The 120,287-nt window shown below is 37.4% G+C and overlaps 4 protein-coding genes across 22 annotated transcripts; all 4 read left to right on the top strand.

Moving 5' to 3' along the window:
* Window positions 1-4,993: 4,993 nt before the first annotated feature.
* Window positions 4,994-48,132, top strand: bptf (bromodomain PHD finger transcription factor). 16 transcript variants are annotated; one of them, XM_079376431.1, is made up of 32 exons: window positions 4,994-5,929; window positions 7,857-8,682; window positions 13,024-13,244; window positions 15,007-15,216; window positions 15,960-16,139; window positions 21,946-22,131; window positions 22,228-22,376; window positions 23,040-23,371; window positions 23,462-23,593; window positions 25,564-25,693; window positions 25,807-25,942; window positions 26,040-26,324; window positions 27,320-29,138; window positions 29,951-30,075; window positions 30,152-30,280; window positions 30,410-30,560; window positions 30,893-31,013; window positions 31,321-31,561; window positions 31,846-32,016; window positions 33,850-33,986; window positions 34,075-34,189; window positions 36,183-36,358; window positions 36,872-37,151; window positions 39,390-40,075; window positions 40,965-41,047; window positions 41,274-41,499; window positions 42,014-42,303; window positions 43,652-43,825; window positions 43,925-44,117; window positions 44,559-44,643; window positions 44,851-45,037; window positions 46,366-48,132. In XM_079376431.1, exons 1-32 carry the CDS (start codon window positions 5,452-5,454, stop codon window positions 46,373-46,375), a joined length of 8,664 nt encoding a protein of 2,887 aa, XP_079232557.1. In that variant the 5' UTR covers window positions 4,994-5,451; the 3' UTR covers window positions 46,376-48,132. The 16 variants fall into 16 exon arrangements, with proteins under 16 accessions (XP_079232557.1, XP_079232545.1, XP_079232558.1 ...); XM_079376419.1 differs by having other exon boundaries at window positions 47,171-48,132; XM_079376432.1 differs by having other exon boundaries at window positions 39,390-40,063.
* Window positions 48,133-49,108: 976 nt separating this feature from the next.
* LOC306844433 (importin subunit alpha-1-like) lies at window positions 49,109-52,478 on the top strand. Its single transcript, XM_079376560.1, has 11 exons — window positions 49,109-49,181; window positions 49,263-49,364; window positions 49,469-49,609; window positions 49,708-49,793; window positions 49,893-50,161; window positions 50,251-50,345; window positions 50,726-50,989; window positions 51,071-51,304; window positions 51,395-51,577; window positions 51,834-51,983; window positions 52,168-52,478. The coding sequence occupies exons 2-11, from the start codon at window positions 49,299-49,301 to the stop codon at window positions 52,255-52,257; spliced, it is 1,578 nt and encodes a 525-aa protein (XP_079232686.1). The 5' UTR covers window positions 49,109-49,181; window positions 49,263-49,298; the 3' UTR covers window positions 52,258-52,478.
* Window positions 52,479-53,087: 609 nt separating this feature from the next.
* On the top strand, window positions 53,088-108,386 carry LOC306844440 (E3 ubiquitin-protein ligase SMURF2-like). The gene is made up of 20 exons (XM_079376572.1): window positions 53,088-53,561; window positions 69,776-69,814; window positions 71,669-71,777; window positions 78,305-78,438; window positions 80,944-81,009; window positions 82,415-82,499; window positions 82,698-82,781; window positions 87,456-87,658; window positions 89,424-89,508; window positions 90,456-90,614; window positions 90,759-90,803; window positions 93,951-94,149; window positions 95,979-96,082; window positions 98,433-98,547; window positions 98,649-98,827; window positions 105,800-105,937; window positions 106,357-106,477; window positions 106,623-106,824; window positions 106,917-106,992; window positions 108,113-108,386. The coding sequence occupies exons 1-20, from the start codon at window positions 53,510-53,512 to the stop codon at window positions 108,210-108,212; spliced, it is 2,295 nt and encodes a 764-aa protein (XP_079232698.1). The 5' UTR covers window positions 53,088-53,509; the 3' UTR covers window positions 108,213-108,386.
* Window positions 108,387-111,841: 3,455 nt separating this feature from the next.
* Window positions 111,842-116,877, top strand: ddx5 (DEAD (Asp-Glu-Ala-Asp) box helicase 5). 4 transcript variants are annotated; one of them, XM_079376587.1, is made up of 13 exons: window positions 111,842-112,059; window positions 112,935-113,109; window positions 113,197-113,293; window positions 113,399-113,532; window positions 113,629-113,694; window positions 113,777-113,918; window positions 114,003-114,163; window positions 114,258-114,430; window positions 114,529-114,639; window positions 114,728-114,789; window positions 114,905-114,964; window positions 115,814-116,048; window positions 116,181-116,877. In XM_079376587.1, exons 1-13 carry the CDS (start codon window positions 112,019-112,021, stop codon window positions 116,212-116,214), a joined length of 1,491 nt encoding a protein of 496 aa, XP_079232713.1. In that variant the 5' UTR covers window positions 111,842-112,018; the 3' UTR covers window positions 116,215-116,877. The 4 variants fall into 4 exon arrangements, with proteins under 4 accessions (XP_079232713.1, XP_079232711.1, XP_079232714.1 ...); XM_079376585.1 differs by having other exon boundaries at window positions 111,858-112,059; window positions 115,814-116,035; XM_079376588.1 differs by having other exon boundaries at window positions 111,911-112,059; window positions 112,938-113,109.
* The last annotated feature ends 3,410 nt before the right edge of the window (window positions 116,878-120,287 follow it).

Consider the following 120,287-nt stretch of genomic DNA (forward strand, 5'->3'; position numbering starts at 1 on the left):
TATGTAGAGGAGTTTGGTTCTTCATCAGAACATTTTAAGAAATGTAGCATTGCATCACTTGCTCACCAATGGATCCTCTGCAGTGAATGGGTGCCGTCAGAATGAGAGTCCAAACAAGCAAAAAGCTACATGCTTGTAAGAAGCAAATCCATCAATAACTTCAAGCTGCTGCTGCTGGCTATAATATGAGTCCATAATATTGCTTAATTTTGACTTTTATAAATCGTCTCACCTGAATCAGGAAAACCATTAGAATTATTTTAATGTGAAGACAACGGGATAGACTTATTCACTGGTGGTGTTCTGGAATACCAACTTATTTTAGGTTAAAATGCTATGATGATGAATTTATTAGTTACAGCTTTTTGTTTCACTTAACATTAATTGATGGACTGGAGTGGTGTGGATTATTGTGATGTTTTAATCCGCTGTTTGGACTCATTCTGACGGCACCCATTCACTGCAGGTCATCCATTAGTGAGCAAGTGATGTAATGGGTTTCTCCAAATCTGTTCTGAATGAAGAAACCAACTCATCTACATCTTGGACAGCCTGATGGTGAGTAAATGTAAATGGCCCCAAAATGTAGGCTACACAACATTTAAAAAATCTATCACATAATGTAAATAAATTGGCATAGAATAAGAATATGTGAATAACTCAATTTTAACAAAAATGTCCACCTTAATTACGAAAGTGGCATTTTTTTACGACAGTGAATTCCTCTCAATTAACTGTAGGGAGCTCCAAAGTCGCAAAAATATACAAAATTACAAATAGTTGCTGTGAAGCCGATAAAGAGTGTGGGAATATGAAGGCATTATCCAGTGCTCAGTGAACCAATCAGATAGTCCCCCTCATGTTCAGAAGCACTTGAACTTATGAAGACCTGTTCTCTGCAGCACTTCTGCAGCTCTTGGCCATAATGAAAGGCTATGGGTAATTGCATACTTACATACTTCGCCGAAGCCCCCACTTCCTGCTGAGGGTGACATACAGGGCATCTGTGATTCACACTATCTATGGTGCTGTCGCAGCCCTTCTGGCTATCGGTTGGTTGGTTAAAGGAAGTTATCTCTGCTGCTATTAGATTTGTAAAACAGTTAAGCCAGTGACCTTTGCCGCCAACAGCCATTTAACCTGCAGCCTTTGCGATTTTACGTGATATCAGTGAGCTTTAATATAATTGTAGCGGATGTGTGTGTTAAGCTTGTATAGCAACTATATTGCTTCTCAGAATATACATTGGTCCGACAGATTGGGGAAGATCTGTGGTGTTCTTGAGCTGGACTCTTCTGAGAATATATAGTGATTAAGGCTCAAAAGTGAACTGCCATTCTATGTATTGATTAAACTTCTGGGATGTCCTGCTTTGTTGGCCACTTATATGTCAAAAAGTCACCAAATCGAATAAAGCTACACTCAACTGAAGATCTAACATGACAAATTAAAGCTCTAAAATCAATTTTCTGAGTATTTGAGAAACATGGCGATAGTTAAAGCATTTTAAATCACATATGCGGAGGATGACATGAAGTTTCAGGCTAAAAGTTTGTCATTCAACTGCAATAAATCGGTGTTAGAGTCTAAAACGGGTCAACGTGACCCACAAAAGCACAGAAAAGCCAAACTAATTTAAAGTTCACAGTTTGCCTTTAAAAATAAGCATCACATTTGTACTGAAGAGAAGGAGTCATCAATATACAACCAATCATTTTTATTTATTTCGCTTTCTAAAAGGAATTTAAACAGTTCTTACAATGACAAACCTACACTACCCTTCAAACGTCTCGTGCTCACAAAACCGTAAACAGTAATAAAACAGAAATGTTATTACAATTTCAAATAACAATTTTCTATCTTAATGATCTTTGAGACGTAACTTATTGATGCAAAGCTGAATTTTCAGCATCATTGGTCCAATCTTCAGCGTCACATGATCCCTCAGAAAAACAAATCCTTGGCAAATAAAGCTAATTCTGATTCGGAGAAATCAGTCTAATATGCTGATTTGCTGCTCAAGAAACATTTATTATGATAAATGCTGAAAACTTTGTGAAAACCATGATACATGTTTTTCCCCAGGATTCTTTGACAAATAGGTTTAAAAGAACAGCATTTATTTGAAATGGAAATCTTTTGTAACATTGCAAAAGTCTTTACTGTCATTTTTATTCAGTTTAATGTGTCCTTCCTGAATAAATTTATTATTCTTTAAAAAAAATCTTACTGACCCCAAACTTTTTACAGGTCATGTCAATAACTATTAACCATACCATTTCTGTATGATCTTAAAATTTTAAAAACCTGTCCAGATATATTACATAATGATTACCGAACAGAGCAGACAGAAGCCGGTCTTACTGCACGGTGCCAGTGATGGAGTCACCTGTCTCCTTCCTCCTGATAGCACGGGCTCCGTGTGCAGGACACACAGATATTTTAGGGTCACAGCAGGTGATCCAGTATCTTGGAAGGCAAAGTGTTCAAAGGCAGTTTCCGAATTGTGTGATGCCATTAGGTGAGACAAAGAAACCCCTGTTGTTTTCAGCCGCACCCTATGCAAATGTGTTCCAAAAATGCAAACACTGATCTCTGGAACATTGACTTTCCATATCATACACATTTATCTTAAATGTCAGCTTGCTGCTCCGTTTGTTTTGCCACATCTCTTTCCTTCCAAAGTGGTCGGATGGAGAAAAAAACAAAAGATATCATTGCTATTAACAAAAGAAAAAATAAGCAATTTAGTCACCATCATGTTGTATAAAATTTTATTATTACGTATAGGCCTAGACAAAAAAGATGCTATGAAAGTCTGGTGCTCTGACCAACATCTTTATGCTCCACAGAAGAAAGAAAGAAATGCAGGTTTGGAATGACATGAGGGTGAGGAAATGATGGCTATTTGGACAGTTTGCTGATACAGGCTAAATTCAGATATAAACATTGAAACACATAATAAGAAATATGAACCATGATCTTAAAATTGACTTCCACGGATTTAACGCAGTAAAATGATACGAAGGCTCCACCTGCTGGCAACTATATATAGTATATATATATATTTATTTATTTATTTTTTTTCCTAACAGCTACAACTAGTCAAATCTGTTGTTCTTAAATGCGCAAGTTTCACTGTGCAAGCAAGCTGCAAATAATTTTAAGGATCTTATTACTGCTAAAATAACACACACACAAAAACGTATTTTAAGTTATTTATACATAACGTACATTTTCAATTAAAATAAAATATGATATTTAAGAATGAGATTCATTTTTATGTTTGTTTAATAGACATGTTTTGGACGTCTCGTATCGTTCAATCTTAATATAGTGAATCTGTGTTTTTGCAAAAACAAATAAATATCGTAGTCGGCAGGATTCGAACCTGCGCGGGGAGACCCCAATGGATTTCTAGTCCATCGCCTTAACCACTCGGCCACGACTACCTGAGACTCCGCTGTCTGTGCGGAGATTTATTAAATTTATTATTTATTTATTTGTTTCATTAACACGGTTCAGAAGAATAGCTGCTTCTCGCGACACCCCCTCAGGAAGAACACAGAGAAGCTCGAGCGAGTTACTTCATAACCGGCTTTAAGATTGAGAACGACTGTGGATCAAGGTCACAGGTTAGATTCAGGTCTCACGCACTAAATGAAGCTTCAGACATTGTGTAGGTGATTTTACTAGGTATATATTTTTCACTCCTGACAATCCCGAGCTAGCCATCAGAGGTCACTGTCACTCCAGTATTGATCAGCACTGGTTCTTCTTCAAGACCTGTGTTTTGTGGATTAGTTTTAGCAAGTCTGTATGTTGGATTTCCTTTTTTGTATTTTGATCTTGATATTTTGGGATTCTGCATTGCAAATTTTGCCACTTTCTTGATCACTTTTATATAAACAAGCCGGTGGCCCGGCCTGCATGCACATACAGGTAGTCTACTGTAAATACGAAAAATTTATGCTTTTTGAAGAGTAAATGGCTATATGAGGTCTTCCAGGCTTTTATGATGAATTTATAAAATGATAACCATGAGGTAAGAGCATAAAAATGTGGAACTGAATGTCAGTGGAACTGTCAGTGGAACTGAAGTGTTGATTTCACAATGTTGTTTCTTTACAGTAAACAAAAACATCAGATACAAGTATTTTTATTATTTAGTTTGATATGACTTTTGAGATGTCCAAAAAGACTGACGGCTGACATTCTTGAAAACAAACAAACAAAACTGTGTTGGCATAGGCCTAATCTTGTATTACATTTAAAAAACCTAACATAAGTGAAACAATTTTGTTGGAAAACTTTTATCTGGCAAATCAAAGTAAGCTTTGCAGCTGACATGCAGGAAGCCATTCTGTTTCCATTTAACAAGAAAATCATAAAACTGTATCAATAGTTTTTTTATTTATTAAATAAACATACACAAACACACACTTTATTATTGCTTTTTAAAACCTGAAAATAGGTTTGAAAACTTTTATTTTTGAAAAGTGTTGCATACAGGAAATGTTGTCTTCAAGGTGCAAGGAAAGTTTTTTTCAGTAGGCTACTTTTTTACTGAAAAAAGCTTTTTTAAACATATGAAACCAGCATGAAAGAAAGAAAGAATGAATGAATAAAAATAAAGAAAATAAGAAAGAATAAAAAGAAAGAAAATAAAACAGAAAGAAAGAAGAATAAAAAAGGAAGAGATAATAAACAAAGAATAAAAAGAAAAAAACAAAGAAAAGAAAGAGAAAATAAAAGAAAGAAAAGAAATAAAGAGAGAATAAACAGAAAGAATAAAAAGAGAAAATAAACAAAGAAAAAAAGAAAGAAAGAAAGAAAAGGTCAAAATAGGCTACTTTCTTGATGCGCGCGCACACAAACAGTGCATCATTTATGGAAAGATACATGTTCTGTAAAACCATTAAAAACTACATGCTTGTTTTTATTCGCTGTGGTGACTTAAATCTATCGGTTTCTGTCAAGCCTCCATCTCAATGAAGTTAACACGGCGAGGAAAATGGAGAACCGATGACAAGAGCCGCTGCTCCGAAACAAGACTAACCCCGAGCCGTCTACACGCAGAAGCGCATTTTCACGAGCGCAAGAGCCTAAAGTCAGTAGCAGGCGCTCAGGACGCGTGTTGACAAACGCGCAACGCAACAAACATCGCGCTGAGCGGCGCGGCTCATCGGAGCGCGGGTCACGTGACTCCCGCACAGGCCTGCTGTCGGCGGACAGAGAGGAGGAAAGAACATGGCGGCTGCGAGCGAGCTCGAGCGGCGCGCCGGCCCTTCGTTTTGAGCTTTCTCGCGTTAACCGAGACCGGGGCTCCGCGGGACTATTGCATCCTCACCCGCGTGAGATCAACTTTGCAGTGGTGCCCGAAATTCCGGGTTCGGTGCGTGTAAAGTGCAGGCAAAACGCGAAACTGAGGAGAATAGGTTTTTATCCATAATGAGGGGGAGACGAGGCAGGCCGCCCAAAGCCCAGCTAACGCAGGAGCCCACAGCGGGGCCGGTGCGCGGTCTGAGACCCCGCCGGGGCTTGAGGGCGAAGCCGAAGACCTCCGATGAGGATTATGTCACACCTAAACGAGGGAGCCACCATCCTTCAACACGCGGCCGGAGGAAAGTGCGATCCGCGGCGTCGAGGGGCAGAGGAAGAGGCAGGGGGACGGCCAGAGGCAGGGGGCGGCGGAGCACCGCGAGCGGGGTGGTTTACGACGACCACGAGAGCGACGACGAGGAGGATGAAGACGCGGTCAGCCTGAGATCGGACGAGGAAGAGTTGATTGAGGAGCCTCTGACGGACGACGACGAGGAAGAAGAAGAGGAGGAGGCCAACGACGAGTCCGACTACCTGGAGGAGCTGGACGATTTGGAGGAAGACGCTGCCAGTTTCTGCACGGAGAGCAGCCACGGCAGCAACGCAGGTACGGGACGCCTCGGCGACCTCGCGAGCGACCGATCCGTGAATCACGATGAGCGCGGGGTCCGTTTCAAACGATCGCTCTTTTGTTGAGCGAAACGCTCAAAATGGATCCTGGTGCTCCTCTGTGCTGGCAAAGGCCGCGGGGTTAGCAGTTAGCTTGAGCGCGGTAGACGATTATTGGGGTTTATTGAGACAAATTGCAACCGCGGGACGTTTTTAGCATAAAATGAGCTTCATAATCAAGCACTGAACCTAAAAGTCCTGTCTTCCCATTGTAGAAAGCAAAGCCGTTTTGAATATCAACAAAAAGTTCGGTTTACCGTTCAATTGTGTATTTGCTAACGTTAGCCTGTTAGCATATTAAATCCAGACACACTCTGGGTTGTGTTTTAAATATGAACTTCACTAAATCATGCGTTTTTGTTGTATGAATGCACTTTTATTGAGGTTGGACTGTAAAGGGAACCCTTTTTAGTCTCACACATGAGCACAACAAAACTTAACGTTAGTTAGCCCATCATCTTGCTAATTGATTTCGAGCTGATAAGATAATTTATGAATAAAATGACCAGCATGTTCCGTAAACTTTCATTAAAGCTCAGCCGAATCTTATATTGGAGTGTCTTTCTTGCTATCCACTTCATTAGCATGAGTGTGTGGCGGTCTGACTGGTGTTTAGGAGCGGAGTGCGGCTAATGACAGGGCAGCATGCGGCCGGTTGTTTTGAAATCCAGCGCCAGCGCCGTCGCACCTGACGCGGGGAGGACGCTTAATTTCGTCCCGATACTGTGTCCTCCTCGCACGTGACGTCATAGTGCCACTTTGTGATGTAGCTTTTGGTGCTGCCATGATTAATTACCCGCCCTGTGGGACATAATTAGGGCTGAGAGGTTTTTTGAGTGACAGTTACACTGTTTTCCATTGTAACGTATTGTAAAATGTCATATGAAATTATTCAACATCACATCACGTGGTACATCAAATATTATTCCTTTGATGCATTTTCAGCATCATTGCTCCAGTCTTCAGAGTCACATGATCCTTCAGAAAACATAATAATATGCTGATTTGCTGCTTATAAAACATTAGCCTTGAAAACCGCTTCAATTAATTAAAAAATATTAAGCAGTACAACTGTTTTCAACATTGATGGTAACGAGAAGTGTTTCCTTGCACACCAATTGAGAATATTTTTGGGGGAAGCGGACACTTTTTTTCAGGATTCTTTGATCGAGTTCAAAAGAACAGCATTTATTTGACATATATATATTTTGCAACATTCTAAATGTCTTTCTTTACAAAGAACACAAACTTACCCCAGATTTTTAAATAGTGGTGTGTGCATATTACAATATTTTTTCAGTCATTAAATATTCATTTCATTTCCTTTTTTTTCTGTTCTTTTTTTTTTTTTACCATTTACAGATGCAAGTGTGTTGTTGCTTTCATTGTTTTATTGAAAAATCACAGGCTGATATCCTACACATGTTCATTAGATACTCAATTCTTGTGATTTTGTTTGAAACCTTTCTATGCAGACAAATGTAATGCAACAATCTTCTTTTTCCTTTGGGAATCACAAATATTAGCTGTTTTAATACCGCACACACGACCACTGAACGTTACTTGTTGTCTTATTTCTTAATTGCTAAGTTTTTAAGCAGATGCCTGATCATTCATGTCTAACTGCACACACAGGTTGTCTGAATTAATAATGTGTTTTACTGAAGCTGAACATTTTATACATGTATTATTTTAATCAGTGTTAAATCTGTAGTCAAATCTTATATAAACAGACACGCCATAACAAAGTTAGAGTCATTAGTAAAATTGCAAATTGCATTGAGTCTTTATTTTCCTTCATGAAAATGTAACGTTGGCTTTCTTCCGGCCAATCAAAAAACTGATTCTGATTCTTTCTGTTTTAGTAGGTCGTAAAAGACCAAGACCAAGACGACCGCCTTCTCCTATTCTGGAGCAGAAGGAGATTCCTCTTCTGAAACTGCCCAGTTCCTCTGAGGACCTTCTCATTCCCAACGAGCAGCTACTCAACGCTTCGGCTATTTACGAGGTGCTTCGCAGTTTCAGCACTGTCCTGCGTCTCTCTCCGTTCCGCTTCGAGGACTTCTGTGCCGCTCTGGTCGGACAGGAGCAATGCACGCTGATGGCGGAGACGCACATCAGCCTGCTGAAGGCCATTTTAAGGGAGGAGGACACCTCCAACACCACTTTTGGTCCGGCGGACCTCAAGGACAGCGTCAACTCCACACTCTACTTCATCGACGGCATGACCTGGCCAGAAGTGGTGCGTGCGTACTGCGAAAGCGACCCCGAGTACCACCACGTGCTCCCTGACCTGGAGGGTGAAGACTATCCGTTTAGCCCGCTGGAGAGCAAAGTCAAGGTCTTGCAGTTCCTGGTGGACCAGTTCCTCACCACTAACCTGGCCCGCGAGGAGCTGATGTCCGAGGGCGTCATCCAGTACGACGACCACTGCCGGGTTTGCCATCGGCTCGGCGACCTGCTGTGCTGCGAGACCTGCTCGGCCGTGTATCACCTGGAGTGCGTCAAGCCTCCTCTGGAGGAGGTGCCCGAGGACGAGTGGCAGTGTGAGATCTGTGTGGCACACAAAGTGCCCGGCGTGACAGACTGTCTGACCGAGTTCCAGAAGAGTCGGCCGTACATCCGCCAGGAGCCCATTGGTTACGACCGGCGTCAAAGAAAATACTGGTTTCTCAACAGGAGGATTATTATGTGAGTATCCGCAATGTAAACTACTGGCATAAATAAGAAAAAAGGTGTCGTGTTCGCCATTTCTAATGCATGTAACCTTGTTACAGTCAGATTTATTTGTATAGCAGCTTTACAGAAGATCATATGGTAATGTTTGTAGTGTCTTAATGTCTTTATGCCTTATAGTCGCATCTGGCAGATTAAAGCTGGATTATAATATGTGACCCTGGAGCACAAAACCACAAAATATTTGTAGCAATAGCCAACAATATATTGTATGGGTCAAAGTGATCAATTTGTCTTATGCCAAAAATCATTAGGATATTAAAGTGCCCCTATTATAGGTTATGAAAGGTCCATATTTTGGTTTTGGGAGTCCCCAACAACATGTTGACATGCATGCAAGGTCAAAAAACACTTTAATTTTCTTAAAATATGCATTTATTTTTACCTTATTTGCTCAATGACTCCCAAACGATTCGCTCAATGATTCATTTTTCTAAACCCCTCCTTTGCGTGACACTAATCTGCAGTGATTGGTCCGATTGGTCGATTTAATTTAAAACAGCGTTTGTGAGCGCAGTGCTGCTTTGTGTACAGTGTTACCGCGGAAACAGTTATTTTTAACGCTCCAAAAGTGGCATCAAGGGGCAAAGAATGAATTTGCATTTTCATGCAGACCAACACGAAAATGGAATGATGGTCAACAAGGGGGCGGGCAGTATGCTAATGTTTCATGTTGACGTCAACATGAAACAGCTTGGGAGTCGACTTGTGTCTCAGCCAAATATTGTCCTATCCTAACAAACCACACATCAATGGAAAGCTTATTTATTCAGCTTTCAGATTGCAAATTACATTTACATTACATTTATATCATTTTGTGATGATATAAACGATCAAGCAGTTGAGATTTGCTATCTGAGTGTGAATAAAATGGGATTTTCTTATATATTTTAAACTTTATATAAAGAGTTTGGCGATCGTATAGTTTGCATTTTGTGACAATAGAAGCAATCAATTAGTTGAGATGTACTATATTTTTAATATATATTAGGGATGCTCCGATCAGGATTTTTGCAGCCGATACGGAGTACAGATTTCTTGTCATGGTGATCGACCGATGCCGATTCTGATGCTTCAAGCTTTATATAACATGTAATAATGTTATATAAATAATCACAAAAATTATTCCTTATACAGTGAACATTTTAATATTTTGTTATGAAAATATTTTCTTTATGCGGGGGACGGAGTCCGGGGAGTGAATTTCGAGGGGGATGGCGTCACTGTGTGGTACGACTCGGCTCGGTTCAGAACGGCACGGCTCACTTCGGCTCGGTTTGCGTTTCCACTGCAGTTTAGTACCGCTTTAGAGTGGGCGGGATTATTCACGTGTCGTTATAGTTGCACCGCCTATACTGCTGTGACTCCTGAAAAACTTTTTAATTCTGCGTCTCTCCAACACGCTCTCGCTGGATCCACTCCTCGGCTATCAACTTCCTCAACAGACAACGAAACAGCCATTTTTGGTTGTTAAAAAAGGTGCGCTCATTCAAAACAGTTGCGTTCGATCCTTCGCTGGCTGTGCTGATTTAAATCTAGCGAGTCTGCTGTGTCTCGTGCCGGAAGTTCAGTGACGCAGGCAGTGGCGATTCTCTCCGGCCAATCAGTGATCAGAAGCGTTTACACGTCACGTTTTGGTAATGGTACGGCTCGCTTGGAACCTCGGCCGAGGTGGTACTAAAAAAAAAAGATACAGTACCTAGTATCAGGTACTAGGTACTGTACCCAGTGGAAAACCCCTCAAAAGTGTGCCGTACTGAACTGTACCGTGCCGTACAATGCAGAGGAAAAGCGCCATATCGGTGCGCGTGCTGCCCCTCTCAGCACATATTGTGAAAGCAGACTGCAGCTTTTGTCATTCATTATAACAAACAAAGTGTAGAGAGGATGTAAATAATAGATTTAGTGTGCAGTGTAGAGAGCTTCATTCATTAAAAGGGAAGTTTGTGAGATCGCGATGAACTAGTGACAGCTTTTAAAGGGAGTTTGCAAATATGAATTTAAATTTTTAAACATTTTTGATTTTATACAAAAGTTAATATTAAGTGACTTACATTTTAGGAACACTATTGTCTGATTGTGCTCTATTTTGTCAACGAAAATAGTTCCAAACAAATCACAGATTAACAGCTGCGCATCTCCAAGCAAACACAGCGCTGTTTTGTTTATCTTTGCTTTTGAACAAATCTAGTGAGTCAATGATTCAATGACCCATTCATAAAGAGAGTTGCTTCGTTCTTAAATGAATCAGCTGCTAATGATTCAGTGACAAAGATAGTGACTTGCTGCCACCTGCTGGCAGTTTCAGTTTCATTTTTAAAGTATAAATTGAGTAAAGTTACCTATATATATATATATAGATAGATAGATAGATAGATAGATAGATAGATAGATAGAAGTCTAGGTTGGAATTTAAACTTTGAAACTAATCTTTCTTTTCTGCTCAAGATGAGAACATTTTGATTGTCCAATGTTAGAGAGAGGACAAAATAAATAGATACATTTAAACTCCAATATGGAGAAGTCTAATTTAACTCATAAGGTTTAATACCGTCCAATATAAGACTCAAGAGGAAAAATGAAATTGAAACATTTAAACTACTGAAAGAACAAAACGGAGTGGTTTGATCACAGTTATCCACGGCGCTGCAGATAATCTGCGGTTCGGGTAATAAAAAATGCATTATGATTATTTGCGGGTGGATAAAATAAATCATAAATAATGCAATATTAACTACATTTTATTTTTTTAATCGGCAGACGATTTCATTTGTGTGTGTGTGTTCGTCTGATCGGGAAGTTGCAGTGACAGAAACGGTGACATTCTAGATAAAGTTTAAAAGGAGTAAAGCCTCTTTTAATGCTATTGAGTAGGCTAATATGGCCAAAGAAGATATTTTGTTTTATAAATAAACGTTCATAGAGTGGCCACGATCAGCTCCGGTGCCCGTGGAGCCGTAAAGCCTGCGCTCCGCAGACGTGCAGTGATGCGCAGATCAGCTCTAACGCCACTGAATCTGCTGTTAAAAATGAAGCATCCATTCATCATATCAGCATGCAAAACGCACACGAATTAGCTCGAAATGTCATAGCATTTCCACACCGGCGATAACTTGCAGCATCCCACGCATATATACATCCTCACGCGTTGACGTCATCAAATTGCGATCGGTTCGTTAGATCGGCCAAATGTATGAGTACCGATCGAGTCATAAAATGCGATGATCGGCCGATACTGATCTCCGGCCGATCAATCGGAGCATCCATAATATATATATATATAATATATATATTATGGAATGTAGTTCATGTGTTGACATCTTTGAGAAAGTTATAATATTTTTTTAATTATATTGAAAACTTTATTACTTGCGTTATTACAAATATTTATAAATATTAACAATATTTTATTTAATTATATTTCAACTTCGTATTAGTTACGTATGATATTTTATAGTGCTGCACCGAAATGCTATTTTTTAGCAAAACACAGAAACCCAAATTAAAGTTTTTATTCAGAAACGGAAAGTTTCTGTAAATAACAGGTAATTGAACTCACAGTGATCTTCAGGGCATGGTGTTCACATATGATAATCCATTTGTAGTAAAGTTTTGCAGCTTTTTTGAAGCTTCCTTTTGAAATTTTACAAATGCAATTTTACACTGTGAGTTCAAATTTGACATATTGCCACTCCTGCATAATGTTTGGTCATGGTGAAGAAGCATGTTTACACTGCTGGATGTTTGCCTTTTTCCACATTGCGCCCATGAAATACACACAAGCTAGGTTTCCATCGCCCTGTTTTTATGAGCATTTTGAAGGATCACAACAGAAACGAGTGATAGAAACATCAAATTTTGAGGGAAAAAAATCCTTTAATTTGCAAAAAACTTTTTACACTCGCTTGAGGTGGTTTTTGACTTTTTTGACTGAGATTTAATGCGAGTAATTCAATTACGACCATTCAAACCCACTTGAACAGTCGTAACAAATTGCAGTCCTGTTTCCAATTTCTGTGCTTGCTTTGTTTTAGTTACTGTTGGTTACTAGGTTAGACTAGGTTTTATTTATTTTTTAATTTTTTTGTGAACTTTGAAAAGATTTGCTTCACGTTTGAATAGAAAGCCAGCTACTGACATGGTTTAAAATGCATCGGAAAAGCAGTTTCACTCAATGATTTGGTCCTGCATCAACTTAATTTTCACACAAGGTTTTCTAAACGTATAAATATGGTTTAAAGTCCATTAAGTGCCTTTATTGAATGTACATAACCTGTGCGTTTTGATCTGTTTCAGAGAGGAAGATGGTGAGGATGAAAACAAGCAGACCTGGTACTACAGCACTAAAGTCCAGCTGGCCGAGATGCTGGAGGTTCTGGATAAAGACTACTGGGAGAATGACCTCTGCTCTGTGCTGGAGGAGATGAGAGAGGAGATTCACTCTCACATGGACATTACCGAGGAGCTCACTAACAAGGCCCGGGGGAATAGCAAGGCATACCTCACCGTTGCCAATGGTAAGAAAAGACACAGATCATATAGCTCATTTTTTATTGCCAGCTTGGAAATGCACATTCCAAGATGGTTACAAAAAATTGCATGCACATTCAACTTGACAATCTAAAGATCCTTGCACACTGAGTCTGAAATTTGCGTATGTGTGTTTTTTTTTGTATTCGTCATCCTAAACAGAAAATCGAACCCGATCCAAATTTTTTTATGACGGACAAAAGTTTCGGAGGCAATGTGTAAACGTGATTGACACAACGTGAGGTCGTATTTATTTTTCAATGTGCGAAAATTTCAGGCTCAGTGTGCAATGGCCTTAAATGTTGTTTGTTTGTTTTTATATATATTGCAATTTTAAATATATTGCAATTTTTCTTAATTTTTTTGCAAATACTAACTTTAGATTTATTTTTTGCAGGATTTACTCACAATAATATGCATTAAAGGTTTTTTTTTTGTTTTTTTTGTCAGTTTTTTCTAAAACTGTTTGTAAGCATGAATTCAAGTTTATTGCTTCTAAATTGATTTATTAAAAAAATGCATGCTGATATCCTGTACTTGTGTATTACTGGTTTAAATTGTTGTGTGCAGGCCCCCTTTTTTAGAGATTTGTGAATATTAGCTGTTGTTTTAATGAGACCAGTGATGACCACTGAACGTTATGTTCCTCATTGTTTCATTTCTGAGTTGCTAAGTTTTTAAGCAGATGTCTGATCATTCCTAACGTCTGACTAACTGAAGAATGTATTTATTTATACACGCAGGTTGTCTGAATCAACAATATTTTTTTCGGAAACTGATCATTTTAGCAACCCACACTCATTTTTCCCCTTTTTTAAATAATACACAACACTGCTGACTCTGCTGGTCTCTTGTCTGCTCTGTGGAAGAGGGACCATTTAATTTCTTTAAGTTAAGACTTCAGCGTTCTTGCATGGAAATGACAGCAGTTATTTTCCATTCGTATGTGGGCATTTTTATTTATTAAAAGTATTTAAGAAAATCCTAAGCTGTATATATGGCAGCTTAGGATAATAAGACTAAGGCCCAGCTTTAATAAATGCACTCAAAACATTCTCAGTGAAGGTAATTTAATTAAAATTACACGTAATTAAATTAAGCCCTTTCAATAAACATTATTTAAGTTGACTTCCATTTCACAGATTTAACATGCAGTGAAGTTGTCAAAAAGAAAATGTAAAGAATTGTTAGATTACCTTATTTTATTTAACTATGTTAAGATGCAAACCATGTTGCAAAACTCCATCCATAGTATACAGTGACTATAACTGACTCAATATTAGTTAATGTGATGGAGTATAAAATAATAAATTTGGTTGTAATGTAAATCACTGTAAGGTGTCTTTCCGCTCAGCTATTTTTAGCAGTGCAAAAGTAGCTCCACCTGCACTAGAGTGAGATTCGTCTTGTAGAGGCTTTGTGGGAAAGTATTTATCAAGCTGCAGATGTTTCATGCATTCGTTTTGCTTCCTGCATGCAAACTTTGATTCATGTGGTATTTTGAAATGCTAACTCGAGGCAAGAAAGTCGTTATTTTAAAACTACATAACATGAGTAAAGGGATAGTTCACCCAAAAATGAAAATTTTGTCATTTACTCCTCAAGTTATTTTAAACCTGTAGGAGTTTCCCTGTAACCAATTTAACATGAATAAATAGGAAGCAGGAATGTTTTGTTTAGAAAAACATGTTGGACAGCTGTTGTGCTGTTTCAGTGTCTTGAGAGTATTCTTCTGTCCATTTCCTCCAGATGTGATCCTGGACCGTCTGAAGACCAAGCAGGAGGCGGAGCTTGAGGAGGTGAAGCGACGGGCGGCAGAGGAGGCCGAGAGGGCCAGACTGGAATCAAAATCTGTGGCTGGTGAACCAGCTGCGGCTGATCAGATGAACTCGAACGGATCATGTCCACAACAAGACTCCAGTAACGGAAATGCAACGAATGAGCAACCTTCTGCAGATGGTGAGAGAGATTTCTGTGAATCTAGTAGCAGTATTTCATGATATTTTATGTGATTCAGTTTAATTCGAATTGCGTGTGTGTGTGTGTGTGTGTGTTTTTTTTTTTTTTGACTGGTTTGTGTTGGTCATTTTCAGTATATTGCTAAAATGTTGAAATAACATTCAGCTTGTGTTTTAATGAATTTCTACAGGATGCGAATCAAAGAAAACCTAGATATATCAGGAAATATTAAAATAGTTTTTCTGGCTTGAAAAAGTAATGGGAATTTAATTAATTTTATTCTCATAAAATTTTACGGTATGACCGTTGTGTAGAGTTTTTTTTTTTTTTTTTTACTGTTTTCAACGTTGATAATAATAGGACACGTTTCATGAGCAAATCAGCATATAATGATTTCTGAAGGATCATGTGACACTGAAGACTGGCATAATGATGCTGAAAATTCAGCTTTGATCACAGGAATAAATTACATTTTAAAATGTATTTGATTAGAAAACCGTCATTTTAATTTGTAAAAATATTTCACAATATTACAGTTTTTAGTGTATTTTTAATCAAATAAATGCAGCCTTAGTAAGCATAAGAGACTTCTTTGAAAACCATTAAAAATCTTACCAACCCCTTACTTTTGAATAGTAGTGTATCTATTACCTGCTAATCACAATTGACTGGACAGGCCAGTCATTGCATCTCTCATCTGTTGGTGTTAAAACACTAAAGACATTTGTCCATTGATATTTCAGCCTCAGTCTCAGCTGTCCCGACTGTTGAGGTGGGCAGCACTAATGTTCCTGAGCTCGCTGCACCCAGCTCAGCCATACCAGCTAAATCTGACTCCCAGGATCCCACGGGAAATGCCGTGACATCGTCTTCCAGTGGTGAGGAGAAAGGGGAAGGGACTGAAGGGATGAAAGAGTTGGCAGGTACAGCAACCGTATTTCTCAATGTTCAAGCTTTTACATTAAGACAGGCCTAACTAGTTAGCTGCAGTTAATTTTCAAGCTAAAAACAGATCTGCTGTTTTCTTGTACTGAAACAAAGATCCTCCTGGCACTAGAGTCCATCCACTCTTCCCAGAAACCTTTGTTTAATAGTGCCTTCTATAGAGCAGCACTGGATCTTTGCCATCGCCTTAGGTATATCGTGTTTACGGGGTAGTGTAGAGCCCGTCTGGATTGTTTTGAATTAGACTTACCAAAATATATACTGGCATACTGATACATACCGCATTGTTAATTAGGGCTGGGTATCGAGTTCGATACTTTTTAGGCACCGACCGAATTGCCTCGATACCACCGAGTATCAAAAAACGTCTTGTCGTTCGGTACCAAATTTTGATACCCAAGTTAATCTCATCAACGTCAGTGAGCCAATAAGCCTGCAGCACTAGATGTGTTCGACTAGAAACGGCGACACGGCAGATTGATCAGTGTTTGACATTCGCGAAAGCGATTCGTACGCGCACGGAGCAGTCTGCTCTCTATGTCGCGCGATTTTGTTTATCACACAGACTGAAGCACGCGTGATGCTCGCGGTGATTTCAGCATCTGCCGTCTCACTAAATGAGGACATCAACACATGAGCAACATCTCCAGAACTGCTCTGAGAGTCAATCCATGAGCAGTTTACCATTTGATTTGTCAAAATAAAAGTTTAATTTTAATAGTAAAGCCCCTTTGTTTGCCAAAATAAATACATAAACTTTGATTTTCAATAATTTAAAGATTAATTATATTAATTTATGCCTTCATTTGAAAACCAGATACAGAACTCAGAATTTCTGAGTAAAACATTTCATAAGGCTATTTTTAGAATAAATTTTAATAAACTTAAGTTGTATTTATGCATTCAAATAATTAGACATAGTACACTATCATTTAATAACAATAAATCATATGGTGAAAGAAAATAAAACACGCACTTATGGGGTGGATAAAAATTTTAAATTTCTTGAAGTCTTTAACAACCTAGAATAAATGAATAGAAATTAGGATTTTGTCTGAGCTATGCATTTTAAAACAAACATGCACTAGTGTAAATGTAGCCTAACAGATGTGTAAACTGAAAACTATTTTAACTTTCTTAAAATTATTTGATTTATTGTGTTGGATATATTTTGTTCCTTTGAGGAGATGAGGCTTTGAGTCTGTATAAATGTCAACAAGCTGAAAAAATAGTTTTTCTGAGATAATGTAATCTTGTTAAAACCGATTTCATAAAATTGGTATTGAAAAAAGTAACGTTCAGGAACTGGTATCGAACTCAAGGTATCAAATTTTTGAACGATACCCAGCCCTAGTGTTAATGCTGTGCTACAATATTATTTTGGCTAAGGTTGGTGTGTAATGCTAGTGTACTACTTACTATTTTTTGGTTTCATAGTATGCAAAAAGTAGTATGTTGTATTAAGGCCGTTTCACACTTGGCGCGATGCGAAAAAGCGTGGCGACTCGCCGACGATTGCTGCTTTCACACAGAGCGTGAAACGATTGAACACCTTCTGCTAATTCACGCCTGCACGCTAGGTGGCACCGACCAGCAATGCATTTTTTCTCAGATATTTGTCTCGTATAAGGATTTAACAAGTCCGCTGCTTCATATACAGCATTAACTTAAGATAAATAAAGTTTGGTTCTATGCCAGAAATAAACACAAACCATCTGTAATGCTCACAAGAAAACATCTTAAAATACAAACATACAGTATCTCACAGAAGTGAGAACACCCCTCACATTTTTGTAAATATTTTATTATATCTTTTCTAGGGCCGGGACTCGATTAAAAAAATTAATCTAATTAATTAGAGGCTTTGTAATTAATTAATCGAAATTAATCGCATTTTAATCGCATATAAATATTTGACCTGAGAACAGTGAGAAGTAAGTTTTTTTTATATGGATTTTTAAATTTCCCATCCACAGGGCCAACCAAAGCGGTCTCATCAGCTTCTTTGTCCATGTTCACTGTGGTTTGTTTTTGGCTGTTTCTCAATATGCGTTCTTCAGCGATCTTGCGTCCTTGTGTTCTCGTTCTACGTCATCATTAACCGTCGAAGTTCAGTTCCAATTCTCAAGAACGCAAATACAGAGGATGCATGAAAGTGCCCGGATATGTTCTTGAAACTGAGGATGCATCGAGTGCAGACTTGAGAGAATCGAGCCGTTAGAAATCCCAGAAAACGCTGTGGGTGGCCGGTGTACGGAAGCCTGTAAGCTTTAAAGTCGCTCTCACAAATACTTAACGGCTCTTCAAGTTGAAAGTAAACATTTATCGTTTTGTTTTGGTTAATTTTAATAAAGTTATAAGACCCGGAGAAAGTCTGCATTTTTATTGGCATATTAAAATGAATCTTAACAGTAAAACATATAACGCTGTAAAATAAAACAAAACAATACAATTATATGAAAGTAATATCTATAATAGTATGAAATGTTTTAATAAGTTATGACATTTTGTAATATTGATTGTTCATTGGTCGTTTCTTATGCTGAGACTATGCGGTCAGTTAAGCAGGAATGCAGTACATCTCAGTTCTCATAAGTGTGCGTTCTGTGTTCTCGCGTCGTTCCGAGTTCGTTCTTCCAAGGAAGCTTGGCAAGACCGGTCTCCACGAGAACGCAAGTCCGTTCTTTGCGTTCTTGGAATTCTGAACGCTAGTTGGTGCTCCAGTATAATCGGTCCGCCGAAACCCATCCAGTGAGAAACGTTCCGCGGTGCAAAAATAAGTGCGATTTAAAATGCGTTAAAAAAATTTAACGCGTTATTTTTGTGTAATTAATTAATCTAAATTAACGCGTTAAAGTCCCGGCCCTAATCTTTTCATGTGACAACACTGAAGAAATAACACTTTGCTACAATGTAAAGTAGTGAGTGTACAGCTTGTATAACAGTGTAAATTTGCTGTCCCCTCAAAATAACTCAACACACAGCCATTAATGTCTAAACCGCTGGCCACAAAAGTGAGTACACCCCTAAGTGAAAATGTCCAAATTGGGCCCAATTAGCCATTTTCTCTCCCCGTTGTCATGTGACTCGTTAGTGTTACAAAGTCTCAGGTGTGAATGGGGAGCAGGTGTGTAAAATTTGGTGTTATCGCTCTCAATCTCTCATACTGGTCACTGGAAGTTCAACATGGCACCTCATGGCAAAGAACTCTCTGAGGATCTGAAAAAAAGAATTGTTGCTCTACATAAAGATGGCGTAGGCCAGGGATGGGCAACTTTGATGACGAGGTGACGAGGGCCAGAATTTTTTCTAATTTATATCAAGGGGCCAGATTACTAATCCACATCTACACACCTTTTACATCGTTTTACTCAATCTCGTTTTTATTGAAGGAATTCAAAGTTGAATTAATGTAATTCGTTTTTAAAGATATTATAAACTGTAAAATGTGTGCAGTTATACTAATTCAGAAGCGAAACTTTGCTGTCAGTTGACAGCAATATTACCCCAACAAGCCAATGTAAACATCTTAATTGTATTGTCTGTAAATTTGCAACAAACAAATGTACAGAGGTCTTTTTATTAGTGGCCTACAGAATAACCTCAAAACAACCTAAGAGTATAGTTAAAAAGGGCTTATTTAAAATAAATAATACTCCAAATTTACTTTTTAAAATCAGATTTAAGACCCTTAAAGACCTTTTTAAGACCTAAATTTAACATTTCAGTCTTTAAACAATGTTTAAGAAAAGGAAAAACTCAAGTATGAGTTATTATATTAATTTAACCCTTAACTGTCACTCACAGTTTTGAACATAGAGATTATAGAGCACTATTCAAACTTAAATGTTTATAATTCATGAACGAAAACATTTTGTAACATGATTTTTATGTACCATTTCCATGGTAATGCAATGTCTGATTTTAAAATGGGTTTCAAATGATGAATTTTGAGATTTTAAGTTTTCAACTATATAATTTCTTATGATTTCTAAAGCGTGATAGGGAAAAAGGCAACTAGGAAAAATGTCAGAACTCCTGTTATGATATCGATTTTTCAGGTGCACTCTTGTCATAAATTAATCCATTAGTTTCCTACATAATTTTTTAACAAAAAAGGTGGAACAATATCTATTTAGGAGTCTTAGACCTTTCCAATGATATATCGTTTGTATAGTTTGATTAGATTAGGATTTAATTGTAAAATAGTGAAGTAAATTTAGGTGTCCCGGTGAGGGGACGGGTGACAGTTAACAGGTTTTAAACAATTATTATCAATCAGTTATTATATTAAATTACATATATCTTAGTCTCTTAATTGTTTATATTTTTAAAATGCATTATATTCTTGTCGATCCACTGGTTCACATTTAAAAATATGTAGCAAAAATAGCAGATAGGTTTATTGAAAAAGCAAATTCGTTCTCTGCCAGCAGGTTTCACTTTCACTTTCAGAACGGGAGAATATAGCGGTTTCCCCAGTAACAGCAGTACACAGAGCCGCAGCGCCTGACTTTGAAACTGCAGCGCTCATATTTATTCAGTGAAATCACAGCCTTTTGAAGTTCAATCGACATATTAATCTACATAGCAATTCTTGTCTTTCCGTCTCCAAATTTAAGACCTCTTAAAATTAAGACTTTTCGTACCATTTAAGAGTTTTCATGGCCTTAAATTTAAACAATTAAACCTGCGGAAACCCTTAACAGGAACTCCCTAAGAAACCACAGTTCAGTGAAAACATTTCTGTCATGCATTTAGCAAAAAGGTTTTGTTTACTATGCATTTTACCTTTGAAATTTGATGCAAGTGCAAATCTGGCGTCCCCGTTGTTTGTGAGCAGTGGAGTGATCTTGACTGGAAAATACTGTTTTCATGGCCAGTTTTTCAGTTTTTATTTGCTAATGTTAGTAAATATTTATGATAGAGTGCACGTCCTACTGCGCTGTTATTAATAGACGAGCGGTTGAAAATAGCGACCTCTCCTGTTTGGAGACCGTATTAACATCATAAACTGAAAGGAATCTTTACGTGATTTACTTTTCAAATGTTTTAAATTTGATCATCCGAGATTAATATAATCCAGCGGGCCGTACTAAAAGACATCCCTGGCGTAGGCTATAAGAAGATTGCCAAGACCCTGAAATTGAGTTTGCTGAAGACAAGCAGATTAAGGACATGGATTACTGGAACCATGTACTGTGGTCTGATGAGACTGAGATAAACTTATTTGGTTCAGATGGTGTCAAGCGTGTGTGGTGGCAACCAGGTGAGGAGTACAAAGACAAGTGTCTTGCCTACAGTCAATCATGGTGGTGGGAGTGTCATGGTCTGGGGCTGCATGAGTGCTGCCGGCACTGGGGAGCTACAGTTCATTGAGGGAACCATGAATGCCAACATGTACTGTGACATACTGAAGCAGAGCATGATCCCCTCCCTTCGGAGACTGGGCCGCAGGCAGTATTCCAACATGACAACGACCACTGCCTTGCTAAAGAAGATGAGGGTAAAGGTGATGGACTGGCCAAACATGTCTCCAGACCTAAACCCTATTGAGCATCTGTGTGGCATCTTTTTTTTTTTTTTTTTTTGCACCGTGAATGATCTTGCCTGGTCTGAATAGCTCCATAGGGATCTATTGTTTTGATTCAAAAGCGGCATCGCGCCGAATTTTCGCATTCAGTGTGAAAAGGCCTTTATGCGAGTCTTTTACTCTCAACATGGCCGTAGTGTCACACATCACTAATGTATTCAATATATCTTTTGTCACTGTTTGTCCTTAAGCTAAGAGCTCAGAGTCTGCTGGTCACGGAGATGGAGATTCTGTACTAGAGACTGAACCTGCGCAGACTGCAGACGAGAACAGCTGCAGCAGTCATTTCTCCATCTCTGAATGCCTGCGAGGTCCTGAAGAGCCTGACCTGGTGGACCGGTCCTCACAGTCTTCTCTCAACAGCCAAGATGATACAGGTATCTATGCACCCGTGTACACGCCCATAACAAAGTTTTGCATTTGTTTGTATATAAATTTATGCATTTATATATGTTAACACTTTTAATCTTTAGGTGAGGGTAAAGCTAATGGAGATGGCACAAAAACAGGATCTTCACGCATGATTACACGACTCCGAAACCCTGATAGCAAGCTAAGCCAACGCAAGGTCATGCAGGACAAAGATGGCAGCTCTCAAGATGGTAGCAGAGCACTTAAAGAGGTGGGACTATTGTCTTTCTTAAAGGGTTAGTTCACCCAAAAATTACAATTCTGTCATTTAATTACTCACCCTCGTGTCGTTCCAAACCCATAAGACCTTCGTTCATCTTTGGAACACAAATTAAGATATTTTTGGTGAAATCAGAGAGCTTTCTGACCCTCCCAGAGACAGCAAAGCAACTGACATGTTCAAGACCCAGAAAGGTAGTAAAGACATTGTTAAAATAGTCCATGTGACATCAGTGGTTCAACTGTAATTTTATGAAGCTACAAGAATACATTTTGTGCTCATGAACAAGGTGTTGAAGTCTGACAAAGAAGAGAAGAAAGTGATTTTTTGTTGGGGGTTTTTTTTAGCGCAAAAAGTATTGTAGCTTGAAGGTTTGAATGAAGTTTGGAACGACATGAGGGTGAGAGACAGAATTTTTGGGTCATTTTTGGGTGAACTATACTTTTAATGGAAACCAACAATAACTTGTAAAGAGGTTATTTATGTTTTGATGGTCACAAGTGGTGTTTATCAAGGCATGAATTAATAGTACCAATGTTCATATTAATCAATAGGTACCAGAGGTTTTCAGCATAAAAAAGTTACAAAGGTGCTATTAAATTACACTGTAAATTTATGCTTGTATTTCTGTAAATCATGTGAATTTTATTTCAGACTCCTCCACTATCATCCTTTGGCTCATTTAAGAGAGACTCAAACAAGAGCAGTGGCTTTTTCAAACTGGGCCAAGAGGGCAAATTTCGCGTCTACCACAACCAGTATAGCACTAACACGCTTGCACTGAACAAGCACCAACACCGTGAGGACCACGACAAACGCAGACACCTCTCCCACAAGTTCTGCATGACCCCTGCTGGTGAGTTCAAGTGGAATGGATCGCTGTACGGCTCCAAAGCCCTGACTGTGTCCACGCTGAGACTAACCATCATCCAGCTGGAGAACAATATCCCTGCTCCGTTCTTGCATCCCAACTGGGCGTCACACAGGTAAAAGTCTCACAAGTGCCAGTAGGACTTGTATTTGTTTCTGGAAGCAGCATTTAACCATGTCATCCTGTAACATTTCCATTGTTGTAGGTCAAACTGGATAAAGGCTGTCCAGATGTGCAGTAAGGCGAGAGAGTTTGCTTTAGCTTTGGCCATTCTGGAGTGTGCGATCAAACCAGTGGTCACGCTCCCTATGTGGAAGGATTCTCTAGGTCATACGAGGTCAGTTTAAATTAATACAGATATTAAAACAGTCATCTGCAATCTTTTGATTCTTCGAAAAAAGCCATGCAATGAATTTGAATGGAGTATACATGTATGCAAATGTATAGAAATGCAATATGGTGACTACCAGTGGGAGTGAAGACAGTGAAGCAGTGTTAATTTCGTTGACAAAGACGACGACGAAAAATATTCGTCAACAAACCTTTTTTCTGTGACTAAGACGAGACGTTGACGTGCTAAAACTAATATCTGCTGATAAAAACTATGACGAAATTTATGCCACATCTTCGTTAACGAGACTAAAATGTTATTTGTTAGTTGTTAAAATGTTCAAAATACATCCTATAGGCTAAGTGCCTTGTCTTTCAAAATGTGCGTCTCTGTCATTGGATAAGGTGCGTTTGCATGGCAGCCGCGGTGGACGGATAGGCTACCAAAACGCGAACTAGCGATCTGAAACAATGGCCTCAGCACCCGAAGAGTTAGGGAGTGGGTGACCAGACGTCCCGTTTTTCCCGGGAGTCACAATTCATTGTCGATTAACTTAAAGTCAGTGAAGGTGCGATAGGTGGAATAGAAGTGCTCTCTCTCGCGCACGCTCCACTTCTTCAGTTCTCATACAGCGCGCGATCAGTTCTCTAAGTGCTCAAATACTCACACAGCAGTCCACATGTCTCTCATGTAGAGTATCTCACGGAAATACAGTCCGTTATGGTTTAAGTGAGCTGAAACAGGTGGGTGAAAACTGAATGTATGTCAGTAGGCTATTACATACATACTTCCATCTTAAATGGACAGCATTCCTAATTTTCTGTCATAAATGTTAACCAACAAAAGATGTTAAATTAATGTATACTTGTTAAGTAAACCTACTGTATCTGAAAAATGAGTTTAATTTATATCTCTACCAAAAAATGAAAATTTATTCCAGTTTTTCCAAATTCAATCCTTGATTCAAATTTCTCATAACTAAGCTTAATTGATTTGGTCTAAAGAGAGAAGAATTGATGACTATTTTTGTTTGAATACTACATATATTATAGCTTCCAAAATAAATGTTGGTAACTGCAGTTTGACTAAAAGTTGACAAAAATGCAATGACTTTTCGTCGACTAAAACTATGAAAGACTCAAATGACTAAAATGTGACTAAGACTATTAAGCATTTTCGTCTCAAGATAAAGACTAAGACTAAATCAAAAATGCCTGCCAAAATTAACACTGCAGTGAAGCTTACAAAATCTGTTGCCTGTTAGAGCTTGATTGGATAGAAAATATAAAAAATATAGCTAGCAGTCAGTAGTTTTGAAAGTTTCTTATAAAAGGAGCCATTAAAAGTTCTCTAATTGTATAAAATGTTTAGTATAAATAAAAACGTAAATTATATTTGAAGGTCATAAAAACCAATAAATATATAGATGAGCAGTTTAAAGTGTGTATGTGATTAAATTTAAGCTGAGTTTGAAATCATCTGAGCGTGGTCAAGTACATTCAGTTTACGTCTCTGGGATTTTTTGAGATCTACAGCTAGATAAAAAATAAAGCTGAATCAATCAGAATAGGCTAAGGATTGTGCCGAGTTTTGGTGGATTTCAAGTTTTAAGAGTTGTTATAGTCAGAGGTTTTCACTACAAGTCTGTGGGATCTTGGCCTTTTTTGATATTCTGCTAAGGAAAAAATCTCAGATCAGTAAGAAAGTCATAATAACCCAAGTCATGTCTGGGCTGTGTTTGATGGATGTAGCTTGAAAGCTTTAGAAGGTTTTGCAGTCAGGAAGAGCTTAGGGATTTTGTTAAGAAACATTAATCCTGTAATGACTTTCTGCACATTGTTGCTTCTAAACACGAAAGCATCCTTCTGTGTACTTGAACAAATTTTGTGTTGGGGGCTCTACGGAAATGTAGAGTGAGTCACCTTTATGTCCCAGTTTTGGTGAGCTTTCTTTTTTCATGCTTCATATTTCTGCAGGCTTCATCGCATGACCTCTGTGGAGCGGGAAGAGAAGGAGAAGGTGAAAAAGAGAGAGAAAAAACTAGAAGATGAAGAGACTATGCAGCAGGCCACATGGGTGAAGTATACTTTCCCCATCAAACACCAGGTACGTATGAACACTTGGCAGCTGAGTGTTTCATTTGAACATTTTAGAAAATCACACCAGCTTTAGCCTTCAAGCTTGTAGGCTTTCAGTAACTGTTTAAAAATCATCCGTAGGTATGGAAGCAGAAGGGTGAGGAGTACAGAGTAACTGGGTATGGAGGCTGGAGCTGGGTGAGCAAGACACACGTCCATCGCTTTGTCCCAAAGCTACCTGGAAACACAAATGTCAATTACCGGAAAGCACTCGAGGGTATGTTGTTTGCTCGCTTATAATACTAAAAAATGTAATCTGGGACACAGAGAAGTCTTCTATTGGCAGAAATGTTCTAATAAAAAATATTTTTTAGCAGCTAAAACTGGAATGGACAATCAGGCAGTTCTCCCAGAAACACCAAAACTTTTGGTTAAAACAGATGAAAATTCATCTCAAAATGTGCCTGAAAAAGATAATGTCCAGGACACAGCACTGGATTCTTCGGAAGAAAAGCTATCTGTGGAGAAAGATCATGTGTTAAAAGATGAGGAACAAAATGAAGAAAAAGAGAATGAAACGGTTGAAAAAAAGTGTGAGGAGAATGAGTCTGTGGAAGAAATGGACACCAGCACACTTAACTCTGCAAATGATGAAGCGGGTATTTGCAAAGTTTAATTTTCACTCTCCTTTTTCTTGTACCAAGAACAGAGGTTTATCAGAAATTATACTTTAAAGGGGACTCAACCCTCTTTTTAATTGTGATATAGTGTCTCAGTCTAAATGGCATTCACACTGGTGTTTTAGGAAGCCAAACAATTAGAATGTAATGATAATAGTAATTTTATATTATTATTATTATTATTCCTATGACATTAATAGCCATATATTGTAAAATAAGTGAAAATGAATATTTCATAGGTGTATTATTTTGCTTTATACTACAGTAGGGAAATTACAATATTTTTGTCCTAATTTGTACTCTTGCAAGATATATTTTGAATTTGGACTGGAGTACCTATTTAAACCGCTAGCTGTCAATATTACATACTGAACTTTAAGCTTTTATTTTGACAGAAACTGCAGTTCAGATTTTTATTTTAATGGAGCTTCAGTGAAACATGTTTTCAAACACGTCTCATTACAAATCTGGTCAAATATTTTAATAATTTGCCTATTAAAATATTGGAATATTTTATTAATATTTTTATTTATATTTTATTAATATTTAATATTTTAATATGCAAATGTGAAAATAAAGCATAACTGGTGGCAGTTGTGTTCCCAAATGCATGCTAAACTCACAGCACATGCAGAAATGGAGTTCACTGTGAGCTGAGGCTTTTTGAGGCATGGAAAACTCCAGATCACAAGCTGATTGCGTACACAAAGTGCATGCTTTGCTTTGAAAAGCGCAGAGAAAACAGGCTTGATGAAGAGATTAAGCCATATTGTGCTTTCCGTTTAGTTTTTTTTTGACAGATACTTTGCCAAAGCAATGGCGCAAAACACAGATTTAAATACTTTTCATGTTAGAATGAGATGGTTAAATATATTTTCAGTTTAATATGAAACTATGGTTGGCCACCACAGTCTACTTAATGCATGGGAAACACTAAACGTAGTTGCTAATGTCTTTGTTTTTCATATTTGCAGCTAACATCACAAATGCCTCATCCGATGACTCCCCTTTGAAAGGAGAGCCTTCGGATAGTGAGGTGGCGAAGGATAGAGCTCTGAATCAGCCCCTGCAATCCTTCTGGCATGATGTTGTGAATGTCAGTGAAGGCTTCTTGCTACGCACAGCATACAAGAAAAGGAAGGCATCAAAACTTGATGGCCTTTTGGAGAGACGGGTCAAACAGTTCACCATAGAAGAGAAGCAGAGGCTTGAGAAACTCAAGCAGACCACCAGTTCTAAACCCTTGACTGAAAAGATAATGGATAACAAGGAGACAACCGTTGCTGCTGAAGACCAAAAGGTCAAGATTGAAGGAACTATCTCTGAAACTCCAAAGTCTAGACAGACCGAGGGGGTAGCTTGTCTAGCGATCCAAGAAAAAGACAATGTGGTCAAAAAGCTTGATTTTAACCAAGAGGACGAACAGGTGAAGACAAACACTTCAGGACAGAAGGACATCCTGGATGTCAGATTAAATGACTCGTGTGATGTAGCCCCTAAAGAACATCAGCAGAAGTTGCCTGAGCCAGAACCCAAAACTGGCAATAGGGTAGCAATGTCTGAACTTAATGGAAACTCTCAAAGTCTGGATCAAAGCTTGAACGTTAAACCTGACAAAACTGTTACAGAAACTACAAGTTCACCCGAAGACTTGGAGAGAAAGGACGTCATTGAAAACAATGAGAATGATCTAGTAAAGAGAACAATGCCTGTGCAAGTAAATGGGAAGGATGGTCTTGTTGACACAGAATGTAAGAATCTGACTGATAATGTTAACACAAAGGAGCTAACCAATACCATTGGGGAGGAGATTAAAGCAATATCACCAAAGGAACCACTGAAGTCACTTATGAATGGTGACGCCACTCAAGAGTGTCTTAAAGAATGGACTAATAGTGCGCTTCCTCGGGAGAATTCAGATGAGGAGAAAGGAGTTACCAAACTTGACCCAGATTATCCACCACCTGAGAAAGTGGCCAAGTTGGAAAACAACATCGAAGGACCTGTAGACTCCTCGGTAAGTTCCTCTGTACCTGAACCATCTTCTGTAGCTTCCGAGCCAAACACAAAATCCCAGGTGCCTAGTCATAGCTCAAAGGTGGAGCCGATGCAAGTTGAGGAGGCAAAGCCTCCTGTTCCTTCACCCGTCCCTTCAGCGGAAGAGTCCAGCTTGAGTAGTGACCTTACTGAAAACAGCAGCAGCGTTAGCGAGACTACGACTGTCATTACTCAAGTCACCACAACTACAACCACAGTGTCCACAGAGTCCCGCATGGTGTTGACCTCACGTGACAGCCTTGCTTCCAATAACGAGAGCCGTACATCCGGACCAGCAGATTCTAAGGTGGAGTCGACCAGCTCTGTCTCAACACTCGCCACTTCAACTACCACTACTGTTACTAAGGTTATGAACTCATCGGACCAGGAAGCCACTCTAACAAAAGAGTGCAAGACCACTGTCACAAAAACACTGACTGACACCACGTTGAGTCCTAGTGGTTCCACTGTAAAATCTATGACAGTGAGTCAAGAATATTCCACCAGGGACAGGGTACGACTGTTAAAGTTCTCTCGCACCAAGAAAGCAAGGTCCGGAACGGCCTTGCCCTCGTACCGCAAGTTTGTGACCAAGAGTAGCAAGAAAAGTATCTTCGTACTTCCCAATGACGAACTTAAGAAACTCGCAAGGCGTGGTGGCATCCGTGAAGTTCCTATTTTCAATTATAATGCCAAGCCAGCCCTAGACATCTGGCCCTACCCATCTCCACGACCGACGTTTGGGATCACATGGAGGTTTGCATCTTCTCTTTTTTTCTAGTGATTTTTGTCTTCCTTTTGGACTTGGTCTTTCTGAAAACCTGATTTAATCTAAATACGCTAAAGCAAGCATCAGTATTATTATAGCTTATACTTAGAGTCAGAGCATTGGAATGTCCATTCCTGCTCCTGGAGGGCCACCTTTCATCAAAATTTAACTCTATACAAACACACCTGAACTGAGTATTAATAGTTTGTTCTACATGCGAAAACTTTGTGGCTTGTTAAACGGATGCATGCCATCACTTTTCTAGGCAATCAAACTTACAATTTTGCCTGCTGTATAATAAAACTGATGGACATTGTAGGCTTGTCCTGACCCATACCTTAAAACCAGAATATCATAGAGGGTAGTCCTTTTGACTTGGACCAGCTGCCTACCAGTGCCCTGGCATCCATCGAGATCATCTTAGCATCCATCTAGCCATGCATCAATAACAATTTTGGCAATTTTATTGCAACACCTTGGCAACCCCTAGGAGATTGGTGGCAGATTTAGCTTAAAGAACCACTCACTTTTTGTTCAGAGAATGCAGTAATCAAGTTTAACATATGTTAGTTTCCTTAAGGATCTTTGTAGCTCCTTCTTGTGGTATTATGTCCTTCATCCCAATTACTGGTGTTGTCAAAAATATATATGCTAGCTGCCCTTTTTTTATTTTAAACATATTTAAGAACAATTATAGTCATCAAAAGACCAAATTGGCCTACAAGATTGGCCAGCATGAATACCTAGTTCTTTTAAGCCTTTTTTGTAATGCTAATGAGCTGGAGGTTCTTTCATACAGATATCGACTCCAGACGGTGAGGTCTTTGGCTGGAGTGAGCCTAACGCTGCGGCTACTTTGGGCCTGTCTCAGATGGGATGATATGTCTGTGAAACCTTCACCCACAGGAGGAACAACGCGAACAGGTTGGCGCTTAACTGCTCATCACGTCGCTTTATTGTTTGGTATTCAGCACTCAACCTTATTTGTGTAACTTAACAGAGACATCTGACACCGATATCACCACCACTGAGATCATCAAGCGGAGAGATGTCGGTCCTTACGGCATTCGTTCTGAGTATTGCATCAGGAAGATCATTTGTCCCCTTGGGGTGCCTGAGACTCCCAAAGGTAACGGTGACTCAGACAGTCCATATGCCAGGACTTTGTTTTTAAGATATGTACAGTTTTCTATCATGCAAGGTTTGATTGACCAGAATCACTGTTGATATTTGATCTGTCCATCATTCCTTTGAGCAGAAACTCCCACACCTCAAAGGAAAGGCCTGCGTTCAAGTGCTCTGAGACCAAAGAAGCCAGAACCAGCTAAGCAGACTGGGCCTGTTGTGATCGAAACCTGGGTGGCCGAGGAAGACCTGGAACTCTGGGAGATTCGAGCCTTTACCGAAAGGTGGGAATTCCCTCTTTTTCTGTGAATGTATACACACTGAAACCCAACTTACTAATTCCTTATTCGTTTGTGAAATGTTCCATCAAAGCTTTCTCTAGTGTGAAAGATCTTGGACAAAGAAAGGTTTTAGATAAGACATTAATACTTGCATGTGTTAGCTCATTTGTTTTAATGATAACAATATATTAGGATGGTATTTCCTGTGTTCATTTACTAATTTTCCAATTTGTATTTTTCCCAACGGTCAACATGTCCCAGTTCATCAAAGTTTATTTGTTCATTCGTATACTTCGTAAGATTTCGGAAGATTTTTAAACTTTCTGACTTCACAGGGTCGAGAGGGAAAAGTCGCAAGCAGCTGACCCAACTAAGGTTAGTGTGCAGAAGAAAGCAGAGGAGGTCAAGGCCCAATTGGAAGCTCAGCTAAAGCAGCAGAGATTGGCAGCCCAGCAGGTGGGAATGTAGACATGTGCCCACCTGGGGCGCCCCTTTTTATTAACCAGGGGCACAATATTGAAAGAAATTGCGTGTTCTTCCCAATGGGCCCTTTGATTTTATTTATTTATTTATTTATTTATTTATTTATTTTGCTTTTAATGATCATTTCACTCTTTGGTTGAGTGTGTTCTCATAATTTACTAATCTTAATTTTAATCAAAATACTCACCCATGGCTGACTATCTTGTGCTTTTTTTTTTTATTATTGCCTTGTATCTTTGTTCATACTGTGAAGTTGAACAGTGCAATGATTGTATTGCAGAAACGGCTAGAACAGCAGAAACCTAGCTGCACCAGCAACACATCCACCTTGACCAGCACTCCTACGACCCCTGGGACCACTACTCAGAAGGTGGTGGTGGGCTCTATTAGCGGTCAGGTAACTTCAGCACCAAAAGTGGTAATGACCACCAAGTTGGGCTCTCCGGTGACATTCCAGCAAAACAAGAATTTCCAGCAGTCCTTTGCTTCCTGGGTCAAGCAGGGCCAACAAGGCAACACAGGTCAGTCTTTACAGTGTTATGAATATGCATGGGTTATAATGTAGCTTGATGACTGTTATTTTAGATGTTGGTATTTTTGCACGTTTGTGTATTTGGTTGGAAATTAGCTTGTTTTTTTTTTTGCCGTCCAGTTTTTAAATTTTTTTCCTGGTAAGCTTATTTGTGGTGGTGTTTTTAGTGCTTGACGTCGTTTCGTTGTCCGTGGCGTACTTGGATGCAACCGCTGCTGTATTTCCTGATTGAGATGTATGTGTTAGGGTGGTGATCAGACCTGTGTCTTGCAGTCTCTACCAGTTCGGTTGTGACTGTGGCGGCGAGTAGCGCCACCACATCTGGGCAAACGTTCCACATCGCTACTGCTGCGGGGTCGATGGCTGGCAGCGTCATCGCCACTAAACTGCCTGTTCCAGCCAACAGCAAGATAGTCACAGTGAACGTGCCAACCACTCAAGGAGGTACGGCAGGCCTCCAACATCATTGGCATGTGTTTTTTTTTTTTTTTTTTTTTTTGAAGTTAGGCCTGCCTGCATGCAGAGAGGCAAAATATCGGCTCAGTTCTTAAATGGCATATTTTTACTTTGTTTTTAACAATGGACAACATATGAGCATGGGTCAGTTAATACAGCCTTTTAGTTGTCTAAAAGGGTGTTCAGACTGGCAGCATTTTGCTGCAATGGAGCAATCGAAAGTCATTTAATTTCAACGAGAGGTGGCGGTTCAGGGAAACATTGTTTGATTGCTGTCATAGTGAATCCACTAAATTTTGGTTCAAGCTTTACATCTGTTTTATGGCTTTACTATTTTGGATTTAATTCAGTTGATTATCCTTGTTTAATACAACGGATTACTTTCTTTTTTTTTTAATGCTGAAATATTTTGTTGTTCTGTTTCCCTCTTATTTAACCTTCATTTTTCAACTCTCAGTTTCTGATAAAAAATACCTTTCAAAAGTTTGGGGCCAGTGAGAGTTTTTCTTTTGAAAGTAAAAATACTTAAAGGGGACCTAACACACGCAGTTTCACCCAATCTCATGTTAATCTTGAGTACCTATAGAGTAGTACTGCATCCTTCATAGCTCCACAAAGTCTTTAGTTTTATCATATTAATATAAGAAAGATACAGCTTTACGATTCTCTCCGGAAAAAGCCAAGCTCCTGGAGACGTGCCGTGTGGGCGGAGCTAAAGAGTGACAGGAACTTGCGCCGATCGCCAACAAAATACAGACATTTGATGCCATTTCACTTACTATCTGCAATTCTGAATCATGACCGGGATCTTTTATTGCTGGGACAGCTCCATCTTTCAGTTTCAAACAATGTGCAAATCCAGCGTCGAACTGGGCCTTGTTTATAAAACGTTCGTCAACAAAACACTTGAGAAACTTCATTGCTGCCCCGGAAAAACGAACTGTATCTACTCTTCACGTAACGGTGGATTCTTTTGGGAAGCTGAACACTGTTATCTTTCCCTTACAACCAAAAACACACTTCTTTAGAGACATTCTTCCCGAGCGAGTCCTGTGCAGTGCAGCCGAATGAAGCGCGGTGATGGGCTCGCTCTAGCTCTGGTCGATGCGTGCACGGGCGCATTCTTCCGGAAGAAATGCCCATATAAGGAGTTCCACCGACGTTTACGTCAGCAAGAACCACGATCGAAAAAAACTGTCAGAAACGAACCCGGAGTGAGATTTTTGGCACAGAAATACTCTGTTATACGTCCAAATAGTTTTTTGAAACTTTGTCCATGCTTAGCATGAGAATCCAACTCTTTAACAGTGTAAACAACTCTGAATGCACGAAACAGCATTGTACCCCCCCCTTTAATCAATATTTAATATTCAGCATGGATGCATAAATAGATCAAAAGTGAAAGTAAAGACATTTATAATGTTACAAAAGATTTCCATTTCAAATAAATACTGATCTCTTCAAATTTCTATTCATCAAAGAATCACAGAAAAAGGTATTACCACCTTGGTAATGAGTAGCAAATCAGCATATTAGAATGATATCTGAAGGATCATGTGGCACTGAAGACTGCAGTGATTAGTAATTGCCAGGAATTACAACACAAGAATAAATTACATTTTACAATAGATTAAAATAGTAAACGTCTTTTAAACTGAAGCCATATTTAATGAAACTACTGTATTGAAATTACTCAATAAATATTGAGACTTGTTTCGAAAACGTAAAAAAAATCTTACCAACTCTAAACTTTTGACCAGATATTTATCTATGTAATGCAGTTTTCTTGGAGAAAACTAACTCTGCTCATCGTCTCGGCAGGTTTGGTGCAGGTACAGCAGAAGGTGGTGGGCATCATTCCATCAAGCACAGCGGGCACCGCACAGTCCTTCCCTGCATTCCAGCCCCGTACAGCCACCATCAACATCAGACCCAACACAACCACCTCCACGCAGCAGGCATGAGCTCTCAGTAAAATGATCCATTCTGGTAAACTCAGCATTTTTTGTTCTTCCAATAACGTTTTATGTAATGGTTTTTGCCCAGGTTATTACGACTGGAACCGCTCTCCGACCAGGGATGACTGTGATACGCTCTCCTCTGCAGCAGACCACCACCCTGGGCAAGACTATCATTCGCACACCCCTGATGGTCCAGCAAGGTATTCTCAACCAGGTTTCCTCCTGGAAGTCAAATGGCTCATTTTTACATTGAATTACACTATTTATATGTTTATTCAATAGTGTAATAGAGACTGGAATTAATTAGTGGTCAGTATTTAAAAGATACAATTAACCCCCTGGGGTCGAAGCCCGCACCGCACATTTTCTTTGATGCAAAAAAATCCTCAAATACATGAGAAATATATGTATAGAAAGCTTGAAATGTCTACTTTTAAGTGAAGTAAGTCACGTCCAAAACAAATATTCTATGTTAAAGTAATCCGTATGAAACCATCCAGTTTTCCGATCTCAACTCATTATATCTAATGCGGTCACGCCCACGCGCCGATCGCTCCTTTCACATTCAATGTAAACGCCCACATCGTCTCCGCGCCGTAAACAAACAAGTTCATCCTGGCTACTTTCTGCTTCTGGAAGAAGATCTGTTGAGAGAAATAACCCAGAATTTCAAAATGTTTTTTTTTTTCCTTCAGAGCACATAAACAATACACACTATGAAAATGCCAGGTTCAAAAGCTTGCAGTCAGTATATATACGAATTAAAACTTTTATTTAGCACACAAGTGATGATAAAGACATTTATCATGTTACAAACGATGCTGTTCTTCTGAACTTTCTATTCATCAAAAAACATTATTCTCAGCTGTTTTCAACATAATAATAATAATAATAATGTTTTTTTTTGTTTGTTTTTTTTTTAGCAGCAAATCAGAATGATTTCTGAAGGATTGTGTGACTGGAGTAATGATGCTAAAAAGTCAGCTTTGATTGTTCCTAATAAAATGTTCTGCACTCGCAAGTGAATCTCAAGTTATTTTGTGTGATAGCTAAATATATTCTAAATAAACTACAAACAAAAAATATATAAATTGATTTTGTCCTCATATTCTTTCTTGTAACTCTTCCCTCTCAGTCACTTACCTGGCTGAATGGCTCATTATGAGGGCCTTTATCTTCTCAGGTGTGAATGTGAAGGTTGACGCCTCCTCGCATAGACCCTTTTTACTCAAAAAGTGACTTAGAAAATTGAAATCAATATATTGTTTTCTGTGAACAAGATGATTTTCACATTATTTTGAAGCAAAAACTGTAGACTACAAGATCCAGTTCTCAAAAGTCTTGTAAACAACTTCTCTGTTTTTTATGGCCCTATTTCAGTGACTTCAAAATTTGAGTTTTTCACTAACCACACATAAACGTTGCTTTCTCAAAAACACAATCATGTACATAAATGCTGCTAACATATTATTGTAGCCCAGTTTGTGCTGCTTACAGTGTTATTAGACTTTAGCCATTTATATGTTTATAAGCAACTGGAAAAAGCACAAATGTCAGGGTATGCCAAAACTTCTCCAGGCCCCCAAAACACCCTTAGACCCCCAGAGGTTCAGTAATATTATTGATTTATCTGTGCTGCCATAATGAGAACAAAATATGAATTGAATTGAGCTGCATAATGACACAAACTTTGCAGCATCAACACTATTACTGAATTAACTCCGCATTGAACTGTCTTCAGCTGAAACTGAATAATGATACTATTGTCTTCTGTAGAGCTGCTTTATAGCTGAATTGACCTGGTTTCATAATTAACTAACTTTGCAGCATTGACAGTTACTGAACTGAACTGTTGAACTAAATTCAGCTGAATAATGACACTGTTGTCTTCTGTAGAGCTGCTTTATAGCTGAAATTGATGTTTTATAATTGACCAGCTTTGCAACTGTTAGTTATTTAACTGAATTGAGCTGAATAATGACAGCTGAAATTTAAATTTGTTTCATATTTGATGGGTTTTACAACATTTAAACTGTTATTTTCCTGTTTATTACTGAAACAATATGTACTGTAAAAGCGCTATATGAATAAATGTCAGTTGATTTGATTATACAAACATATTTGACTGCACAATGGCTAGTTCTGTTGAATATACCACATTTTTAGAGTGTAAATGTGATTTTTATCACACAGGTCAAGTGCAACAGACAGTGCAGACGAGTTCAGGCGCTCAGGTGGTGGGCACTCCTCCTCGCCTCTCCACACCAAACCCAGCCCAGATCCCACAGACGCCCTCTTCTCCCCGACCACAGCAGGGTCAGGTCAAGCTCACTCTGGCCCAGCTCACACAGCTCACCCAGGGGGCTCAGGTGTGTACTAGTTTTAAATCAGCCTGTTTTAATGTTTTTATTGTGCCCGCTTCAATTGTGCGCTTTATGCTAGTGAGTTAGTATCAACCTGGTTCCCTTCACAAAAACCCATAGGCTTTTGGATTATTGCCGAAAATAAGCTTTGTGACCAACAAAAGTTTGACTCTTACATTTTTTTTTTTTTTTTTTCATTCTTCACAAATGAATTATTATGAATTCTGAATCCCAGCAAAATTAAAAATCTAAATATTGGCTATACATGGTATTACTGATGATGGTATTTACTATTTTGTAAAAATAGTAATTGTAAAATATTTTGAGCTTGTGTTAACCACAGACACTATTGCAAACATTTAACCAAAAAATCCATTAAAAAAAAACCCATTAACTTAGAACTGGGTTTTTGGCCTACAAAAATACATCATCCTTGTAGCACACTATTTTAATGACTTACCTAACCCAGGTCATTGGTTACAGTTAATATTGAAATAAACTCACTCTTTCGCTCTTCAGGGAGGGAACCAGGGCTTGACGGTTGTGATCCAGGGGCAAGGTCAGACCACAGGCCAGCTGCAGGTCATTCCTCAGGGGGTGACGGTCATTCCGGGGCCTGGTCAGCAGCTCATGCAGGCAGCCATGCCCAATGGCCAAGTCCAGCGGTTCCTGTTCACACCCATGGCCCCTGCACCAGTGTCTGTCCCCGCTGCCCCTTCCACGACAGCCTCACCAGGCGTCCCAGCCACAGCTGCATCAACTGCTGCAACCATCACAACTCCAGCACCCATTCAGCCAGGTCAGACTGTTTATTAGACACTTTTCTTTTTTTTTAATACATGCATCAATATGGAACTTGGCCAGCAATGTAAATTCTTAAGGCAGAAAAATGCACAAGTTGATTTGCATAATCTCTAAAAAAAAAGGCGTTGAATTTACTGATGCCACTTGAACTTCCTGCTCAGATTACCTGGATACCTACTGGTATTGTCCAAGAAAAAAAAATATATTATCAAAAATATTATAATTTATTTATTTCAGGGGCATTTCCTTCGAGAAGGAAAGGGGGCAGTGCCGCCTCAAAATATTTGAGATGAGAAAAAATGTATAGTACAAAAATAAAACAACGCCAATATTATAAAATATAACATTTAAAGTGTTAATTCACCCAAAAAAGAAAATTATGTCATTAATTACTCACCCTCATGTCGTTCCAAACCTGGAAGACCTTCGATCAACAGAACACAAATTAAGATATTTTTGATTAAATCTGAGCGGTCTCTGACCCTCCCATAGACAGCAATGCAACCGTAATGTTCCCAGGTCCAGAAATGTAGCAAAGACTTCGGTAAAATAGTCCATGTGACATCAGGGGTTCAACCGTAATTTTACGAAGCTACAAGATTACTTTTTGTGCGCAAAGAAAACAATAATAACATAATTTCTTCAACAATTCTGCCATTTTAGAGAGCTTGCAGCGCTTAAGTTAATTACGCAATCAATGTAATCAGCGTTGTTTACGTTCAGGATAAAGTGCGTGCATGCTGAACGTAAACAGCGCTGATTGCATAATTAACTTACGTGCTGCAAGCCATACATACAGCGCCGGACATCGACAAATCTGGGAGGCAAAACAAGTACATGAATGGAATTTTTTTTAGCTTATTGCCGTTACTGTGTCAGCCAACGACAGCACATCTTAACCCTCCACATATTTTAGATTTAGCTGTTGGGCAAGATGGCGTATAGCAACGACGGCACATAATATTCACGTTCTGATTGCTTTTCTCAAATAATGCTTCTTACCTTCTCTGTTTTGTCTGTTTTCCAAGTTGTTGTTATATAATCTACAAAGAAATAACATTTGACTTGTTTGTAACTTATATGGCCACTCAGACCGCTGAGATATGCTCAACGCTCAATATGCTCTGGCAAAGTCAAAATTACTTAAAAATGAGAACATTTATGTCCATATGCACATTTTTCCAAGAATACATTAAACAATTCTGAGTCCAGTTGAAGCATATTAAACTCAACACAGCAACGTAATCCGATACAATAGGAATAAAGTCATGAATCCGAGTCATGTCTTGTTTAATATGTATTTCCCAGGGCACATTATACAACGTACATTTAAGCCATCATGTTAATAATGCAAAGTAGAGCAAGTAGAAAATACAATATTACTTTAATAATAATAATAGTGAAAACATTTCATGTGGACAGTCATAATGCACAGCCAGCACCAAATGGACAGAATGGCAAAACTAACTGAATTATAATTGCCTCTATTTAGAATTAAACAAACTATTATTTGCGATGACCTGAGCTGACGCAAAAAGTTAATTGTGTAATGTTTGCACTTTGTAGAGTAAAGTATCAGCAGTTCAAGCATTTTCATAATATCTAATTTTGAAAAAAAAAAAAAGACTTTGATTCTCGAACTCATTCTTGTCAAGTACGAAGTACGGCCATAAAAAAAAAAACTTTTACCCTGCAAGCGCCAATCCGGAAGCCAGAAACACAGAAGAGTGAAAAAGGCTAATTACGGCACATTCTTCTGTTTATCACCATAATTCTCCAAGCAGTTTCACTGCAAAAAAGGGTTTCATTTCAATGGAAGAACCTAAGTTGTAAGTATTAAATTAATGTTTGAATTATTTAATAATTTATTATAAATTAATTATTGATGTATTGAATTAATACATGTATGCTTAATATAAAATACTTGATTAACATGCTACTGCCACTTTAAAACATAAGACACATCTAATGTTCTTATACATATGCATTTTGTCTCTCAACTGATTACATCACTTTAGACATAACGGACTATTCTTATTAGTATACTCACCAAAATGGGCGTTTTGACAATTTTTTTGTATTTGTCTGCTTAAGTGCAAGAAGACACCCGTTTCATTATTGCGGTCCTTATTGTCAGTCCCTGTTGTATTAATCTACCAGTTTTAATTATTTGCCTGTATTAATGCTGTTCTCAATAACTGAGTTCCAATTTGTTTTATCTTTCTCTCTTCAGCTGCTCGTCTTGCTCCACAGCCCCAACCTCCGACCTTACTTCCTCCTACGTCATCTGTCCCTCCATCACAGCCTGCCCAGCAACCACCCACCCCAGTCCCAAACGCAGTCGTTCCCCAACCGACTCCAACTGTACAGTCCCACCCGCCCATACAGCTCCGACCTCAACCCCAGGTCCTTCCTCAAACATCAGTCCCACCCCCTACACCAGTCCCTGCCCCCATCCCACAAATAGCACAGGTGACGGCCACCGCACCCCTACAACAGGTCACCACCCTCCCCGTAGCCCAGACCACCGTTACCAAAGTCCAGCCCCAGATCCAGCTCCCCCCGCAGCTCCTCAGCGTCCCCGGGCTCCAGCAGCAGGTCATCTCCCACATCCAGAGTCAAGTAGCAGCCCAGATTCAAGCTCAGGTCCAGCAGGTCGGGACCGCGGCCGGGATGCCCCAGCAGATCAAACTGCAACTGCCCATTCAGATCCAGCAACAGGGCGGAGGGCAAGACCAAGCGCACCAGATCCAGAATCTGGTGACCATCCAGACGGCCAGCGTACAGGAGCAGCTCCAGCGGATCCAGCAGCTCTGCGAACAGCAGCAGCAGAAGAAGAAACAGCAGGACGCTAAGAGAGAGCAGGCCCAGCAGCACGTCAGCCAGAGCGAGCTGATACAGAAACAGGTCAGGACCCAAGTATGTGACTCCAGAATAATTTGGGTGGATCGATATGACTTTTTTTAAGAAACATGGGATATTATGTAAACTGTAGGCTACATTCACACAGCAGCAACATACGATTGGTCATGATGGAGCATGTTAAGAATCGCTCTTTGCAAGATGATTTTGCTCTGAAATTTATAGGCTTTGCAACCAAATTTTAAGAAAGAGTTCAGCTGATCTTTCACTACGGTTAGAGGTGCTACTCAATAGTTGATTATGCATGTGTGAATGGATACACTGCAGTGAGCCGTAGTTAATTGAAACATTTAATTATTAAAATATAAGGCTATGCTAATTTGTTAATTTATTATGTTAATTTTATTCCAGTGCTTCTTGTTTGGAATGAAAGGTTTAATTCAAATTCTTAAATGTCTTATATATTGTACATATAATGTCTTATATATACATACATTATATAATAATGTGTTTCAAGAGTCTGAAAAATGCAGCACTCTTATTTATATATATACATGTATAAGAGTACTTTTCAAACTCTTGAAACACATTATTGTATTGTCAATAATAAATCCAATTTTTATCAACCTTTTATTTATTTCATATGTATTGATATGTTAGTACATAAACCAAATTAAATGCATGTGTGTGTGTGCATAATACAAGATATTTAGGTATTTTAAATGAGTAGTTGTTTTGCAGTTGAATGTGTGCCTCACAGACATGATTACTATCCATACAGATCCTAATGGATTTAGAAGTGCAAGTCCTGTCCTGCTTGATTTCCCTCTAAATGTATACATTTACTAGGTTACAATCTTGACTGATGGTGTTTCTTGTTGTTTTGAAACTTTCCATCTGCATGCATAGTTAACATTTAAACGCTTTTCTTTTTGTTTTTGCTTAGGTGGCTCAGAAGCAGAGTGTGGCCATAGAGCAGTTAAAACAGAAGAAAACCATGACTCCTGCTGAAAGAGAGGAGAACCAGAGGTAAACACTTTCTATATGTTGTCGAGCTCCCTTTTTCCTACTTTCCAAGTGACTTTTTCAGTTTTTAAATTCCAACTAACATGAAGCATTATTTAGGCTCATTATATTTGTGACGTGTGCACCCTAGATAATCCATAAGCCACTGAAGCTGTATTTACGGGAGTCTCATTTAAGAATAGACTGACTTTGATCAACCTAATCCATTGTCTTTTGTCTGTCCGGGCAGGATGATTGTCTGTAACCAGGTGATGAAGTTCATCCTGGATAAAATCGATAAGGACGAGAGGCAGGCGGCCAAAAAGAGGAAACGGGAGGAGTCGGTGGAGCAAAAGCGCAGCAAGCAGAACGCCAGCAAGCTGTCGGCTCTTCTCTTCAAACACAAAGAGCAGCTCAAGGCTGATATCCTGAAGAAAAGAGCTCTGCTTGATAAAGAACTACAGCTGCAAGTGCAGGTGAAAGGAACAGGAAGTGCAGAGACTTTACTCAGAGAGAAATATGTTTGATTTGCACTGAGGTTTTTAACAGATTAATAAATAATACATACGATTAATATTCAATGTTTCTTGAGCAGCAAATCAGCATATTAGATTTCTGAAGGATCATGTGATACTGAAGACTGGAGTAATGATGCTGAAAATTCAGCTTTGCATAGCAGAAATAAATTACATTTTAAAGCGTATTCAAATAGAAAAAGTTATTTTAAATTGAAATAATATTGTAGAATATTACTGTTATTACCAGGTGAGTACATGAGACTTCTTTTGAAAAAATTAAATATCGATTAATGTCCATTTCTCCCCGTTTATGACTATCTCTGGGCTTTTGGCAATAGAGACGAATGCTTTCATTTCACGCCCACATCTCAGCTTTACTCACACAATATTAACACCACATCAGACTTGCCAAAGAGACCGCTGAAGCTACATTGCGTATGTTGGGTCATTTGCATGTTGTCTTTCATTGCAGGAGGAGCTGAAGCGCGACCTCATTAAACTGCGGCGGGAGAAGGAGAAAGCTCAGGCTGCGGCTGCACAAGCTGCAGCGGCTGCCGCGGCCGCCAGCGCTCACGTGCACAGCGGTCTCTCCTCGTACACGGCCACGGTCACGTCCCCCTCCTCCGCGCACAAACGCAAGCGGGATGAGGAGAGAGACGCCTCCAAGTCCAAACGCAAAAAGATGATCTCCACTACCTCAAAGGACAGCAAGAGGGACATCAAGTTATACTGCATCTGCAAGACGCCCTACGATGAGTCCAAGTATGACGACTTTACTGTCCTACAATTTTAGAGGGTTGTCTCTATTTTGTGTTTATCATTAATATCATGTATTATTATACAGTATATATTTTTTTTTAAATAACTTCATTTTGAATATTTACACTAGAAGTTAACATTTTTGGCTTGAAAATATAAACATAAGATTTTAAAAGGAAACAATATACCTGTTAGTTGTGTGTGTGTGCGCGCGTGTGTCTTTTTATATATGTATTTGTTAGGTGCCAATAATTTATTAATTTTTTCTTTAATTACACTGTTATGAGTATTTACACCACAAGTTCTGGCATGAAAAATATAAATATAAACATGCATTAAGATTTTAAATATACCTATTTGATCAGGTGTTTATCTGTTTGCATTTAGATTTAGTTATTTTCTTTAATAATTTAATAATAAAAATAGTATTTTGGCATGAAAAATATAAACATACTCCAAGATAAAATATAAATATATATTAGTACTGTCAAACAATTAATTGCAATTAATCGCATCCAAAATAAAAGTTTTTGTGTACATAATATATGTGTGTACTGTGTATATTTATGTATATATAAAGATACACACACATACAGCATATATTTTGAAAATATTTACATGTATTTACGTGTGTATATTTACATTCATATAAATTATATCATATATAAATGTAACATATCTATCTTAAATATATACATGCATGTGTGTATATATATATATATATATATATATATATATATATATACAGTACACATACATTATGTAAACAAAAAATTTTATTTTGGATGCGATTAATCGTTTGACAGCACTGAAATATATATGTATATGTATGTTATATATATTTACACCAGAAGTTTTTGACATGAAAAATCTCAACATTCAGTAAGATTTTTGAGACACCTATTTATCAGGGTTTTTTTTTTTTTTATATATAAATTATTTTAATATTTTAAATGTTTTGGCTTTAAAACATAAGCACATACATTAAGATTTTGAAAAGGAAACAATATACCTATTTTATATATAAATATTTATATATTTATTTTTTTTTTTTTTTTTTTTATTTTGAAAATAATTGCCAATTGGTACAAGACTTGTTTGAACATTTCTTGCATGCTCTACAAGATAATTCACTTTACATTCACAATTTTGGTAAAGCAATACTCTTCAGTTTAATTTGTTTCTGAAGCTCAAACAGTTGGGCATTTGGCAAAATGCATTAATTTAAATGTAAATCCTGCCAGTGCTACTGAAGCTGTAAAAATGAATATGAATTTTCAGGAAAGACATGAGATGTATGAAAATCAATTGGATGTGAGATGAATCTACTGTTGGTATGCTGTTGATGCAGGTTCTACATTGGTTGTGACCTCTGCTCTAACTGGTATCATGGAGAGTGTGTGGGCATCACCGAGAAAGAGGCTAAGAAGATGGACGATTACATCTGTTCAGAATGTAAACGAGCTCAGGAGGGAAGCACAGAGGAGCTCTACTGCATCTGCAGAACTCCATACGACGAGTCACAGTAATCACACGCCTGCAGTTTCATCACATCTACTTCAATTGTAGAAGCATGTTTTCTGATATGTTGGTATGTTTTCTGATATGCCTGCTGCTTCTTCAGGTTCTATATTGGTTGTGATCGCTGTCAGAACTGGTATCACGGGCGCTGCGTGGGCATCCTACAGAGCGAAGCCACACATATCGACGAGTATGTGTGTCCGCAGTGCCAGTCTACAGAGGATGCCATGACGGTCCTGACTCCACTCACAGATAAAGACTATGAGGGGCTGAAGCGAATCCTGCGCTCCTTACAGGTTCGTATGGTGTCTTGACTGTTTGGAATTTTAGAGCTGTGGTTTGGTTTGGAATGGGACACAATGCAAAAGTGTTTAATTGATTTTAATCCTTAAATTGGTTTAGTTATAATCATAATAAAAGCAAGTGATTGTCTGGTTTTAATAAACTTCACCATTAGCTGCTTTAAAGAAAACACTTGTTTGGCACCGCACAATATTTAAATTATAGCTCAACCAAAAATGACAAATCGGTCATCATTTACTCACCCTTATGTTGTTACAAGACACTGAGTTTCTTTCTTCTGTCCAACATAAAAGACAATATCTTGAAGTATGTGAGTAGCCAAACTGTTTCAGTTCCCAGGTCTTTTATTATATGGTCAAAAAATATAATGGAAGCCAGTAGGAACAGAAATCATATGAATCTCATAATCATTGTATATGTTTTCTGTATGTTAGTCCCATAAGATGGCGTGGCCATTCCTGGAACCAGTGGATCCGAATGATGCTCCAGATTATTATGGGATCATCAAGGAACCAATGGGTAAGACGATTTGTTTGCCTCTTTTGTATGACCAGAAGTATTTTGTGACTTATAATATTCTGTTTGGTTATATGTACATTTCTGTTAAAGTTTTAAAATATCATTATATTATATTATATCTTTGAGTTAATTATTAGTGATGCTCTGAAGAATTAGCATTTTATGTCTGTTTTAGTAGTGATTTTCATTATATTCTGTTATCTGCAGACCTTTCTACAATGGAGGAGAGGATACAGAAACGCTTTTACAACAAACTCACAGAGTTCGTAGCGGACATGACCAAAATCTTTGACAACTGCCGCTACTACAATCCCAGCGACTCGCCTTTTTACCAGTGTGCTGAGTTCCTGGAGTCTTTCTTTGTACAGAAACTCAAAGCTTTCAAAGCAAGCAGGTAACGTCAGTTCCTGTGCATACAGTATAGCAACATAGGATGTTTTTTTGGATATTTAAAGATTAGTTTAAATTCTGTCATTCACTCACCAACCAGCATTACTTTTAAGGCCATTGCACACTGAGTCTGAAATCTTCGCACGTTGAAAAATAAATATGAGCTCACGTTGTCAATCATGTTTACACACTGCCTCCGAAACTTTCATCCATCATAAAACAAAAAATCGGATCAGGTTCCATTTTCTGTGTTTTTTTGTAGCAATCATTTTGATAGGAAAGGATGACGAATACGAAAAAAACGAAAATTTCGGACTCAGTGTGCAAGGACCTTAAAACCGATACAGATTAATGTTTGTCTTGTAAATCTAATTTAAATTAAATTTAAATTATTTATAAATATTAATTCAAAATCATATTTTTTAGAAACGTTAAGCTGCATATTTAGAGTAATTATCCAGAAAATACATTAAATGTTTTTGTGATCTATCAAAAGTACTGTTAACCAGATATCATAAATATCGATTTAAGAATTGGTCAAACCGATTATCGGTTTACATAAAAGGCTGTTACAGTGGTTTTACCACAGGTAAGTTTTTTTTAATCCATAGTATTAGTTTTTTCGTCCTAAATTTGTCGCTGCAATGTACTGTATAGTTTGCTCTCGTGTTGATTTCACAATTTTCATTAGTCTTTTCCATTGGATTGGCTTACACTAGGGGTGTCCCCGACTAAGGATTTTCATAGTCGAATCGGAATTTTCGAATCTTGCCGATAGTCGAATCATATGTTTGGGGTGGGGGGAAATGCAAGAGTCAATTCAGACAGGCAAAATGTGTAACGGACGCCTCGCAGATACAAAAATAATGTTTTATGTTTTGATTAAAAGATAGTTAACATTAAACATCAGCGAAACCCCATTGGGAGAAAACCGGTAGTGCTATGTGAAATCAGACATTTGAGCACCCCCATATAGCCAAAATGGCATGATCATAACACCTCAGCGAATATTGGACTGAGATTGGGAGTCGAATCAGGCTCCTCCTATCGAAGCATCGAATCGTCTACTATTCGGGGTCACCCCTAGCTTACACGCATCCCATTTTGTTTCGTGTCTGCTTGTCTTCATGTATATTGTTTTCACACTATGAATGTTTCTGCTTTGAATATACTTTTTAACTCCGATGCAGTATAGTGGTTATCTATCCTTAGATTTCTCTGACTGGCATTTCATCCTCTTATTCCTGTCTTAATTCATTGACTGTATGCTGATAACATAAGTATTTGTGCTTCATGCATGTCATTCATACGATCCATTATCCTTTCTTGCAGATTGTCATAAGTCATAGTGGCTGAAGGGGCGGAGTCATTCTGTATTAGAGAATCATGGAACTTGCTGTTTTATTTACAGTGGAAACTGATGTACATTTAAGTGAAATGAGAAACTGTCAATAAAAGCCAAAACTCCAGTGAAGCCTTTGACTATCAGAGAGCGGCAGCCATGTTGAAGCACTATGAACACGCAGAAATCAAGGGAAATGCTGTCTGTGCATTTATGATCCTGTTTTTTTTTTTTGTCCCCCATTACGTTTGCTGATCACATGATGTTATTTATGATGTTTACATGGATGCATGATCATATTTATCACGTGGATTGGCTGTTTGAAGACATTTTAAGACTTTTCTGTTCAATTTTATTGTAATGTGCTTCACAACGTGTTTGTTTCAGCTGCTTCGCCGATCTGTCCAGGTTTTCATTGAGAGGACTCGTGAATTGCTGATAGTTTGTGCAAGTTTATAACTTGCACAGAATCTACGCAGTTTCTGTTGGCTTGAATATGAAGCAAAATAAAGAGTTTTAAATCCTTTTATTAGGATTTCCATGTTGAAATAAAAGGACCATGCTTTAAAAGATGTTTAAATGGTATGTTTTTTTGTTTTGTTTTTCTTCCAAATTTAGATTGAAACCACCACCAATTTAAATGACTGAAGGCATTCCCGTTGTATTATGCCAACATGGCTGCCATTCCTTTAACCCCCGAGGCTATTTTTCTATGTGCTGTAGATTTCATTTTCCATTTGTGAATGTTCAATAAAACCAAAGGGCTTTTAACCTCATTCTCTCTGTATTCTCTAGGTCTCATAACAACAAACTACAGTCATCAGCCTCATAGAATACAACCACATGCTGTTCTAAATAAACTTTGAACATTTAATTCAAGATGGAACTCTATCCCAGTCAGCCAGCATCGCACATAGCCACAGCGTTTGGTGGAATATAGGACGTAAAAGCTGTGGGTTCGGATCAAGAATGGACGGTTTACATTTTTGATTGTTAAAGCAATGAGTTTAGACTGGGATGCTCTCCTATTGGATTTCTTTATGGATTAAATGCCTACAGAAATGTTTTTGTGAGTTTTTAAAACCCTCCGGAATCATGTTCGCATTTTCCAGGAAAGCAGGAGTCTATCATGGGTGCACCTGTTGTTGTTTTTTGGTTTGTTTTTCCCCCTTCTTATGATTCATCGTACTACTTCAGAGGTGGAATGTGGACTCCATCTACTAATTGGTTTTTAAGCAGTGGGGTAGATCAAGTTACCTAAACTAAGAAGCGTTGCTCTAAAAATGCATCGAGGACTGATGAACGTGCTAGTCAAGAAAGTATCCTGTTTGTGTAACTTTTTTTTTTTTTTCTATTACAACTGAAGAAATATTGATGTATATGAAACAAATAAATGGAGGGGACGGGTTTCTCTCTTCTACATTGATTAAGATGTCTTTATATTCTCTTCATTTGAAAATCAATAGACCCCTAAACAATCTGGCAGTTCATATTTGATTTCTTTTAAAGATGGTGTATTTGTAGATATATAAATGATCTAACATAATTCTTAATGTTTTGTCTAGATAATTGTGTTAAAAGGCACACAATAAACCACACGTTTATAGTTAAGGATATACTAATGACAGTAAACTTTTGTGTTATATTTTTAAGTGCACTTTTCCCATCTTACAGAATTTGTATGGCAATAACCATGTTTTGTTCCTATCTCTGATCTTAATAGAATTACACTTCTATAAAAACTTTTTATTTCTCTTATTTGTTTGTATACTTGGTATCATTTGTTTCAAGCCTATGCATATACACTTAGGATCTTCAAATTGTAGTCTAATTCATTAACGAATTAAAAATTGTATTAACAGTTGGCAAGTTGTGTGTTAACATTAACCAGTTACTGAGTTGCTTTTCAAATAATTCCCTATTATAAATATGATAATTACGCCATAAAAGGATTGTTTGATTTACAGAAATACTAAATGCTTTTTTGGAGTGGGAGACACGATATATCTTACTGTTAATGTTGAGTTTTTTTGAGCATACAATGGCTACATGTGTTCTGTATACTGTAACACGTGGTGTCAAATGCCATTCTTCCACCGTGGTTTTTAAAATATGAAAAAGCCCAGCATCGTCGCCGCTGACCAATCAGAATTCAACTTAGAGCTGTTAGGCCCCGCCCCCTTATCGCACGCGCGTTCCTTTTCACCAAAGTGCTTTCTGCCGATTTATTTTAGCAGAACAATCATAATAGCACATCATTTAATAGCCTTTACATTTATAAAAACGACGCAGTGTTGTTTAAAGCCATGTTTAATAATAAACAGAAACTAACTATTTGAAACCACTTCTCCAGATTTGACTGAAAATATTTTAAATGAACAGGTTTTTATAAACAATTTATATTTATAGAAACCATAATTCAGATTATCAAATTAATAAAACGATCAGATGTCATAAAATAAAAAGGTCAAATATTAATATATATTTATTGATCATCTAAATATACACATTTAAATATAATTGTGAACATGTTCATTTGAAGGTCATTTCTGTTTAAAGGATTAAATATTGAAGTTCATTCCCAGAAATCTTATTTGGCATTCTCGCCAGATCTCGCGATAATACGTAAGCTACGTCCCACGGTGTGATTTTTCAAAACGGACCAATAGGAAAATGCTTTTGCTCGAACGGACCAATGAGATTCTTCGTAGCACGCGTTTAAAGGTCTGTTTCGTGCTTCTAGCGCCATATAGTCCTTTGGTTAGAAAGCGGTGAGGTCCTCTTTATAATTTCGTTTTATATATTCGTAAGTATGCATTTCTACTTTCTGAACTGAGTGTGATATGACTTATGTTGATATTTTCACGACCGTGTTTCTTTATTTCAGGTTGCGATATACTGTGATTAATCAAAAGTCTTTAAAATGTCTGCTGCTAATGAGAACGGTGCACGACTCACTCAGTTCAAAAACAAAGGAAAAGATGCAAATGTAAGCAGTTTTCCAAAACAATACAAAAAAAGTGCTGATATCACATGTTTTCTTTCAAATGCGGCCCAGTTGAGTTCATAGAGATGTTTAATACTTTAACGCAGGAGCTGAGGCGTCGAAGGATCGAAGTCAATGTTGAACTCCGCAAAGCAAAGAAAGACGAGCAGATTTTGAAAAGGAGAAACGTGAGCAGTCTACCGGATGAGGCCACCTCTCCTCTTCAAGAGAAAAGCCAGAACTGTCAGGTGTGTAGATTATCCATATTCAAAACATAATCATTAGTTGATGAATAGACACGTGATATTTGGGTATTAGGCGTCATAGACATGTGGTGTTTAATCAGGCTCAGCACTGGACGGTGGAGGAGATTGTAAATGGTGTGAACAGCAATAACTTGGAGACTCAGCTCCAGGCCACCCAAGCTGCCAGGTAATGCTTAAAAGATGGCATTTGCATGCAAGGGGATTTCAATTTAACTTCATTATTTCAAGTGTTTTACGTACTATGATTTGTCCAATTGAAACACAGGAAGTTGCTGTCAAGAGAGAGGCATCCCCCTATTGACCGTATCATCAGCGCTGGTCTGATTCCCAAGTTCGTGAGCTTCCTGAGCTTGGTAGAATCTCCTCCCATACAGTTTGAGGCAGCCTGGGCTCTGACTAACATTGCATCTGGAACATCTGACCAGACCAGCGCTGTGGTTCAGGGAGGGGCTGTTCCAGCCTTCATCAGCCTCATCGCTTCACCACACGCTCATATTAGTGAGCAGGCAGTCTGGGCCCTCGGAAACATTGCTGGTGGGTGGCCAGTAGCTTTTATTTTCAGTGAAATTTAAGGAGTTCTGTTAACATGTTTGCTTGAATATATTTTTGCATGTCTTTTGTAGGTGACGGCTCTTCATACAGAGATAAAGTCATTAAGCATGGTGCAGTTGCCCCCCTCTTAGCTCTGCTGGCTGTTCCGGATTTCTCTGTATTTCCTGTAAGATGATGATGATTTATTATTATTATTATTATTATTATTATTATTAACAAAATAGGTAATAAAATATATTTTAATGATTAAAATATTAGATATTTATTAAATTGTGTTTTTATTAATATTAAATATTTATTAAATTACATTTGTAAAAAGAAATGACAAAATAACCGTTTATTAAATTGATTTTGTTATCAAAAAACATTAACCAACTATTAATCTAAACCAATTTATTCATTTATTAATTATTTAAAATGAGATTATATATATATATTTTTTATTTTTTTTTATACTGCTATTTAAATTGTAGTGGGCATACTTTACCAGTAGGTGGCATCAGAGCTTCAGTAATATTTCCTGACCAACCAGTTTTTCTTCTGCAGTCTGGTTACCTGAGGAACGTCACCTGGACCCTGTCAAACCTGTGCCGCAATAAGAACCCTGCACCTCCCCTGGACACTGTGAAACAGATGCTGCCAACACTTGTCCGTCTTTTGCATCATGATGATAAGGAGGTGCTGGCGGACACCTGCTGGGCAATCTCGTACCTGACCGATGGGCCCAATGAACGGATCGAGGTTGTGGTGGAAACTGGCGTGGTTCCTCAACTGGTGCAGCTACTGGGATCAGGGGAGCTCTCCATCGTGGTAAGTTGGTGGAAAATTGTGACACTCATGTGTTCTTTTATGTGTTTTTTTTTTTATTTATTTTTTTTCCTCTTCCCACAGACCCCTTCACTGCGTTCCATCGGAAACATCGTCACTGGTACAGATGACCAGACCCAGGCGGTGATCAACGCTGGTGCTCTTTCCATGTTCCCTGCTCTGTTGCGCCACCATAAGAACAACGTTCAAAAGGAGGCGTCCTGGACCCTGTCCAACATCACTGCTGGCAGGGACTATCAGATTCAGGAGGTCATCAATGCTGGCATTGTGCCTTACCTGGTGGAGGTTCTCCGACGGGTGCGTTGCCACAAGAGCACAGGAGAACACTTGTCTGTGAAGCTGTGACCATGTTTAATTTAACTAATTTTTCTCTCATACTTAATGCAGGGTGACTACAAGACCCAGAAGGAGGCCGTGTGGGCAGTGACCAACTACACCAGCGGAGGCACAGTAGACCAAGTGGTTTACCTTGTTCAGGCCAACGTACTAGAACCCTTGCTGAACCTGCTCTCCACCAAGGACAGCAAAACTATTCTTGTCATCTTGGATGCAATCAGCAATATCTTTTTGGTATGATTTTGCTAAACATGAAATCTATTTTCTGAATGCATGTTATAGATCTTGAGACGTGCAACAACTGATGCATAATAGAACCTACTTGTTTTCTATGTAATGTTTTACTTGGATTTAAATGACAGGAGTTCCCTCGTAACTTTTAAATAGACTTTTTGTTCTAAACTTTTTTTTTTTTTTTTTTTTTTTTTTTTTTCATCAAACATGCCATTTTATTTTTAATTATTTCTATCTATTTATATTTGTAATTTAGGCTGGTGAAAAGATTGGTGAGGTTGAAAAGCTGTCCCTGATGATTGAGGAATGTGGCGGCCTGGACAAAATCGAAGCTTTGCAGTCCCATGAAAATGAAATGGTCTACAAGGCCTCCCTCAACCTCATCGAAAAGTATTTCTCTGGAGAGGTCAGTTGAACTTAAATCTGTAGTTTAATTTAGAAAAATATGCATGTGAGCTATATACATACAAATGTACACATACTAGGCTTCTTGAAAGTGGTTTGACTAGCTGTCCTTGTGCATTCTTTGTTTCTTATACTTAGAAAACCCTGCTTTTCCTAAATTCCTGCTTTTTATTTCCGTCTCTCAGGAGGAAGAGGACGAATGCGTTGCCCCCGAAGTGACAACCGATGGCTATGCGTTCCAGATCAGTGAAAACCAAAGCGCTTTCAACTTCTAAATATCTAAACTGTGGTATCTTTCTATGATTGTTCTGAACATTTCTGCACACCACTTGTCTTGTTCATGTCTGTCTTTTGTGAGGACCTCATGTTTCGAGTTGTACATACGAATCCGTTTCAATTTTATTTGTTGTAAATAAAAAATGGAAAAGTGTTTTTTCGTGTGTCTTATATTAGTGTCTTGTTCGAAGTAAGTTTAAATAAAATGGGAAAGTAAGTGATTCCAGTAGCCTGCTTGGATCCTATGAGAGTGTTTATGGGGGTCGGGGTCTTACAAGGGTAAATAAAGAACTGGGGCAGGTTGCAGACTGGTCATAAATTTTTATATTCGGCTATGAAAAGGGAGACTAGTCTTATTTGTGTTGGAAAATAAAAACCGATAACTACTTGGCAACTGCTATAAGTTTCGTATAGTATTTTCTTTACTAAACTATCTAAAAATAATATTTTTATGTATTTGAGGTCTGCGACGGAACCACAAAGAGCGTGCAAACATTTTGTATTTTAGGTCTAATCAGCCAATATAGTCTTAAATAGCCTGCACAGCACTTCATCTTTAATAACATGGGATTTTGACAATGTATTAAAACTTGATTTTTGTCAAATTGCAACAAGATGATATTTGTGTCTGAAAAATTAGTTACAAGGTAAAAAACTTAAAAAAAAAAAATACCTTAAAGTAACTACAATTGAGCGTGTAAAACCAATATCTCTTATTTAAAAAAATTCCATGTGGAGCATGCCCCCGGTTCTCACCTTTTTCCCCCTTACCTGTTTGATAGATAGGTGAGGATCACAGAGCACTATGAAGAAGTGGGTGTGGTGTCACAGTTTGGGTGGTTTTAGTGGCTCAGCAGATGCCAGACACCTTACTAACCACATTTCCTCAGTTCAGTCGCCTGTAGCCATACAACTTTTCCCTCAAGGTCTCCTTGGAATGGCAGCGGAAGCCGAGCGCGGCTCGTTCATGGAAAACGCGGAGATCTTCAGGAGCTCTTTGTAAGCCGATCTTTTGAGGGAACGTCGTGGGTTTACTTTCGCAGACGCTAGAAACACGAGGAGCGCGTTAAAGCCGCGGCGCGAGCGTGTATGTATGTAGACATGGCAGGGCTGTGCACATCCGGGCCACAGGACCGTGACTCCATTATTTTCTGTTCACTGTGAAACTGGCGTTGAGGGCAACCAAAAAGCATCTCTATATCACATTCGACTCGTTTTCTGTAGTAATCAGCCTGGACAAGGGTCAAGGACATGTCTAATCAAGGAGTTAGAAGAAATGGACCCGTTAAGTTGCGTTTAACAGGTAAGGAATTTGCGACATCGACACAGTTTCACCTGAAACTGGCTAACTAGCTAACAGCTATTGCTGTAAGTCATTGTGGTTTTCTGGCTTTACGTTTAAAAGGACTCGAGTGTGTTTAATACATGTTTTTTGCTTTATTATGGCGAATGTACGACCGAAACTGTTGTTTTGTTGCAGGCTGGGGCACTGTCGTAACGGAGCGCGAACGCAACAATTAACTTACATTTCTTTTGCCTTCATTGTTTACGTTTTCAAGTTGCGTTGCGACTATCGTTATCGTGCTTATTAAAGCGAATACACTGATCCAGGGATTTTAACAATAGCGAACAATATGGCTTATTGACATAAACTCGGTGTAGTTATTTACAAATTCGCAAATTTAAAGCTTGTATTTTTATGCAGTCATTTGCCTCAAATGTAAAATGTGGGTTTAAGAGATAGTGTCTCGTTAATGACATTAATGCTATTTGAATGGCGTTTTATTTGAAATGTTTGCACCATGTGGCATTGTAAACTATTAAACTAATTAGGCTACTAGTTAGCGGGGATTAACCAAATATACTCGTGTTTTTGAAGATAAAGAGTAATATCAATTTCACACACACACATAAATGCCAATAAACGGTACTGTTAAAAATAACTTTGTGTTAATATGTTGACCGACAGTCGGTTTGACCGATATTTTGTACATCGATACTGTAACTTAAATGGTTAATATAGGTATAATGATAAATGGCATTTTTTCTGCAACTTTGTCCGTTTTATAGTTGTTGAAATTTGTTTACAAATTTGCAGTTGTTTATATTTTCAACTTATTAAAATAACCACACCGTGTATGCTTTTGTTGTTATACTCCTAACAAGTTGTCAAAAAGTAGTAAAATAATAGAAAATCGACTCTACATGTCTATTATTTGAAACTTAAATCTTTGAATTTGGTATTGTCCTACAAAAAATATCGTAGTACTATGAATCTTCACAATATTAGCAGCAATTGCGTCATGTACAGGTTTCTCTTTAGATAATGAAAATATTAAAGATGTTTACATGTTTTAACAATCAATATACAATTTTTTTTTTGTTTTTGTTTACCTGTCCAATATGATCACTTTTATTACTATTTTTACAGTAATAAATAGCTTAGGCCTAATTATTTTTAGTGCAGTGTTAAAGACATGATATGGATTATGGACATATTTTATTTTGCCTGTGACTGTTAAATGTTACTCATTTCTTACTTCAGAATGAATGGTTGTTGCATAAGATGAGTGATTTATGCAAACAATAAGTAAGTTGCGTTTCCTGTGAAAGCTGCTGTTTCCTGTTGAACTTTTAGTTGTCATTGTGTGATGTCTTTTAAAGACCCAACAAATGGCAGTAAGACCCGATGTCGAAGAATCAAAAACGTGAATACCGGTGGAAAAAACATTAGTCAGCCGAATGATCAGTCTGTGTCTATGAAAGTTTCTGCTGGTGACCTCAGGGAATGGGATCCACAATGAAGCATACCGTGCAGTGAAATCAACCTCGAAGTATGCAGCAGGATGTTGTAGTATTCATCATGACCCAGCAGTGTGGTTGTGGGAGGAAGCGGCAGTCTGTGAGACTGGGAGATTCGTCTGTGGGGCTGTGGAGATGTCTGGCTCTCGCATATAGAAAGAGCTCATTTTCTCCCTGGTTGCTGTTGCACCCTTAAATGAGCTATTTTCACTGCGCCGTGGGTTGGAATGAGGATAAAACCTTTACAATGACTGACCTGCTGTCATCTCGCAGGTTCCCTGTGCTGCACTATATACGAGATTAACCTAGTTTTCTCGAATCAAGGCATCCTAATTGGTTAAAAGCCTTTTAATGTCTCTCTGATGTTTTTTTAGTATTACAAATTTCACAGTGGCTGTTGTACATGTACACCGAACAAAATTTGGTGTAGAAACAGTTTTCACTTGGAAATTGCTATTATGTTTCACAAACAGTTACAATGAAATGTAAGTAACTTATTGAATTAGATGCGGTTTTGAAGAAGAAAAACTGAAAAGTTATTTTCATATAAAACATACTCTGATAACAACTTCGAATAACCTTTTTTATATGTGCAGTGCAAGCCATTTAACTGAGGAAAAATCACTATAATGCACAGCTTTTCCAGGCTAATTGCTTTAATGCAGTATTATTGTTGGATTATTGTGATAATTTGTGATTCCTGAGTCCACTTAAGTATGTCCACTTCCTAGTGATCTTACGCCCTTGGGAATTTTGTCATTATGCTTGCTTAAAAGGGTTGTTTAGACAAATCAAAATTCATTTATTCACCCTCATGTTTTTGGAAACCTGTATGACTTTTTTTCTTCTGTGAAACACAAAAGGAGAATAACAAGCTCCAAAAACACACACACACAAAAATCCCCATAATGCACCATTAAAGTTACTTGTGTGTTGTATTTCAAGTCTTCTGAAGCCATACAATAGCTTTGAAAGAAATGTAACTTATTATTCACTGAACGTGTTGCTTAACAGCCATTCAGTTTGAATATAAAAGAGCAGATTGCTATAAAAGAGCAGATTGCTATAAATATCTCCTTTTGTGTTATGCGAAAGAAACTTGTACAGGTTTCAGAAGACACAAAAGAGTGAGTAAACAATGACCGAATTTAAATTTTGGGGGGGGGGTTAATCCAATGCTTTGTTAAACACTCAAGTACAGTTAGTTTTTGCTTAAATTTTCTGGTAAATATTCTGTAAAAAATATTTTAATAACAATATTATTACTAGTAGTACTATCATTACATTAGGTAATATATTTCTGTTACAGTTTCTTCAAGTTAAACCAAACTTATATTTTGACAGATTGCTGTGAAGTCCTTTAAGTTTGAATGATATGACAATAGTTTTTCTCAGAAGAATTGGTAAAATGCTCATGAAGTGACTCTGAGCAGTTCTAGAGATCGTTCACGCTTCGTCTGCGCCATTCATTTGCGCAGAGGAGTGCAGAATATGCAGAATTCATATTTAAATAGTATTTTGTGGCTTGATATTCACAGACACTAGTCCATATCACGTTTTGATTTTAGTGTACTGACCTACTTCTGATTTTTTCATCCAAAATTTGCTAAATTCTGTGACATTCCGTGTAATACAATAAATTCCATTTTTATGACTGGATTCCGCGATTCCATCCACATTTTCTGCATCGCAGAAATCATAGATCCCTAACAACATTTATTTTTCTCATGTTTCTCTCAGAAATACGTCATATTGCTGGAGTAAATTGGGTTATGTTGACTGCAAGCACGCAGTGCAATCTTAGTCCAGCATGAAATTCTTATCCATAGCTGGGGTTCAAACATTGGTTTTAGTTGAGAAAATTCAGAGTAGAGTGTTTATTTGTCGGCATCAGACTGTTGTCCTTGTCTAATTGTGATGTAATAGTTAATGGAATGCTGTGGAAGTCATTTCAGTCATGTGGGTCTCCAGACGGAACGGCTGGTAAAAACTCCATGTTTAGCTACATATGGCTGTTGACTCTGCTGCCAAATTTCCAAACTGCATTCTAGCGGAGAATTTAAAAGGCAGGAGGGGAAAAAAGCCAACAAATCGAAAGCAGGCGAAAAGAAAGTGCAATAATTGCACGCCATTGGTAAATGTTTGCCTTCTCCGACTGAGAGCCCTCGAATGATTGAAATTGTTCCACCAATTAATAGACTGGGACTGGAATTCCTTTTGGTTCAGCTGCTCTGCTGCAAGGCAAAGGCAGAGACGGTTGTGCTTACAAGCCATTGCATCTGAACTGCAACGGCCAGATAAGCAGGACAGCTGCAACAGAAATGCAGATGCAGGCTGTTTAAATAAGAACCCGACTGCACTGACCGCTGCGCTGTGCAATAGTTCAGACCAGGTGTGACGATGTTAGAAGCGTTTAGGTTTGTTTTTCACGTCTCTGAGTATTAATGCTGTCTCTTTTTTTTTTTTTTTTTTTTAAACCTTGATTGACCAGATTGGACTGGGGGAAATGTGATCCAGGATCAGGAACCGGTTTGTGGTCCGATGCCAGCTGAGACAAGTCTGCGTATGACTTCCACCGCATGTCTGGCTGAAAACGAAAACATTTGGCGAGACGTTCCTCATTAGCACTCTTTAATTCTGTAGATCAGGAACAGCTTTCAAGACATTTCACACGGTTTTGTGGTCTGGTGGGACGATTTTTAATAGTAAACATTTGGGTGTATAACGTATATAACTGCGCACTGGGCCTGGTTTTTATTTACAGGCTATAGGTAGGTTTTTTTTTTTCTCTCTTTTTGCTGTCTCTCCCTGGTTGTTTGTCTCAGTATTATTGAGGAAAGCAGTCCAGCTTATGGAGAAAGATTTAGGCCTAAGTCACTTTATTGTCAATACGAGATATTATGTTTTAGCACTTAATTTTGTTTATACACATTATTGCTTGCATCCTAAAGTGGAAAAAACTTATTTTAAGCATTTTGCCAAATTCCTACAGCAACCCAGTTCAATCCCACTTTGAATTTTCTGAAAGTTGTTAATGGGGGTAAAAAAGTTTAAACTCCTTTTTTGGAGAATTATATGTACATTATATGCCTTTTTAGGGTTATCTTTGTATTAATTTTTTGGTTTTAGATACCTTTGTAAAGCTAAAATGTTGCCAGCCAAGAGCAGCAAGGGTTTCACTTTTTGTTATTGATGAGTAGTTTGATTTAATATTCCTTTAACTTTCAATTTTGTTTGTGTATATGTAAAAACCTCTTATGAATAAAACAAGTGTGTTTTAAGTGCTTTCTTTAATTTGACCTCACTATTGGACATTAAAGCCGCATGAACGTGATTCTGGACTTTAGTAGGCCCAGAAGAGCAGGTGTCCGGCCCTCGATCTAATGCGAGTGTAATACCCGTGCTTTAAACTATGATGTCATGCCAACTAGTGTAAGCGCGCTTAATCTAATTGTCTGTGTTTGACAGCAGAGTTGTGATCTCTGCATGATCTCTTAACATGCTCACCTCAACTAAATGTCTGTTTCTCATCTTGTATTAAGTCCTACAGCTGTCTTGGGGGGTCACATTAGTGATTTGTCTGATAATATTGGCCTAATTTCCTATTTCAACCTTTGGGGATTTCAATTTTAAATTGTATTGGCTATTAAGACTCGTTTTTAGAGAACATATCATGGTTTAAGTTTCTTACCCCATTTACAAATTGTGCTTTTTGTTTTGGGAATAATTTGCCAATTGTTTCTTTTTAAGCACAGTATAATTCCTGTTTTTAGTGTAAGTCTGGGGTGACGTAGACTTAATCTAGACAGGTTTTGTGAGTTCCACCCATGTCGTCAGTAGCTAAATGTCAAGTAACTAGTCATGTAAATGTTTTTAGTTAGCCTATATGTCTGTTTAATTTGGTTAGATTTGCACTTTGAACAAGAATAAAATGTATTTGCCAATGGATTATAAAATATATAGGCTAAAGATGTTCTTTGAAAGCAATACCTTACACAGGTTTTCAAGTCAGTTTAGCTTGTTTTAAGATTTTTACTTGAAACAAGACAAAAATACTGAGGAAAATTTACTGTTTAGTTGTTGGGTGAGTCAACCACCTTGTCCCTTCCGTAGTGTGATTGTCCAATGGTCATAGTTTAAAATAGGCAAATATTGGTCCTTTATGGTCGGTATGATGTTCTTTCATTGGATTCAGTGGATCTTTAAAAGCAGTGCTGTTTATAGTATACACTGATGGATTGTTAGGAAAATGAATTCTGCTGAACTTCATGCTATTTATGGGTGATTCAGATGGGAACGTACTGCTGTGTTGATCAGAGAGGCGGTTAATAGTTTACAGTTGGAAAAGCATGCCAGGGTTGTGCTCTACTGGGAATTAAATTGATAAATGCCAATAGACTGAAATACATGTCTTCATTTGACAAACAGTAGATTTTATTAACCCTTCCCTGCTGGAAAATCACCAATTTTTTGTGTGTGTGAAATGAAGAAACCGCAAGTAACATTGAAATAAATATAACATTTTGAAAGTGTTTTGTAAAACATATCCCAAAAATCAAGTCATTTTTCACATAGTTGCTTTAGAATATGTGAAACTTTTTTTTAGATTTCTAGCTAATTATGTAATTATTTGTTTTCATAAATTAATACATCATTAAGATTGTGTAAAAGTGATCCAAACCACATCTCATTTTTCTGCTCTATTGAACTTCTCACTCCAGCGGCGGCTGAGCAGATGAGATGTGAAATATCTGCTCAAAGGTAAATTCGGGGGCCGTCGGCCGAGCCACACACAGCGGTGGTCCCGTTCGGGAACAGATCTTACTGTTTACCTGTAGCAGCTCCAAGTGCACCTAGGCAGTCGTCCAGGCTTCCTGAGGTCTGCGTTGTTTAGTCTGAGCCCACTACCCCAGACCTTCCTCCACCAGTTCACCACGTCTGCTCATAGTGGTTTTTCCTTTTTGTTGAAGTGTTAAAGGTCTGGGTTATATGGCCCGGATCTTTGGGTTTCCCCTTCACATTTTGGAGCCACGTACCTCAGGAGAAGAGATATGTCTTGTTGTTATGGTTGATATTGTCTCCAAAGCAGTTTGTTTTTCTTTAATACCGTATCGGCAGCAAAGGACGTTGTTGTGGGTTGGGATTTAGTGTTCAATTTGATGAAATCCTTCCTGCTGTGATTAGATGAAACATCCCACATATCTTTATTAATTTGAGTCATCAAGGTAATCATAAGATAACTATACTTAAACTTTCATTCAACCTGAGTGTGAACAATCAGGAAAATGTTTTTTCAGATTGTCCTGTGTAGTCCTCCCAAAACGTTTTGGTTCAATGAAATCTTGTTCCTGGAGGTTTCACTTCAACTAAAGTGTAAATGTTACCCTTTAAGAGAATTTATGTGCTGAAAGCAAACAAAGTAACTTTTTATTTTCATTGATCATGCAAACTTTTCATGTTTTAAAATGCTTGCTCAAATCTTGTAGTGATTTCTTGTCCACACACTTACTTAACTGCAAGTTTTGTTACTTTCCATTTTAAAATGAAGCAATTACTTCTAAAGCAAACTTGTGAGTCTTTCTGAGTGATTCATTAAAAATAACAATCTTTTTTTACGTTAATCGGACTGCATTTGTTGCGCAGTATATATTTGATTCATTAAAAAGAACCAGCTCATGTGCTTATCAAATTTTTTGCTAGACAAAAATGGTTCATAAGGTTCATTTGTTTCATGAATTGGACTACTGTGGTTGCGCTACATGTTTTTCATGTTATTCTCTACAGAACCGATTCATAGAACTCATTTGTTCATGTACTTTTCATTTTGTCAGCTCAATTGAAAACATTGTCATTTAACTTGTCACATTCAATTCAAATTGCAAACTTACATTTATGACTAAAATTTACTTTTTAACGATTCATTTATTTTTGCAGTGGTGATTCAAAAGCATTGCAGAAAGGTTATGTTGTTACAGTCAACCTATTTGTGACTAATTTTGATGTAGTTCTCTACAGTTAAACCACATTTTATGGTGTTTCTGCTTTTTTGTCACTGGATCAGTGAATTATTGTTTTGATTTGTCAAAGGTAAATGCACTTCAGATTCAGATACTTTTTTTTTCCACCAGGTGAATTATTTACTAAAGGTGAAAATGCTCTCCTTCAAGCAAGCTTTCGGTATCAGCATTGGCCAATCCCTTGATTTGCAACCTGAAAGAAATTATTCACAGTCTGACATTGAAACCACAGAGGAATTGTGGGATAGCCATTGATGGTCCTTAAGTATCTTGTGTTTTCTTTTCAGTCTTATGTGGAATTCAGTTTGTGACTAAGTGGTCTCTCAGACATCTGACTAAGAGACTGACCTTTGGCATTGTAAAGAAGGCGGTGGAAAATGGATTCCAGGTCTCCGATCCAATCCGATTGGCCTCCTGTAGCACTTATTTCGATTGGTCACAGAATTCTCCGTTGATAAGAGCACATCTTGATTCAGCTGTGAGCTTGGCCAAACAGGATGCCAAGAAGCAGCCCTAATGAATGAGATACCAATCCAGTGAGTGAGAAAGTAAAACTAAATCCTTCCTTACTCACGAAAATCACGAAAGGGGGGAAACCGGAGAGTGCGGTAGCAGGAAGCAAATTCGAGATTACACCTAGATCTCCACTAACAACGAGACGACCTCTCCACCCTTCTCTCCTTTCCTCCGTCGTCTTTCCCGTACTGTTTTAAGAAGCAAAGTAGGAAGGAGTGGCGGAGAGAAAGGAAGCATTTTGTTTACAGACGAACAATGCTGCGAACAAGAGCGTGCAGCCCTAGAGCTGGGGACAAAACATGGCTGCAGACGGGCAAGGCAAGGCTGGGCCGGTCCGCAGATAGTGTGAGGGGAAGCAGTGTAAGAGAGGGAGAGAGATGGGGCGGAAGGAGGCCTGCATTCCAGTGAGATGCCTCAGCCTGTTTGGAGTGACTGGATTATACATTCAGAAAGTCAAGGATGAGCTCATGAGCAGACCTTTCAGTCAGACGACCATTTTGTTCCATCACAAAAGACCCTATGAAAACAAAATAAAAGCTTTGTTGCTTTTAGCCCATGTTTGTTAGCTGTATGCTAGGGACACACACACACACACACACACACATATATGTAATAAGGGCTGTGCAATTAATTGAATTCGATTATCATGCGCATCTAGTCAGTAAAGCCGGTTTCTTTATTAGTAGTTAATCGCCATCACCTGCTTTCAAATGGAGCGGGAATTACTACATAGAGCCGTAGTTCACTGACAAGCTAGGCAATTTCATGTTCATAATCGAAGGCAATTCATCTGCGATTATGAACACGATATTGATATCTTGTCAGTGAACTACGGCTCTGTGTAGTAATTCCCGCTCCATTGGAAAGCAGGTGATGGCGATTAACTACTAATAAAGAAACCGGCTTTACTGACTAGATGCGCATGATAATCGAATTCAATTTAAATTGAATTATATAAAATATGATTTTTTTTTTTGCAAATATGTTGTTGTTAAAAATTTTATAAATTGAGCATTATTGCTGCTAAAGATTGGCTGGAAATCGTGAGATTTTTTTATTCTATTAATAGCTATAGTTATTAATGGTTTAGCTCTTATTTATAGATTTCAAAATATTCTGTGGATGGATTTTTATTTTTTCCTAGACAATATTTTAAACTTTATTTTCAGGTATTATGAGTCTTTATTCATAGAAAATATAGCTGCCTTTTGTATTTTTAGAGAGGGATCATCATATTTCAGCATCTGTGGCATCAAAAAGTTTATAGTGCAGCCTTATTGAGGAAACGTAAGGGTTATTGTTCCATCTCAGATTTATTATATCCCAAAGCATTAATTATCTGAACAGTGTTTGGTTTTTCAGTGCCTTTTCTCTCACACCCCCACTTCCTCTCCAGTATTGTGTACCACGATGCAGCTTTCCCATTATTTAACCACTAACCCCATTTTTGTCAACCACCAATTCTTCCCACAATTCCTTGTGTCCTTTCCCATCCATCAAACTTCTTTGGGAAAAGACTTCTTTCCAGTCCATTGGTGGTTGATGACTTGTCACATCATTGTTTTGTTTTTTTGTTTATGAGCTGTTTGGATGGAAATTAGACTTGAGTTTAATGTTTTAGGTATTATTTAACACCATCATAGCATGGTAGACAAATACATGCATATCAGGCCTTCCATTTTCTTTTTGTTCCTCCTCTGTTAGAGACAGTGCATCTCTTTAGAGGTTCCCTGTAGTCGAACCTCAATTGATGGAAGACATTAAGGACAATCTTACATCACATTAAACCAGTTGAGCTTGTTAGTAGTTGAGCTTTGTAAACCTTTGGGGAACACATCTCAAAGGAAAGATGGGATTTGGTGGATTAGTGTATGGCGAATTCTCTTCACAAACGTCTAGGAATCGGGATTAGCCGAGAACAATGAACATTGTGCCATAGTTGGCGTGTTTTGACAGTGTACAAAAGTGTTTTTGACAGCTAATATTTGTATTTTTGCTCAAGCAACGGGTCCAGTCATATCCACTTCTTTTCTTCTCTCTTGTTTTTGTACATGTATTCACAGAAAGCATGACACAAGACTCCCCAGCATGACCAATGAAATATTGATGTGCTGCCCTGTACGTGTGATCAACTATATTGTCTTCTTTTCCCAAAGAAAGACGTGATCGACTTCTCAGGAAATTGCCTAGTCATTCACGAGGCGTCCACTGCACCAGACATGAAGAGCGATAGCATCTAAACTTCAATGCTATTTTGAGCTCCTTGGTATCTGGGTTAAAGTCAAAACCGCCGAGTACGTCCTGTTTTTCAGTTGTTTAAATGTTTATTTAGACGAGGAGGTACATAGAGTTTCTCTGGCAAGATTTTTTTTCGTTTTCGCAGCATGTTGGTTACGTATCTAGACTGCCTTTTTTAGTTTTGCTGTCACATTTGGGATTCGTTAAATTGGTTTTCCCTCTCACGTTTGCTTTTGTCTCATTTTAAGACTACTTGGAAGATAAAACATCAAAAAAGCAGTCCTTTCGACACTTACAGAGTCCGCGTGTGATTCAGAGAACAAGAACGCACGAACGTGACACAGAAAAAGAAAAGCAGAATGGAAGAAAAGGGCCACGTGTCATGGGAATGATAATGTATGCATCCTGTAGAGCTGGAAGCTCGTCTTCTGTTGGAACGAAGCCTTTTAGAAAGTCCTTACTTTTCCAGAAGTCCTTTGAGACCTTCACAGCTCTTGTGTGCCTTGGCTATTTTCACACCGCTTTTCGATGTAGATGTTTTCTGGGTTTTTTCGCTCTGTCTCTCATTGAGCTCTACAGATCACATTGCAAACCTATCTTTATCTTCCAGCCATTCTTGACGCAAAGAAGGTGTTTGTGATGGACACAGATGCAAGTTGAGGCCGCTTTGTCCTACTCTTCCGACTCCTTGATGAGGGCAGAGCGACGGCTGATGGTACTGACCGTGTCACTTCCTTTTCCTGGTATCAGACTGCTCTCTGCCACCCGCAAGCCGCTACTTTTTGCTTCCACGGCCTAAATTAGCTACTATCTTGCCTTCTGGAACACACACAAAGCCACACACAGTTAGTCCAAGGAGAACAAACAGAGCTGTCTGACTCCTGCCAAGTTGAAAATGCATCTGAAAATGGCTTTTTTGTCTTATTCAGGGAGTCAGTTACATCGAGTACCCTAATCATCTATCCAAGAGCTGTGGGAAACCAGAAACTGCAGCTCAATTTCATCACTGCGTGTTACCTCTTCACAATGTTTTGTGATACATTTCCATGCATATATTAATTGTCTGAATTTTTTTATTCATTTTTTGCCTTTTTTTTAATGGTATTTATAAGGCAAGCAAAAAAAATCTCACTTAATAACCTTTTCATTTTTAATTCATGTTTATGTACTAATGTTAATTTGCACAATTTAAAATGGTAAAACTGGGTTAATGTATATAAATATTAACTGAATTTAATAAGTAATATGCTATAATTTTGTTATTTCAAGACACTTAATGCATTAATGTTTGGCTATAAAAATGCTTATCCCTGAATAAATCATGTAAATTCATTAGTCTGAAGTAATTAATCAGATTTTGTTGCAAACCTTTTGTAACAATTTACATAAACCCTTTATGTATAATGCATTATAAACGTGGTTTTATTGAATTCTGCCTTGGAATACACCTTCTAATGTATTGTACAGTCTCATGAATAATTTTAACCACAGTCAAAAATAACACTCATCAATTGATTGTTGATCTAATTATTTACGACAAGATCTAATGTACAATGCACATAATGATATACCCTGTACAATGCGTTATACATAAAGGCTTGAAGTAAAGTGTTACTCATGAATATCAGCAGGGTGCGGCATCTTGTGAATGTTAATTTGGAAACGTAACAATTTAGAAACAACACATTTTATTTGTACAATTAGAGCATTTTAAAATTGTAACTTAAAAGGAGTATGTTATAAGGCCAAACAAGCCCCTAGTATTTAATAAATGCTAAATTTAGTTTTTACCTTTTTTAAAAAAAGTTTTGTTCAGGCGCAGTGTTAACTTTATTGCATTACAGCGTTCTTTTCTTTTGTGTTCGACACTCAGCAGAGAAAGCATTGCTGTCAAGTGTTCAGTGTCTTTGGTTTTGAGTAGCTGATGTTATATGATGCATTAAACTAGTGTCGCAAATTTCAAGAGCATCACCGAAACCAGTCAAACCTTTTTTTTAGTTTACTTTTAAGACAGGAAGCAGATAAACATTGACAGAATCCAGGTTTTTAACTGCGGTTCACTTGCCAGTACAGCGCTGTCACGTCTATTTATGAGCTCACACATTTTTACATCTGATGAATTGATAAGTGTGTGTTAGTGGCCGTGAATCACTCCATTCATAAATGAACATCTGTGGCGTGGCAGATGCTGTTGCTCGGAGGACAGATGCAGCGAAATTTCCCTTTGCGAGTGATTCACAGCCAGACCAATGAAACTCATACGTAGGAATGAAGACTGGAAGCATTACACACTGCCAGTTCACTATACATCTTACAGAAATATTGATCTGTCACTGCAGACCACGAGGAACGGTGCTTTATGAGCTAGTACTGTGACTTTCTCAGCTGCAGTACTGATGTGTTTCATTAACTGCTTGAGTGCATTTCACTCAGGGAATTTGGCATTGTTCCTGATTTAGGAACCTCTTCAATTAGTTAATGACTTCAGTAAAAGGAGATGCCATATTTATAGTCAAAATTAAATTAGAATTATTTACATATTTGCTTAAATGCATAGTCTTGGTCTTACTGTATATACTGTATAAAAAAAATAAAAATAAATTCCAAATGATTAATTTATTATAACTTGCTCCGCCTCTTAAATGACTTTCCTTACAGATCACCAAGCTTTTATTTATTTAATATATAAGTTCTCCCCTTTAACTGGATACGTTGCATCCACTTTTCTCACAATCCAATCAAATAACATTGTACTTCATTTGTTTTGTTGAACATCGTTTCTCTTGGAAATCTTGATGGATATGTTTCTAACAAACTTGCAGCTTTTCACTTCACAAACTATTACCTGATGGGCTGGAGTGGTGTGGATTACTTGTGGGTTATTGTGATGTTTTTATAAGCTGTTTAGACTCTCATTCTGACGGCACCCATTCACTGCAGAGCATCCATTGGTGAGCAAATGATTTAATGCTACATTTCTCCAAATCTGTTCCAATGAAGAAACTTATCTTGAGGGTAAAGAGAATTCCTTTAAGTATAGTGCCCACTCCAAGTTTATTAGCAGGGCAGTTGCTACATATGCTAACTGCTACTGTGTTCATAATTCAGTTGTTTTCACTGTTTATGCTTATTTCTTTTTGTACTCGTTCCTAAATGCTGTTACTAGTTCTTCGAATTCGTCTCTGATACAGACCCTGTTGCTTAATGTCAATAATTGATAGAGCTGAGTGCAGACGAGGTGTTGAAGGTTATGTGTGTGTGTGTGTGTGTGTGAGACTTCCATACACAGAGAGAGAGTGGGCGATACATTCCAGATGGTGGAATGATGAGGTGGGTTTCACTGGAACGTTAAACATTCCCAGGGATTTTGCAGAGAGAAATTCTTCCTCTACTGCGAAGCAAGCATGTTTCCTTTTATCCGCTCCCTCCCTCTCCTCTTTCTCTCGCCATCTCCCTCCCTTCTCTTGGACCGTCGCTGTCATCACCTGCTGCAACTGTTTGAACCCGTCACACAAGTCTCTTCGCTTTTCCAGACACACTGGCTTGATCAATTAATTTTATTACTCTTTAATTTTAAAAAAAGGTTTTAGAATTAGTATTGACTGTCTATATATGTACATGTGTGCTCGCGTGTGTGAGTTGAGGAACAGCCGTGGCCGTGCCGCAGACAGAATCAATAGCAGTCTCAGTATGGGTGTTTCCGAGTCTGTTTGGATTTTCTAAGTAAAGTCTGCAGCTCACCTGCACATCAACATTTTCTCCACACATTCCAGTTATTCTTGCCGTCTCAGCTTCCTTACATCTGGAGTGGCGAACTGCTGTAGTTTTTGTATGAATACCTCAAATGTTGTGCTCCTGCTCTCTAGTCGCCCTTCATTCCTGTCGTCTCATTTTCTGTTGCAGTCTGTCCTCCCTTTTTAGTTTTTATTCTCAAATCAAATGTCTGTCTGCCCTCGTTTTCTTTTTTCTTTCTCTATATATAACACTCAACCTCTCTTTCGTTTTGTAATGGTGATATTTATTTCCTGGTACTTTTTTTTTTTTTTTTTTTTTTGATCAGTATTGCATACCTATCAGTTGTTATTGGGTATTTAAATGCTCATGCTCATTTTCCCATTTTTGTTTTTATTAGGGCTGGTAAGCGATCACATTTTTAAGTCTAATTAATTACACGATGTGGCGATTTAATTAAATCTAATCGCAAATGAATCACAATCAAATTTGGCTGAGAAATTGCTTCAGCAAGAAATATTTTTTTTGATAAAATTTATTACATATACTCTTTTGAACCATGAGGGTGAGTAAATGATAACAATTGTCGTTTTTGGGTGGGTGAACTATACCTTTAATAATTTATTTGATTAATTATATTATTACTATTGAAATATGAAACTATTTCTTTAAATGATACTCTAAATAATAAACTAAAACTGCCAGTAGGTGGTGGTAAATGTAATGATTAAGTCATCGAGTCATTTATTCATTCATTTGATTCGTTCAAATGACGGATTAATTCAGGAGTGAAGTAAATGGTTCTTTATTATTGGCAATATCGCATTCATTATCGCAGATGAATCGCCTTCGATAATGAATGCGATATTGCGTAGCTTGTCAGTTAACTACGGCTCTATGTGTTAAATGCCTTTCCATTTGAAAACAGGTGATGGAGATTTACCGTCAGTCACGGAACCGGCTTTACTGACGAGATACGCATTACAATCACGTTCGATATCGCCCAGCCGTAGTTGAGATGCATACATTCACTTTTATCATTTAATTCCATTAAAAAGTGAAATCAATGTTTTCTTTATTTATACAAAAGAGAATTTTATTTTAGGCCATCTATTGGTTTCCGGCTCAGCATCCCTACTTCCATCTATCATTTTGTCCTCTTCAGTCTCATTTCTTGTTGTAATTGTCCCCAAATGCTCCCAGTGTTGTGTCTGAGACATTTAAAACAATTAATATTTTGAAAGTTTCCTCTGTCACAAACGGCATTTCTCACCCTTACTCTGTGATGAACCTCAAAAGTTGATCATTTTGTTCGTGAACACTTTTCAGCTTTGTGTAAGTGTTCCTTGACCTCTTGACATTCTCACAGATGTCAAAGGAAGAATAAATATCCCCCTGGAGTTGCCTGTGGTATCGCATGAGAAGCTTTAAACTGAAATCTCTTGTTAACTGACAGCTCAGGCCATTTTGAAGTCAGAAGAACTTGTTTAGAGTTTTTTTTTTTTTTTTTTTTTAGTTAAGCTGAATGTAGGCCAGTGGTGGGATGTGAATCAGAGGTTTTTTTTTTTTATATATATATATATTTTTGCATCTCTAATACATTGTGAGCTTGATCTGGGAGTGCTGAGCGCCGTAAGAGCCGTGCTATGGATTTAAACATTTTCTCTGCGGTTTGAACACACTGAGATCCTAAAAATACAGAACTCTGAAATTTAAAAACAAATCTACCAGTATGAGACCTAAATGCCCCTGGACTCATTTTGTGCACTGCAGAAAATCATTTTTATTAGTCATTTTCTTGCATTAAAATAAGTTTATTTGAGAAGCAAAATTGCTTAAGATGTTAGTATTTGTTTTCAGAGAATGACTTGAATCGGGTTTAATTGTACCCATCACATTGGTAAATTGTCTCTTTTGAAGTATAAATAATTATGTATAATTTTTTTATTAACTAAAAAAATATCAAGGGGATATTAAGTAATTATAAAAATGTATTAAAAATAATAGCTTAATTCAAGTGATAATTATAATAATAATTAGCCGTTTATTTTAAGTCAGTCTTGTTTTAAGGATGTTGAGATTTTCAGTGGAAAACAATAAAAATGATTCAAAAATCTGTTTTATAACATAAATCACTGTTGTGATTTACATGTTTGGCAAATATCCATTTTGATCCTAAACGTCCAAATAACAATGTTTTTTCTCTCTACAGTTCTGTGCGCAAAGAACCTGGTGAAGAAAGACTTCTTCCGTAAGTATCTGACCTTCATAAATACTGAGACCGTTTTTCTGAAATCGAGTGAACTGCGAGAGCAGCATATCTCAGCGCAGTGTTTTAGCAGAGGCTCATCTGTTAAAAGTGTGCAGAGAGAGATAAGTGCTCTTCCCCCACGAGACACCAGAAATGTGGGTCAGTTCGGGGAGACAAAGCAACCGCTGGTTGACATGTATATTTGCCTCGGTTTCTCTGCCTCCACTCTCTCTACCTTGACAAACACAAACAACCAAGCCCACATCTGAATCGCTGATCAGATATCAAAGAGAGAGACAGATGGTGTTGGAAGGAGGGAAGAGAGAAAAAGAGGAGAAAGTCAAAAATGTGATGCTGGTAGAGGAATGAGGTTTAGCAGACTGTATGTGGTTAAATTAAGACTACAGTCCCTCTGCAATTGTTTGTAAACCTGCATGCATGTCTTTCCCTTCCTGTTCAGCCTGCTGTTGAATTCATAATCACAAATAACAATATAAAAAATAAAAGTGAGAGAAAAACTGTGTTTGTTAGGAATAGGGATATACTAATATTATAATTCTGGCTCGTACTGATAATTAATTTTTTTATAGTACATGGCCAGTTTTAGATTAGATTAGAACTAGATTAGCTTGTCTCATAAATAAAATGATACATACTAAAAGGTAAAAAAGGGTTTAGTTTTTGTCATTGCAAACGTGTTGATGCTCAAATGGATTGAAGTGTCACAATATTATAATGGAAATTGTGAAATCTAGATATCTGCTAATTTTGAAATATTTTCAATGCTGAAGCTTTTATCTCTAATGTTGCTTGTGCAATCAAAGCAGTTCAGTTGTTTTTACGAATGCTAATATTTAAATGACCACCATGCTGGAAAAATCCTTTCTAAAACTAGCGAGAAGAATAAGAAATTTGGAAACTTGCTTTGTCTTCAAATACACACATTAATTACATTTACTTAATTTTACTGAAAAAGATTTTAGAAATTTTATCAGTATGTTAATTTTAAAAATCTTGTATTTTTGGTTTTGCTTTTATGTAACCCTTGTATTATTGCAACTCGGTTTTTGTCATGAAGATAGCCTGAGATGCTGATATGGCAATAAAAATAAATTATTATTACCACTACTCCTCTTTCATTGTAATAAAAATAAATCGGATCATTAAAAACCATAAAATGTAGCAATTAAAAAAAATAAAATTTTTAATAAAATATTGTAAAGCATTTTATCACAAGGCTGGAACATAAAATGTGACATTTTCAAAAATATGAAAGGACCTTAAAGGTGGGGTAAGCGATTTCTGGCAGCCAATATTGATATGTGAAATCACCAAAACAAACAAGTAGTTTAATTATAGGTCTCGCCCCTATTTTGATAGCTCCGCCCCACACATACGTAACCTATGCAACCCAGGCAACGATTAGTTCTGTAGAAGTCATTATAATCAGTGACATTATAATCAACTGTCTACACTGGATGCTGGACCCCGATATTTACACAGGTCCTACTTCTTGCCTTATCGTTCCTCCTCCACATCATGAGTAGACACGCCCCTTACTGCTGATTGGCTACAAGTTTGTTTTGGTACTCTGCCCCGACTCAGTTTTCTAAAGCGTTTTTACCCCACCTTTAATACTTTCTGAATGCACAGTAATGTATAAGTATATATTTTGTGTGGGAGTAACACCGGAATCAGACAAATGACTTGATAGTCACCATTTCCTATATTAGTGGATCTGTAGTATTTGGAGTTTTATTATTTTTGGGCCACACTATGAACTAAATTATCTTGTATTCAGTGCTGTCTTCAATTCCTGCTCATACGTCTCGGTAAACATTGTGTATTTTGCAGGACTGCCAGACCCCTTTGCTAAGGTGGTGGTGGACGGTTCAGGGCAGTGCCACTCGACAGACACCGTGAGGAACACGCTGGACCCCAAATGGAACCAGCACTATGACCTGTAAGAGCTCTTCCTGCTCTGATTGCTTTCAAACACACAGCCAGTGTCACATCTTGATTCCCTTTGCTCTGATCCCAGCTCAGTTTAAACCTGAAACAATAATGTTTAGATACCAGAATCAAGAAGACCACCACTCAGAAGCAGATCTCATTTCGAAGCACATGGTCATCTGTCCACTTGTTTGAGTCTTGGAGATTTGGCTTTCAGTGCTGCAGTTCTTTTCTGTTGGAGCTTAAAGGTCATTGCACACTGAGCCCGAAATTTTTGCATGCGTTTTTCCGCTTCCACATCCTTTCCTATCAATGCTACGGATGCTAAAACGCAGAAAATCAAACCTGATCTGAATTTTTTTTGACGGACGAACGTTTTGGAGGCAGTGTGGAAACGTGATTAACACAACGTGAGGTGGTATTTTATTTTTTAACGTGCAACAATTTCGGACACCGTGTGCAGAGACCTTAAGAGTGTCAGACTCTGTCATTAGATGCCTCGTGTGTGTGTGTGTGTGTGGTTCATTTCGGCTGTTTGTGTGCATGAGTCATTCAGAGCGATTGATCCTGTTTTTGACATCACATTTAATTGTGCTTATGGATTATGCTTAACTTACAACTGGGTTTAAAATAAAAAATTTTAAAGAAAATTAAAGAAAACGAACAAATCAAGCCAGTATGCTTCCATAATATGGAATATTCAAACATTAAAGAATATTCTGCCATTATTTTATTGCCATCATGGCCTTTCAGATATGTATATTGTTTTCTTCTGTGAAAAAGATATTTTGGAGAGTGTTTTCCATACAATAAGAGGATGCTGTTATTTCATTTTTTTATTTTATTTTATTCCAAGCAACAGAAAAGAATCACTACAGAAGATATACAAACACTATAGAAGTTGTTCATACGACTTAATTGTTCATACGAAGTCTTCTGAAACTATACGTTAGCCAACTGTAAGAAAAACCCCCAAAATTGATTCACTTCATCCTCCCCCAATCTCTTTTTTAGCATTTCTGTATATTATGCAATGTCACACTCAGGAACCAATGTCACTGTGCATTACTGATGTGTAAACCTAGCATGACTGGTCTTCACACAGTATATTTGAATTTACGCAATTGAGATTTGAATGCTGCGATGGTTTTAAGGTGCTTTTTTTTTTCTCTCTCATTTAAGCTCAACATTAAAATGACCAATTTATTGTATGGAAAATATTTTTCATTTCCATTCAGAATTTTGTGTTCATCCAAAGAAAGGAAATCACGATTGGCATGAGGGTTTGTAAACAATGCTAAAATTAAAGTTTGTGGGTGAACTACCCCATTAACATGCACTTTCAAATAAGCCCAGGGGGTTTTTTCTTGAACCGGTGGTGTACTATTTCTTCCAATCTCTCAATTTCTTCATCAGTGTAGCCCATCAGTAAAAGCTCCCAGCATCCTTCAGGCTTTGAGGATTTAGGTCACCTCCTCTGGAGTCGACGGCTCTATCTGTGGAGATCACAGGACGGATTTCCAATGGTGCAAAATCCCATATCCCTTCGTTACACCGTACGCTTCTAGCTCTATTTACATTTTTTAAGAGGTTTTATCTCCAACTACGAGTATCAGCAGTTTCACAGCATGGAATAAAAATAGAAACTTTCCCTCAGACCAAAAGCAAAACTTAAGAGAAGATGCAAAGCACTAAAAACCCACATACAAGGAAAGGCCAGCAAAACAAAAGAAGGGGAGCAGATTTCCAATACTTGTCCCGTTCTCATGTAGCGCTGACAGTCGGCAGCTAGAGGAAGCACACGTCTCCGTTTGTTTGGTTGCCATGGCAACCGTAGACTAGCCCTCACCCCCCAGGATGACCGTCGAGTTCGCCAAACATGTCACGTCTGTCAGCGGAAAATAGGGCGCCGTTTCCACAGCCCACCCCGCAACCCAGAATAATGGGTGGGGAAGAGAAAACCAAGAAGATGTTGCTTAAATCCTACATCTGAAGTACGGAGGGATTTCTGTTTGCCATCTGGGTTTTAAGAAGTGCTTTGAACTCAAGTTATAAGTTAGTAAATCTGTAATTCCCGTAATGCACATCACAGTTGTTGTCTCTTTGTTGGCAGGGAAAACAGTTGAAATGTTCTCATTGTTGAAAGGTTATTGAGCTGTTTGGTAGTTTTGTTATTTTTGTTGAATGTCAGGCCTAACAGAATGTCAAAATCATTTCATGAAAGATTGACAGGGCCGAAAACTTCCTAGGGCTGCATGTTTAACTGGAAGATAACTGCTAATGTGTGTAATGAACAATAGCACAGAAGAAAAACTTGCTGATAACCGAAAACAGTGCCAGCAGAGATTTACATTTATAGTCATGCATTTAGCAGTCGCTTCTATCGCAAATTGCTCTGCATAGAGGAATAAGTAAAAAGGTTAAAACATTAACCTAGATGTGAGGAGACTTAAAAACGAAAGCGGGAGAAGATGCGTTGGATATTTAGGTCAGAACATCTGTTTCGGGAGATGATTTCTGTAGAAATTGATTTAAAAGTAAGAGAAATGGACTTTAGGAAATGTTGATTGGTAAAGGGAACAATGCACAAACACAATGAATGAAGTGAGCTCCAAGCTTGACTAGTCCTTAAATCCTGGTTGGTTAGGTGACCTGCTCGTTATATATAATGCTTTGACAGAGTATCTCTTCTAAAAATTAGTTTGGAAACATTTTTTGACGAGAAAAGGGGCTTTAACGCAAATAAATGTGGTGTCACATGACAGAATTAGGCTATAGGCAGCATCCGTGTTCATGGTGTTGTTAATGTTAAAGCACCGTTTCCCTGTAGTTAAAGCGCATTAAATCATTCATATTATTAAATTGTATCTAAAATTATTTTATACATGGTAAGAAAGACGAGTTACCTCTCAAACATACTTATCTTAATTTAATGTTAGTAGGCTAGCCTGTTTACATGATTATTATTATTATTTTTTTTACAGTGCACAGTTCAGTTTAAATAGCCTGTAGTCCGTGCCTTTCAGCTTGACCACCATAACCCCGTGATATTATGCCAAGCACATTTTGTTTTACATGAACGTGAAGTACAAAAGTTTAAATTAATTCGTTTTGGCTTGTTAGCTTCTTATATTTTTATTCTTGCTTTGTTCCGAGTTCTTTCTACTGTTCAATTTTAAATGATTTGTTGTGGAGTGAGGGGAAATAAAATATTTTTTTTCATGTTTCTTCAATATTTTTGGCTGACTGTATTTTATTATGACATGAACAGGCTGCATTGTGGAGTCAGTAGGCTATGCTTAACTGCGCGTGAGGCGCCGGCACGATCGCTTGTGTTTTTTTTGTTTGTTTTTTTTTTTCTCCCTGGAAACAACTTGCACTAGCCTACTCCTTCATTTGTGGTCATATAAGAGTAAGACATTATTCCAAACTATTCAAAATATTTTTTATTTGTGTACATTCACAATAAAAAACAAAACGTACTTTTGTGAAATAAAGGAAAGAAACTAGAAAATAAACTTTCTCAAGACTGCATATAGGCTGCTAATTGTTGCAGGTTTGCTTTCCTTTTGTTTTAATTCATTATTTAGAAAAATATATTTTGCATATGGGCGTGTTTCTTTTATTTATTTATTTATATATATATATATATATATATATATATATATATATATATATATATATATATATATATATATATATATATATATATATATATATATATATATATAATAGCTTATGTTTTTCTCCGTTTGCAGAAGCGCTGCAGGTGCGTGAATCCTCACATTCATGTTGTTTATGCTGCTTTTTGCACATATAAAATGAATCCCTGGAAAACAAATTTAGGTTTTTGTAATGGGTCAAGCCGCCTATCAAGTTAAATTTAATTTAACAATCTTGTCGGTTAACGGTTAATATGGTTTAACGACCGTCGGTTAGGAGAAATAAAATAACCGGAATGAACATTCATATTTCCTATAAACGTTAATCAGAGAAATGATGATAATACAACTGCAACTGTTTATGATCATTGCTTGATTATCAACAGTGGCCTATCTATCTAGTCTATAACAAAGTACAAAAAAAAACAACAACTCGTGACACTTAATAAAAAATATTTTATTACAATTTAATAGGCTTTTTTTTTTTGTTTGTTTCAAATGGATGAAGAACAGCTAGCCTAGCCTGTAATTCACACAATAGGATAAATTATGTATGAAAACAGCTCAAGGGCAACATTTTTTTACGATACACCAAAACTTATGCGACAATTCGTTTTTTTTAGGCATGACGTCATGACACATATCTTTATCTTTTATGACGCATATCATATTTTTTAACACGTATCTCTTTGTCGATAACAAAACAGCACAAAATCTGGATGGAAACTTCATTAATGTTGTACAACTGTCTTGAAGTGGGAAAATATAGAAATTAAGCAGCCATAATTAAGTTGCAAAATTAGTAGTAGCTATAAGTAGCCATTCTTATTTATTGTATTCTTACTTGTGGAGTATTAAACTAAACTAAACTATTAATGATACAAAAAAAAGTTGACTCTTTAAAGAGTTTTTTGTTGTTGTTGTTGGATGCCTGGCCGTATGGGATTGGTCGGCAATGATCAGGCAGATAAAGTGGAATCTCCTTAGTTGGAAATAACAATGTAATATTCCAGTATTTCTGATGGATCATGTGATACTGGAGTAATGGCTAACAAAAACTCAGCACTGCATCACAGAAATAAATTATTTTAAAGTATATTAAAACGAGAAACCAATATTAGAAATTGCAATATTTCACAATATATTTTTTTCTGTATTTTTAATCAAATAAATACATCCTTAATGAGCATAAGAGACTCCATGTAAGAGCATTAAAAATCTTACTGATCCCAAAGTTTTGAACAGCAGTGTATATATGCGTGTGTCTTTTAGTTGATGGTTATATTTACAAATTTTTTTTATTTGAGGATTTCGGTATGTTTTCAGTTAAATGAAGGATTTTGGTTAGAAGTTTTTCAAAATGAATTCAAAGATTACATTTGTATAAGCTTGCCACGTATGCTTTAAATTAGATTTTAAATAAAATATTGTCATCGTATTGGACATCTATTTGTTACTACCCCATTTACCGAGTTAAGGTTGTTGGAGTTTCCTGGGAAAGTTCAGAAACAATCGGTGAGGTTTGATGTAGGGTTATCAGAGAAACCTAAAAAGCACTAAACTGTAATTATCTGTGGTTAAGTGTTGACAGGGCAGGTTTCGGTTAATTGTTTTGCCTTTTGTTTTGTTCTGTCATCCTTTGGTCTGGTTGGGTAACTTGTTGCTACTAGCTCTTGTCTAAGTAAAATTTGTGTATAAGTTTTGTGTAGAAAGGCTGTTGTGAGCTCAGACTTCAGAGCTGTTTTTTTGGCTTTGTAGACGGTTGATAAACGTTCTCCATATCAGAGAGAAGAACTCTGATTGTTTGGGTTTGGTTGGATTCATTCTGGTGAGAGCATCCACACAAGTCATTGGCGTTCTGTCTTCTTGTTTCTTTCATCCTACCCCTTTTTCTGCCTTTTTCTCTCTTTACTCCTCTACCTCTTCGATTGGTTTTGAGTCCAAACAAGGCCTGTTGCCCAGGGATTCTGTTCCATTGGCAGGCTTACAGAACGTTCAGACTTTGCTTGGACATTTTTTGACAGCCTAGCTCCGTTTGATGTCCAGTTCTGGAGGTGTTTCTGTTCCCCGAATTTAAGGGAATCATTTGTTTTGTCTAACAACATGCCAAAACATTCAGACAAACCAGCTGAGTTTTATGTTGGACTTGATGAAATGCATGCGGTGGTGAGAGAACAAGAGAACTGCATGGGATCGCTTGAAGTTCTTGAGCTGCTTTGTTAGTTTTGCGGAAGGCATGAGAAGATTTGAGGTGTTTTTACCTTAGAAGTACCAAACAAAATTAGACCAAGACGTCAGTGAAGTGAAAACGATCCCAGTTCTCTTTGCGCTCATACTTCTTCCTGTTCGTGGTCATGTTTTGTTTTTCCTAATTACGATTTTTATCTACTTCCTTTGTTGCCGCCTTTGTCTTCACAGTCTTATTCCTTGTCGTTGTCGCCCTCTTCCTCACCACCGTCTTCATTGTATTCTATCTACTTTTACATCTTTTCTTATCTTCATTATCTTCATCCTCAAAGTCTGCCATCTTTCTCTTTTTCCCGCTCATCTTTATCTTCTCCTGTTCTCCCCCATTACTTTCTCTTTGTTGCCATCTTGCGCTGCTTTGTCATCTTTCTCTTCCTCTTCAGTATTTTTTCTTTCATCTTCATAATTATCTTCAATGTTTTTGTCTTCCTTGTTCTCCTGTCATTTTTCTGACATTTTCATAGTTTTTTTAATGAAGTCCTCATTGCTCTACATAAAACAGATCTTCTCCTCTGAGCCGCTGTGTGTAATCATGTTTCATAATTCATGTTCTATGCTCCGAGTCTGGTTTGCTTTAAAGGAGACATGATAGAAAATGTAGAAATCTGATGTCTTGTTATGTCTCCAGGTATATCGGGAAGTCGGACTCCATCACCATCAGTGTGTGGAACCATAAGAAGATCCATAAGAAACAGGGAGCGGGATTCCTGGGATGCGTACGACTCCTCTCCAACTCCATTAACCAACTCAAGGACACGGGCTGTAAGTGTGTGCGCGTGTGTGTGTAAAACTGGCTCAGGCAGATTTCAAGTGTACTTGTGTGTGTATAATTGGCTCAGAGCCAGTATGTACTACAATTGCTGTGTGTGTTAAGTGGTCAACCTTTAAATAAAACTCGCCACAATGTTTTTGGACAATGATATGTCTTACTTTGGCTGAAGACCCCTGTCTGTCTCAGGTAGAAGATGTCCTGTTATTTGTGCGTCACTTTCCTGTTGGCTGCACAAGAACCTGTTTTTTTGCAGTATGTTTAGGGTGCGAGTCTGTCTGGCTGCGTTCCAGCCCCACTTTTGCGTTTAAGATCATTTTAAAGAAAATAGAAACCCTCCAGCGTGACCACTGTCCTGGATAAGCACAGGAAACCCGCAGCCGCTCCCACAGCTGGAAGTGATTCAGTTCACCATTTCCTGTTGCACCCCTTCTGTCTCTTTGCCATCATTCTTTCTCTATCTTTTCTCATTCTCTCTCTTCTAGGGCTGTGTATTGGCAAGAATCTGCCGATACGATACAGGGGTTGCGATACGATACATTGCGATATTGTAAGCAAAGCGATATATTGGGCTATTTCTTATTTTAGGAATAGGATATATTTTTAGGAAAGCTGTCATTAAGGACACACCACCATATGCAAACCTTAGCAATAAATAAGTTGTTTAACCAGAACACACTGGGATCTGCATTTGCAATAATCAGTCCCTGTAACATTTAACGTTATTGAACCACTTTTTGTGCAGTGCGAGTAAAGGGGGGAAATTCAAGTGCTTGCAGGATTCTTTAGTTAAATGTATATGTACAAAATCTATTTTTTTGTGGCGGAAACCACAAAAGCCCAAATGATGCCACACTGAAACGAGAACTGGAACAATTCTTTCATCCTCCATTACTGGCAGCAAACTATATTAACGCTAACATTGCGTGCCCTGATGCTAGTATTTCCTGTCACTGTTTAAGTTCAGAGATGAAGACTGCTCTCTAGCGGTCAGGATATGAACTCAAAACCAAACTGCCGCCATGAATCTTGTATGTTTTTTTTTTTTTTTTAAATATCGATATTCCATTTTTGGGAATTGATACAGTATCGCCAAATAAAATATTGCAATACTCGCGTGTATCGATATGTTCTTACAACCCTACTCTCTTCATCAGTCTCCCGTTCAGTCTGTCAGTAAGAAGCATGGTCTTAAATAGGAAATTATTTAATATAAAAAAAAAAGTTAAGAGCAAAATATTTTTTTTAATTTTTTTTAGCTAATGTAAATTCTCAGAAAATTCCCTATTCATTTATATATTTCCTCTTCCTATTTCTCTCAATCGTCCTCAACTTCTTTCTCTTTTTCCTTTTCTTTTGCTTGCTTTATATAGAAACATAAATTTCTATCTATCGAAATATAGATATTGAAATAGTCTATTTGTTATTGTAATATTGTTTTCCATAATTTATAAATTTCTGTATATTTGTATACATTTGGTAAATATGCAGAAATGAGTATCTAAATATATAAATATATCTAAATGTGTATATATATTTTATGTTTCTATACATTTCAATAATGTCTATCTATTTCAAGCAAATATATATATTATCAATTTTTTTTTTTTTTCAAGTTGAAGATAAATTTGTGAGCAGTGTGTGAAGTTTATATCTATATCAGATCAATTTTGGCTATTTTATATTATGATAAAATTATAAGCTGCACAATGTACCAGTGACCACTGTATCAATATCGGTCAATAGTACAGTTGTTTTTATTATTGTGATGAAAGTACATTAAATGCATGATGTACTAGTGACAGCTACATTATTAAATATTATTAGATAGTTTTCATTGTAAAAAAAAAAAGGGGGTTATCGTGACTGGTCTGATTAATTATTTTTATTAAAGTATTTTGTAATCATTTGAGCTTATTTTTGAATTGTCATTGTTCCCTATCAGTGTATCCCTAGTCTTTAGTAAAAGTTACATTCAGCCATAAAATCATGGTCCTCATTCTTTGCAGGTGTTTGACCATATGAAGAGGTTTACATGTGAGGTGGAGTGTGTTGGGATGGATGAACGCTCCTCCAGCCCTGTTTAGTCTAGCTGTGCATCCTGATCTGACTGTGTGTGTATCTATGTGAGAGCGAGAACAGATAGTGGCCTCTCTAATGTCTGCAGGCTACTTGTTATTCCTGTCTCCCTCTTTCCGGCAATGACAGAGAGCCCCAGCGTGTTTCTGGAAGCGTCTCACTCCTATCAGCACATCTACAGTCTGAGAGGAATAAAGCAGCCTCTGTATACACACACGCTGATACAGAGTGCTGCAGTGTATGTGACCTCACATGAAATGTGGAGCGTTTTAGGCTGTTTTTTAAGTCTCCGATGGTTTGCCGAGCGAGGAGGTCAGAGGTTATGACACGCAGGCTCTTTGGTTTCTCAACCTTTTTCTTTTTCCTGACACTTTTTTTTTGTTTGTTTGTTTGTTTTTTCCTCTTTCATTCATTTACAGATCAGCGTTTGGACCTGAACAAGTTGGGGCCCAATGACAGCGATACTGTGAGGGGACAGCTAGTAGGTGAGTCACAAGCTTTACTTGTTTCAAGGAATAGACCTGTCAGGAATTTGCCACATCTGCCATTTATCCCGTGAGTCACACCATCTTCAAAGCTTGTCGTTAATGATGGTTAAACCCACGCATTTAACTTCGACGCCCTAAAAATGTCCCGAGGTTGGGAGCTAAGGAGGAAAAACGTGCTCATTCTGTCTGATTTATCTGTTGTGTTTTGCTATTACTTTGTGGTTTTCTTTCATGCCGCATTTTTCCTTCATCAAGAAAGGGTTTGTGGGGTGCTGATGTATTTGCGCCCCGGGTTGCACGTCCCATGGCCACACCGCAGTTTTTACAAGCAGCCATTCATCAGAAGATGAATGCTTTCCCATGGCCGAGAGTTTCAAACAACCCTCTGATATGCCTGTATGCCACTGGTCTTAAACTCAATTCCTGGAGGGCCACAGCCCTGCACAGTTATCTCCAACCCTAATCAAACACACCTGATCCAGCTAATCAAGCTCTTCAGGATTACTAGAAACTTCCAAGCAGGTGTGATTTGGAGCTGCTTGGAACTAAATTCTGCAGCGCTGTGGCCCTCCAGGAATTGAGTTTGAGACCACTGCTGTATGTCCTCATGTCACGTCAAGATTTGTCTCATATGCGTTTTGATGAGTCACATGAATATAAGCAAGTAGTTATTAACCCCAACCCTAAAGCAAGCTTTACTATTACTATAGCTTATACTAAACACTTAGAACATACCCCTAACCCTAAATGTCTTTTTGCACACTATTTGCATAAAAACATGGTATATTTGTGTCTGCCGCCATTATTATTGGGTTGGGTTGTTTAATTGATATTTTTAAATGCATTATATTATTAAATGCATTTTTTTAATTTTTTAAAAATGCATTATTATTAAATGCATATTTTTATTTAAAAAAAATTATCCATGATTTATATCTGTATCTGCAAATATTGTTTTTTTACAATTTTTTTTTAGATCACTTTCTATTTAAAATGGATCAATTATAAAAAAAAATGCCTTATTTGTATGTGACCATATATATATTTTTTAAATTGATCTTTTTAATGCCTTATTTTATTAAATGCATTTTTTTTTTTTTATCCCTTGTGAACTTTTTTTTTTTTTTTTAATGACAAATTCTAAAACAGTCTCAATTGAGGTCCTGTTTTTTTTTTATTATTATTGATCAGTTTTCATATTGCATGGCTATATCCGTATCTAATAAAATTACACTTTTGTATGATGCATTTCAAAAACACATGCATACATACACCCCAAAATAGCAAAATATCTATGCTATGTGTGTCACTCATCTTGAACATTGCTGTCACATTGTCACACCCAAAACTATCACAGATGGGATTCATCTAACAGCCTATTTATGTGTGTTTGTATCGACAGTTAGTCTTCAGTCCAGGGACAGGATAGGCACCGGAGGGCCAGTCGTGGACTGCAGTCGTCTGTTTGACAATGACCTGCCTGATGGGTACGTGAAATAACTCTTTAAAAGCAACTAAATGAGTGCTTAAATATAAAACAGTGTTCAGTATTGGATCAACTGAACAGTAACAGCCAGCATTCTTATGCAACCCCTGTGTTTGTTCCTGCGCCATGTGCGTGTGTCTGTCTGTCTGTCTGTCTGTTTGTTCGTCTGTATGAATGTCTCTTTGTGCTCTTTCTGCAGCTGGGAGGAGAGGAGAACTGCATCTGGCCGGATCCAGTATCTGAATCATATCACACGCAGCACCCAATGGGAGAGACCTACCAGGTGGGGTCAGGTTTCCTTTGTAGTCCCAGTTCACTTTTTATAATCTATTTTATTTTTTTATACTTATACTTTTTATTTTATTTTATTTGATTTCTTTGTAGTTTCTTTACTTTTTATTAGTTTTATTTTGATTTTACTTTTTAGTAATTTTTTTTCTAATTTTATTTATTTTAGACAACCAAATGGTTTTGCAGACTGAAGCAAAGTCTTGTAGGATAAAGGCATTTTGACTTACCCCAAATTACTGTCCAGGTCATTGGGTTTGAGGTGGTTTTGCTGAATAGGACAGTGATTCTTGTGTATGTGTGTACCCGTGTGCCGCACAACAGGAAAATGTGCGTCGGCCACATCTGTCGTCTTTGCCATCTCAGACACTGACCCAAATTTATCCAGAATACAGCTGAAAGATATAAAGCCATGTCGGGGAGCATCCCCACTTCATGAATTTTTAAGGAAACACTCAACCATAAAGATCGAGAAACATTCCAGGCAACATTCCAAGACGAAGATCTAGAAAAAACGCTGGTCTGGACTCCGATTCCCAAACCCTTTGGTCTCTACGATCTACTTTTTTTTTTTTTTATATATTTTTTTTATTTTATTTGGGGAACTCTGCCCAGGACAGCATCTCCAACGTAAATGAATTTACCTCATATAATAGAAGGCGTGTGAAAATATTTTTTCATTGAGTGTATTTAGGGTGCAAAATAGGGGTTGAATGACTTCAGATTTTTCAAAGTTGCTGATGATGTCATTAATGAAGAATTAAGCCTGAAGTTTGAGCTGAGACTCGAACACCTTATTCACAGCTATGGCATTTGACACAGCACTGGCCACATGTCTATTGGCAGCGTCTCTCTACTAATAGTGAAGCTGTGCATTCTAGTTACTAAAAAATGCTATAACTTTTCAGTTTCTGAGCTATATTATTGAGAAATCAAAGAACAGTGTTGTCAATACTCCACGCTACTTAATGATTCTGTGTGCACGTGATCTGCACGTGATGTACGAGTTACTGTCTGTAGCCTATGTGTGTGTTACAATGCGGCAGCGCATTAGATTGGAATGGCGATTAACTTACCTGTACAATAAGCTGTTTAAAGCCTGCATTCTCCCGTTCAATTTTGAGCATCCAGATGGTATAATCACACGTCTTGTGGAGCGCTTTCAAAGTATGCATTTATTTGTCATTTTAACTGTTAAAAATCATAGCGTAAAATTTGACTTCAAAGATTTCTTATCCTGTTGCACCCTCTATAGGGCCGGCGAATAGTCAACCTCAAGCTTAAAGGGGTCATCGGATACCCATTTTCCACAAGTTGATATGATTCTTTAGGGTCTTAATTAAAGTCTATAACATACTTTGGTTAAAATTTCTCTATGGTAGTGTAAAACAACACCCTTTTTGACCTTGTCAAAAACAGCTCTGTTCACAGCAACCCGTTTTTTTGCATGTCCCTTTAAATGCTAATGAGCTCTGCTATGCCCGCCCCCTCTCTTCCATGGGGTGACGAGCCGTTCTCATGAGACTGTTAAAGGATTAGTTCACTTTAAAAAAAAACCTTTGCTGATAATTTACTCACCCCCATGTCATCCAAGATGTCCATGTCTTTCTTTCTTCAGTCGAAAAGAAATTAAGGTTTTTGATGAAAACATTTCTCCATATAATGGACTTCATTGGGACCCAAACGGTTCAAGGTCCAAATGACAGTTTCAGTGCAGCTTCAAAGGGCTTTAAACGATACCAGACGATGAATAAGGGTCTTATCCACGTAATTGCGTATTACGTGACGTCACGAACGCGCATCACAGAACAGAGCAAGGCGAGCGTTTGTGCTTATGAAACAAACTTTTTTATTTATTTTTGAAATGACCGATCGTTTCGCTAGATAACACCCTTATTCATCGTCCGGTATCGTTTAAAGCCCTTTGAAGCTGCACTGAAACTGTCATTTGGACCTTGAACCGTTTGGGTCCCAGTGAAGTCCATTATATTGAGAAATGTTTTCATCAAAAACCTTAATTTCTTTTCGACTGAAGAAAGAAAGACATGGACATCTTGGATGACATGGGGGTGAGTAAATTATCAGAAAAAGTTTTTTTAAAAGTGAACTAATCCTTTAACTTTAGCCGCATTTAGCTGCAGAATTTGTTAACTAGGACATTATTTGGAAAGGTGATTTGCAAAGATTCATTAAAAAAAAAAACTTATACTCTCTTCTTCTGGAGGTGAAGTGGAATCACGAATGATTAGTAGATAAAGTAGTAGATAAAATTAGTAGATATAATAGTAGATTGGGAGGCGCATTCGCTTCAAAAACAAAAGTAATCCACTGCATCTTCAGCGGCTCAGATGTCTGGAGTTAATGACGACTGCTATTTTCATTATTACATCCAACAACAGAACACCTCAATCGCTTAGGAGACATTCTTGTCTTCTACTGCTCCGGCAGTGAAACAATGAAGGACTGTCTACAGCTCACTCAGGGCGAGTCTACGGTAAGATGCTAGTGTCAATCTACAATCGTGGGAGGGGCCTGGGTCTGTGTGACATCGCTCAGCCAAGAAGCTGAGAATGGCTTGATTTGAGAAAGGGGGTTTGGATTTATCAAGATTTTTAAAAAACCACTGGGTGGATTTTTATCATTATAGGGATGTTGTGTACACACACTGCCAACACACACATTTATGTTCAAACAGCATGTAAAAGTAAATTTTGCATCCGATGACCCCTTTAAAGCGTCATGGCAGAGCATTAAAGTAGTTGGTGCGACCCCTAGTGCCTAAAATGCTAGCAATAAAATTAGCCAATCTGTACTCTATTTTATTCCAAAAACACCCATATACTCTTTTGCTTCTACTCTACTGCCTCTGTTTTTCTAGTCTTTCCTCTAGACTGTGGGGATTTGGTTCAATTCAGCCTTAAGCACGTTAGTGAGGTTAAATGTCGACACTGGGCAACTAGTCCTGGTGTGCAGCACACATTACAATTCACAGCCACGGAAGCTCTTGAAACATCATTTTGGTTCTGACGTTGCTTCCAAAGGCTCGGATGTGTTGAAACGGAGTGGAACAGAGGGAATATTGAACGCGAGTACAGGCTGTGTTTATGCGCTACGTGATTCAGCACTCTGTCCTCGTTTGGTGAGCTCGTGTTGCCAGCCACTTCACGGCTGAGCTGCTGTTGCACTTAGATGTTTCCATTTCACAATAACAGCACTTACGGTCAACCTGGGCAGCTGGAGACGGACAGAAATTCACTCCCTTGTTTGGAGAGGTTGCAGGTCTGCGACTTTGTCACGTTTAAAGTCACTCAGCTCCTCACGGCTCTGCTTGTCTGTGTTTGTCTACGGAGACCGCAGGGTGCTGACATTGTTACATTATTCATTTAGTATCCAAAGCAACTGTACATTTTGTACTACTGAGATTTGAGCATCACACCAAAAGATCACACTATTGTGTGCTTGGGTTTCCACAATTAATAGCTATTTGTATTGTTTTAATATGAATCTGTAACCCATCAGAGCAACCAAATTGTTACATGAACCTGCATAAACCAGCCTAAGATGATTTGCTGGTCTTAATCTGGCCTGTTGGCTGGTTTTAAAGGGATTTTTATTTTTATTTTGTCAAGCCAATCACCAACTTAGCCACTCTCTCTGGGAGACCATTTTAAACCAGTTAAGATCAGCAAACTAACATTTGGCTGGTTTAATTTTTATTTCTTTTGGCCGGCAAAGTCCAAACCATGTAGATAGGGCCATGGAAATGGACTTCATTTTGTAATTTCAGAAAGAAAAAAAACTCAATCTGGAAATTAGGTGTTTTCTAGAACAAGATGTTTACTAAGATTTTACTTGCACATTTAGCACACACTTTTATTCAAGGGACTCAAAACCTTGCGATCAAAACTGCCTGGGAATCGAATCCATGGCCTTAAAGGGATAGTTCACCCAAAATTTGATGTTTATCTGCTTACCCCAAGGGCATCCAAGATGTAGGTGACTTTGTTTCTTCAGTAGAATACAAAGATTTTTATCTCAAACCGTTGCAGTCTGTCCGTCATATAATGTCAGTCAATGGGACTCGCTTTGAGAGAGAAAAAAAAAAAAACACAGACAAAACCAAATTAAACCCTGTATGTTTGTATGTTTTGTTTTTTTTTTAACGCCGCGAGTCCAATTGACTGACATTATATGACTGACAGACTGCAGACTCGTTGGTTTTGTCTGTGTATGTTTTTTTTTTTTTTTCTCCAAGTATGTATCGCTGCAGCCTGGAGACCTGCAAGTGACTTACGCCGCAAATAGTCTGGGAGAGGGTAGGTTTAGAGTTGCGTTTGGTGTAGACTATATTAACAAATCCCACCCATTTGCAGTGGACCCGCCCATTTAGAACTGACTCCAACCTCCGTTTATACCAAACTCCGTGAGTCCCATTGACTGGCATTATATGACTGACAGACTGCAACGGTTTGAGTCAAAAATCTTAATTTGTGTTCTTCTGAAGGAACAAAGTCACCTACATCTTGGATGCCCTTGGGGTAAGCAGATAAACATCAAATTTTAATTTTTGTGTGAACTATCCCTTTAAAGTTGCTAGCGCCAAACCTTCCAATTATTTTAATGTAGTCTGTTGTCCCTCATGTACTAATTTCCTCTTTCACACTTACAGGCCTGCGTCTGAGTACTCGAGCCCCGGCCGGCCGCTCAGCTGCCTGGTGGATGAGAACACACCCATCATGACGCCCAACGGGGCAGCGGGCGTTCCTGCGGATGACCCACGGGTACAGGAGCGAAAAGTTCGCTCTCAGAGACACAGAAATTACATGAGCAGAACTCACCTACACACACCGCCCGACCTGCCCGAGGGATACGGTTCGTTCACACACACACACACCAGTTCTTCCATTAATACTGACCAGCTTGCCAAGGTCAAAAATACACCCTGCGCACACACACATGCACTTGTGCTGGAAATTTGTGCTGCAGTAGGAGTAATTAAAATGTCTCTTGAGCTGTAGAAAAAGAGCTCGTCTGAAATATCTCCGACGTGCCGTCAGCGCCAGCTGCAGGGTCAGACGGGTGACCTGGAAATCCCGCTATGTCTGTGTGTGTGTGTGTGTGTGTGTGTGTGTGTGTGTGTGTGTGTGAGTCCGTGGAGAGGGCAGAGGTTATAGACACAGGTTAAACAGAGCTCTGTGTGCTCTCTGCTCCGGTAGCTGAATGTGGGTCTGTAGACATGACATGCAAGTCAAGTTCATGTGTGGAACGGGGAATTTGAGATGGGCTGGGTGATATATCAGTACACATAAAAAATAAACCCATTCACTATCAATAATAAACTTTCAAGTATTTTTTTCTGATATTTAGCCCACATCTTGATCAAATGGTTTGTTGTGAGAGGCTAAAAAAGCATTAGCATGCCTATTATTAACATATTGGCTGTTTATTAGTACTTATAAAGCACATATTCTGCATGACCATATTCTACATCCCTAATCCTACACAATACCTAAACTTAACAATTACCTTCCGAACTATTAAGCAACAAATTAGGAATTTGTCGTAGTTGGTTAATATTGAGAACTGGATCTTAAAATAAAGTGACCAAATTTCATCTACGGTATTGTTTACTTTACATGCTCGCAAACATTTCACCATTTTATTTGGTAAAACTATCTGAAAATACACACAGAAACACAAAGATCTTCAGCATAAACCACTGGATTAAAAACTTGGTTTAACTTTAGTCACTGACTAAACTATATTACTATTGTATAGTAGAATGTACTTTTTAATGTAATAATAATGTATGTAATGTTTTAATAAATTGCATTATTATTTTAAGGATTATCATGCAACCAAGATATTTTTTTGTCCATGTTTTAATTAATACAGTATGTAATTCTTTAAATAAAAATGCAGTTTTGTTGTAAATTATGTTTTAAAAGATTGATTAAATTGTTAAAGTTCTACGAATTACTTTCTTTAGACAACATTTTTCATAATAACTTTGTATCAATTGATAAAACACATGGGTCTCTAAATTAAAAGGTAGTTTATTCTGTGGAGTTTACTTTAAAAATTTATTTTTACATTCGTGTGAAATGCACTTTCTTCCCTATTAATATTATGAATATCATGTTAAATATCAATTGATATGGGAGAAAATATATAGTGATAATATTGTGATTAATAGTGGTAATTATTTTATTTTTGGCCAGATCTCCCAGCCTTACTTTGAGAGTTTATTGAAGGTGATTTGGTTGAATATGTGACTTCATCTCCATCATTTAAATGATTCATGATGCTCTCTTCTCCTTTAACTCCAACACATTCATTAAAGAAAGAAGAGCCTTATATGGAAGGCTAACACGATCTTTGTGGTTTTGTTCACATCAAATAGAATGCAACTTCTTTTTTATTTTTATCCATTATTTTCTCCTAATGTGGATTAATTTGTGTGATGCGGTCATAGATTACAGAGATGGATCAGATGCAGTGAATCAAAGTGAAAGTGAAAGAATGAAAGTATCACTACTGTGCACGCTTAAACTTATAAACAATGATTGTATTTGAGCCTCTTGTTGTTTTTTCACATTGTGAATGACCGATGGTGCCCCCTGGTGTTTGTTCACAGAGCAAAGGACCACGCAGCAGGGTCAGGTGTACTTCCTGCACACGCAGACGGGCGTCAGCACATGGCACGACCCCAGAGTGCCCAGGTACCTCCTTTACCTTTTTACGCGTTATATTACTGTTCAAATTATTTCACTTGTTTAACTTCTATTTTACACTGGATTTGTTTGGAAACGTGTGCCTTGTCCTAACCAAATGCGACGCATTAAGTCATTTTTACAGACAAAATCACAACCTTAATGTGTAATATACAGCTATTGGTTTTTGACCAATGAGATATTACTATCAGCGAAAAATGCCTCTAAGCTCAGTGCTGTTAACTGGTTTGGGCAAAAACTGAGAAGACGTGAACTTGGAGTAACTTGGAAACATTATGCGGGAACCGTTTAGCCAGTATTTGTGTAGGCAAAGCTGCTTGTCATTTATCCGAGCGCATGAACGTGATTGAAAAAATTAGGTTTTCAGAGCTGACATTGAGCATTTTTGCAGTGCTCCACATTTTTTACTCTATTTGATGATATTTGGCAGAAGCCTGAAAGCAACATCCCTGAAGTTTTTGTCTCGGTTTTTGTTCTTTAACTTTGTCATTTTGATCTTTTGTATTGTCTGTTTTCTCACTTTGTTGTTGTTTTTTTTTTGTCTTCCCCTCCACATGTTTACTTGAACTTCAGTCTAAGCCTGTTAAAATGTAGATTTTATGAATACTAGGCATTTTCATTTCCTCTAATATCATTTCCACTATCAAATCATGATTATATGATAAATCATTTTCACAATAATATTGAATTTAAGTTTTGAAGTTTCTATATTACCAATATAATTATTTTTATAGTGGTATTTTAATAATTTAATTTATCTTAAAGACAAAGGTCAAATCTCTATATATATATATATATATATGTGTATATATATATATGTGTGTGTATGTATGTATGTGTGTAAATCGTTAATTTAATGATTACAATAATCATAATATGTATAATAATATTACTAAAATGCAACTGTAATCATTCCTCTCTGCCTCTCTCTGCAGGGATCTCAGTAATGTGAATTGTGAGGAGTTGGGCCCATTGCCTCCAGGCTGGGAGATAAGAAACACAGCCACCGGACGTGTGTACTTTGTGGACCACAACAACCGAACCACACAATTCACAGACCCGCGTCTCTCTGCTAACCTGCACCTCGTCCTAAAGTGAGTCAGACTCAACATCATCAGAAAGAACCAGGCCCCATTTAACCTAAAAACTACTAGAGACAAGAACTAGCCGTGCAGTGTGCATGATGTTGTGATATTGCTGAAGTTTCATCCCGTCATGTTTCACGTTTATTCCTACAGTCCCAGTCCGAATGGCTCCCGTGGTGCTGTTGAGCCTCAGAGCAGGTAAGGAATTAATCGGATTCTCTGCAGTCGGAGCATTTTATATCTATTTTATCTGTATGCGTGTGAGCTTGTGTGAGTCGTGTGAGCCAGAGGAATGCATTAATGGGGAGAGATCGAGTTTCCCTTTTCCTGTCCTAACAGATCAAAGGACGTGTCCCACATTCCGTCTTCCCACTTAATGTTCTTGCAGTAACCAGAATATTCGGTGGGGTACAGCACGCATGGGTGAAAACTCACAAGTCGGGGAATATAAATTCAAGTAGGCGTTGCACCTGCATAGTATCTTTTCCCAAAGCATCTACCTTTCAGCTGGGATGTTTGAACTGGGATAGATCAATATGGCTTTTTCAATGAGCACTGCCAATATTTAGACAATATTAAAAAAAAAAAAAGTTTAAGTTGGGCGAGCGTATCTGTCCGCACCCTGCACAAACGTAGACCGTGAACGGGTTGTTCAGCGCAGCTTCTCACATGTTGGATGAGAAACAAAACAGACTAACTTGTGACAAAACTGAAATGCTTCTTTTTGTAAATTAATAAAAAAAAAAAAAAAAACTTGCATGCACTTTTAAAAGCCAGAAGTAAATGTCAGTTCTGTACAGGATGATTATTTTTATTTTACCTTAATTACATTGACTTGATTTGATTTTAAAAGCGCCTGCTGTAGCATCTTTGTTTTACTCGTTGGACTAAACATTATTTGATTTAACATTTTGGAATAATTTATTTATATAGCCTACTTTGGTTTTATTTAGTTTCACTGGTAAAGACCTTTTTTTTTTTTTTTTTTTTTTACAGCAAATTTAAAAATGAAAACAAATGCTGATTAAGTAACATCTGTGTTTGGACTGTTGAATGTGTGATGGTGTTGTTTGGATTGTAGCTATGCAATTGTTGCCTTTAATTTGACATGGTTACAGTTCATGTTTTCATTTAAGACCAGTTTTATGTAGTTTCAACCCAATTTAAAAACAATGTCAGTGCCGTCTATGTTTCTATTGAATGTACCTAATGCGCAGTTACTGCCTTTAATTTCAGATGGTTACAGTTATTGTTTTCTGTAGCCAAAAGCCCGTTTGGCCTGTTAAATACCAAATAAACATCTTATGTATATTTTCATTCTTTCTTGTTTTTTGCTTAAAGAATAAAATCGGAAATCGGTATTGGAATCGGCCAGTTTGCTTGTAAAAAACAAAATCGGTATCGGAATCGGCCATGAAAAATCCTGATCGGTGCATCACTATTGCAGATAATAGAGCAACAAAAGCGTGCAATACACTACAATATAGCTTAAAATAATTATAAACTAGACAGAATCACAGTATGTTAATTACCTAGATTTCAATTTTATATCACATTGCCATGTTTTCCACACTGAGATACCAGACCTAAGTCCGAGCAGATCATTTGCATTGAGATGTCATCCGTCAAGCGAAGCAACTGTCAAGGCGAGTCTTGATGCAGTCTAAACGTTCCTGGCGCTGCAGTAGTCTCACTTTTGGAAAAGGCATCAGACAGTTTATGTGGATATCTGTCGAAACATCTGCCTTTTATCAGTGCAGAAAATCTCACCTCTCTGTCATCAGGCAAAAATCCTCTGTGCTGTGTGCTTTCCTCTCAACCTTGATGGGTTTATGATCTCACGATCAGTCGGTAATTTTAAGTGCGTGCTGGGAGCTTCGGATGGGTGGGTGATTGTGGCTGTGCGTGTGTGCATGTTCACTTGCTGCTGTCTTTTGATGGATCCACCCTCTTGATCCACAGCCAACATTTCAAGGATCACTAATGGTCACTAATGGCAAAAAAGTGTTCTAAAAATGTGCTAGCTAGGTGTTTCGGTAAATAACATGAAGCTTGTTATTAAAAAATATATTAAATAGTGCTGTCAAATGATTAATCGCATCCAAAATAAGTTTTTGTTTACATAATATGTGTGTGTACTGTATATATTTATTATGTGTATATATAAAAACACACATACATGCATATAGGCTGAAATTATTGTAAAAATATATATGCGGCACAAGTTGTTTGGTATAATCGTTATTGTTCAATAATGTGTGATGCTGGATAAGAGTTTTTAAAATAAAATAATAAAAAATAATTTTATTAATAAAATATTATTTATGAAATGATATTAAGATTTGAAAAACGTATCTACCTACATAAGTCAGTGTCACATGAAGGAAGCCATATGTGTTTCTATTTAATAAAATTTTGCTCTTTTTTTTTTTTTAGTATGTCAAATGGATTACTGTTCATGATATTTGTAAAAAATAACAAGATTAATTAAATTATACATTCAAATATAAGCTTAAAACTGATTTTTAAATTAATGACTAGCGTGTATACACGTGTATTCATGGTGTATGAAAAATCTTTATTGCTTATTTTCTTGATAGTTACTCTACTGCAAAAATTTAGCTGACATTTCCCCTTTTATATCTTCTCGGATATCCATATTTGTCATACCCATGCATCAAAGTTCGGATAATGCACCTCAGGCTGTTTTTACAAAGCAGCAGTAAGAAGCCATCTAGACTGATTGTGTTTACATTGATTCAGATTCAAACCAGATCTTAGAGCAGTTACTGTAAGTCCTTAAATGCAGCATGAAGCAGGAAAACTGCAGGCAAAGAGAAGTGAGCTTCTGCGTGTCAAGGAAAGTGAACGGGAGGAAGGGAATATTTGAGGAATGTGGGTCAGACAGAGAACGATTGTAAGGAGCCGTGTCACATGGATAAATATTAAAGAATGTGTCTCGCTCCATCTTTATTTGTCTAGCATGAAGTCTTTGCTCAAGCAGCAGCATTTGTTTGCAGATATCACGTTGTTTGACATTCTGTAATTTAATGCAGTGACATTTAAACATTTATGTCCGGTGTTTTGGGCCGATTGTGTATTCAGCATTATATCAGTTCAGGAGCTTGTGAAGTGAACTTGTGTCCTCATCTCATGTATTTGGAAGCTCTTTTTTTTTTCGGTTCTGGCGTGACACATACCTGTGAGTTGGCACTGAAAGGGCGACGCTGTTCTGGCATCGGGGTGAAGATGGGGTCAGGCAACAGTGTTTGTGTGCATGTTGACAGAACGTTTCATCTCACTTTAATACTCCGTTTCTCTTTTTCCCTCGCTCTTTCTCCGCAGTCGTCCTGGACAGCTGAAGGAGCAGCCTCAGACTGTCATGTCTCCCGGAAATCTCCCCGAGGACCCTGAATGTCTCACGGTGCCCAAGTACAAGCGAGATCTGGTGCAGAAACTGAAAATCCTGCGACAGGAGCTGTCCCAGCAGCAGCCGCAGGCGGGACACTGCCGTATCGAGGTCTCGCGTGAGGAGATCTTTGAGGTGAGACCCTGGATTGTTTTACCTGCAGGAAATTCAATCAGAATAAACACCATATCAACCAAACAGCCGTTGCAGGCAAGTAGTTTCAAAATCAAGTAAATGTATAATATTAGATATTTTTCATGTAAAATGAGACAAAAATACTAAATAGTTTTAGTAGTCTTAATGCTTATACATAACACCTAATGCTCTTTTTCTACCATCCCGTTCCTGCCTCTTCCCAAAATAAATTTGATTTTCTCTCTACTGCGTCTATCCAATAAAGAGGCACATGGCCAAAATAAATAACTCTCATTTCTTAATTTCGTTGGGCCATTTTTGTTTTGTCTTTTTGTTTTGGTCTTGTGTTTTTGTTTTGTTTTGTTTGCATACTCCTCTCAACCAATCACAAAGCAGCAGAATCCACATTGAGGTTGACTCCGTTGTCAGCTCTGAGATGGGAACTCTGTTGTTGTAAGAGGTTGTTAGTTGCACCTGTAACACCTGTCCATCTGAATTGCCTTTAGTAGCGCTTAACAAGCCCAGAGGCCTGGTTAACCTTTACTGTGAGGGCTTTTGAGCTCTGCTGGATGTTACCCACAAGCCATAATGCATCAGCCATGACGTTAAACTTCATTAGCATGCTGAGCTCAGCTAACGCGTGTGACATGTACTGCACATGTTTTTGAGCCTCATCTCGGGCCTGTTAGAAAAACTTTTATACCCCCCTTCTCTCTTTGCTCAGCTTGAAGTGATTTTTGCTCTGTTTGGTCATCTGTTTTAGGGTGTTTATGGGTGTTGAGCTGGATGCGCACAGACATTTCTGGATGCTGCATTCCAACATGCTGCGCTCTCTCCCCACGGACGAGTCTGACCGTAAACATCGGATTATATGAGCCCTTCGCATGAGTTTGGGTCCTTTTGAGTTTATTCAATTGCAAGATCATTAGATGACAGATCAACTGTAATAAATTGACGCATCTCCAAGGGCTGGTCGCAGCTAAAAGGCTTAACTTAAGCAATTCAGATTTGTGTTGCTTTAAGCATAGTTAATGCATGCAAGTTTATCTTGTGAAATCAAATCAAATGAAAATTGCTATCAAAATATCTACGGAAAACAGAATTACGATCAGGTGGGGAAGAAATGGCAGGTGAATTGGATCAGTTTTGTATTTTCGGTGAAGAAATTTGCCAGTCCATTTAATATAGAGCAGTTTCATTTCATTTCAATTGAAACTATTTGACGAAAATACTACTTACTTTATTATATTGATTTTTTTTTCTGTGATTTAGTTTTATACCATTCTTTAATATCATAGATATATTTTTTAAGAATGTATAATAATTTCTGAGTTTGTTTTGTGCATATACCAGACTTATTATACTTAACCAAAACTAAAACCGCAAAAAAAGCTTTTGTTGCCTCAAACGTTAACTGAAATAAAACACTTAAACTTATATTTCAATTAGTTGCCAAGGAAACATTTAGTTTAACTTGATGTACTAAAATAATTAAAACTAATTAAAAATCAAATAATTATAAAAATATATAGACATTTAAAATAGTTTAAACTAATAAAAATGACATGAACGCGCACCAAAATTACTAAAATGAACAAAAAATAAAAATGAAAACAAAAAATGTAGCAATAAAAACAGGCATGTACTGAAGAAAATGGTTTATTACACTTGACAGTTATGTAAAGCTAAATAAGTCTGAAACTAGTTACTATGCCCGTTGTGTGAACTTGTCATCTTAACTGAACTATGACCGTACGGACTTGCATTCTTATGATCTTTCTGGAATCTTTCTTGCGTTTTTCAACACCACATCTCTGATGTTTCCTCAGGAATCATACCGGCAGGTGATGAAGATGAGGCCAAAGGACCTGTGGAAGAGGTTGATGGTCAAGTTCAGAGGAGAGGAAGGTCTCGACTATGGTGGAGTCGCTAGGTATGAGTTTGACAACTTAAAGCGGAGTATGAAATCAAAATAAGCCCCGTTTTCTTAAGACATTTATTATGAATGATTCATCTGTGAACATCATTCAACAGAAAAACACATCTTTGTAATTTGGATGAAACATGTACATTTCAATAATATGTAGCTTTCTCCACTTTCTTGAACCATCTGTTATCAATTTTCACAATCCAATCAATTCCCGATGGATAAAAATCAACTCCTGGCATACATTTTTGAATGATATCCTATTTCGGTAATAAATGCATCACAATAGGGAAGTAAAGTAGGTTATGAAAGCACTTTTCTGGAGTAGCCCCAGAGTGCACCCCACCCCCAATTCCAGTTGATGTTTGCGTATGAGCATTCTTTATATACGTTACACATTAAATATTATTATTATTATTATTAATGTGAATGATCTACGCTGTTTGGCTGTACTAGAGAAATATTAAGTGCTATCAACAGTGATTTTAGTTCGAATCAATTAGTTGTTGTTTTTTTTAGTTTTTTTTTTTACTTATGACAAATTGGTTAGATTAAGTTCCTATCAAACGCATGGTGGCGGCATCTCCGAGTACTTCGGGCAGAACAGAGCTGTGTAATACGAGCGGTTCACGAATTAAGTCTGGGGAACAAATTCTTAATTCGTGGCCATGATGTAGTCCTACCTATGCTATAGCACGTTAAATGAAGTCCGATATTATTGCACATTTCACAGTACAAAAAGCAGACATAGTTTAACATTGAGCAGTTTTAGCTGGGCGACGTTGATAAAAATTATCCACTGTTTTAGCTGTTTTGTATAATGTATATTTATATGTAGCCTATATTCTTTATTTTAGGATCTGTGGATAAGCAAAAACTATTATGATAATTCACTGTAGTTCAGTAAGACACATAGGACAAACCCGCAAATGTTTTTATTTAAAAAAAAAAAAAACAACAACTGCGGTGACGAATAAGACTAATAATACCAAATACTCCATCAGTGTGAACTGGGGTTTTATGTGCGGATAATGGGAATAAAAACCTTGCTGAAACAATTTTTTTTTTTTTGCATATAGGCCTATTTTAAATGTTTTTGTTTACTAAAACAGCTATTATTAAATCTGAACTACATCAAATATTATTAATGTGCTTTAGTGCGTATTTAAGCAATAGGCCTAAATGTTCATATTCTCTCTGCAACATTTTTATTTATACTTTTATATATAGGCTATATGCACAAACTGGTTTTGTGGCTGAATCCTTTAAAAAGAACTAGGAATTACTGTACTATATTAGGCCTGCCTGACTTTAGATTTTTAGTAGTTATTATAGTCATTAATAAATAAATAAAAAATAGTAATCACAGAGAAGGTCTCTTTTACTCATTAAAAGTGCTCACGTAGCCTACCTATTGCACATATTTACAGCTCTGAGTGATTTAATATTCGATGGTTATGTGGCTGCAATGATCGGGTGTTAATAACTGAATCTAAATTCATCCCGTACACTGGTTAGAACACACAATGAGGGTGTGGATACATAAATAATTGGATTTTTATTATCTGATGTCGCGGACACTTATTTACTAGAAGATAGGAACCTTTAAAAGCTGTAAGAGAATCAAATAGGCTCAAATATTTTTAAGATATAAACAAGGAAACATTGAGCTCGCCATGAAAACATTGTTAGCACTTTATAACCTACAAGTTTGTGACGCATTGAGCAATGTAGGCTATAACTCATCTCTTTACAGAACAACAAAAAACGGTTGTGCAACATAAAATCAGCCGCTTATGTTCGTGTTTGTCCATTTCTAAAATACAGTAAATTATCATCATTTGGGTATAAAATCCCAATTTAGTGCTGATCCGCAGCCTGCCGATCCTCAAGGAAATAAGAATGAAGCGCTATTCAGCCTGAAGAACCCGGAGGTGCTGTCATCAAGAGTTTTTGTAAACAATGACTTCATCTGACTAAAATTACCATGGTTACTAAACAGATAATAATTAAGATATGCCTATGATTCTAGATTTGGCACATAATATTTCTGTGATATGGCCAAATCAATTACAAAATCGTTCACAAATGTATGCGCCAATAAGATGCGTCTGTATGCGTCTGGTCTACGCCAATAAGATTTGCCGTGTTATAAACCAATGGAATTGGGGGTGGGTGGCGCGACGTGTGGCCCCGCCCCAATGTGTCACCCCGCCCCAATCATCCAGATTGCACTCTGGAGTACTTGCTTTTCTTTTAACTCTTGTGTGTCCATCTAGTGGTAAAACTAGAGTATAACAGTGTCAAAGTGGGTCATGATGATAGACTGAATGTCTGTCAATATTTTGTGTCATAGGGAGTGGTTGTACTTGCTGTCGCATGAGATGTTAAATCCATACTATGGACTGTTCCAGTATTCACGAGATGACATCTACACGCTACAGATCAACCCGGACTCTGCTGTTAATCCGGTAAGTGGACCTGGATCTTCCTTATGAGCTTCCCATTTACTGCAACAAATGTTAGTATTTTCCAGAAACGCTAATCTCTTTTTATTTGTTTGTGTTTTTAGGAGCATTTGTCTTATTTCCACTTTGTGGGGAGGATTATGGGAATGGCTGTTTTCCACGGGCACTACATAGACGGAGGCTTCACTCTACCCTTCTACAAGCAGTTGCTAGGGAAACCCATCACTCTGGACGACATGGAGTCAGTGGATCCAGATCTCCACAACAGCCTCGTCTGGATCCTGTCAGTGTGATTTATACATCCATCTATAGAGCTGTATTATATACACTCAAAAATTAACTAATACAATTATTACTCTCCCTGTATTTTCAGCAAAAGAGGGTCTGGAATGATGCATGATGTGTCTTTTATTTATTTATTTATATAGCATATATAGAAGTAAATCTGAATATACAGTTATAATTCTGAATATATAGAAGTAAATCTGAATATATAGTTAAGTCTAAATATATAGAAGTTAATCAGACTATATAGTTATAAGCCTGATTATATAAATGTAAATCTGAATATATAGTTATAATTCTGAATATATAGAAGTTAATCAGACTATATAGTTATAAGCCTGATTATATAAATGTAAATCTGAATATATAGTTATAATTCTGAATATATAGAAGTTAATCAGACTATATAGTTATAAGCCTGATTATATAAATGTAAATCTGAATATATAGTTATAATTCTGAATATATAAATGTAAATCTGAATATATAGTTATAAAAATCTGAATATATAGTTATAAGCCTGAATGTATAAATGTAAATCTGAATATATAGTTAAGTCTGAATATATAGAAGTAAATCTGAATATATAGTTATAAGTCTGAATATATAAATGTAAATCTGAATATATAGTTATAATTCTGAATATATAGAAGTTAATCAGACTATAGTTATAAGCCTGATGTAAATCTGAATATATAGTTATAATTCTGAATATATAAATGTAAATCTGAATATATAGTTATAAAAATCTGAATATATAGTTATAAGCCTGAATATATAAATGTAAATCTGAATATATAGTTAAGTCTGAATATATAGAAGTAAATCTGAATATATAGTTATAATTCTGAATATATAGAAGTTAATCAGACTATATAGTTATAAGCCTGATTATATAAATGTAAATCTGAATATATAGTTAAGTCTGAATATATAGAAGTAAATCTGAATATATAGTTATAATTCTGAATATATAGAAGTAAATCTGAATATATAGTTATAATTCTGAATATATATGTAAATCTGAATATATAGTTATAATTCTGAATATATAAATGTAAATCTGAATATATAGTTATAATTCTGAATATATAAATGTAAATCTGAATATATAGTTAATTCTGATTATATAAATGTAAATCTGATTATATACATGTAAATCTGAATATATAGTTAAGTCTGAATATATAGAAGTAAATCTGAATATATAGTTATAAGTCTGAATATATAGAAGTTAATCAGACTATAGTTATAAGCCTGATGTAAATCTGAATATATAGTTATAAGTCTGAATATATAGAAGTTAATCAGACTATAGTTATAAGCCTGATGTAAATCTGAATATATAGTTATAAGTCTGAATATATAGAAGTTAATCAGACTATAGTTATAAGCCTGATGTAAATCTGAATATATAGTTATAAGTCTGAATATATAGAAGTTAATCAGACTATAGTTATAAGCCTGATGTAAATCTGAATATATAGTTATAAGTCTGAATATATAGAAGTTAATCAGACTATAGTTATAAGCCTGATGTAAATCTGAATATATGGTTATAATTCTGAATATATAGAAGTTAATCAGACTATAGTTATAAGCCTGATGTAAATCTGAATATATAGTTATAAGTCTGAATATATAGAAGTTAATCAGACTATAGTTATAAGCCTGATGTAAATCTGAATATATAGTTATAAGTCTGAATATATAGAAGTTAATCAGACTATAGTTATAAGCCTGATGTAAATCTGAATATATGGTTATAATTCTGAATATATAGAAGTTAATCAGACTATAGTTATAAGCCTGATGTAAATCTGAATATATGGTTATAATTCTGAATATATAAATATAAATCTGAAAATAGTTATACGTCTGAATGTATAGAAGTAAATCAGACTATAGTTATAAGCCTGATGTAAATCTGAATATGTAGTTATAATTCTGAATATATAAATGTAAATTGTGAATATATAGAAGTAAATCTGAATATGTAGTTGTAATTCTGAATATATAAATGTAAATTGTGAATATATAGAAGTAAATCTGAATATGTAGTTGTAATTCTGAATATATAAATATAAATTGTGAATATATAGATTTAGGCCTTTCAAGCACCTCACATTGGACAGGCAGTGTGCCATTCACAGAGAGAAGCTGCTCAGTGCTCTGAATGGCCTTTGATGCATCAGAGCAAGTGTCACAGATGTAGTAGCCCAGTCGCACACCCAGAAGTAAGCTTGAGTTATTGATTGTTTCAATAGTATGCACAACAGCTAGAGTCCTAGTAAAATGAGTACAAGCAAAATGAGATTTACTCTACAAGGAAATGAGGGAAATCTTGATTAGAAATGAAAACAATAGCATATTAACCTAGGGCTGTTGCGATTCGTTGATTTTAGTCGACTAGTCGATTTTAAAAAATCGTCGACTTCATTTTGCTCGCGACGACTAACCGGCAAAATACAGGAAATGGCGCATTTCACGACGTGAATCCATAAAACACATTTTTAGGCTATTTTCCAAGGCTGCATGATATATTAAACCCATTTAAAAATCATAATTAAGCATAATTGTGAATTCACAAACGCTATGATTTAAATAATTATATGCGATGCAGTTCTAACACAGTATATGCTCTTTAATTATTTACATGCGTGTAGGTTAAGTACATGCGTCTCACAGCGGCTCCATTCACAGTAGCTCACAGAAACTGTTATCATTTACATGTGTGGAGCATCGCGTACTCCATCTCTGCATGTTGTTGCAAAAGATGAGAGAGGCCTGTAATTTTCATCATAGGTACACTTCAACTATGAGAGACAGAACGGGGGGAAAGAATCCAGGAAATCACATTGTAGGATTTTTAATTAATTAATTGGTAAATTCCTCGGTAAAATAAGTATTTGGTCACCTACAAACAAGCAAGATTTCTGGCTCTCACAGACCTGTAACTTCTTTAAGAGGCTCCTCTGTCTTCCACTCGTTACCTGTATTAATGGCACCTGTTTGAACTCGTTATCAGTATAAAAGACACCTGTTCACAACCTCAAACAGTCACACTCCAAACTCCACTATGGCCAAGACCAAAGAGCTGTCGAAGGACACCAGAAATAAAATTGTAGACCTGCACCAGGCTGGGAAGACTGAATCTGCAATAGGCAAGCAGCTTGGTGTTAAGAAATCAACTGTGGGAGCAATTATTAGAAAATGGAAGACATACAAGACCACTGATAATCTCCCTCGATCTGGGGCTCCATGCAAGATCTCACCCCGTGGGGACAAAATGATCACAAGAACGGTGAGCAAAAATCCCAGAACCACACGGGGGGACCTAGTGAATGACCTGCAGAGAGCTGGGACCAAAGTAACAAAGGCTACCATCGGTAACACACTACGCCGCCAGGGACTCAAATCCTGCAGTGCCAGACGTGTCCCCCTGCTTAAGCCAGTACATGTCCGGGCCCGTCTGAAGTTTGCTAGAGAGCATTTGGATGATCCAGAAGAGGATTGGGAGAATGTCATATGGTCAGATGAAACCAAAATAGAACTTTTTGGTAAAAACTCAACTCGTCGTGTTTGGAGGAGAAAGAATGCTGAGTTGCATCCAAAGAGCACCATACCTACTGTGAAGCATGGGGGTGGAAACATCATGCTTTGGGGCTGTTTTTCTGCAAAGGGACCAGGACGACTGATCCGTGTAAAGGAAAGAATGGGGCCATGTATCGTGAGATTTTGAGTGACAACCTCCTTCCATCAGCAAGGGCATTGAAGATGAAACGTGGCTGGGTCTTTCAGCATGACATTGATCCCAAACACACCGCCCGGGCAACGAAGGAGTGGCTTCGTAAGAAGCATTTCAAGGTCCTGGAGTGGCCTAGCCAGTCTCCAGATCTCAACCCCTTAGAAAATCTTTGGAGGGAGTTGAAAGTCCGTGTTGCCCAGCGACAGCCCCAAAACATCACTGCTCTAGAGAAGATCTGCATGGAGGAATGGGCCAAAATACCAGCAACAGTGTGTGAAAACCTTGTGAAGACTTACAGAAAACGTTTGACATCTCTGTCATTGCCAACAAAGGGTATATAACAAAGTTTTGAGATGAACTTCTGTTATTGACCAAATACTTATTTTCCACCATAATTTGCAAATATATTCTTTAAAAATCAGACAATGTGATTTCCTGGATTCTTTCCCCCCATTCTGTCTCTCATAGTTGAAGCGTACCTATGATGAAAATTACAGGCTTCTCTCATCTTTTTAAGTGGGAGAACTTGCACAATTGGTGGCTGGCTAAATACTTTTTTGCCCAACTGTAAATCTACAGAAACACAGGAGAATACATCGAGATTTCAAAATAAAAGCTCAAACCCTCACTCTGAGTTTACACTTGATGTCCACATATTCATGTAATTACAGCGGCTGTAGCATTTCTGTCCTAAAGAAATGGACAAATATTAAAGATTAAGTGTACGTTTGAATTAAATGGTGCTTGGTCAATATTAAACAGTAATGTGTAAAAATAATCATCAGGCCGTCGGCGTCCCCTGCAGGCCTTTGTTGTAATGCGTAATCTACATTAGCTGTATTGTTTATAATACATTATGTATTTGAACAGTTTTGTTCAATAAAACCATATGATTTCTTGCTTTTGATACTTTATTTGAACTAATTATTATTACATCATTGCTATTATATATGTACTTTAAGTCATTTTAAAAGCTATTGTTCACTTAAATCCATTTTTATTACCACAAAAAAATATATAATTATAGGGCTCTATGAAATCTGTTTTATTTCCAAATTCAGTTTTTTAAATTGTATTAATCAAAAAGCCTGTCTAATTAATTGAGTTTTACAGTTTTATCTTTACCAAATTCTGTTTTCCATTATTTTCTGGATTCCATTTTAATTGTTCCATTTAAATTTTAATAATAAAAAGCATCTCCAATTAATTGATTTTATATTTTAAAAAAGTATTTTTTCAGAAATACTGCACATTTACATTCTGGTAAATAATATTTCTGGTAAATAATCAAAAAACACTTTTTAAAGGAGTATAATTTTATTATTAGTAGACTAGAACGCGTGGATATGTTGTCATTCTCACACTATAATACTGAACTGTGATTTCAGTGATTTGGACTATGAGATGGACACTTGCTGCTTGCACTCTGTTGCACTTCACTTTTGCTTTAAAAAATTATTTCATAGAAATTTGGATTTCATTTGGTTTAATAAAATATTTTTAAGTAAAATTGTTTTTTTTTTTGCGGGAAATTAAGTTTAATCGATTAAGCGAAAAATTAGTCGATAGATTAATCGAAATAAAAAGTCGTTAGTGGCAGCCCTATTGTGAAAATGCATTCAGATTTGCTTCTATATATTCAGACTTATAACTATATATTCAGATTTACATTTATATATTCAGAATTATAACAATATATTCATATTTACTTCTATATATTCAGACATAACAATATATTCAGACTTATAACTATATATTCACAATTTACATTTGTATATTCAAATTTACATCTATATATTCAGATTTTTATATAATTATTTCCAGTTTGGCGTGTGTGTGTGTGTGTAATGACATATTATCATGCATCATTCCAGACCCTCTTTTGCTGAAAATACAGGCAGAGTAATTATAATTTTATATATTTATACAATTATAAATATATGTAAACAAATAAATACAGTTGTGCTCATAAGTTTACATACCCCTTGCAGAATATGCAAAATGTTAATAATTGAAACTAAATAAGAGGGATCATGAAAATTACATGTTATTTTTTAGTACTGTCCTGAATAAGCTATTTCACGTAACAGATGTTGACACATTCTCCACGAGACAAAATAATAACTGAATTTATAAAAATGACCCCATTCACATAACCTTGAATACTAAGTGTCCAGGTGTCACTGGATGATCCACGACTGTTTTTATATTTAGTGATAGTTGTTCAAGTCCCTTGTTGGTCCTGAGCAGTTCAACCAAGTTCTTTGGTTTTCCAGCATCTTCTGCATATTTGAACCCTTTACAACAGTACCTTTTACAGTGTGATTTTGAGATCCATCTTTTCACACTGAGGACAACTGAGGGACTCATACACAACTATTACAAGGTGGAAACATTTACTGATGCTCAAGAGGGCAACGCAATGCATTAAGAGACAGGGGGTGTAAACTTTTGAACAGGATATATAAATTCTTCTCATTTTGTTTAACGATCATATTTTCTCATTTAGTACTGGACTTCAGAAGCTACATAAATACATGTTTCCCAGAAGATAAAATAAGTACAATTTGCCATGATCATCCGATTTAAAAACGTTTACACCCCCCGTCTCTTAATGTGTTGTGTTGCCCTCTTGAGCATCAGTAAATGTTTTTATATATTATTTTATCATGATTTTAACAATAATGTAATTGTAGTTTTCTTGTAATTATACAAGAAAGTTTCTTTATCCATTCTTTTCATCTAATTTCATACATGGGGAAATAAAAAGAGAGATGCACTAAATGTATTCCCTTTTTTTATAGAGAGTTGGTCCCACTTAATATTGGCTGTTTTTACTATGAACTTCATCAAAAAAATTTTTTTAATTTTTAAGATAAAATGTGCTTAGTTTGTTCATATTGAATTGCCAAACACATTTTCTTCTTTCAAGGTGGGATTAAAGAGATATATAAATAATGACACAACAAATCTTAATTTCATTTATATTAATGTTCAAGGAAAAGTATGTATTTTTGCTTGCAGTATAACTGAAAATTGTAATCAATTTGAATCTTGTTTGGTCTTCATTATCATTATGATTAGATCATTAATGGAATCACGCGATAATATTAAAATAAATGAACTCAATTAAAATGATATAATAAAATAGAATAGCTATTAATATATAATGCATGCCTAATCGAATAATAATTAGATTTTTTTTCTGTTGTCTGTGTTTAGGGAAAATGACATCACTGGGGTGTTGGACCACACGTTCTGCGTCGAACACAATGCATATGGAGAGATTATTCAACACGAGCTCAAACCCAACGGCAAGAGCATCTCAGTCACACAGGACACCAAGAAGGAGTATGTGAAGTGAGTGTGGACTTTAGCTGCTTTCACCTTCCTCATCCCTGCTATATTGTGATGTTCTCTTTTGTAGTCACGGCTGGTTTCGCGTTCGTTTGAATACTGTATGAATACTTCCGGCATTTCTGTCTCCAGGTTTGACTTTATCATTGCATGTCATGTTCAGAGTGACGCAAAAGACTATCTGAAATCTGATTTGAGTAGCCAAAGCGTCCAGACTGAGATGCATCTGTAAAAATCTGACTGGACTGCACCTTCAAATGTGGTTTGAATCAGATTTGGGAGAAAAAAATTGCTTTTTTTTTTTTTTTTTTTTTTTGCTGTCTAGACTTTCAAAAATCCATCTGGATAATATCTGTATATGCAAAAAAAAAAATCTGGCAGTCTGAACATAGTCCAAGCATCTTGTTCGTGTTTTTCCGCAGGCTGTATGTGAACTGGCGGTTCCTGAGGGGCATCGAGGCTCAGTTCCTGGCCCTGCAGAAAGGCTTTAATGAGGTCATCCCACAACACCTACTCAAGGCGTTTGATGAGAAAGAGTTGGAGGTATGAAAACTTACTTTAAGAAACATAAATCCACTTCAACCAGGCAATGGACTTGACTTCTTTAGTTTTGATAAATGTGTTATAGGGCACATTTAATTTGCTATATCAGAGCATGGTTAATGATTCAAGTGTTTCTCAATTTCAGCTTATTGTGTGTGGACTCGGAAAGATCGACATCAACGACTGGAAGTCAAACACCCGTCTGAAGCACTGCACACCTGACAGTAACATCGTGAAGTGGTTCTGGCGGGCCGTGGAGTCGTATGATGAGGAGAGGAGAGCCCGACTGCTGCAGTTTGTCACCGGCTCCTCCAGAGTCCCACTGCAAGGATTCAAAGCCCTGCAAGGTACCTGATGTCCTTTAGCATGAGTTTCTCATTCAGGATCTAGAAAGGATAATCATAGATATATCTTTGCTCTGAAACGCTGTATGATCCAGGTGCTGCTGGACCACGTCTCTTCACCATCCATCAGATCGACGCCAGCACCAACAACCTGCCCAAAGCACACACTTGGTGAGCATTTCTATAGACTTAACCAACCAATCAACCAATATGGGTTTTTCAAAGGACAGTGGCAAGAGCAGTGTAGTCAATGGTCAGTATAATGCAAATAAATATGTCCATTCATAATATATGACTGATATTGCACAGAACTTAATTTTTGTATTTATATTTAAAATATTATACACTACCATTAAAATGTTAGAAGAAAATGAATACTTTTACTCAGCAAATTCATTATTGCTCAAAAGTATGAGCTCAAATGTATTTGCATCTTTTGTTTTGTATTTTACATATATAAATATGTATACACACACACACACACACACACACACACACACACGTGTATATATATATATATATATGTGTGTGTGTGTGTGTGTGTATGTATGTGTATATAATATATGTGTATATATGTGCATCTTTGTATTTTTCTTTTTATGATTTTACTATATTTCCTTTTATTCAATTACAGAAATATTTAAAATATTATGTACTACCATTTAAAAAATTGCTATTAATAAGATTTTGTAAAGGAAATTATTACTTTTATTTAGCAAATGTACATTAAACCGTTTAAAAGTGACCATAGAGACTTTTGTAATGTTATAGATTTCTGTTTTAATTAAATGCTATTCTTTTGAAATTCCCATTCACAAAATAATGCTGAAAAACTCTGTTTCCACAAACACATTAAGAAGCACAACTGTTTTCAATATTAAAAATAAAAAAAATGTTTCTTCAACACAAAATCAGAATATTCTGATTTCTGAATGATCGTATGACACTAAAGACTGGAGTAATGATGCTGAAAATTCAGCTTACATCTTAAAATATATTATTAGTATTTCACAATATTACTGTTTACTGTATTTTTATCAAATAAATGCAGCCTTGGTGAGCATAACATTTAGCCAACCCCAATTTTTTTGAATGATGGAGTATAAATATTTTAAAACAGAAAAAAGTGCGTTATGTGCTAACAAAGCAGCAAGGAACAGCTAATGCTTGTGTTAAAAGGTTGTCAAAATACAATAATAAGATACAATAGTTAAATATTAGCCAATTAATCAGGCTATCTCTAGTAACAAACTATTATCTGCACTAATTCACCACTCTAATTTCGCCTCAGCTTCAACCGTATCGACATTCCTCCGTATGAGAGCTACGACAAACTCTACGACAAGCTGCTGACGGCCATCGAGGAGACCTGCGGTTTCGCTGTGGAATGATGGTCCGCCGCCGGCGCTCGCAGAGGAACCTTTCTCCAGGTGGGACAGACCTGTCAGTCAGCCGGCAGACGTGTGGGCCTCACGAGCAGCTCAGACGGAGGGGCTGAGGAAGGGTGGATTATACCGCAGCACTCCACGCCTGATGCTGCTACACAGATCTTTCTGCATTATTTGAAAAGAAGAGAAGAAAACAACAACGTATCTTTTCAGCTGCTAGTAACTCTCTTACTTCCTATTTTGGAACCTCCACTTCCTGTTTTTGTTTTTTCAAGTCCATACGTTGAGTTTTAGCATTAAGACAACATGTTAACAGTATTCCATGTAGCATTTTCACAGACTAGACTTTAGGAGAGGCCGGCACACAGAACAAGAGCACTCCGGCATGAGCTAACGCAGAAGCACTACTGTCTTTACTGAAAACTAGACGAGAGGAAGACGCAAACGTCAACAAAAGACCAAGTTTGTCATTTGGGACCTGATCTTCGGGCCGCTTGGACCTTAGCAAGCCCTGAGATGAATTCTTTTCAGTCAGGGAACTCTGCTCCACTGGCCTCTTCTGGGCTGCCCCACACCAGATGCCATCTTGAATACCTGTGCTCCATTCCTCAAGACTGGTGTCATCCGCAGTCTGACTTATAAGCTTGTTGAAAGTGAACGAACGAATACATGAATTCTTAAGTAGGTAGGTAGGTAGTCTAGCTTTATTTTTATACGTGAGGCATGAGAGGACAAGGTTAAAAGAGTAAAACTATACAGATATAATATATTGGCATCGTCGCAGGAAGCGTTGCCGATGTCTCCAGAGCAGAAAATGAAGTTGAGCCCATAGTGAGGTTGGCTTTGGCTTGCTTTGAATGTTCAAATGCCTTTTTTTTTTTTTTTTTTTTTTAAGAAAGATAGCGAAGAAAAACAATTTAATGTTGTATTACTGGTGTCAACTTTTTGGTAAACTGTATTCTAATCGGTCTCTGATGTCAATCGAACCCTTTAATAGATTTAAATATGATGCATATGTATGAGCATGTTAATGAGATGTGAAGTGTCTTCCATTTCATACTTTCTCATTATATTCTAACCATTTATTTTCTGGGCCTGTTTTTTTATTAGAACTATTATTATTATTATTTCCTAAAAGAAGAAATACAACTGTTTACCCCTCATGGAAATCAAGGGAGAGAAGTGTCCGTATTACTTGTTATTTTTGTAATTCATTATTAACCCATTGTAGTACCAATTTACTGATTTTTATTTTTTTTTACAATGAAAAATGTCACTGGCCTTCAGTGAGCATTACAGGCGAACTGCAAGGAGGATTGCTGTACTAAAGAACAAGAAACAATTCTATCTTTTATACAAATACATCAGCTTTAGGAGTAAATCTAGCAGAAAACAACAAAAGCATGTCTTGTGTGCTCTTTGTAAGCCTCCAAAATGCACAGCTTGAAAACCTGTTCCTTCAGGATTATTAAAAGAAACTGCGTAAATAAACATGCAGTTTTATATATATATATATATATATATATATATACACATTGAATGTTTCTGAGATGCTGCCTGTCTATAGCAATCCTCTATGACCATGGACTGTTGTTAAGAGTTTGCATACGCTGAAAATGAGCTATACATCTTTTGTTACTTTTTTATAAATTTGAGTGTGAAAAAATAAACAAATAAAAAAGCCCCTATCAGTTAAATATTCAGAGATGGTGCTTTGTATAGTTATAGAGTATTGTTCCTATATTTGGGTCACTGACTGTCATTTATCTTTAATTTAATTAGATTTGGGGGGAAAAAATACAGTTTGCACACACACTATATAATGGCTGTACATAATAGGCCAACATGTATATTTACCAAACTCTTTATGGACTGAATGATTTTATATTTCATTTAAATCTGGTGCACACAAAGATCTCTTCGTCTTCTCTTCTTTTATTATTATTTGTATAGTTAAATAGACCTCCATATGGACTGGATGCCCTGTTGACTTTAGGCTTTGAGAGGGTCGTTCCTTTACAGCATGATTTACTAGCAGCACTTTTAACTTTCATAGCTGACCAGTGCAATTTGCTAAATGTAACGCACTATCATTTTTTGTAAGAGTGTTTTATTTTTGTGTGTAATTAGATCTGATTAAAGGTGCCTTCCTGATGGGATCACTGTGGCTGCCTGCTTCTGTATGACTTTGTCCAAATAATCCATATATTGTTTTAATTGTTTTTTTCATTGATGTATCAATCAACCATTTCAGTGATTGAGTTAAAGAGGGGATCATTTCCATCACTGTGATTCTGTTTTAATGGGTTACATCTTTGGTTGCATCATGTATTTACCACATTCTTGCAAACTTAATTGCAAATACTTGGCATTAGGTTCAATAGTGTGGCAACTGGCAAAAGAGTATCACAGTGCTTTACAATCCTTTTGTGACACCAAGGTGGGCTGTTAAGCATCGTCTTGGAACAAAGGGGGCAGATGCCCCTATTAGAATAAGAAAGAATTTGATCTCTCTCACTCTTGAAAAAATGGGGGTAGGTGAAAATATTCCCCTTTTACCAAGTTTTCTAGGTATCGGACTCCATTTGACCAAATCTAAAGACCGTATGGGAACTTTTACCGTTTAAACAAGGTAATATGGAACCCAAAACAAGAGCGTTGCCAATAGAGTGCTGGTTCACTACATAGAGGTGTACTCCATTACTTAAATTACCAGTCATAAGTTTGAACATTCATGCTTTGTTTTTACTTTCTAGACACATTTGAGTCATCAAAACTATGAAATCACACATGGAAAGTTTTCAAGACCAAAAAAGCTTAAAATTATTGGAACTATTATATATATCAGAATTAGAATCCACTTTATTCGTCAAGTGTGTGCAAACACACGAGGAATTTGTTGTGGTTTTTTTTAAGAAGCTCTTGGTATATACATGCATACATATCTGACATGAGAACAGAAACATTTAAATAAGACTTAATGCATATGAATCTGGAACAGAAGATGTATGTGCATTATTTACTCTATATATATATACAGCTGTATAGAAATATGCCCATGTATTTACAGAGTACTTGAGAGAGAGGCAATAATTAGAGATGGAGAATGAATTTATTCTAGCCTTTTCTTTGTCTAGATTGCAGCAGCTGCTTTGTTCATTCTCTCAAACAGCTTTATAAATGATTATGATTATAAATTATAAATAAATGATTATAAATAAATCCATTTGAATGATTTTAGCAATCTTTAGTTGTCAACAAAATCGAAAAAAATTGGACTTGTCCTAAAACCTCCAATAGGATTAGCATTTTCAAACCATTAGTTTCTCTCGTAGGTTACTAAACTAGCCGTTTTGCTTTTATAAATAAGATCAATGTATAAATAACTCTGTGTTTATGGCTTAAAGAGACTTTCACAGGGTTTAAAAGATTGTTGAAGCTCTAAATTACATTCAAATGCAATGTTTTGCATTGTTAGCAAAAATAGTAGTGTTCACTAATGCAAAAAAAAAGGTATTATTTTCAGATCAATGTAAATATATTGATATATGAATATGTATTACCGTCATCAGATACCACTATCATATGACACTACCCTCCCAATGTGTTGTAAAGATTCAACAGCTATTAGTCTCCAAACGCGCATGCGCGGCGCCTGCACGTCAGCGGTTTTCCGGAAGTCACTTCCTCTTCTTATAAAACCCGTCGAGTTCAAGCTGTGCTCGACGTTCACCAGCACCATCACTGCGCGTTACCGAGGAAAACACGTCCGAGTATTTAATTCTTAATTTATCATTTCAGAATACAACATGCCTGGATATTCAGACAGAGATCGCGGTCGTGACAGAGGGTAAGTTGGTTGCGTTTTTTTTTTTTCGATGAAAAATTTGTGATAATTTAAAATATTAATCGATGCGATTTTCGTAATTAAGTAGCCGTTGATCGATTGTTTTCACCGACAAAACAAACAAAGTGGTTATCGTGTTCGTCGTGAGATTAATCCAGTCGAGGGCGTCGGGTATTAGGCGGATGAGTAGCTGCGTATCCGTTCACACGACAGAAATCGCGCGGATAAAAGAGTGTCCGTTAATCTAACGCGAGAAACACATCTTAAACGTCGACAAATCACGTTTAATTGGAATTCCACGTAAATGTCGTCGGTTTCTGTCGCTTAAAGACCTCGTTGGCCCATGTGGCTGTGATGTTGTAAAATGCCGGCCGGTTTTTCCCTCTTTGTCTCCTGCCGGTAGGAAATAAAATGGCAGCGGCTTTAAAACGTGGCGCAGACAAGAACTCGATGTGAATCGAAACCTGAGCTTTTGTCATCTATTATTCAGACCTTTTGCTTAACTGACTTTTTGTTGTTTTTGTTTGAGGATGGGTACAAAATTACATGTACCGTGTTTTTTTTTTTTTTTTAGAGCCGTTAAACCATTGAACTGCGACATAGCTGAATAGTGTTTATCCAAAGTGTCATGACAGTGCCATCCGACAGGTTACTGTACTATGGTGATACTCATTTTTTGGTTTGTAAGTGTAACTTACTACCCATAATTTAATGATGTTCCCACCAAGCCGCTGAAATGGTGCGAGTCACACTTGAAGTGCCGCATTAGTACCATGGCAGTGCCGATATTATGGTCCTTTTGACCTATATACACAGAAATGCTGGCCAGCTAATTGTCATTGAGACTCAATGTTAAAAATGACTGGTTTATCTGCCAGTAGTTACAGCAGTGGTCCCCCACGGTTTGGAGGCAGCAGAGGTGGACCTCCACAGGGCAAGAAGTTTGGGAATCCTGGTGAGCGCCTGCGGAAAAAACACTGGAACATGGATGAGCTCCCCAAGTTTGAGAAGAACTTCTACCAGGAGCATCCTGAAGTTGCTCGGAGGTCAATTGTAAGTAAACTTGCCATGTAGCTGGGAGTGTGTGACGAGAAGAGAGAAAAAAAAGTTTTTAAAGATGTTTTGTCCTTTTTATTGTAGCAAGATGTTGAACACTACAGGAGAACCAAGGAGATCACAGTGAAGTGTCGAGACTGTCCCAAACCCATTGTGCAGTTCCATGAAGCAAACTTTCCAAGTAAGTAAATCACAGGGTGTTATTTTGAAATTGAATCTTGAGCTCTGCAAGGTTAAACTAACTGTTGGAATTTTATTTTATTTTACTTATTTTATTTTTTTGTAGACTACGTGATGGATGTGATCGGTAAACAGAACTGGACCGATCCAACTCCCATCCAAGCTCAGGGGTGGCCAGTTGCACTGAGTGGCAAAGATATGGTTGGCATTGCACAGACTGGCTCTGGAAAAACACTCTCGGTATGATGCTTTTAAACCATCCTGACGTAACTTGTCTGGCTGTGACTCATTTGACCTGGTTTTAATGATTTTTTTTTTTTTTTTTTTTTTTTACAGTATCTGCTTCCTGGTATTGTTCACATCAACCACCAACCATTTCTGGAGCGTGGCGACGGTCCCATTGTAAGTTCAGCTAACTGTCAAGTATAAATCTCCATCTTTGTCTTAAAATCAGTGCTTTAATCAGATGTTTTTATCCCTTTAGTGCCTGGTGTTGGCTCCCACCCGTGAATTGGCGCAGCAGGTCCAGCAGGTGGCGGCAGAGTACGGCAAAGCTTCTCGTCTCAAATCCACCTGTATCTACGGAGGTGCTCCCAAAGGACCACAGATCCGGGACCTGGAAAGGGGTAAGAGTGGACCAAAGCTCTACTCTCTTTGAAATGCTTTTTAGTTGTGTGGTAAATGTCTGACTGTTCCCTCGCTGTTGTCAGGTGTCGAGATTTGTATCGCCACACCTGGAAGACTTATCGATTTCCTTGAAGTTGGAAAGACAAATCTGCGCAGATGCACGTATCTTGTGCTCGACGAAGCTGACAGGATGCTTGACATGGGATTTGAACCTCAGATTCGAAAAATCGTGGACCAAATTAGAGTATGCATTATTTTATTTTTTTTTTAGTTAAACTCTCGTGTCTCTTTCAAAAAAATAATAAAAAAAAATCTTTTTTCGCTGTTTCCTACTGTAGCCAGACCGACAGACTCTCATGTGGAGCGCTACGTGGCCCAAAGAGGTGAGGCAGCTAGCTGAGGACTTTCTGAAGGACTATGTACAGATCAACGTCGGTGCTCTGCAGCTCAGCGCCAACCACAACATCCTACAGATTGTCGACGTTTGCAACGATGGCGAAAAGGAAGACAAGTGAGTGCTGGGAACGTTAAAAGTTTGGTTCCGTTGGTTGTGTGGGGGAACGCATGACAATGAACCTGTTTTTTTTTTTTTTTTTTTTTTTTCCTCAGACTGATGCGTCTGCTGGAGGAAATCATGAGCGAGAAGGAGAACAAGACCATTATTTTTGTGGAGACGAAGAAAAGGTGTGACGATCTCACCAGGCGGATGCGTAGGGATGGGTAAGATGACCTACTTTGCTTTGCTGTGTCATTATTGCTTTGTTTTGGTCTGAAATGGAGGGAATTCATAGGATTTTCCATGTTGTAGGTGGCCAGCAATGGGCATCCATGGAGACAAGAGCCAACAGGAAAGAGACTGGGTGCTCAATGGTATGTGTTCGCTGTGAAGGTCTTGGATCATTGATGCCGTTTTGGTTAATCTGCACGATTTGAATCTCTCTCTCTCTCTCTCTCTCTCTCTCTCTCTCTCTCTCTCTCTCAACAGAGTTCAAATATGGCAAAGCGCCTATCCTCATTGCCACAGATGTTGCCTCCAGAGGACTAGGTTTGTTCCTCCTTTATCTGTCCTTTATCACTTCATATTGTTTACTATACAGTTCTGCCGTTTCCTTTTAACTGCTGTGCCTTTCTGAGCCCCTCTCACCTGAAGGTGGAGTCTTGGAGGCAGGACCTTGGCATGACGCGTCCAGGTTCACCAGGAGGGGGTAAGGAGCTCCTCTGTGGAGTTCTACTTGTCTGCCAGCCAATCAAATTGCATTCAGAGGTGTTCGGAGCTCCGTGATTGGGGTGTAATCCAAGGGGCGGCATACCATGGAGGTGTGCGGCGCCGTTGAGTGGTTGCACTTGCGTCCTGCTCTCATCTGCTCTCGCGCAACAGCTTGAACTGTTGAACTTTAAGTTTAAGGACTGGGAGTTTTCTCCAAAGGAAGTGCGTCTTATGAAATTTTAGTGGTTTTCCGTCGAGAGCAGTTGCTTTAATCTACATGCCTCCACACTGAATGCGATTACCCGGCTGGTCGATGCGTGCCCTCCTTTTGCTGGTTTCAGTCATGTCGAGTCCTGCCAAAGAGAGTCATTTTTCTTTCAAGTGAGCACCGGTTGGTTGGAAAGCTTGCGTCAGCCTTAAATTTAAGACACTTAATCGGTCTCGTTTTTGAGCGAGTTGAGTCTTGGCAAGATGCAGCAGTTTGTCCTGTCGCTTTTAATAGAGGACATTGTAAATTGTCATTTGGATCCTTAAAGTCCTGATTTTAACCATCCTTTCCTCAGCATGGTAAGTCGATGACCTATCATTCATTGTTTCCCTTGCTAACGCCTGCTATCCTCGCTGCTATGGCGGTGTGCACCCGCACTCCTCTACTCCTGCCATGGCGCGTCCGTTTTCTCTTAACAGATGTGGAGGATGTCAAATTTGTCATTAACTATGACTACCCCAACAATTCTGAGGACTACATTCACCGCATTGGCCGTACGGCTCGCAGTCAGAAAACCGGCACAGCCTACACTTTCTTTACACCCAACAACATGAAACAGGCTCACGACCTCGTCTCGGTCCTCCGTGAGGCCAACCAAGCCATAAACCCCAAGCTCATCCAAATGGCCGAAGACAGAGGAGGTAAATCCAATTGGTGAGATACAAGAGCTGTGCTTTACCCTCAGCCAGTTTTGTCCTTCATAATCTCTCTTTTAAGGGTATGGCTTTTTTTCCCTTGGTTCTGATCTGTTTGTCAATCCCGGTGTAACTCCGGTTTCTCTTCCAGGTCGTTCAAGGGGAGGTCGAGGTGGAGGGTATAGGGATGACCGTCGGGATCGCCACTCTGGCGGCAGACGGGACTTCAACAGCTACGGCCAGGATAACCGCAACGGTGACTCTTACGGGCAGAAGAAGGTGTTTGGAAACAAAACTCAAAACGGATCTAGTGGTTACAATAGCAGCAGCAGTAGCGGCTTTAGCGGGGGTTACAGCAATAACGGACAGGGTAACTTCGGCAATCAGTCTGGTGGGTACGGAAACCAAGGCTATCAGAACCAGCAGTTTGCTCCCAACCAAGGGGCCGTCCAGAACGGCATGAACCACCCTCCACCGTTCCCCTTCAACCCCCAACAGATGCCACAGTCCATGCCGTTCCCAATGGCCCCACCTGCGTTCCCTCAGTAAACGAGTTTCGTTTGCAAATCTGAATCTTTAACTGTTCCGTTTGTGTAACTTTTATTTCTTCAGAACAGGTTGTAAAATGTACATGCCGTCACAAGCGTCCCAGAGTCTGCTGTGCAGGATTTTTTTTTTTTTTTTTTTTTTTTTTCTTCCCTCCCTTTTTCGTTAGATGTATCTTTCTTTTTTTTTAGTAACTTAAAAAGTTATTTTGTACTTTAGAAGTAATGAAGGATCAACACTTGTAAAAATGTCAAGGGCCATTCATGGCCATTGCATGGTCCTCAAATAAAATATTAAAAGTGGCTTTTGTGTCTGTCTGTTTGTGAGTAGAAGTTGCAGCTGGTACTTCTGAATATTAATGCATCTTATATTGTTTTCTTAAGTATTATATCAATATTGCAGGAGAGCAAAGAAACTTCTGTGTTTTGGTAATTATAACTGTTCAGTGGGTACTGATGTTGAATATTACTGGAATGAAACCTTTTAAATACATTTTGGAAGTCACTTGTTTATAGTTATGGCACCAAATCTTAAGTGGCTATTCAAGTTTAATGCTCAATTCTGTTATGTACTGTATACATGTATTAACTGATTGTTTAACAGATGTATTTCTCTAATTACTGGGTCATTAAAAAAAATGACTTTCAAAAAGCTTCCAAGTCATCTCTATCTTCAGTTTAACATTTACAAATCAAATGTAGCTTCTTTCATGAGGACTTTTTTTTTGTTTGTTTTTTTCAAAATTAAACCACTTCAGTGACCATGTTTTCATGTGCACAATTGAACAGCATCGTCCTGTGACATTTATCCACAACTTGTTTTTAACATTGACGATGAGAAGGAAAAACATTTAAAATTTTGCTAAAATTCTTAAATGTTTTCTACAATATTAAGCAGCGTAGTGATTTCCAACATTGATTAATGTTTCTAGAGCAGCATATTAGAATGATTTCTAAAGGATGTGACCTTTCAAAATACATTCAAATAGAGTAATTTTACATTTTAATTTACTTTTTGCAGGGGGGGCGGCCAATTGGAAGTGTCCAAAATAATTGTTAATTTTGGATTGCTTAATTTCTATTGAATTTTTGGGGGGGATTTTTCATCGCTGTCGAACCAAAGAACACGTTTGAGAAGGCTTTAGTGAGGAGAATAGCCCATAATGAGCACAAACGTCTGACACTGACTAATGCGGATTCATACAGACTCAGTCATGAGTGACAGCTCACAGGCCGTAGTTCCAGTTTTAGTGTTCAGATTTGACACAGGATCTCATCTGGTGCGTGTCAAAGCATGTAACACCGACACAATTTTTAAGATTTAAGAGAAACAATGTATCCGGATAGAATAAAACTAAAAATCAACATATGCTATATGGCTGTGTGTGTGTGTTTATTCTATGCATTAGCATTATTTATACTACGGGGCCGTTGAATGCTTGAATCTGATTGGCTGACGAACGTTCTGAGGTGTGCAATTATTTTCAGGGAAACGCACGGCGAACGTAGTTCCAGGCAGCTTTCTTGACCGCATTACAGTTCCATATCACTTCGCATAGTTAACTGTAATAACGGAAATTAGCATACAGTACCTATATATATATACCTATACACACTCACACAAAAACGTGTTGTCAGCGCTGCCCTGACGATTTTATCAGTTAGCCTAGTGTAGCAACTTAAAGGCTACACATGACATTTCTCACTAGCGAGGTAATAACAGCGCTGCATCTTAAAGCAGACTTACAACAGTTTAGAGACGGTGCTTCAGAACACTGTTGAGGGACACACAGAGGTAGCCTAATTCATACAAGCTCTCTCTCTCTCTCTCTCTCTCTCTCTCTCTCTGTTTCTCTTTCTCTGTGTCTCTGTCTCTCTCGCTCTCTTTCTAATAACTTCATTATTAACTGCATTAGTCTGCTATCAACGGCTCAAGCCTCCATTGCCAGCTTTAAAATGACGTTTTGGAACTAGCAAAAGAGTCGTTGGATGAGATGCGGAAGAAATAATCCTACTCACAATAGCGATTTAAGTAGAAAAACCGGACGAATCCCTTGAAATATATAATCTGATCGATGTCTTGAGGTGTGGCAACCGTAGTATAAGCGGAATAATTGACTCCGGACCGTTGAATTATTAGAGAAATAATGCACACCCGAGGTGTAACGGCCACTCCGCTTCGCGTCGTGGCCGCATCACCACCTCGGGTGTGCATTATTTTTCTAATAATTCAACGGCCCGTCGTCAATTATTCCTTACTTAATTACTTTCTGATCTTTTATTTTCTCTTTAAAGAACACACCGCTGGTTGCCATTGGTTGCAATTTGACTGTTTCCAAAGCAAAAAAACAAAAATGCATTTCTCGCAAACTCTTAGATCACATTAGATGCATTTTATAAGACAAAGCATTTTGTGTTGTGTCACTGATCTTTGAATCATGTGCATTTATCTTAGATCTATCTGTCTGACCTCAGTGTTTTCAAAGTACAATTATGTATTTATTGTATTTTGGGGGCCAAGCCTACATCAAAATTAGTTTCAATAAGCTATTTTTATTACAATTACTAACTCTTATTATTTTGCAATATAAATGTTATCTACCTGTCCCAGTTATTATATTTTTTGCTTATTTTGCACTATTTTCATCGTTGGCAGCCAATATGCAAATGTTTGGCAACAGCTGAGCATTTGGCCATGCAGGGTGTCAGACCAGAGGAGGGCACTGAAGCTGCAGGTATGTTTAAAAGTGTGGAAGGGACATTCAGATCAATGTGTAATACAAGTGGTCATCGATGACCTAAGAAAACAGACCATATTTTAGTCATTTTTTATAATGGTGGAATTTTTTCTACCCCAAGCCCGCATTTATTTTAAGCCCCGTCAAGAAACTATAACATTTGAACAACATTACACTCTTTTGTATAATGATTCTAATTTGTGGGTTGGGTCAGTTCACAAGTCACATCTAATATTTTAATGCATCTTACAATGCCTTTTATCAATGACTGTGGGCACAATAATCTTAGCATGAATATTACAGGAGATCAAATGGATTCTTGTTTTTGGTATAACTATTCAGTGTGCACTGAATGCAAACGAACTGATTTTAATATTTCTTCCCTTTATTCATTTTCTAAATTAACTCGACTACTTAAAATAACAAACACAGCAAAGTATCAACAAAATTCCATTTTATTTTTCAGCAAATGCAGGACTGCAAACATTTAACAGGACTGTCTGCAAATATTATTCAACATACGCAACAGGAATGCAACATTTAAGTAATCATTTCGATTGAGAAAAAGATTTTACAAACACAGACACTTCAAGTATATCATTAAACTGTTTAAACAATAAAATATATATATTACAAAAATTACAAATCGATAACAAACACAATAATGAATACACTTGCAATGGACACTGCAAGTCAGGACAGTGATTACCGCTCCATCTCAGACAGTTACACACAGATATTCTACAACTCTAATGGCACCATCAAAATAAGAATAAAATAACAAAATGAGAGGGATCATAAACATTCCATGCTATTTTCATTTAGTACTGTCCTGAATAAGCAATTTTAGATATTTACATATACTGAATTTATAAAAAATTTAATGTATAATTTATAAAAATGTTCAAAAGTTTACATACACTTGATTCTTAATACTGTCATGACCTGGATGACTCGCAGCTGTTTTTATGTTTT

The sequence above is a fragment of the Barbus barbus genome (genome assembly GCF_936440315.1).
Source record: "Barbus barbus genome assembly, chromosome: 3".
Lineage (NCBI taxonomy): Eukaryota > Metazoa > Chordata > Actinopteri > Cypriniformes > Cyprinidae > Barbus > Barbus barbus.

Bases quoted from the DNA above. Each gene is read 5' to 3' on its own strand.
- LOC306844440 (XM_079376572.1), top strand. From the start codon at position 53,510: ATGTCTAATCAAGGAGTTAGAAGAAATGGACCCGTTAAGTTGCGTTTA. The intron at 71,778-78,304 runs GTAAGAGCTCTT...TTATGTCTCCAG, and splicing joins TGGAACCAGCACTATGACCT to GTATATCGGGAAGTCGGACT. The intron at 96,083-98,432 runs GTATGAGTTTGA...TTTGTGTCATAG, and splicing joins GACTATGGTGGAGTCGCTAG to GGAGTGGTTGTACTTGCTGT.
- ddx5 (XM_079376585.1), top strand. From the start codon at position 112,019: ATGCCTGGATATTCAGACAGAGATCGCGGTCGTGACAGAGG. The intron at 113,533-113,628 runs GTATGATGCTTT...TTTTTTTTACAG, and splicing joins GCTCTGGAAAAACACTCTCG to TATCTGCTTCCTGGTATTGT. The intron at 113,919-114,002 runs GTAAGAGTGGAC...CGCTGTTGTCAG, and splicing joins GATCCGGGACCTGGAAAGGG to GTGTCGAGATTTGTATCGCC.
- LOC306844433 (XM_079376560.1), top strand. From the start codon at position 49,299: ATGTCTGCTGCTAATGAGAACGGTGCACGACTCACTCAGTTCAAAAAC. The intron at 51,578-51,833 runs GTATGATTTTGC...TTTGTAATTTAG, and splicing joins CAATCAGCAATATCTTTTTG to GCTGGTGAAAAGATTGGTGA. The intron at 51,984-52,167 runs GTCAGTTGAACT...TCCGTCTCTCAG, and splicing joins AAAAGTATTTCTCTGGAGAG to GAGGAAGAGGACGAATGCGT.
- bptf (XM_079376419.1), top strand. From the start codon at position 5,452: ATGAGGGGGAGACGAGGCAGGCCGCCCAAAGCCCAGCTAACGCAGGAG. The intron at 30,076-30,151 runs GTTGGCGCTTAA...GTAACTTAACAG, and splicing joins AGGAGGAACAACGCGAACAG to AGACATCTGACACCGATATC. The intron at 30,281-30,409 runs GTAACGGTGACT...TCCTTTGAGCAG, and splicing joins GGTGCCTGAGACTCCCAAAG to AAACTCCCACACCTCAAAGG.